Consider the following 144179-nt stretch of genomic DNA (forward strand, 5'->3'; position numbering starts at 1 on the left):
AGAACCGCGTACAAGCACCCCTATAAAAGACCACGCCCTAGAGCTTATTCTCACTGTTTTTCTGGCTATTCTTCAGAGCACAGCTATTTTTAAGCATTACTCTGCAATTTAAGGATAATTTTAATATCTTTTCTAAGCCTGCTGTGTTTGAGATTGATTTTTCTAAACTATTTAGTCTTGTTTTGGCTTGGTCACACATGGGTAGTGTCATACCATGTACGTCTAGTTGGTCTGTGGCTCTAATTTCCATTATTGGTTGCATTTCTTTACTTAACATTATTTCATTGAATTTGAAACAGCTTGCAAGAGTTGGCATTAAGGCCATACAATTGACATTTGTGTGGGCTAATTGTTACATAACATCTGTAGCTTATGCATTATCGTCAAAGTGCATGAATGTGCCAGGTTTTCAATATTGCTTCTGCTTCTTTAGAAAGTATACCAACTCTGATACTTTTTAAGATGTTGGCTTAAGTGACATCTGCAGATTGCCGCATGTTTTCTGTTAATTCTCTGTATTGGAAATGTTGCCATAGGTTGACATTTCCAATGCTGCCAACAGTTTTACAGCAGAGTTTGTGTCCTAATGTTTTAAAAATAGGCTCATCTTTTACTGGTGTCAATTGAAGAAGATCTCCGAAAACAATAATGTGTTTTCCTGCAAAGAGCTCTTCATAGTTTGTTTTGAGTACTTCTTGTAATCTGAGGTGAATCAAAGCCAACATTAGGTTGGAGACCATGCTCACTTCATCTATGAGTAGCATTTTCATTTGTTTCAATACTCTGCATAGTTCCATTGCAGCTTCGGCAGAAAGTTTGTAATAGTCTAATTTGTTTTGGTGTTCTACTGGCAATAGTAGTAATCGGTGTAACGTGACACCACCTATGTTGTAGGCAGCTAAACCAGTGGGGGCAGTGCTAATAGCTGACAGTTTGTCGTTTGTCAATTGTTGAAGGAACTTACTGATGATTTTGATTAGGAATGTTTTGCCAGAACCAGCTTCACCACTGACGTACAGTAGTAAAGGTTTATAATTATGGCAGGAATAGTCTTTATTTTCATGTTGTACACCATTTGCAATTTGTTTTGTTACTTCTTGAAAAATGCTACGTTGCTCATTGTTTAGTTTTGATTGTAGTATAGTTAAGTCTTCTTTATCTTCATACTGACACATGGGGCCTCATTACGATCCAGGCGGTAAGGGGTTTACGGCAGCGTAAACAGCGCCGACCCTTACCGCCTGATTCCGAGGTCCCTTAGCGCCATGGCGGATTTAACACCTGCTTTTAGCAGGTGTTAAAATCCATGGCGCTAAGGGACCATGTTGTTAATTACGCCACCGTAATTTACGGTGGCGTAATTAACGCCTTTCCCACTCCCATTATGCCCTATGGGGCAAAAATGTGAATGGGGAAGGGTAAATGGGGATTGGGGACTTACCGCCCCGCCGACCTCGGAATGGGGCGGTAAGTCCGCCAACCACCATGGCGTAAACATAGTTTACGCCATGGTGGTAAAGGTACGACCCAGGCGGTAACTTACCGCCTGGGTCGTAATGAGGTCCATAGTGTTTTCTACTTCTATCATAGCTAATTCTGCCTCATTTATTATTAGTGGTTCTCCCAGTGGTTCTTGGCTTCCTGTTACAGAAGGTTTACTACTTTCAGGAGTTTCTTTATCTAGTTGGGCCTGGAGTTCTTCTTCGTGTTGCTGTTCATTTTGCGTTTCTCTGAAAGGCACAGGAAACCCCACTCTCCGGAAGAGGGTATTAGCAACAGAAACTAGTCTCGAAAAGAACATCCAGAGGATATAATTTAAATTTCTTGCATTAAGGATTTTATTAGACCTAATACATTTCTTGTTGTGTGAGTTTAATCACAGATTTATTTTGCACTCAAACAATTATTTATTTAACATAGTAGAAAAATTGTTAAAAGGCTCATCATAATTCCATAAAATTCATACTCTTGAATCATTCACACATTTGTCCTCAGTCGTACACCATACATTTACCCATTCATACACAACATCCAAAAATACAGGTTAAAAACACATGAGAAACATCACAATTAATTGACATTCCAATTCTTATACAAAAAATATATTATATTTTGAAAAAAACAACAACAAACAAAATGATCACAGTGATTCTTGTGGGTGGTCAGTAGTTCGGATAGGCAAGGAATAGAAGATCTTCACAAATAGCCTTATCCACACTTTCTCATTGTGCAACATTAAGATATTGCAAGGCTTGTCTAACTTTATGTAAATCAGCAGCTGTTGCCATATTTTTTTGTCTTTTGTAGGTACTCCATTTACGAAGATAATTAAAGATTGCTGCATTGGACGTTGCACTCCTAGAGTATGCACATTTTCTTATAGATCTAATTGTAAATAAACTGCTTTTCGACTAATGCCTTTTACCAATTCAGAGGGAGGTAATTTTGCTGTTTTTGGTTGAAGGCGTATTATTGCTTGAAATGGGTGCACTGTTTGAATTATGATGCTCTCATATAAATTAAATTGTTATAGGGGTTTTGGTAGTGGCTATAATTCTAAATTATGTGTGATAGCACGTGAAGGAGTTTGGTTGTTGTCAAGTTTTGTAGTGCAGTAACTGCAAAGTATTAAGGGGTCAGTTGTTTCGTATTTGTTTTCTGATACAAGGTAGAGAGCTAATTCAAACCATTTAGAATCTTCATTGTCTTCTATTTTGTATGATAGGTCTACAGTTTTTGTGTTACTTTTATAAAAAGTTCTGCGGCAACATACACACACATGGATTGGTATTTCAGCTGATGTACTTTTAAATTTGATTATTTCTTTTTTGTATGTGTTAAGTAAAAGGTTTAACAAGGGGGGTCCTGGGAGTCCCTCTGCCAGACATTAGTCCTGGTTACGAGGGACTTACCCAGAGTCTTTAGCTCACTATCTTTCACAGAGAAGAAATATCCCAAACATATCAGTCTTTGTCCTGCCCTGGGGCAGTCCAGCACCGAAAGATAGTGAGCTAAAGACTCTGGGTAAGTCCCTCGTAACCAGGACTAATGTCTGGCAGAGGGACTCCCAGGACCCCCCTTGTTAAATCTTAAGTAAAAGGTTGCCATGTGTAGAATTGTTGCTAATTTGGTTTAAAGCTATTTCATTCTGTAAGTGGCTTTCACTTCCAAAATATTTTTTCTGGATATAGTCAATTTCTTCAAGTAGGTCTTTTGCTGTACCATGTAGAAGAATGTTATTTAAATTTGCTAGTGCTAAAGCAGGACCTTTAGCATAGTACAGTTTATAGACTAGATTTCTTATAGATGAATGATGTGTTGATATCCTTTTGATATCATGGAAGGTGGTTTTACAAGTAGGTCCTGTAATGCAGGCCATTGAATGTCCTTGTAGTCCTGTGTACTTGTGCAATGGACAGGTGTCCATATTTTGCAGTAGTTTAATTTTGATTTTGTCTGCTTTTTACGTATTGATTGAGGAATTGGCGTAAAGACTTGAAAAATTGTTTGGGAATGTTACACATTGACGTGCATGGCAATGTGTACACTAGATGTTCTGATTCAGTTGAATGGAGGGGTAATTCTAAGTTTTCAGGGCATATTTTTGTAAGGAGTACTTCTTGTTCCATTATGGTATTATTCACTTTTTCATAAACTCGACCACTGCTATGTATGGCAATTGTATTTGTTTGCATTTGTTTGTACGCTTCTTCATTAAAGTATGGTTCTGTGCTCGTAGTGTGATTCCATTCACCTAAGCAGATACTTAAGAAGTTCTTTCTGTTGCCATTTCGTTTATTGAAAAGTCTTTTTTGTAATTTAGTTATTAGTTTTGTTAGTGGTTTCATTTTGTTTAACACTAAAATAAAGAACTTTCTTTTGAGAAGAATTGCACTGTCTATCAACGCTTCTAAGATTAATTTCCTACGATAGGTTTTAAGCATTGAACCTGATTTCTCCCTTGTTTTTATAAGATTTTGAAGGACTTTGTGACATTATATTTTGGCTAAAATACTTTTCTTGGTATGCTTACTTTGCACTATATCAAAATTTAAAGAAGCAGTTTTATCTGTAGTGATAGCTGATTTTCTGTTAATTGTTTTTTGGTTTGTTTTACATTTTGATAGAGGAGGCAAAGTTTTTGTACTTGAAACTTCTTGTGTTTCACTAAATGACTGTATTAGCTGTTTTGTTTCAACTTCTTTTACAAATTCTGCTAGAGATGGATTCTTATGTTGGACACTTTTATTTTCATTTGTTCTACTTCTGCGTTGCTTTCTACGGACTTGACTTTTGGTAGACATTCTTTAGGGTCTGTTGAAAAAAATAAAGAAGGTATGGGTTGGGGTGTTTGGCAATGTATGTGTGCTGTGTGCATGAGTGTTTGAGTAAGATGATAAAGATGTATGTAATGGTGTGTGATTGTGCATTTGGAACTACAACTAGTAGGGATGGGTATTCTTGAATTCATGTGCTACTAAACTGGGGTTCAGATGACAGAAAAAAGTAAGCTAGTGGTGTGGAGAAGTACAAATAGTAAATCTAATGTATACAATTAAAACAGTTGTTTGTTCTATAATATCAAAATTATAGCGGTTGAGTTGGGTAATTTTTGTGTTCAAAAATAGGAATTGGAGGGCCATTCTGGCTGTAAATCGCTGTTTAAGACATGGGGATTTTTGGACAGAATGGTGCACAATCTCTATTTTTAGGCACAGAAATAGCATGAATTAACTTTACAGTGTGTTTGAATAATAATACAAATATTATGGTGATATTCTACTTACTTTTTTCTAAAATGTACAGGTTACTTCTAAATTCTTCTTTGTTCTTCAAATTCGGCTGCTTCTTTTCAGGAGAATGGTCTTCACTGCAATTGTAAATTAAACAAATGAGTAATTTTGTTTGTATATAGCACTGTTTTTAATTTAGACATTGATTTTTTTAATTGAAATCCTCAGCGCCTTCCACAAAATCATTAAAACGATCTTATTTACATAAGATACGTCGCACCAGTTCAATACATATGATATTTTCTTAATGAACAAATTGTATTGCAATGACTAACTGTAGCAAACAAAATATTTTTACTGTTTTGTGAAATTCATAATGTACCACTGAATACCACTATTTCTGTAACTAAGCTCTTCCAGGTAATAGTGCCTCAATGTCATGCTTAAATTAAAGTAATTAAATAAATAAAGAAATAAAAAAACGTATGTAATTGTATAAGTATTCTTTTTTGAGATTTGAACATAGAGTGTGCATGCATGCAATTTTGTTTGAATATATATAGTCTATATATTTATTTTAAACATGTTAGTTTAACATGATTTGAGTGTGTGTGTATAAAGAAAGTAAATAGTATAAAGGTTTATAAGTGACAGTTAATTTTAGGAGATTGAAAAAAAGACAATAGATTCATTTTACAGATTACACAAGCTAAAAGTCAGTTTGAAAATGTGTTCATGTACTGTACAGAAAATATTCATACCTGTAGTTTGTATTCATGCATATGGATATGCATGGAGATGCAAGTAGAAATCTTCGAGACTTGTACAGTATTTCTTGTAGATGGTGCTTGCCAATGATATGACACTTGTACTCAGAGAGATTCACAGTACATTTGCAGTGCCGATCTATGATGATGCAGTTAGATGTAAAGGTCTTGAATGTGATTGGTGGATGGTCATGTGACGTCTTAGCTACATCCAATGAGGGAATGGTACAGAGAGTGAAGTGGAAATGGGAGAAGGGCTGTTCATGTTACGATATTTCCGCGGACATGGCGGTAGTTCGCAGACATCGGGTGTTACATCCGGGGATTTTTTGGGTTCAGAAGTCCTGCAAATGAGAATGAGCACTGAAAGGGATTGGTCAGGAAAGTTTAGTGGTTGTGTTGTGCCAGGACAGAGTTTCTCAGATACTCTTTTTGCTGAGAGAACAACAGATAGCTATGGCTGTGTTTTTCAGAAAACAGATTGTTTGGATTTTGGGAGATTCGTGGATACATTGGTTGAAGGTGCATGCAGAAAGCTGTGGAGTAGCTGTAGATCTTGGATTTCCACATGTGGAAGTACACTGGCATGGAGTACGTGGAATGAAGTGGTTGGACTTGCTACCTCTCTGTGCTACTTTGGAGACAGAGCAACATCCAGACATAATTGTAATTCATTGTGGAGGGAACAGTTTAGGACATGTGTCTGGAATTTCTTTGCAATTTGCTATAAAAGAAGGACTTGGGAATGTCGTGGACATGTTTCCTAATTCTCAAGTAATATTTTCACGTATTGCGCAGAGACAAATGTGGCTTTGTTCTTCATTTAGTCCACAAATGGAAAAAGCAAGGCACAATGTTAATAAGGCTGTTTGTGAGTTTCTAAGAGATTTTGCATGTCCTCTTTCACAATGAAAATATTATGTTTCGTAGTACATACATTTTTCGCAGAGATGGAGTCCATCTTACTTATGCTGGCAATCAGATTTTTCTGAGAAATGTACAAAATGCATTGCGACCTTTTTTAGAATTACAGCATCAATTTTGAAGTAGGTGTTGAGTATTTATAATTTTTGACATACAAACACCTCCCAAAGGCTCTTTTCAGAGCCACCACTTCCTCCCAGAGAAAATTGCAATGGTTATGCTAGGGTAGCACCCCAAATTTTTAGATGTCCGCGGACTGTCCGCGGACTGTCCGTGGACTTCTAAAAAATATAAAGGGCCCTGCTTCATTTATTTTCACTTCTATTTTTTAACTGTGAAAGGCGGCTCTGAAAAGAGCCTTATTTTTATTTTATTTTTGTTATTTTGTATTTTTTTTGTTTTTTTATACTGACACAATAGGAGAGGAGTGGAAAGGAGGGTAAAGGGGGGGACACCAACCACAGGGATAAAAAAGGGCGAGCTGAGAGAGGAAGATGTAGAGTGGGTTTTATTTGGGTAGTGAGCAGGTCTTCTCATGCTCTGAGACAATAGTCTCAAAAGCACTGCGAAGTCGCTCCCCCCTGCAGAGTACTGTGTCGCAGTACATACATACAACTGTGACCCTCAAAAGATAAGGGTCATCAGAATTCTGTATGGCCTGTGAGGCAGCTTGAGGAAGTTGCTGTCCCACAGAGGTGGTCCTTGTGGTGACAGGATCAGAAACGGAGGATGAAGTAGAGGAAATCAACCTACTACGCTCCTCGCAATGTACAACCTTGCGAATGGCCCCAGAGTGGAATGACCTTAGGTGTCGCTTCATGGTAGTGGTCCCAAAGCTGTACGAACCATGCCTCCCGCGACTGAGTACCATTTTGCACTCATTGCAGGTGACACGGTTCGCACGAGCCTTAGGACCATTCCCATGAATGGTAAACAACCGCCACACCCAAGACTCACGCCTAGTGCGGGTAGTAGGGATTTCCTCTACCTCATTCTCATCATCCTCTTCTTCCTCCTCTGCATCCTCACTCCTGTTCCTCTCTTCAGGCCCTTGGGAAGGTGGTGGTGGTGGAGGGGGTGTGGGTGGTGCTGAAGCAAGTGCAGCACCAGGTGGCAGTAGTGCAGCCATGTATACCATCTCGATGATGGTGTAATCTGCAAGTTGCAGTAAAAATATCTGTGCTCTGAAGAATAGCCAGAAACATAATGAGAATAAACTCTAGGGCGTGGTCTTTTATAGGGGTGCTTGTACGCGGTTCACGGACATGCGCGCTGTCCGCGGACAGATCGAACACAAAAAAAGGTTCAAAAACTTTCAAAAAGTATGTAGAAACTCAGGATTAGTATGTGGGACTTGTGCTATGGTGAGTTTATATTGAGAAATATTGTGGATTACTTGAAAATATACTTTTAAATTGTTCGGGGACATGAACAGTGTCCGCATTCAGAACACATGATCAGCATGGGCGCGGTCACATGATCACTTTGCGAACATGTTCACGAAGGAAGCGGCTGTCCGCAGGACACCAAATGCACGGACATTGGTTTGCGCCTGTGCGTTGATGTTCTACGGACACTGTTCGGGTCCTGAAGTAATTAAAAGTGCGTCACACGAACATTTCTGCACACTGCATGTGTTCTAGAACAGTTTGAAGTTGGTAGCGAACAGAACGGACAAGTAGAGTGTTCTTCAGGACACCTCCATTTTCGTTTATTTATGAACTTTTCAGGACACTACTTGTGTTCTTAGAACAGTTTCAACTTGCTAGCGAACAGTACGGACAGGTATTGTGTTCTTCAGGACACCTCCATTCCCGTTTATTTACGAACATTTCAAGACACCAATTGTGTTCTTAGAACAGTTTCAACTTGCTAGTGAACACTACGGACAGGTATAGTGTCCTTCAGGACATGTCAATTTTCGTTCTTTTACGAACATTTGAGGACACTGATTGTGTTCTTAGAACAGTTTCAAATTGCTAGCCAACCGAACGCACAGGTATAGTGTTCTTCAGGACACCTCCATTTTCATTTATTTATGAACATTTCAGGACATCAATTGTGTTCTTAGAACAGTTTCAACTTGCTAGCGAACACTACGGACAGGTATAGTGTTGTTCAGGACACTTTAATTTTCGTTTCTTTACGAACATTTCAGGACACCAATTGTGTTCTTAGAACAGTTTCAACTTGCTAGCGAACACTACGGACAGGTATAGTGTTCTTTAGGACACTTTAATTTTCGTTTCTTTACAAACATTTCAGGACACCGCGTGTGTTCTTAGAACAGTTTCAACTTGTTAGCGAACAGTACGGACAGGTATAGTGTTCTTCAGGACACCTCCATTTCCGTTTATTTACTGGCATTTCAGGACACCAATTGTGTTCTTAGAACAGTTTCAACTTGCTAGCGAACACTATGGACAGGTATAGTGTTCTTCAGGACACTTTAATTTTCCTTTCTTTACGAACATTTCAGGACACTGCAGGTGTTCTTAGAACACTTTCAACTTTCTAGCGAACAGTACGGACAGGTATAGTGTTCTTCAGGACAACCTCCATTTTCATTTATTTATGAACATTTCAGAACACCCGCGCTGTCTGCGGACACCTACATTGTTTTTTTTGTTTAAAAAAAACAGAAACTAATTACAACACAATATAAATATTTAACTTTATTTAACATATATTAATAATTTATGATAGAGAAGGTGAGGCAGAAACGGAAACAAAAACAGGAGAATTAGGGGTTTCAACATGATTGGTAGCAGGTGAAGAAAGGATGGAAGTCTCATCAAAACGTTTTGGGTTATGGAGAGGGTTTGGGGATAATTGACTGGGATATGGTGAGGGGGGACAAGTATATGCGAGACAATGGTATGAGGTTTTTGTTTTAAAATGATCTTCAACAAAAGTTTGCAAATTATTAAAATTGGTCAACAATAAATCCATTTTTTCTTTTATGTTTTCAAGAGTGTTCTCCGTAACAGTTTCTTCAGAGGTATTTTCTATTTTGGTATGCTCTGTACAAAAAAAATATATATGTTAAATATATATCAAATAATAATAATTAAATGGTTTATATTGTAAAGTGTGTACCATTAGCTTCACTATCTTCTGACATTTCGTCATGTGGGAAATGCTCCTGTAGTCATTCCAGAGTACTAGACATTTCTGTGAGAAAAAAAAAGATAATGTATATTTTTTAATCTAATACAGAAAGTTTATAAATATATGAGTAAAATGAAGTACACTTTCTATTTCAGGTAATATATGTTCTGAGTACTCTGTAGGTCTGGTCTTGCTCTTAGTTGTGGAGTGTCTGTAAGGTAATTATGTTGGAAGCCAATTTATCTTCATTTGGTATATTCCATTTTAGAACATATTATATTTAAATTAATGGTTAGTGTGTTACATATATGGGTTACATTTCATATGTATTACTACATATAATATGTATGTGTGGTACTTTGTGAATTCTTTAAATGTTACTATGTTATAATATAACAATTAAACATACCTCCCTAGACTTTTTAGGTAGTGGTACTGTTGTCCGAACATGTCCGCGGACATCAATAAAGTTTGCGGACATCAAATTCAGTAGAAGAGGTTCAGTATGTTCTATATTACATGTACATAAAGTCAAAGTTATTATTGTTAAGCTTTACTCCTAAAATCCTATGAAATTCAGTGAAAAAACTTTGTTAAAGGGACGTTATGGTTAAGTTGTGCTACTAAAACCTATGAAATTCAGTGAAAAAAACGTTGTTAAAGGGACGTTATGGTTAAGTTGCGCTACTAAAAACCTATCAAATTCAGTAAAAGAACTTTGTTAAAGGGACGTTATGGTTAAGTTGCACTACTAAAAACCTGTGAAATTCAGCGAAAAAAACTTTGTTAAGGGGACGTTATGGTTAAGTTGCGCTGCTAAAAACCTATGAAATTCAGTGAAAAAAACTTGTTAAAGGGACGTTATGGTTCCAAGTAAACCGAAATACCCCTGAAATTCGCCAGTTATGGTAAGCTAAGCAACCATAACTCGCGCCACAACCGTGCACTGCTAAGACTAACACCCACGACATCAAAGATGACATCACAAATATCATTGATGACATCACTTATGACATCACATGTGTATGTACTTTTCATGAAATATGTGTACAAGGGATTCTTATTATAATGTTGCAAAAAAAGTGTCAAGGATCATTGCAATAAAAATCATACCCTAATTAGTGCATTGAATAGCATTCTATTATGGGTTCTATCTAGTATACTAAGCTACTCATGCAGAAACATAGCATTGTGCGCAGCGTACAAGATGAAGGTATAATATTCGTAATGTTAATATGTTGAATAATGAAATGATAATTGTTTTCTTAATAGATTTGTGTGTACTGTGAAATATGTAATAAGTAGCTAATAAAACCCATGTATTACATAATTACATTACTATAGACAAACCACAAAGAGACAAGAACACATACCAATATGGGTATATAAAGGGAAAGTGAAGTTAGCAAAAAAGCACAAGTATCAGCAGAAACAATTCATAACCTAACTGATTATTTTCATGCAAATAAAAGATTGCTCTGTTTCAAAGCTGCTATTTACCCTATGTATATGTATCATTTGATGTGATTGGACCCTAAGGAAAGTAGTTTGAGTACAATGTATATAAATATGACCAAATACAGGGAAAGTACAGCCATAAAAAAACAACAGAACTATCAGAAAGTGCTGATAAGTCTATTGATTATCTTTATGCACAAAAAGGATTGCTGTCTTTCAAGCTTTTGTCTTCCCCTATGTATATGTTTCATATGATGTGACTGGAATCTAAGGGAATTACTTTAAGAACCTACTTGAAGGATATGTCTACAAATAAAATAAAAATGTTAGTTTCTGACTGTTACTGAAGAAATCCATGTGGCCTAGACATGTCTGCAAAAGAAAAAAGAGTGAGCCAGACATGTGATGTCATCAGAGATGTCATCAATGACATTTTTTATGTCATCTTTGATGTCGTGGGTGTTAGTCTTAGCAGTGCACGGTGGTGGCGCATGTTATGGTTGCTTAGCTTACCATAACTGGCAAATTTCAGGGGGTTTTCGGTTTTACGTGGAACCATAACTTCCATTTAACAAGTTTTTTTCACTGAATTTCATAGGTTTTTAGTAGCGCAACTTAACCATAACATCCCTTTAACAAAGTTTTTTTCACGTTAGTGGCTGTGTAGTTATGGTTAAGTTGCTGTTTCCATAGGAAGAGCACCTTTTGGGCGGCTTATAACTCCGCCCCCCTGGATGAATCCTCACCAAACTTTGCAAAAATAAGTATATGGGCCACTCTAAATGTTTTTGCAAAGTTTGGTGATGTTTTGTCTAGGGGGGGAAAGGTTATGGGGGGGGTACCAAAACATCTTTTTTTCCATAGACTGAATGGGGGAAAAACTTTGCGCACGCCTACAGGCCAAATCGCTGGATGGATTTTCCCCGAATTTGCAGCAGTGGCAGCGGCTTGGTCCTGAAAGCGTGCTTTTGTAAATTTGGTAAAAATCCGTCCAGTAGTTTCCTTTAAAACGATAAAAAAGTAGGAAAGAAAAATGTAGTGATATCTATGTCCACTCCGCGGTCACAGTTCCCTGTTCACTCCGCGGACAAGGAATCGATTGGCTAATCTGTAGCATCATGTCCGTGAACATGTGGCGTTTTCACTGATTGGCTGTGGAACATCGTGAAGTGCATCACATTTCTTCGCTGCCCCGCCATCTTCCGTTCATGTTTTGGTGTACACAAACATCGCTGATTCGCTGATAACACATACAAAACAAGAAACCTATGAACTTGTCATACTTATGAAACACTGTTTCCGAAGGTGAGCTTTAATTAGCTTGGGATGGAATGTGGCAGCACAAACTCTAAAAGTGGTGTTTTCTCGCCACCAAATTCATACAGTAAAGTGAAAGTTGGTGCTCAATGTAAGGTGCCCAATGCCTGCGTCTGTGTTACAATGTTCTCAGATTAATATTGAAGTTGGACTGGCGTCCTATATTTTGAATTCTGAGCCCGCCACCTGGAGTGTTTGTTGGAAACAGTGGTTCTCGGGGCGAATGGGAGTAGCGGTTCTCATAATTGGATTGTCATATGTTTTTGCAAAGTGAGAATGTATTTGCCTTCTGAGTGAAGGTCAGTTCATTTGCTTTTTTGGTTGTGAGCTCAGTAGGACCACTCATCCAAGTCAATCCATAAGGGGCTATTGTTTTTTTACCTTGAGCGAAAGGGAAACTTCAAAAGCTATGCAAGGAATGAGAGTTTGGAAAAACATATAATTTTATAAGGTTATGTTGTAAAATCGTTTGTAAGAAACATGAAATATCAGTTCACAAAGATTCTTTGCTGCAACCACATTGCTGTCTGACTTTGCGAAAAGCAATGGAGGCTGTCAAGATCATGTATGTTTAATCTTGATGACTGTACACCGACCCGCGTTTGAATTTTATATTACCCAACACTAATTGTGACAATGTAACTGAAGTATTCTTTTTTTGCGCAGTTATATTTTACCTTCAATAACAGAGCGTGCACATTGTTAGCGTTTGAAGGCTATGAGTAGAGTCTCCCTTGTTGACCGTTATTTCTTCTTCTTTCAAATGTTATGCTTGCCCACATAGCTTTGTCTATCAGTTTGCACATTTTTTTGGTCTTGTGTAACATCAAGACATGTAATTTTTTCTTGCTTGCCAATTCATGTTGGCTTCATAACTGAATTGCCCCCTCACTGTGTAGTTGGCATTTTTTTAACCCTTACAGCGACTGGTGTTGCGCGGCCTTTGTAGGCTTGCACTATATGTACCCATGGTCAACCCCAATAATTCCTTAAAATGTCATATTTGTCCACTTCCATTTGTGTACTACTTTCCACAATCTTTGTGTCTGTTTTGAAATGTTTTCCTAAAGGTTGGGTATTGACACAGATTTTCTCTTACGTTTTCCACCTAGCTACATATTGCCCTACTGTCCGTGCCATGGTTTCCAGATAACCAAGTGACGGCTTCTTTCTACGCCAGTTGCAACTGCTTGTGACCGGCTGCCTGTCCATTATAATGTTATAGGATGACAGGCCTGGCCCCCTCTATCCCTACGCTGAACTAGCTGTTAGGAGTGACGTAACATCATTTATGTCGGTGTAAGGCAATGGTCATGGCGCTGTATTGCAAATACCTGTGCAAACAAAGCGGTTGCTTTAACAGAAATGCATACTTTGTGTATGCAAAAAGAACAGCGTGTGTTTTACCATAAACATTGTCAATGTTGCCCTTAGAACCATTGTTACAATGTATTTGGAAATGGGATTAGTCCGTTGGTCTCTGACAGTTATTTGTTAAATAAAAGTACTTTCGAAATTCTTAAATGTTAACGTTTTCTTTTAAAATCCCGTTTATTATTTCGAAATGTAAGGTACCACATTATACGTTGCTGTATGTTTATTTACAGGTTCTGTGTCACGGCAGGTACTGTTGCTTTTTGGAGGTTGTCATGGAAAGCGAAGAGGGGCAATGTATATAACAACCGGTTTCCCTTTCTATGGTGGCCATCTTGAAAAACGATTTTGTTTTGTAATCGCTGTATATTTATGTTTATGTACAGGTTCTGCGTCTCGGCACGTACTTTTGCTTTTAGCTTGCTGCCATGGAAAATGAAGACCAGCTATGTATTCAACAACGGCCGAATTTACAGGTTCTGCGTCACGGCACGTGCTGTTGTTTTTAGGAGGCTGTCATGGAAAGCAAAGAGGGGCAATGTAAGAAACAACCGCTTTCCCTTTCTATGGTGGCCATTTTGAAAAAGGATTTTGATTTGTAATCGCTGTATGTTTATGTACGGGCTCTGCGCCTAGCCACATGCTTTTGATTTTAGCTTGCTGCCATAGAAAATTAAGACGGGCCACGTATGCAACAATCGCCTTTTCTTTTCGATGATATCAATCTTGAAAAATGATTTTGTTTTGTGATCCGGCCCGCCTAACCAGAAATCCTGTTTTTCCATAGTATACGTTACTTCTTTGCGCATGTATACTATTACTGATAAATCTTATAGCGTCTATATCCTTTGCTGAGAAATTTAGAGTACATGGAGTGAATGCGATTTCTTTTTTAATACATTTACATTGCAAAAGGTATTTTTTAACGCAACATTTACTTTGCTAACGAATGGGTTTGTTTTTTGGTATGACAGCTAATAAGGCCTTTTGCGAACGGAAATGAGGAAAGACGCATCAAACAGTGATATGGGGAGGTGGGTAGCCAGAGCTAAAATATTGTGCATTTGTTATTTATAAGGTTGGGGCAATGTTTGTCATGCTCCTTCATTACAGTAGTGCTGCTGTTTCTTGGGGAGGAGGGATGGCCTTAGCTGATGTCATTTTCACATAACTAAAACATTTGCTAAAAGTTTGTAATGTGTACTACATTGTTAATGGCTGACTACCAATACGTGTTGGTGCTGTGCAAGGCAAATGTTGCAGTTGAACGTTCCTACATCAATATAAAATCTGTTTCCACATTGTGTACGTGGCAAACATCTTACTGTTAAGTGTTTACGGATTCTGGGACACGTTACCGTGCTGTACACGAGCATATTTTCAAGTGGTATTCTCTGCAAGGTGTTTAAATAAGTCAGAAGTTGCTTTACATTATGGTTACGTGGCACTACTATAAACCGATCATCTTTAGCAAAAAAACTTTGCAAAAGGGACGATATGGTTAAGTTGTTGTACTGAAAACCTGTCCAAATGAGTAAAGAAAACTTTGTTAAAGGGACGTTATGGTTAAGTTGCCCTACTAAAAACCCGTAAAAATCACTCAAAAAAAAACTTTGTTAAGGGGACGTTATGGTTAAGTTTCGCTACTAAAAACCTGTGAAATTCACTAAATAAACTTTAGAAACGTGACATTATGGTTCAAAGTAAAACCGAAAAACCCGTGAAATTCGCCAGTTATGGTAGGCTAAGCAACCATACCTGCCCGCACCACTGTGCACTGCTAAAACTAACACCCAGGACATGAAAGATGAAATCACAAATGTCATTGAACCATAATGTTATGTTTCTAAAGTTTATTTAGTAAATTTCAAAGGTTTTTAGTAGCGCAACTTAACCATAACGTCCCCTTAACAAAGTTCTTTTTAGTGAATATATATATATATATATATATATATATATATATATATATATATATATATATATATATATATACCTGACTGGGAGTTATTTGTAAGTGTCCTTTACTCTGTGTCCTCATTGAGGTATTTCAGTCACCCTCACCCAACCTGAGACCTAGTCTTGACCGCCACAAAGCTACCTTGATTGGTCTGGCTTGTCCAGAAGGTTACCCTGTTCCAAGAAACTAGGTAGGTCTTCTGAACGACTGCCCACCAGGTCAGAGTTCAGAAATCCATCTTAACAGTAGATCTTTTTCTTTGGCTGGGGCCTCCCTCTGGAACAGCCTCCCTGCCTCTCTGAAAGTTGAAGAGAACCATCTCCGGTTCTGGAAGCACCTCAAGACATTCCTCTTTGCTTCTGCTTTCTCTCCTCCTTTCCCCTGCTGAACTCCTGGCTGAAACTGAAATTGCACTGGCCACCTGGCTACCCTCTGTTCTCAAGCCCAGGTGGCCTCCCCACCAGTTGCACTCCTGCACTGCCCCCTTGGAAAACCCCTGCGCTCGGGGGCTGGTTCGGTATCCCGACAGCCCCCTACCAGCACCTGATGTCTGCACTCACCCCTGCACTTGCCACCACTTGACTGCACTTCTTATTTATTTATGTTTATTTATTATACTGTTGTCCTATGTATTGCACTGCCCCATCCCCTTTCCCCTCACACTTTTCCCTGCCCCCCCTCCCCTGCACTTGCACAATCTCAATGTGTACCTGGCCTAGTAAGATCGTTTGTCTCTGTCTTCCCTCTGTTCCCCCCTTGCCTCGTGGCGCCTTGAAATACTTGTGTATAGGCATGTTATAAATGCCATATAATATCATATCATACACTCACACAGGCAGTCACCTATACATTTAAGTGTGCACCCTTTCACCAGACACGCACACAAGTAGCCCCCTATAGAAGTGTGCACTCTTTCACCATACACTCACACAGATAGCCACCAACACATTTAAGTGTGCACCCTTTCACCATACAGGCACACCCAGGTAGCCACGAATACATGTAAGTGTGCACCCTTTCACCATTTACTTGACACACACACCCAGCCACCCATACATTTATTTGTGCACCCTTTCACCATACACTCACACACACTCACACGTCATAGGGTTGAAGAGTGCCCCATCACTCACACTTCATAAAGAAATTATTTCCATTAAGGACCGAACAACGATGGAAATAATTTCCTGAAGGCAGAGTGACTTCAAAAAGGAATTATTTCTCTTTTATACCAGAGAGCTCCCCTCACACCATGATATGGAGGCCTCCAGTCGAGAGGCTTCTATGTAATGGGGTGGGGGTAGCCCACGGACTTCAAAAAGAAATAGTTTCTTTTTGTACCCACTCTGCCTTCATAAAGAAATGATTCATGTTACGCTGCAACAGACATGATTTCTTTATGAAGAAAGAGTGCCTACAAAAATCTTTTTTTTTTAAAGTCTGAGGACATGTGGTCGTGAGGCCCCTCACACTGCACGGGCCCCAGTTACGCCAGTGGGGTGACTCTTTCTCCAAAGGGGTACTCTGCTAACCAGATCCCACTCTGTCTCAGCTCCATGCCAAAAACAAAGTGTACTTGTGACCTCCTGAATCAGTAGCCTGATCTGCAGCACTCGTCTGTTCATGGTGCAGAGCAGGTTCAAAGGTCACAAGATACCAACTGGTCCGCAACAGGGACAGAACAGCCACTGCAGCACAGGAGCAGCATTTAAGATATGTCCCCTGTACCAAAACTATGATGATCATGAGTATGCAATGCTAGTGTCAGGGTAATCTCTAAGTATAAGCTATGCCTGAGTTTACGCGTATTGCATGGCACTACTTATGACATGGCCGCCACATCCCAATTGATATTGCACATGTTTTAGCTCCTGTGGAAGGGAATATGCTAATACTGCCCCATGGCAGGTCAGAATCCCCAAATACCCAGCCTCTCTTTGATTCTCTTTGTGAGGGCCCGTAACATCAAAGAGCATACCCATTAAGGAGGAATAGCCTCACTCCAGTTGCTGTATGTCTTAAGGTATTTGTTGTCAGCAGGAGGGAAGGGGGCAGGAGTATGGCAGGTAATAGTGCTCTGGGCACTGGAACAAGCCTTCCATCATCTTGTATCTCGCTGTCCCTCTTTCCCTTTCTTGTCTCCTCCACTTCTGGAGCAAAGCACTTTGGGTTGACATCAACGGGGCAAAGTCCATTACAGCGAGGAACAGGGATTGGTCCGCTAAAGCAGGATAGCTTTTGACTAATCACCTGAGGACCTTTGCCTTTAAGAGACGTGGTTTTGCATCCCTTTAGGGGAATTCCCTCAGTTCCTCAATGATCCTTTAAGGCTGAACAGACATTCTGAAAATTCTCACCTGGACCTACTTTGGGACAGTTGCATTATCCAAAGACCTCAGCCTGAGGGCGTAGGAGCCTTCCAAGACAGAAGTAATATCTGTCCAATAACCACTCCCAGGGAACATTGGGAGTGACAAGTCCTGCAGACCTGGACCACGCACTTTGCAACAGATCTTCTGACCCAGAGGAGCAGACGCTGAACTGGAGTATGCTGTCCTCAAGTCCTTTGCAAAGGCATCACAGCAACCGGAGAGCTAGAACAGCCAAATATCCCTGTTCTATCGTGCTGAACCAGTCGCTCTGTGTTCCCCCATTCTAAACAATGTGGAAGGCTCTGGTGCTGGTGGCTGTCTTCCTGCAAGCAGCCAAACTATTGCACTGCATCATAAACAGCTCAGCACTGCATCGTGGCCTAACAAAGCATGTCACCTGTTAGGCTACAAGCGAATGCTCAACGTCAGAACCCTAACCAAATCTATGTAGGGTCACTTGCTGCACTAACCAGGTATTACAACCTCAGCTCAGCCACACTATCCTGAGAACTGCTGCTCATAGATAGCACCTCGACACACCCTTATCACCACTTCCATGACCGTCGCCCGCCGACTGGAACCACTGGAGTGTCACTCACTAACCTCACCCAGTGGCTAAAGCCAGACTCGGCCTGGCCAACTGAGAAGTGTTCTTTGGACCACTGTGACCTGCATAATTGAACCACCGCCATTTGCCCAGACACAGCACCCTTATTCACTCCTACTCAAAGCCCGCTTGCAGCCAGGAGCCTCCACAATCCTATGAGCCTGAATTGAACCTGATCTGCTCACATCATAGTTCAACAACGGGTCTGATGTGTCAGCCAACCAAGAACTGTATCCTGGTACTATTGACACTTAACTGCCCCCACAGTCAACTAGGACCCTAGAGACTGGTTAGGTCATGATCGCTCCTGTTTTCAACCCAATATCCTTTTTATGGTAGTACCACCCTTGGAAGAATGCTCAGAGTGTTACTTTCTCCAGTCTGTTGCATCTTGTCTGTTTTTTGATTTGGGGGTGGGTTTTTGTAGAGTAATCTCTTTTCATTCTTCATGCAGATGGTGTGTTTCATTAAAGCATTTATATTTTAATACATTGTTGATTGGGCATTCCCTTTATTTTGGTCTGTGATAGAGTGTTGCGGCATTATTAGCAGAATCCCTTCCAAAGGAGCTGAAGTATGTTCAGTATCAACTGGGCTATGCACTACACCTAAACTCAGGCATTGCATATACTTAGAGATTACCCTGACACTAGCATTGGGGACTCATGATCATTATAGTTTTGCTACAGGGGGCATATTAAATGCCACCCCTGTGCTGCAGTGGCTTTTATGTCCCTGCTGCGGTCAGTTTCTTCAGACTAGCTGTTGTGCAGCTTGACACGTATTTGAAACATTGCTAGTGCCTTTCCTCTAGCTTTTCTTGGCAGTCTAGGCACACAATGTTGGTTGTCAGAGAGCAACTCAAAACCTTTACCAGACTATACAAAGAGTTTGGATAGTGTTTTGGACGTTGCTGCACAGAACAGTGAGTCTAAGCTTGAGCGAGGACCCGAACATGATTATTCAATTAATGCGGGTCCAACCTCATCCCAATCCCCAGTCTGCAAGTGTTCTGGCTACCAAGCTCTGATTCACCTGAACCCCACAGCCCATGTCAAGCACCAAACGTCAAGCAGTGAGTGCATCCCACTCCCTGCTGGATGCGGACGACTGAGGTGAGAGGCATGTTGGGGGGTGACAGAGGCTGAAAGGTTCCCTGGAGCAGGAACATATACTTGTGTCACTGCTCAGCTGCTCGCCATGTGGATTCGGTCCCATAAAAAGTGTAGCCAGCAATGTTTGGCACGGTAATGGCTAGTACGTAACAGCAGAATGCCTAGGAAGGAGAGTGTGACCCAGAGTCAGATGTTCATAACAGGAAGAAGGAAAGTCAGCAAGGCTACCCCTACCTTAGCTGGTAGAGGGATTTGGTAGTCTTCAATCAAGTGGGCCCTTAGAGGTCAGCTAGCTGCTCGCCCTTTGGACTTTGTTCCATCAAAAGACCGCCTAGATCAAGATTTAGGTACTCAAGTTCCCCCTGAGCTGACTTCAGAATACAATCGCTACTCACGAGTCAGTGGAACACCCAATCACAAGTGCCAAAGTTACTCACCAGTTGGGGGGTCCCTCAAATGTCCTGCTTTTATCATTTTCACAAAAAAATCTAATTGGTTATCAACTTACCCTTTCCATCTTGACGAAGCCGACTTAACCTTCAGTCATCTCCCGAGTAGCTATAGCCGTAGGAGCTTTGGTGGGGTGTTCTAAAGGCCCTGTTATGAAGAAAAGTCTAAATGGCAATCTGTAGTCAGAAGCAAAGATGTGGATACCTATACAGATGTCGATGCGGCCACTGATTAAAAACAGCTCATGGTTCTCATTAGTCCCCAAAAACATCTTGTGTGCTGAAATACGGGAACCAGAGGTACACCCTATGATTGCTGTAGCCTTTTCAGAAAGATTAATCCTGGAGGCAATGGAGAGATCTATAGACCGAATGTATGATGAGAGATGTGTGGGACCTTCAAGTGACTTACCTCATTGGGATTCTCTCGGTGAGGTGGATATACTGACTGTTGACAGTTAAAATGAGCCTATTAAGCTGCCGTCAGGGTCTGCCTCATCACACTCATTTTCACATGGCCCTGACCTGGATTTGCTGCTCAATGAGCCTGACCACGGATTGAGCAGTCAAGCTAACAAGTCAGGTTTTGGACCTCTGGATGAGAGATTCAGGGTAGAAGCACGCAAGCTCTATTCATGTATTCCGGTGATCGGCTCAGTTATTACTGAGGTCGGGTCAAACAGAGAGGGAATAGGGGTTTTAAAGTCAAGGTTGGTCAGTAGCTCTCCCCGAAGAAGGTGGCAACTTTTATAAAACAAGAAACTCCGGGAGCTATTCACAGGGCATCGTCTGAACGATGGTTGAATTTGCAAGATCAAAGCTGCCTGAGGAGGAGGTTCATGGTATTCAGAGGAGCCTCACCATCCTCGCCTGCTTTGTTGGTGGATATTTATTTTGCTAACATAATCTTGGGTCGCATCACTCTTGTAGAGGATAAGCTGACTGAAATTATAACAACCTTAGGAAAACTATCTAGCGTTAAGCAGTCAGACAAAGTCAAGGGGCCTCATTACAAGGCTGGCAGAATGAGATTAACAGCGCCGGCACCATTACCCCATTCTGCCCTATTACGAGGTTCCCTCGCGGGACCCGCTCTGGACGTCTGGTTTTACGTCTGGTTACGTTTTACCAGACGTTCAGAGTGGGTCCCGCGAGGGGACCAGGGAGCTAACAACGGGCCCGTTATTAACAGGCCCGTTGTTAGCTCCCTCCCCGTTCTCATTGAGCCCTACGGGGGCTCGAATGGGAATGGGGTAGGACTGGGTCCAGGTTCCCTGAAGGAGGAAATACCGGGCCCTCCAAAGTCGGAATGGCCCGGTATTTCCCCATTCAGGGAACCCGGAACCGGACACGATTTTGGAGGCAGCCATGCCCTTATTATGTGCATGGATACCTCCAAAGTCGTAATGAGGCCCAAGGAGTTGAAAGTAGTGGATTGTTTGCTGAGAATTGTGGAGAAAGCATTGAACATTCTCCTGAAAAAAGAGGGGGGATGCTTACCTTTCTCCTCTGAGGCTAGGTTAATAACTAAGCCCACTCCTAAAGGAACAATACAATATGAGATTGGAAGAGCATGTCGCCCTGGCCTTAATAGTTGGGCCTGATTTTGAAAAAATACAAAATGAGGATCATTGTGAAAGAGGACCGGTTGATATAAGGATCCCCACCCATCATGGAACAATATCAGGGGATGAACAGATTAATGGGGGCCCTATGAGAGTCACTCAACTACTGAATCTTGGCAGGAGACAAGGGGTCATCAGTAATCGGGCTGTATTGGAAACCTTACACGAGGAGTGTACCTCTCTATGAGTGGCTCCATAGTAGATCCAGATTGCCGGCGTATGCTGATTCGCCCTTGCCACCTTGAGACCTTCTCGAATTACATGCTCCAACCATAGAGTGGGTGGATAAACCAATCGATAAAACCTTGGCTATGCAGTTTCATTGATGTTTTCATATTTTAATAGAATGTTGATTGGGCATTCCCTTTATTTTAGACTGTGATACAGTGTTGGGGCAGTATTAGCATATTCCTTTCCACAGGAGCTGACACGTGCAATTTCAATTGGGATGTGGCGGCCATATCATAGGTAGTGCCATGCACTATGCCTAAACTCAGGCAGTAGGGCCCACCGGATTCTTCACTGAGGATCCATGACCCATCGCAGTTCGCTATATGTGGAGCGGCCGTGATAGCGCAAGGAATTGCACAGACTAAATGTAGAAATGATGATTGCTCCTCTCCTGACCCGTTGGCAGATTTGAGGGAGCTTAATTTGTTTTGACTTTTAAAGGAAAAAATCACGGTAACAAAAATTCATAGAAGCGCTCGCTCATTAGCGCATTGCAAAATATCCTGTGGGTCTCAAACATTCCTTTTAAGATCTTCACTTCAGTACAAATGTTACCCGACTGTATGTTTTGTGGGGACTCTACCGTGCGTTTTGGTTTTAATAACCCACATTTAAGGCTTTAATTAATACAGTGCAGAGAAGCACTTGTGAATAATGGCATTGAGGTATTTTGGGATGTTAAGGCAAGGCAGTGCCATCAACATGATGAATTGTATAAAGCCTTGCCTTTTATTCATCAGATGGATTTTAGAGGGGTAGTAAGTTATATCACTCCCTCTTAAAATACATCCATTCTTGATATACCCCAGCAATGTTGGACCCTCTTTTGTTCACTCACAATTTAGCATGCTACGTTTATTATGCACGCTTCAGACCTTGTCTTCAATTGTAGTTGCGCTGATTTAGGGGGTAACCCACCATTTGTAGAGGCTATTGAGCCAAAGAGCTTCAGTATATTTTCCTGGAACATTGCTGGTTTGAGTGAAAAACGACTTGATGCAGACTGGCTATGTTTTATTCGTTCCATTCAATAGTCCATTTAATATTGAGCAACTCCCGAGCAACCCGGATATACTTATGTCCCATTGTACTTAAAGGACAGGGTGTTGATTTAAATCTTAGTATTTTAAATGTCTATATGCCCATTAAAATAGTACTGCAAAGGATAAAGTTCTATTTGATTCATTTGAGAGATCTTTGTTATCAAACCCTAGAGAACATGTTTGTATTGTTGGGGATTGTAATGCTCTATTGCAATGATGGATCAGAGGCGGCACAGTAGCTGGTTTCTCAATATTTTATGTGTCTCCTGTTCTCTTGCCTTTCACCTGTTGCAAGCAAGAAATGGTTCCCAAGAGAATGGCCCATGCCTTGGAAATGTATGCACAGGGCAGACAAATGAACGTTACCATCAGCCTCCTGAAGCTCAGCTACCAATGCAGACCAAACACTGCATATTTTCCTCACCTACATAATTATCTCAGACACTCTCCTATTTCCCAACACAATATTCGAACCTCTTTTTCCATAAGACCTTCTCAATCTTCCTTAATGTAGTTTTGCATTACTGTATAATATTTATTTTGTGTTTACATTATACATGAGGGACCGCAAGTATCAGAATGCAAAATACTGTGGGTTTGAAAGTCAAGACTACAACGTGTCATCACTGTATGCTGCCCTATACTATGTACTGATTTCAAAACATAACACCACAGAAATCTTCAAGATACTGTTTGCTACACGTGCATTTTTTTCTTATGTGTAATATTGAGAAATTACCCACTTTTCTGCGTGCTGCATCCTTCTTGTAAAATACATGTTCTTTGCTTCCTACAATGTGCTACTTAAAGGAAACATAGTGATTGTACTTAAGTCTGAAAGCACCCAATTCTTTAGGTAATTGAAATCTTGATGTGGTTTAATACTTGCATGCCAGGAAGTGATTGGAAGGGTAGAGAGGGGACAGGAGACTGCGTATTCTCACATCAGTGCATAAGTGGGTGCTTTCAGACTTAAAGTAGAGAATTAACTTCTTGTAACATTGAAACTGCACTGGAATAGTCTAATTAGAATGCATGAAGATTTGAGATGCCCACACCAATAGGTTCGCCCTTCCCCCACCGCCCGTGAAGTTAGCATCTCTCCCATCATTTGAAAGGTAAGCACCCCCCGAAATGTAGGTTTTGTTGCGTGCCTGAACACAAGTACACACAGCATTCACCACACACACACACACACACACACACGCACCCACACACACACACACACAGCCACCCATATATTTAAGTGTGTTCACTTTCACCATACAGGCACACCCAGGCAGTCACCCATGCATGTAGGTGTACACCTTTTCACTATACAGGCACATACAGGCAGCCACCCATACATTTAAGTGTGCACTCTTTCACCATACATTCACACAGGCAGCTACCTATACATTTAAGTATGCACCCTTTCACCATACATTCACACAGGCAGTCATTTTTCCATTTAGTTGCACACCCTTTCATCATTCAAGCACAGCCAGGCAGACACCCATACATTTAAGTGTGCATCTTTTCACCATACACTCGACACACACACACACCCTGCCACCCAAATATTTAATTGTGCATCCTGTCCCTATAAGGAACTGGCCAATCCTGTTCCAGTCTCTACTTCCCGTGTCCCCTCCCAAGTCATCTGCACGGCTCTGGCTTCTCATTTCATCTCTAAAACACATGACATCCTGTCCTCTCCCTCTTCCTCTACTTCCCGCTCTTCCTCTGGCCCTTCCTTTCCTCTATCTCTATCTCTACCTGTGGTGTTCCCCAGGGGTCTAACCTCTCCACCTGGCTGCTCAACCAATTCCTGCCACGTCTTGCCCAGCGCATTGCCGCTCTCTGCCCGAACTTTCAGTGCTATGACACTTAGATCATTTTCAGGCTCCTTTCAGCCACCTCTTCTCATTCTCTCATCTCTGACTGTCGGTCTGCTATCCAGGAGTGGTGTGCACCAGTGATCTCTGGCATAAAGCCAGTAAGACTGAGATTCTCCTCATCGGCACACCAACTCTCTCCTTTCCTGTCACTCTTTGGCCGGCCTCCCGTGGCCCTCTTCCTACTCCCACCTGTGAGGCTAAAAACATTGGGGTCATCTTTGAGTCCACACTCTCCTTCTCTCCTCATATCTCTGACATCTCTAAGAAGTCCCACTACCAGGTGCACCTTCTCAGAGGTATTCTTCCTTTCCTCTCTGTTGGGTGTCCTGACCCACGTTTAAGCTATCATGCTACAACATTTGGTGCTGTGGGCTTAGAAAGTTCAAGATGGCGGAAAACCCACATGTGCGCCGAAATCCAGGAAAGCTGCGCAGTTTGTGCGCACACCAAAATGGTTCCTCACTTGCCACCCACCAGTGCTAGAATGAAAGGCCGGGTTGCCATGAGGGAAATGGGTTGCCAAAGGAAAAACAGTAGCGCCGGTTAGCTTCAAAGCGCTTTAAAACCACCATTGGACTACCCGCACAGTAGTCTGAAACCATTGGGAATGGCAATGCTGATTGCCAAATGCAACCTAGAATTGTGGGGAATTCATTTCTTAAATCCCAAAAATGGGTGCAGTACCAGTACTCACCACTATCCAAAAGCCGGCGTTTTAAAACCACCCTGTGTTTCTCTGAAGGCAGGCTCAAAATGCCTATTTTCAAACATTGCAACATGTGCAAAATATTCACTGAACACCAGCAGACATGAGGTTTTGTGTGCTTACAAAATCTGGGAAATGAAGAGCCCAAAACAATGCTTATAACAAAACTGCTATGGAGTCAGCAGTTTAAGTTGCACTGGATTTAAAGACACTAAAATCGAAAATGTTTAGATTAAATGAGTGACCTATGTTTGGTGTCACATGCCTTTGTAACTGTTGAAATGTCATAGTTTTGCACTTAGAATCAGCATTCTAGCTGCATATGTAAAATTGCAAGTTAATTTAAAAAGCAAAAAAAAACATGACAGTTAGCTGAAAGTCTGGCTTAAGGAACTTGATTTTGCTTGGCAACTACCCCCATCAGGAGTGAAACTTGAGTCACAGCTGTGTTCCCAGGCCTAGCTGCCCTTTTGCTGCTCACACCAAAAGGGATATGACACTTCCCTGATTGAATTACCTGGGCTCTGCAGGAAATTGAACAAAGCCCTGTCCTGACTCAGGCAAATGTTTTATTACAGCGGTCGTAAAATGTAGCTTCCTCTTGGCAGAAGCTGGGAGGGGCACTGCCTGTGAGAGCAAGCTGGCTTGGCAGAACTGGATAAACCAGTATTTCCACCATGTGACCTGGGAAACCACACCCCTTTGTAGCCAGAATATTGTTTAGAAAAAGATGAATAACTCATGGTGCGGACATGTGAAAATGTTATAAATGATACCATAATTCTTGTGATTTTTCTGCCCACAGTTTAAGAGGTTTTTAGAACCGGTGGTATGTTCAGGGGGGTGTTAGCGGAAAAGTGGATATTACTCTAAATGTGTGCATGTTAAAAATCTGAAACTTCATCAATTAATGTCCATACTCCCTGCGCACATGTATGTAAAGTTGGGTCAATGTCAGAAATTGAAAAATCAGTTAAAAAGTCAATTATGTGCCATTTCTGAATGCAAGCTCTTAGAAACAGCAGATTTGGACAGAGACATGGCTAAATTCAGCCACATCATGTATATGTAATTTCAAACAACTGTGTAACTGTGAAATATGGATTTTGATCATATATAGATTTGGGTGCACAGATGACAGGGGAGGTTTTTCAAGAGATCATAAATGGATGACATCACTCTGACTCACAGTTCCTTCCCCAATCAAGTGAGAAATGGAAGTTTGACCAATTAGAAGCTGAGAGAGAGGTAGGGTCAGTGATGCTAGAACACTCCCACATTCTAAACACATAAAAGCAGACAGACAGGACAGATAGGGACCTTCAATTCCGTCTGCCGCTGGAAGCTCTGCCGAAAAAATCCATACTTACCTCCATCAAACTTCAAAGAGCCAACACTTAGACTCCAAGATAAACAGAGACTTCAGAACCTTAACCAAAAAGGTCACTGCCAGCAAGAGTATTTGTCAGCAGGCCTAAAAATCTTTTTGCAACTGAACTCTTCAGACAGCCGGCTGACGCCGTCTGAATTTTGCCAAGAACTTTTGCAAGAACCCGGTGACAGAAATATCCAAAGAGAAGGCAGGACCCGACCCAGAGAACCGGTGCCTAGCAGAGACCAGGCCATTGTATCCAGAGTGCTGACCCCGATGCTGTGAGCAGTTCCAGAGACCAGACGCTGTGCCCAGAGACCGTCCGAAGTCCAGACCTGTTGACCAGATCGTGACAAAGCCGCCTTCCTGTTTAACATCTCTTGTGAGTACCGTCAAACTGTACCAAACCAAAGCTCTTAGTTTAAATTCATCTAATTCAATCTATTTAACCTAAGTAGAACTGCCTGATAGCTCCAAATCTGTCACCTGTCATTCTAGCTGAAAGATCTGTCACTTGTCATTTTGAGCTTTTAAAATTTCAAATCTGAAAAACGACCTTCACAAAATCGCTCATATCTCCGCGACCGTTTGTCTTAGAGACTTGCAGTAACTTTCATTTGGAAGCTGAGATCCTAGGCTTTCCTAGGACCCCAAAACGATCGTGATAGTCCTTGCGGTTCCTCTGTAATAGCGCTCGGCGCATCCGCGAATTTTGCCGCGATTTGCAAATTTCTCCTCGTGTAAAAACAGCTGCTGCTTGCCTTCCCTTTGCCAGAAATTCGTTTAACCTGCTAATCATTCCTGAATCATTGCAAGAGTGAGCCTGAGCTAATATTAACTAGATACCACTCACCCTGAACCTCTAGAGGGAATCAAAAGCATTTTAGCATACTTTTCACTGAATTGCAAGCACATATAGAAGCAATTTGGGCCTGTGTTTTCAAACTTCTGTAGTCTAAGCTTGCTGGGGTGAACTGAATTACAGTTGATTGCATTTCTGAGAACTGTGTGCTTCCTTCCACTTCCTTGCATTGTATCAAGGGGGGGAGGGGATTGCCAGAGAAAAGTGATTACATTGTTTTGTTGAAATCATATTGAGTATTTTCTATACTGCATTTCATTCATTCAACCTTGCATTTCCTTGAACCCTATAAAGCATTCTCTACCACATTATACTTCTGTACCTATTTACCACTGTGCTACATTATCCATTTCATGTCAACTCCTTATTGATTATAGAGAAGCGTGTTAGTGCCAGATTCTCTGTTGTTAATCTTTATCATATCAGATTAAGTGTGATATTCAATTATTAATTTATTATAAGGTGTGACATATATATATCTATTGTTTAAATTATCAAATAAACCTTTTAACTTGCAAAACAGAACTACTTCTTGGCTCAGTGGGGTCAGGGGGATTCCAAGAGAGGGGTGTTATATAGGGGTAGTCATCCAGAACGCATGAACTGGACATAAAGATATATCAATAAGGGTTTTCATTCAGTATTATAGACTAGGCGTTGACTTAGCTGTAGTGTTGAATTGAATCCTCTTACAAACTGGGGGCTCGGCCGGACGTTTGGGTTAGAATACCACTCGTGCAGCTTAATACAGTGTGCTAACTGACGGGATACATACATCCGGTCGGATCACCACGCTGCATTACGCTGTGAAGCATTCCTCAAAAGGGACACTCCAAGAAAAGTTCTGTTCTGCAAAAATAAAATACTAACTTCTGTAAGTCAGGACAAAGACCAATCTCTAGAATGACGACCTTGGTAGATATGAAAATAGCCAGAGAGCACTTCTTACATAAACTATTTGTGAGAGGTGAATGGGCTGAGCAGGGCCAGGATGCCTGGTTGCAGGCCATCACGCGACAGGTCACTGAAACAGGGTCAGACTTATGGAGAGATCAGGGTCCATTACATGTGGCCCTGAGTGAACTATATATGGCTCCTAAGGCCAAAGAGGAACACGACAAGATTGTTAGGATAGCGGCATACCTGTACCTATATATGGGAGACATGCAGGATAGATGTGCTGAAAGCCAAAATCTGGCAAATAGGCAACAGATGGCGTTAGAGAAGGTCCAATCTGACCTGGTCTCTTCTGAGTAGAGGCTGCAGAGGAGCCAGGAGTCAGAAAATGACAGCAGGCAGTACATCATTAAAATAAAAGAGGATATGGGCATCCTACAACAGGAAAAGACAGACCAGGATACCAGATTTCTGGCCCTGCAGAAGGAGCACCAAGACAGTTTGGACTCCTTACTGCAGAACCAGAAAAAGTTGGAGCAACAGATCAATTTCAACAGGGCATGCGCGGAGCAGGTAGTCACCCTGCAAAGCCAGCTAGATAGAGAGAAAGAGGAGAGCAATAAACTGATTTCGAAAGACCTGGATACCCAGGCAGAGTTTGATCAGGAGCGCCAGAAAGCTGGTGCCTTCCGAAGGCAGAGGGACGACCTGGCGGCACAAATGCAGGCTCTTAGTCAGGAAAGAGACGCCATAGGCCAGGAAGTCTGCCATTTAAAAAGGAAAATGGAAGAAAATCACCTGGCCCTCCAGGGGCTGGGTGACCTCCAAAAAGAAAACCAGAACTTGTTAGAGCACACCAGGAGGGTGGAGGATGCTCTAGCAAGAAAGGAGCAGGCCAATAGGGACACAGCTCAGGAGGTAACCCTCCTGCAGCAAAGACTGGCCCAGTTCTCCAGGACCAACCAGGAAGCACAGAGGGAAAATGAGGCTCTCTGCCAGCACAATGATAGGCTCCAACAACAGGTAGCGATGCAGGAGAGACTGATAGAGTCCAGTAAGGCCTTAACTGAGGAACTGAAGGCACAAATGCAGGCTCTTGCATTGCAACAGGGAGCAGGGGCGGATAGAGATGAGGTTCGCTGGGAAATGGAAACTCCGGAGCATAACCTCAGGAGCCCTAGTACCAGAGGCCCTCATACCTCTCAGTCCCTGGACTCTGCCACCCCCATGTCCCCTGGCGCACGTGAGCACAGGACCACAGGGATGGCAGATTACTATCCAGCCAGAAACATGGGGCTCATAGGCCAGTACCACTCAGGAATGGAGGGGTGGGCATCCGGGTATGGGCACCCAAGTACAGTACAGTTCAGTGGGGAACCCCAGGAGAGTAGGCCCATTAAGGGCATCCTGAAAACCTCTGCCCAGTTAGGTCAGTGGAGGGGGTACCCATCAAATCCTGGCAGCAAGGAGGAATCTGAAGACTCCTCTGAACTGCGCAGGACACAGGAGACCAGGTCCCCACATTCTGCCAGCCATTCCCAGGCTCGCAGAATCCGGGAAAACCTGGAAGAACAGACGGGAACCTCTGGGAGCAGTGCCTCCGAGTCCGAGGACGAATGGACAAGGGTTACCCGAACCAAAAAGGCCAATAAGGCAAAAAGGGCCTTGCTTAAGGACCCCTTAAAGCAGATTAAGGCGATCAGGAGCGTCATCACGCCTTACCATAAGAACGCTAAGTATTCTGTTTGGGAGCACTTAGAGTTGTTTGAACAAATGATGGAGACTTTCCATTTGAAGGACAGCCAAAGCTGTATTCAATATGTAAAGTGGACCTTCTCCCCGGAATACTCCAGTTTCTTTGCGGGGCTGGAGGACCAAAATCATTTAAGATGGTCCACCTATAAGGCGGCCATCTTGAAACATTTTTCTGTTCACAGAAATCCTCAAGAGGCTCGCAAGGCAGCCTACAATTTGCAATGTGGGGAGGATCAGGCCCCACAAGAATTTGTGCAGGAGTTAAAGCGTGCTTTTGCACAGACCACAAGAAGGGTGCGCACAGATAGCAGAGAATTTATAAATACGTTTTTCCATGCCTTGCCCAAATATATCATGACCCAGCTCGTGAGGGATTTTCACGAGAAAAGATCTTTAGACTGGGTCATTGAACAGGCTACCCGGATCTATGAGGTGCAGAAACCGATAGATAGCAAAAGTAATGCCCAGAAAAACCCCAAAGCCAACAGCACCCCTGCTGCTGCCAAGGTGGCAGAGGTAAAGGTCACCCCCGTTTTGGATTTGGAGATGGGGGGGCCTAAAAACCTACCTGCACCTAATAATGCTAGGCCCAGAAGGTCCTCGGGCCAGTCACAGACAGGGAGCCAGGGAGGCAGCCCCACAAATGGGGTCCCTCGCTCTCCTGATTATGTAAGTCCCCGTTACAAGGGAAACAGACCCATCCTGGGTTATGTGTGGACTCCTCCAGCCCAAGGGGGCGGATCCAGCCAAGCACCTAACCCAGGGAACTTCCCTCCTAACTTCCCACCGGAGGGCAGAAACTCTCCAAATCCTGGGCAGAACTTTTTCCCCAGGTATCCACCCAACTTTCAGCCCCAAAACCATCCATCCTTCTTTCCCCAATTCCCTGAGCCCAGACCACTGAATCCGGGAGAGGGGAGGCCAAGGGTGGAGGGGTACCCAAATCTTCCCAACCCGGGGTATTACCAGAGGAGGGACAGCTACCCTTCCCGGGATCAGCCCAGGGGAGAAAACAGGGCCCCGTATCAGCCTGAGCGGGTTTCCCAGTTAGAGCGCCAGGTTCAAAACATGGCGCGGGATCTGGGTCACATACTGAGGGCTCAGCAGAACCCTCAGATGGGCGTGCCGGCGCAGAACGCACCCAACTCTGGACCTGGTGCTCCAGAACAATGACGGGGGCAGCACCCCGATAACTCACCGGTTCCCAGGGAGGAGGCACAAGGGGAAGGGGGGTGTAAAGCCTTGGAGGAAGCTTCCTTCCTTACTTGTAAACAGCCCCTGGAAACCCAGGAACCGGAAACAAAATCTCTTGCCCCTGAAAGTCTGCCTCCTAAGGAGCAGAGGGGGGGTAGGAGAAACAAAAGACCCAAACAGACTCAGTTTGAGGAGGAGGTACAGATCTTCCAATTTGAGGGAGAGGGATCCTCAGAGGATCCTGGGAAAAGGATCTTCTCCTTCAGAGAGGGGGGAACTCCTCCCAAAGAAAAATGGGTTCCTAGGGATGCAAATCCAGACTGGGGAGATGTGGAGACTGAGCTACCGCCGCCCACCATCTCATCCCAGAACCAACAGCAAGAAAACCCCCTGGTTCAAACCCATCCTGGTGACTGCCTCCAAAAAGGGGGGGGCGGCCCAGAACCGGAACCAGGGGAACCCACAATGGCTCTGATCTCCAGTTGCCAACTTTTTCTTTCAGATTCCCAAGGCTCTCCACAGAATTCTGCCCAAAATTCTTCTCTCGCGATGTCCAAAACCAGAAAATTAGCCCACCAGTTGTCTAAAAATGTACATTATCTGTGCCCCCTTGAGGAGAAGGAGGGAAGATATTATGCCCCGGTACAAGTACAGGGGCAGGGTACAATCTCGGCACTGGTGGACACTGGATCTCAAGCTACCCTTCTGTCCAGAAGGGCCTTTGACGAACTGAATGCAGGAAGGGGAGAGAATTACCAAATTCCTCTCACCTCTCTTCCTGGGCAACTCCAGAACTTTGACGGGAAGGAAATTCCCGTCGAGGGGACGGCAGATTTGGACATTAAAATTGGGCGACACAAGTTGAAACACCCGGTCATAGTTGTGACTCCAGAGGGCACCCCTTGTTTACTAGGGAATGACCTCCTGAGAAGGTTGTCACCCCTAATAGATTGCGTAAACAAGGTCCTCTGGACCCAGACTAGCCGACCCATAAAATTAAAACAGAGTGTCAACCATGTTAGTTTAAACGGCACATGCCACATGGTTGAACAAAAATCTGACCAAGTAGAATTTCACTTCCAGAATAGCCAAATTCCAGACGTGACAGTAATAGCAGTAGGACAACAGACTGGTGATGGAGGGTCCTCTCTATTTCTGAAAATCAACCTTCCTTCCAGTCTAAAGTGGTACTCCACGCTGGAAGGAAACACCCTGAAATTCTTTACTAATCCACAATCAGAAACTCCCACTCCTATAGTCCAGAAAGATGTGAAATCAGCTCAGAGCCTGGCTGATATTCAGCAAATTGGAGAGCAGTTGTTCATCCCTGTTCAGTTAAATGATGGGAAGGACTCTGTTCTCGCTCGAGTGTGTGTGAACAACGGTAAGAGCTTCATCAGCGAAGCCATGTTCCGCCAACTCCCAAAAGATCCAGCCATTCCCACATTCAAACTGATAGACAAATGGGAAATGGACCTGGAAGCGCCTAATTCCAAACATCTCCTGCCAAGCAGGTGTATGCTCAAAATCTCCATTGGCAACAAGAGCATAGTCCACAATTGTTGGGTCGTGCGAGACGTCACTGCCGCCTTTTACTTAGGCAGTGACATTCTCAATCGCTTTGCCATTAGTTTGGACCTAATAAACTTCAAAGCTTGGTCCCGATTAGCGGATAATCCCATGGGCTTTGATGATCCAGAAAAAGCATTTAGGTCAGCTCAATTGCTACCTTATGCAGTTGAAATTCAGGTTAAAGAGGAAGTCACCATCCCAGAAAGGACCCGACAATTCTCCCTGGAAGTGAAAGCTAAAAGAGGACAATATTTGCAAAACCCTGATGCTTACATACATCTAAATGCTTCTCTCCAACAGCAAGGGTTAGGGGTAAACCCAACTCCATTAGTCAACATAGAACATGACACCATTCCAATAGAGGTGGATAACAGCGACTTAAAGAGTATTACTCTAGCCGCAGGCACCATTATTGGAATGGCGGTTGATGACCGACATTTCTCCATTGATCTTGGAAATGAACTGTTAGGGCCAATCCCCAAGGACTGTTTTGACAGTGACAGTGATGACAATACAACACCAGACAGGATTTTTACCCGGCATGGGGGGAACTTCCTGGTGTACACTTCCTGCCCCTATGGTAAGGAAGATGTGACTTGTGACTTCAGGAGGGATGAGGTGATTTTCCAGGTCCATGAGGGCTGCCTTTCCCACCTGAAGCCTCCGGTCCAAATCAGCACTCTGACCAGGGACTTCTCCACCCAGCTGGAGGAGGCCGCGGAGATAGCCCGACCAGAAGTCTTTCCAGGCTTCAGGCAGATGGTGGAAGAGAGAGTCAACCTAGCTGATGCCTGTGTGACTCTGGAACAAAAGCAAAAGTTGAAACAAGTTTTCTTGGATTTCCAAGATCTCTTTGCGGTAGACTCATATGACTGTGGTCGCACCGACATCCACACCACAACAATCCCCACGGACCCTGGCATGACTCCTGTGTTTGTGAAGCAATATCGCTTGCCTCTCGCATCAATGGAGTCCCTTACTGAAATAATTAAGAACCTTGAGTCCCGGGGAATAATCCGTCCAGTCCACAGCACCTTCAATAATCCGGTGCTGGGGATATTGAAGCCAAACGGCCAGTGGAGACTCTGCGCCGACCTCAGGGAGCTCAACAAACGGGTCCATACTTCCCGATGGCCTCTTCCCTACATTGACCAAGGGCTGGCCCAGATCCAGGGGTCACAGGTATTCACTGCAATAGACCTGACCAATGGATACTGGACCGTGCCTGTCAGTAGGGAGGACCAATACAAACTGGCTTTTAGCTTTGGGGGCCAGCAGTATACATGGACCCGGACTCCCTTCGGATACCTCAACTCCGGCAATGAATTCAACATTTTCCTACATAAGGCCATGCCCGACCTGGGTGCGAGGGGTAACCTGGCTTATGTAGATGATGTCCTCATCAAAAGTTCATCTGTGGAGGAACACATAGCGGAGATCCGTTATGTTCTGACCCAGTTGAGAGCCGCCGGAGCAAAACTTTCCTTTCAGAAAGCACAGTGGTGTAGAACCCGTGTTAATTTCTTGGGGCATGAGATTACTCCTCAGGGTCTCTGTCCCCAGGAAAAGAAAGTGGAAGCACTTCAGAAACTGAAAGACCCCACAACTCTGCGGGAACTAAGGAGTCTCCTTGGACTGACTAATTACAGCAGAAAGTTCATTGAGGGCTACGCAGAGATCACCAGACCCCTGATTCATCTCCTGAAGGGGGGGGTCAAGTGGGAATGGGGTCCAGAACAAGCCGAGGCAGTAAGACAACTCAAAAGAAGCCTCTCACAAGCGCCTTGCCTAGCTTACCATGTCAGAAACAAGGAGTTCTTCCTGGAGACGGGGTTCTCTAATACGTGCTTGACGGCAGTATTATACCAAAAGCATGACAAGGTCAATAAAGTAATCTCCTATGCGAGCAAAACTTTATCCTCTGTGGAGGAAAAATTCAACGATTGTGAGAAGGCACTCCTGGCAACGGTGTGGGCATTGAAGAATTACCGCCCGTTTATCCAGGGGGAACACATCATAGTGGAGACTCCACACCAGCCTCTGCAATATCTCCAAAGTGACAGAATCCGGGCCGGAAATGTGAGTAATTCCCGAATTACTTCCTGGATTCTGTCAATGCAAGGCTTTCCTGTGGAGGTCAGATATGGCCAAAACAAGAAGAGTCCCCTCGCGCAAGGTCTGGCTGACTTGCATGATTGTGCCAGAGAAAACTGTCTCGAGGACGAAAGTCTAAAAATAAAGGACAACATGGAGGCATACCTTAATTCCCCCCACAAAGTCTTTGAAGAAGACAAGTGTGAGGGAATGCCCACTGTGTATGTGGATGGATGCTCTTACCATGTTGACAACAACGGGGAGAAAGAACTGGTGGCTGGCGTAGGGAATGCATGGGTGAATGAGTCCCCAGAACCCTCCGCTGGATACAAAATTGGTCCCCGAAGTAGTCAGGTGGCAGAATTGATGGCTGTGCATCAGGCCATCCTCACTGCTGTCCAGCATCAACTCCACGAACTGGTCATAATCACAGATTCGGATTATGTACGGAACGGGTTCGTGGAGCACCTGGTTAATTGGAAAACCAGAGGCATGTTATGTGCTAACAACAAACCCTTGAAACATGGGAAGTTGATCCAAAACATTGATGATCTGGTCACATCGAATGGGATGACCATCTACTGGAAAAAGATCAAGGGTCATTCCAAAGTAGAGGGACCAGACAAAACTGGAAACGACTTAGCTGATCAGCTGGCCAAAACCGGGGCCATCCAAGGGGATCTAATTGAGATTGAGTCCCTGTTGGGGGAAATCCAGGTCACTGCTATCACTAGGTCCCAGACAAATGCTCACAACGACCTTTCAATTGCACAATGGAGTAAGGAGACCCCTGATGCTGATTTGATTACCGCTCAGAAGGGGGATCCAATTATTGGTAAATTTTACCAGCACCTTGAGGACCCTGAGAACTTTCCCCTGACGGATACCGATTACATTGGGAAAGAGGACCTAAGAGTGTTGATGAAATGTCCAAAAATGTTCCGGATCCAAGACGGTTTGCTGGTAAGGAAATCCAAAGCTGGCCACGATCAGTGGGTGGTTCCTACCTCATTCCGAAGCCTGATGTTAAGTCACGCCCATGATGCGGCCACTGCCGGTCATAGGGGGTTTCACACAACATTGGAAATCTTAAGAGAGGTTGCATACTGGCCACACATGGGGCAGGACCTCGACCAATACTTGAAGGGGTGTCTTGTGTGTGCACAATTTCAGCCATCATCCCTCACGCACCGCGCGCCTCTCCAAAAGAGGGGGATGACACTGCCATGGTCAGATTTACAAATCGACTTTGTAGGCCCTGTGATTCGCTCGGCTAGGGGGAATAAGTACATGTTGACTGTGACATGCTTGTTTACCAAGTGGGTGGAATGTCTCCCAGCCCCAAACTGCAAGGCAGAAACGGCAGCTGCCTTGATGATCAACCACATCTTTTCTCGTTTTGGTCTACCTCAAAGGATTGAGTCAGACAGAGGTAGCCACTTCACCAGTGAAGTAATAACAAAGATGTGGGAGATACTGGGGGTCAAGAGAAAGCTGCATATTGCTTATAGACCAGCTTCTTCTGGGGCAGTAGAGAGATATAACCGGACAATTGTGAGCATATTAAAGATGTTTGTGGCAGATTCTAGGCCAAGTTGGGATATCCGATTACCTCTGGTCCTAATGGCCATCAGATCTACCCCTTCATCTGCAACCAAAATGTCACCATTTGAGTTGATGACTGGGCGCAAGATGGTGCTTCCGCAGCATTTGCTCTACAGGACCCAAGAGCAGACACTAATAAATGCCTCCACTACTCATGAGTATGTGGAGAATTTAAGGAAACACCTCCAACATGCTTTTGCTTATGCTCAGCGGAATCTAGAAAGATCAGCTGATAGCATGAAGACCCATTATGACCTGAAAACTTCCAGGAAGGAATATCAGGTGGGAGACCGGGTCTATCTATACAACTTCCAAAGGAACCAGGCCAAGCAGCGCAAATTTTTGCCTACATGGAAAGGACCCTTGGAGATCATCGACAAGATCTCCCCTGTGGCCTACAAAATCCACATCCCCAAAGGTCCTTTGGCAGCGGGGAAAGACAAGTGGGTACACATAAACCAGTTGAAGTGTTGCCATCCCAGGCACGCTCTGCAACAACTGGAGGAATCCTCTGGAATCCTAGCGGGTACTGTCTCAGACTAATTCTGTTCCAATCATAAAACATACCACATCTAGTCTCTAAAATATTGTGATTTGCATGAAACTGTCTCTTAGTTATACTGTTTTTTTTCAATATAAGAATGTAATGTTTCGTTATGATGAAATGCATATGCTGTCCCACCATCTCAACAGTGGTGGAAAAACGTCTATGAGTAGGTATTGCCGCTCTTCCTTTGTCGTCCTAGGAGAAAGAAGACCTTGAGACTGGCCAAGGAGGATGATCCGGAGACCGGGAACGAAGATCCAATGGGCCCAGTGGACCGCCCAATACTCCCATCAGGACTGGCGAGGAGAACCGATCGATCAGTACCGGATGGAGAAGAAGATGCTGAACTGTGCCATCTACAGAAGAGGAAGAAGATTATGCGGACAGACCGGTGCGTGGGTCAAAACCCTTGGGCACGCGACTCCCCATCGACTCAAATTCAAAGTGCAGTCGCGTGGGGGGGCTTGTTGGGTGTCCTGACCCACGTTTAAGCTATCATGCTACAACATTTGGTGCTGTGGGCTTAGAAAGTTCAAGATGGCGGAAAACCCACATGTGCGCCGAAATCCAGGAAAGCTGCGCAGTTTGTGCGCACACCAAAATGGTTGCCTCACTTGCCACCCACCAGTGCGAGAATGAAAGGCCGGGTTGCCATGAGGGAAATGGGTTGCCAAAGGAAAAACAGTAGCGCCGGTTAGCTTCAAAGCGCTTTAAAACCACCATTGGACTACCCGCACAGTAGTCTGAAACCATTGGGAATGGCAATGCTGATTGCCAAATGCAACCTAGAATTGTGGGGAATTCATTTCTTAAATCCCAAAAATGGGTGCAGTACCAGTACTCACCACTATCCAAAAGCCGGCGTTTTAAAACCACCCTGCTGGGAGGGGCACTGCCTGTGAGAGCAAGCTGGCTTGGCAGAACTGGATAAACCAGTATTTCCACCATGTGACCTGGGAAACCACACCCCTTTGTAGCCAGAATATTGTTTAGAAAAAGATGAATAACTCATGGTGCGGACATGTGAAAATTTTATAAATGATACCATAATTCTTGTGATTTTTCTGCCCACAGTTTAAGAGGTTTTTAGAACCAGTGGTATGTTCAGGGGGGTGTTAGCGGAAAAGTGGATATTACTCTAAATGTGTGCATGTTAAAAATCTGAAACTTCATCAATTAATGTCCATACTCCCTGCGCACATGTATGTAAAGTTGGGTCAATGTCAGAAATTGAAAAATCAGTTAAAAAGTCAATTATGTGCCATTTCTGAATGCAAGCTCTTAGAAACAGCAGATTTGGACAGAGACATGGCTAAATTCAGCCACATCATGTATATGTAATTTCAAACAACTGTGTAACTGTGAAATATGGATTTTGATCATATATAGATTTGGGTGCACAGATGACAGGGGAGGTTTTTCAAGAGATCATAAATGGATGACATCACTCTGACTCACAGTTCCTTCCCCAATCAAGTGAGAAATGGAAGTTTGACCAATTAGAAGCTGAGAGAGAGGTAGGGTCAGTGATGCTAGAACACTCCCACATTCTAAACACATAAAAGCAGACAGACAGGACAGATAGGGACCTTCAATTCCATCTGCCGCTGGAAGCTCTGCCGGAAAAATCCATACTTACCTCCATCAAACTTCAAAGAGCCAACACTTAGACTCCAAGATAAACAGAGACTTCAGAACCTTAACCAAAAAGGTCACTGCCAGCAAGAGTATTTGTCAGCAGGCCTAAAAATCTTTTTGCAACTGAACTCTTCAGACAGCCGGCTGACGCCGTCTGAATTTTGCCAAGAACTTTTGCAAGAACCCGGTGACAGAAATATCCAAAGAGAAGGCAGGACCCGACCCAGAGAACCGGTGCCTAGCAGAGACCAGGCCATTGTATCCAGAGTGCTGACCCCGATGCTGTGAGCAGTTCCAGAGACCAGACGCTGTGCCCAGAGACCGTCCGAAGTCCAGACCTGTTGACCAGATCGTGACAAAGCCGCCTTCCTGTTTAACATCTCTTGTGAGTACCGTCAAACTGTACCAAACCAAAGCTCTTAGTTTAAATTCATCTAATTCAATCTATTTAACCTAAGTAGAACTGCCTGATAGCTCCAAATCTGTCACCTGTCATTCTAGCTGAAAAATCTGTCACTTGTCATTTTGAGCTTTTAAAATTTCAAATCTGAAAAACGACCTTCACAAAATCGCTCATATCTCCGCGACCGTTTGTCTTAGAGACTTGCAGTAACTTTCATTTGGAAGCTGAGATCCTAGGCTTGCCTAGGACCCCAAAACGATCGTGATAGTCCTTGCGGTTCCTCTGTAATAGCGCTCGGCGCATCCGCGAATTTTGCCGCGATTTGCAAATTTCTCCTCGTGTAAAAACAGCTGCTGCTTGCCTTCCCTTTGCCAGAAATTCGTTTAACCTGCTAATCATTCCTGAATCATTGCAAGAGTGAGCCTGAGCTAATATTAACTAGATACCACTCACCCTGAACCTCTAGAGGGAATCAAAAGCATTTTAGCATACTTTTCACTGAATTGCCAGCACATATAGAAGCAATTTGGGCCTGTGTTTTCAAACTTCTGTAGTCTAAGCTTGCTGGGGTGAACTGAATTACAGTTGATTGCATTTCTGAGAACTGTGTGCTTCCTTCCACTTCCTTGCATTGTATCAAGGGGGGGAGGGGATTGCCAGAGAAAAGTGATTACATTGTTTTGTTGAAATCATATTGAGTATTTTCTATACTGCATTTCATTCATTCAACCTTGCATTTCCTTGAACCCTATAAAGCATTCTCTACCACATTATACTTCTGTACCTATTTACCACTGTGCTACATTATCCATTTCATGTCAACTCCTTATTGATTATAGAGAAGCGTGTTAGTGCCAGATTCTCCGTTGTTAATCTTTATCATATCAGATTAAGTGTGATATTCAATTATTAATTTATTATAAGGTGTGACATATATATATCTATTGTTTAAATTATCAAATAAACCTTTTAACTTGCAAAACAGAACTACTTCTTGGCTCAGTGGGGTCAGGGGGATTCCAAGAGAGGGGTGTTATATAGGGGTATTCATCCAGAACGCATGAACTGGACATAAAGATATATCAATAAGGGTTTTCATTCAGTATTATAGACTAGGCGTTGACTTAGCTGTAGTGTTGAATTGAATCCTCTTACATCTCGTTCCCCCAGAAGCTCAGTGTGTCCAGAGCTCTGGTTCTCTCTAGGCTGGACTACTGCAACAGCCTCTTTCTAAATCTGCAAGCCTCTACTCTCCACCTTCTGCAACGCATCCAAAACAGGACTGCAAGTCTTGTACTTGGCCTCAAGCCCAGGGATGCACTGGCTTCCAGTGGCTGCAAGGATTTAGTTCAAATCCCTCTGCATTGTCTGCAAGCCCTTCTGGGGCCTGGGGCCTCAATACCTTCAACTCTCTCTTCCTAAATATCTTCCTTCTCGCACCCTTCGCTCATCTGCCTCTTACTCCCTCAGGATCAGTCGCTTCTCCAAGCAACGAGTTGGTGGTTGATGTTAGGAAAGATTTCCATTTCATGTGTAATTTTCCCTCCACTTGTGTACCTGTTACGCTCACCTGGTATCCACAGGGACGCCACCCAGCTGGGTTACTCGCTGGTATACTTCTCAGTGGTGCCCAGATGTGGCCTGCGGGGAAGGTTCTGCCTGAAAATACAGGAGGACTGTGTTCAAGACTGGCCAACCGGGGTAAGTATCGTCCCTCCACCCCCGTATGATTTCAGCCCCTCTGGGGCCCTCTCCTCACCTTGTGGTAGAGATAGGCATGCTCTCCGTCCTGCCTTCTTTTCAGGGGTGCGTTGTCTTTCGTGGCCGTGTGCGGTCCAGTTACTTCACTGAGTCCGGACCGTTTGATATCGTTCAGGTAGATGTTATTGCTGTTCTTTTGTATTGTTTCTATCCTGCATGCCTTTCTTTGTTTAATAATGTCTCTTTTTCACCTTTAGATATGCAGAGCTTCAGCGCGGCAAACTGGCTTGGTTGAGCCTCGCTGGTAAATGATGGCACATTAAGAGAGCTATGATGCGGTAAGTAAGCGCTATGCGCAGCGCTGCGATGTCTTGCCTTTGCTAACCTGTTTTTCCTTCTTTCCTTTTAGGTCACAGTGTTCTTCAGTGCGTGTGGAATTTCCGTAGTTGTGCCAGCCAAGAGGCAACCAGCCAGGTAAGCCTTTAGAGCAGTTAATAATTTGCAATGTCTCTTATGCTTTCTTTAATGTTGCCTCTATCTTCCTCTTTCAGGTCGTACAGTCCAGGAGGTGTACAGATTCTTGGAAGCTGTTCTCAGGAGCTGCGAGAAGCTAAAGACGAAGACTGCAGGTAAGTTGCTGCTGCTAACGATGTTCCTTTTGTCTCCTTGCAGGTTCTGCTTCTCCGAGGTTCGTGGGTATAGCTGGACACGGTGAGCGTCACGTTGCAAACTGCAAAGTAACGCGAAGTGTGCTGTCTTGCTTGGGTGTGGTTTAAATAGCCCCAACAAAATAGTCCAGGTAAAGTAGTCCCTAGGCTACCACACCTAAAACACTAGACCGCGTAGCTTTGTTCCTAGGAACCAAGCTATGTGGAAGCCTCCATGTTCGCTGACAAACACAATAAAGTAGTTCCAAAGCGCATGTTTTTCATGGTGTCTGAGCCTGGCACCATAGGCGCCAGGACTGGCCCCAGGAGGACTTTTGAAGAGTATGCAAGGCTCTAGAGACCCGAGTCCTGACTCCACCTGGCAAATGGGCTTGCCATAGGGGGTTTTGGGCGAGTGTCGTGACAGTACCCCCAAATTTTTGCTTTGTTTAAACACCATAGTCTGACTTTACCAGAGGAGAACAGCCTTCTGCTACACTCCCCTGGGCTTTTCGCTCACTTCTTATGGGCCCTTAAAGACAGTCAGTACTGGGAGACTTTGTTTCCCATAGTCCTTGTCAATGTTGCAACTTTTCTGCAACATTTTACAAGTGCACAAAGTACCTTACCGTAAAGTGCACTTGGGTCTTCCTGTCATTCTAAAGGCCCTAGTTACTCTTGAAGGTTTCTTTTAGGAGAAATACAGATGTGCCTTGGACAGGGCTGGTGGCAGCTTATCTTTTTGTATATGTGTAACCCTTTCTTGCCAGGTAAACCACAATTACTGCGTTTGGCACAGTTAGGTGTCCTGACTCCAAAATGGCGATGCCACGAGGTTCTTTGTCCTGTGCTTTGGCCATCTTGCCCTTTCACCTTCCCCAGGTCGAGCCAATCCCGGTCAGTCCTTATTTGGGCATGCATTTTCCTGCGAAGTGCAAAGCTTCCGCTGGCTTCTGCATGCCTTGTGTGCGCGCCCCCAGGATGTGGGATGGACTGTCTAGTTCCAATACACTTCCTGGATGCCAGAGAGTCTGGTGTGCTGTGAATGCCTGGGACCGATGTGGTCCATGATTGGTCCAGGTGTGGTATGCCTGTATGTGAGCAGATCTGCCTTTGGGTCCTCTTCGTTTTGGCGTGACGGAGATTTTGGATAAGAGAAAACACCTTGCCTCCAAACACCCATGCCATATAGATCTCTGGAGTTCTCACTCAATGAAGGATAGGATCCAAGTATCCTGAAACTAAGAAGCTGAGTCGAGGAACTGCTGGTGTCCCACTGGAAGGTTTGGCACCCTGAGCCCGCAGTCATCCCGTGGGACCCCTCTGCATCTGGTCATCCTAGAAGGACTGCGAAGATGCTTCAACCCATTGGAATAGTGGGACCAACTGCGCTCGGCACATTCATCAAAACCTGCAAGTAAGCCTTTTCGGAAGCGTCCCTGGGCCAACTAGTGGGCTGACCAGCCTGTGCAGGAGTTTTACCCTGATTCCCCTGCCGTTTAGAGGAGGCCCTTTAAACTTGGTACATCACAAGCTCTGTGTTCAGGGCACTCTCTCAGCGAATTTCGTACACTTGGCTTTCCCAGGACTTAAGTAAAGTGAGTGCACAAGTTTACCGTGTCCCCCAGCCGTGGTGACGAACTTTGAAAATGTATTGCAACTGTGGTCCTCTGTGCCCTGAAGCCTGCTACAGTGGAACTGGCCTGATCCATCCACCAGGAGCAGAGAAATCGCCACTGTCCTGTTTGGGAATCAACGCTGTATCTTTGTTGCTGAAAGTCACAGAGCCGCGAGATTGCCGCATTTGAACATGCAACCGAAGTGGACTCGACTGCCGAAGTTTGCTCCAGATTGCACCGGGGGTCAGTGAGTAATTTCAGCCCTGGTGGCCCCTAGTGCATCCATCCATTTTTACGCATGAGTGGCCCCTGAGGGCCCCTCTCCTTTCCACTGCTAGTGCGAACTAGCGAACTATTCCAAAACTCTGGAACCTGCTCTGTCCTGTTGGGGAGGCCCTCCATGAATAGTGGGAACTTATTCTGCATCACCTCACATACCTTTCTGAGCTGCTACAGACCCATGAAGGTACCCTGTTTTGCCCATCTGTATCACCGTGTGCGCCAGCATTGAAAGTACAATTGAGCAACAGGCTGCACACTTCTTAGGGATTGGACTGACTTTCAGTTATGATTGTTTTTGATACCGAAGGGACTAAAGTCTATGTGCACTGCCTGATTCCTTCTCTGTTCTAGGCTGTGGACCCATTTCATTCATTAACCTTTTAGAACCCATTGGTCTGGTATATATGGGTACAGGTAGGATTGTATTGGTTTAATAGTATTGCCGTGATTTTCTTAATGGGTGTTGAATTGCAAAGGCCTTCGAATAAATGTGTTTGTATTTTTGATACATATACACCTGACTGGGAGTGATTTGTAAGTGTCCTTTGCTCTGTGTGCTCATTGAGGTCTTCCAGTCACCCTCACCCCTCCTGAGACCTAGTCTTGACTGCCGCCAAACTACCTTGATTGGTCTGGGTTGTCCAGAAGGTTACCCTGTTCCAATAAACTAGGCTGGCCTTCTGAACCTCTGCCCACCAGGTCAGAGTTCAGAAATCTGTCTTAACAAATTAGTGTACAGCGATGGGATAGGGCTGAAGGTATCCAGTGTTACACACTAGTGAAGGTATTTCAGATTACCCCTACCCAGGACACAAAGTGAACTTTGTAGTGATAACTGTAAAAAGCCATAGACCTGTCTTATATAATGGAAACAAGTACCTTGTTAACTTTAAATGCTTCTAAGTCAGAAACATTGAGAAAGATGTGTACTGAGAGAGGTTTACCTGCTCATGGTACGGAAATGGAAATGATCCATACGATCATGGAATGGCAAGAGATGCAACTCAGTGCATTAGCATGTGATGAGAGTGCAGAAGGAGGTGGGGTTGCTCCCACTGACAGAACTGACAGTTCTGTCACTGCCCTCATCCATGGTGCCCATGAGGATGTGGACGATGTAATGTCCAATGTTTCCTCTGCAAGCTCTGATGATGAGGCCATGCTGGAATTCAAGAAGCAAGAGCTGCTGTTTAGGCAAAAGGAGCTTGACTTTCACATGGCTAAGCTGAAGGAATAACAGAAGGACAGGGATCACCAGTTGGAAATGACCAAGCTTCAAATTTCAACTGGATCCAAGGGATCTGGACATGGTTTTGGGTCCTCCTCTCATCCAAGAGTTCCTAAAGATCTGCTCTGTGTGTATGATCAGAAGAATGGCATTATGCACTGTTTGAACATTTGAGTATGCATGTGAAGTTCAAGAGGTTGTAAATGCTGATAAGATTGCATCGTTGCTCAGCAGACTACCCCATTCTGGCTGAAGTGCTAGTATGGAAATGTCAAAAGCTGAAAGAGTAGTTATTGCAATGTTGAAGCAAACTCACATATTAAAGTTTGGTAAGACTCCTGCCCAATACTTGAAGAGGTTTAGAGAGTACAAAAGGAAAGACGGAAGTATTTGGATGTCATATGTGACTGATTCTTTGAAAAACTTGACTGGCTGGGTTGAAGTCTATAAGGTCTCCCCCTTTGAGGGTATGATATGTCTTGTCATGCTTGAGCATATTTTTGCATCTTGTTCCCCTGACCCTAAAAAGTATTTGGCAGATTCAAAGGAGTTAGATCCTAAGAAGCTGGCCATAGCAGCAGATTTGTGAGTGTCACATAGAGTGTTCCATAAGGACATGACTCAACCCGGTAAGCAGGAGGAGGGAAAAACTCCAGAGATAAGGTGGGTGGGGAATCTGATAAAACCTCCTCCCAAAAGAGCCACAAAAAGAAATTTAAAGGTAAGTCACAAGAGAACACACAGGGTAGTGGAGCTTATCCTCCAAAACAGAACTCTTGTTACAGTAAACCTCCCTATGTCCCAAGACCCAGTGGGTCTTGTGTGGCTTGTGGAGCAAGTGACCATGTGAAAGGGAACCCCAGATGTAAGGTCAAAACTTTGAAGGTCCACACTACTAATCTTGCCTTCTCCCCCCATGAAGAAGAATTGATTACAGGGACATCCTTCTCCTCAGACTCCTTCAACAGTGGGATAGATTCTGAGGTAGTTAGTTTCCCTGGGTTCCTGGGAGCCTAAAGTCTCAGAGGCGTATGCTAGGATTCCTGATAATACCAAGCACTACTTTAAGGACAGTGTGCTGATTAATTGAGTAGATACTCCTGCTCTTAGGGATAGTGGGTGCAAAAGAACTCTAGTGGATTCTATCTTGGAAGAGACAGAGGAAGTTGCCAGAGCGCCTCTGTTACCCACTAAATTGGCTGATGGCCCACCTCTCAAGTTCCGCAGTTATGCCTGTAAATCTTACTATAAATTGTACAGTGGTCAAGATTCCAGTGAGCATTCAGAGAGATGTCCCAGGAAAGGTCTTGCTGGGGAATGATCTCAAAGCTTTAAGGCTTGTGAGAGACACAGCAGAGAGACCCTGCACAAGGTCACAAATAAGGGCCGCACTGGCCAGGTCCACTGCCTTGCTCAAGCCAAAGGCAAAACCCAAGACTAAAGGAGTTAAGAAATACAAAATAGGGAAAGAAAAGGTTCCCCCTAACTCACCTATGACTGAGGTGGAGGTACTCGGTCCAACACCTGGACCTGCCGAGGTATAGGTGTTACCTGAATTGTTTGATCCCAATGACCATCCTGAACTACAAGAATTGTTATTAGAAGGTGGTCCGACAGGATTAAATTCAGTAGGGGCTAATGTGAGTGCCCATCTCCCGGAAGGTCTAAGGAGACAGGTCTGCTCCCAGCTTGGCAGTGAATCTCCTGGGAAGCATAGGATTTATTGGGAATGTGGGCTCCTCTACAGTGAGCCTACAGAGTCTATAGAAGGAAACCATAGGAAGTTGGTGGTTCCCCTTGCTCAAGAGTACCAAGCAAAGCTTATCCATGCATTTCTACTAGCCCAACATGGGAGTGCAAGTAGAAAGTCACTGCAGCAGTTGTGCCACCTGCCAGATATCTGGAAAAAGTGGCACAACAATCCAAGCCAGTTGGGGGTACCATTTGAGAGGGTAGGGATCGACATTGTTGGTCCCCTTGACCCCCAAACATCCTCAGGCAATAGGTTTATCCTGGTGCTGGTCGATCATGCCACCAGGTATCCCAAGGCCATCCCATTGAAGACTGTGGGCCTCATTACGAGTAGCGCGGTAAAAGGGGGGTCATTACCGGCATGGTGGAACGAGCAGGTCCGTGCTCGTATGACGCCGCTAATAGCGGGTGATTACGAGTGCGTGAGCACGCGCAAACCCCCATGCCAGTAATGGCCATACCGACATGCCGCAAAAGGCCCTCCAACCCCCCGATAGCGCCAGCACGGGACCCGCCGATACCGCCACCGCCTACGAGGAACCCCTAAATACCGACCCGGCAATACCAATATGCTACCAGAAGGAGGTGAGTGACCCTGCAGATTCCTGTTGGGGAAACCATGACGTAGCACAAATGATGTGAAAGAGAGTCTAGGCAAGGCAATGCATGTCCCAACACCCACATGAACACATACAAGTCCAGATGCGGGCCAAACCCTGCCAGACAGAAATGCATGCTGAGTGCCAATCCCATAACCAACACACAGCCAATACACATGGACCGTGCCCATGTAATACATCACACAAACCCCAACTCAATGGCATGCCACCTGCCGTGCAGCAAATTCCAAAATGCCCCCTAAGACTACCCTGTGTGACACACCTGTGAGACATGAATGCATGATTAAATTAATAATGAACAGCACCATAGTATGCTTATGGAATGTAACACCATCACTGATGCCCTGCATCTCTTCTACACCCCAGGCACCGATGGAGAAGATGCCAGCCAAGACACCACCGCGAGGGCATCCACATCCCGCCCAAAGAAAAGGGCTACCACCACCACCTCTGGGGCCACCAAGCAGGCCACATCTACAGCCAGTGGGCCTGACACAGCCAAGACACAGCTGACAACACCTACTGCCAGTGTGCCTGACACACTCGAGACCCAGCAACCCACACCCACACCAGTGGAAGGGGAGTCCCTACAAGCACTGGCCACCACAGAAGATGGATTTGAGGAGATTGTGCACCAGGAGGGAGTCACTGAAGTGACATGTCCACCCACCCCAAGTCCCATTTCCACCCCCCACCCCAAAATCAGCCCTCACCCACCTACAGCAGTGCTGATCCCTGCCTCCATGATTCGGACCTGAGCCCCTTCCAGGAGGAGAGCACCGACAATGCGGGCCCCGTGAGTGCACCACCTACCAGTCCTGCTCCCACCAACACCCTCGAGTCACATCTGGCGAGGGTGGAGGCCCGACAGGAGTCCATGTTGGAGATCCTGTGGCAATACATGGCAGATGGCGAGGACACCAGGCAGGAAATAGCCACTGCTATTGCGGGGACCACTGCTGCTATTACCTCAAACACAGCCACAGTGAATGCGTCGGCAGTGCTGATGAGGGACTACCTGGGGGCAATAACACAGGTACTTACATACATCCTGCTTCACATGCAGTGGCCACGCCCTACAGCAGCCGTGGAACCTGCCACCGACTCCTCATCAGCCACCACACCTGCTTCCTCAGTCCCCAGCAGCCCTGTGCGTCCCACCAGAAGGAGTGCAAGGGACACCGAAATGCTGCCCCCAGACAGCAAAAGGTCCCGCAAGTAATGTGGGTGGACAATGGGAGTGGGACACATGATCGGGGATGAATGGGAGCATTTGGTGGACTTTATTGGGGGGGGTTGGGAGTTGACTGGGGGGTTTGGGAGTTGACTGGGGGGTTTGGGAATTGACTGGGGGGGTTTGGGAGGGGGGTTGTCACATTTTTGCTGTTTGATCCAATACACCCGTTGTGAGAAAAAACATAATGCCTGGATTTGGGGTGTATCCATTTATTGTATGACGGTGTTCAGTGCCTAAATCCCAACATATCCTGTGTACATGTCCACATGGACCCCATGTGTCACTGACACATGTCTGTCACAGTCCCTGTGGTTCAGAAGTATTTGTGAATCAGTGATTGGCGTACTGCATGGCCATCCTGGGCATCACGTACTGAAAGGGGTGATACTTCACCTCCGTCTCCATCCTCATCATCCTCACCCGGTGCATGCATGTCAATGTCAGTTGGCAGTGGTGCATTTCTCCGGATGCACATGTTGTGTAGCATGACACAGGCCATGGTGATCTTTGCCACCTTCTCAGGCCTATAAAGGAGTGCTCCACCAGACCTGCTTAGGCAGCGGAACCGCGCCTTCAACAGGCCAAAGGTCTGCTCAATCACAACACGGGTACTGGTGTGTAGCCGATTGTACTCCTCTTCATGGCTGTCTGCGGGTTCCGCATAGCGTAGCCACAGCCTCAAGGGATATCCTCCATCACCTGCAAGCAAATACAAATAGGTGTGTGTCACTCTGAGCTGCCACCTTCAGGAATCACAGTCATGGCCGCAGCTATTTGGTGTGGACATGTCCTGTACGCATGCACGAATGTCATCTAGATGCATGCTATACTGCTATGAGGTGTGGTAGTCTTGATGGCGTTCAATAGATGATGCAGGGTGAAATGATGCATGCTGAGGGGGATGTACTGTGGTTGTACGGCAATGTTTAGCCTCCCATTTATGCTCTGTATACTACACAGTAGCCACATTGGCACAGTTGTAATCCTGTTTAGTCATTCATTGCTTGACATACACATGGTGGTCAGGTTGTGCGTCTTACATGTGGTCATTGATATGCGTTAATGGTCAGATGTGTGCCAATGATGTGTCCTGTTGGGGTTGGGGGGTTCATGTCAGGTGTCATTAGTTCTGCTTGCATTCTCAGCTCACTGTCCATTCCCACCCAGGTGGGGTATGCATTCCCCCCATTCCCACCCAGGTGTGGTATGCATTCCCCCCCATTCCCACCAGGTGGGGAATGCATCTCCCCCATTCCCACCCAGGTGGGGTATGCATTCCCCCCCCCATTCCCTCCCAGGTGGGATATGCATCACAACGCATCCTTACCCCAATGCACTGCCATGGCCCACTCACACAACTCGCCAAGCAGCCAGGCACGTGGTCCAGCATGCTGCTCCATGTGACGGGGTAGCGTGGAGTTGCGCAGCACCATGGCATCATGTGTAGATCCAGGATATCGGGCGCAGCAATGTGTGATGATCTTGCTGGAGTCACATACCATCTGCACATTGATGGAGTGGTATTGCTTGCGATTGCAGTACACCGCCTCTACGGCATGGGGGTCAACCAATTCGACATGGGTGCAGTTGAGGGCACCAACACAATTGGGCATGCCTGCCAGCGCATGGAAGCCTACTTTGATATCGGCTATCTCCTGGGCAGTCCGTGGTAGGGATATGTGTGTGCTACCGTACTTCAGGAGGGCATCCAGCACTTGGGTCAGCATGCGTGAAAATAGTGGTTGTGAAATGCCATGCAGCTGGCCCACTGTGTGCTGGTAGGTGCCTGTGGCCAGGAAGTGGAGCACAGACACCAGCTTTAGTAGCGGGGGGGATGGTAGTGCATATTTCTATGAGGCTGGCAATGTCATTGTGTATCATGTCCACTATGGTGGTGATGGTGTCCCAGTTCAACCGGTATAGGGTGTGGATCTGCTCAAGGGTTAGATTGAATGGACTAGGTCTGATGCAAGGAATTAGCAGCTGCCTACGAGGGACTACTGTCTGCAGTGCTGGCAATTGCTGGGCCTGTCTCACCCTCCTTCTCCTCCTGCTTCTCCTCTGTGCTGCCTGTTGCTGTAGCTGTAGTTGTTGTTGTAGTTGGTGTTGTTGCTGTAGTTGTAGCAGTATAGGCATGTCCTCCAGCCCCATGATTGCAACAGCTAGTCGTATCATTTTGGTGTGGGAAGGGGTGTGGTGTCTGGGTGTACTCCTTTTATACTGGGACAGACTCCATTGAGTCCACCTGTGGTGATTGTGTGCGCCTGTGGCAGTTGGCTTGATTGCTGATTGCTGTTTGCGGGTGGTCCCTGATGCCTGTATGGTCGGCATCGTGCAGCCCCTGATTGCCACCTTTGGGATGCCGGAATTTGCATGTCCGCGTGGGTTGTGATGTCCTCCTATTACCGGCATGCCGGTATTTGCTCACCGAAGGGGTGCATGTATGCGCACATGCCGGTACGAGGGGGCATGGTACGGGCGATGCCGGTATTGGTGGGTTGTCGGGTCGGAATGCCCTAGACCCATTAACAATGCCGCTATTACCATTCTGCCTTCCTTATTTCATTACCTCCATTGTCGTAATGAGGCCCTGTGACTGCCACGTCAGTTGCAAAAGCTTTACTTGACATATTTACTAGGGTTGGCTTCCCTAAAGAATTTGTGTCTGATAGGGTCAGCAACTTTATATCAACGTACATGAAGGCCACGTGGAAGGAATGTGGTGTCACCTATAAGTTTTCATCTGCATACCACCCACAAACCAATGGTCTGGTTGAAAGGTTTAACAGAACCTTAAAAAAGCATGAATGGGATCTTCTATTACCATGCTTACTGTTTGCCTACAGAGAGGTTCCTTCGGAGAGTGTTGGCTTCAGCCCCTTCAAGCTTCTGTTTGGTCACCCTGTGAGGGGACCCTTAGCAATAGTCAAGGAGTGATGGGAGATGCCCACTCCCCCCATCACTACCGACGTAGTAGACTATGTGCTAGGGCTCAGAAAAAGGAAAGTACTCCTGATCGGTCTGGCTAGTGAGAAACTGAAGGCAGGGCAAGCACTCGTGAAACATTGGTATGCCCAGAAGGCTGCCTTCATCATTTTTACACCTGGTCATCAAGCCCTGATCATGAATCCTATATCGCCTAGAGCTATACCCGTAGGAGCTTTGGGAGTGTTCTAATGACTCCGTTATGAAGAAAAGTCTAAATGGCAATCTGTAGTCAGAAGCCGAGCTTGTGGATACCTATACGGATGTCGAAGCGACCACTGATAAAAACAGCTGATGTTTCTCATTAGTCCCAATATAAATCTTTTGTGCTGAAATACAGGAACCAGAGGTATACCCTATGACTGCTGTAGCCTTTTCAGAAAGTTTAATCCTGGAGGCAATGGAGAGATCTATAGACCAAATGTATAATGAGAGATGTGTGGGACATTCAAGTGACTTACCTCATTGGGATTCTCTCGGTGAGGTAGATATACTGACTGTTTACAGTTCAAATGAGCCTATTAAGCCACCGTCATGGTCTGACTCATAACTCTCTGGCCCTGACCTGGATTTTCTACTCATTGAGCCTGATCACGGATTGAGCAGTCAAGCTAACAAGTCAGGTTTTGGACCTCTGGATGCTGGATTTAGGGTGGAAGCACGCAAGCTCTATCCATGTATTCCGGTGATCGGCTCAGTTATTACTGGGGTCGGCACAAACAAAGAGGGAATAGGGGTTTTAAAGTGCAGGTTGATCAGTAGCTCCCCCCGAAGGTGGCAACTTTTATAACACAAGAAACTCCGGGAACTATTCACAGGGCATCGTCTGAACGATGGTTGAATTTGCAAGATCAAAGCTGCCTGGGGAGGAGGATAATGGTATTCAGAGGAGCCTTACCTTTGCCTCACCACCCTCCCCTGCTTTTTTGGTGTATATTTATTTTGCTAACATCATCTTGGGTCACATCACTCTTGCAGAGGATAAACTGACTGAACGTATAACAACGTTACGAAAACTAGCCAGCGTTAAACAGTCAGGCAAAGTCAAAGAGTTGAAAGTAGTGGATTGTTCTCTGAGGCTTGTGGAGAAAGCATTGAACATTCTCCCTAAAAATGAGGGTGGGTGTTTACCTTTCTCCTCCGAGGCTGGGATAATAACTAAGCCCACCCCTAAAGGAACAATACAATATGAGATTGGAAGAGCAGGTCGCACTGGCCTTAATAGTTGGGCCTGATCTTGAAAAAATACACAATGAGGATCATTGTGAAGGAAGGCTGATTGATATAAGGATCCCACCCATCATGGAACAATATCAGGGGATGAGCAGATTAATGGGGGCCCTATGAGAGTCACTCAACTACTGAATCTTAGCAGGAGATAAGTGTTCATCACTAATCAGGCTGTATTGGAAACCTTTCCCGAGGAGTGCACATCTCTATGAGTGGGTCTATAGTAGATACAGATTGCCTGCATATGCTGATTCGCCCTTGCTACCTTGAGACCTTCTCGAATTACATGCTCCAACCATATAATGGGTGGAGAAACCAATCGATAAAACCTTGGCTACGCAGATGCTGCGTTTCTTTGATGTATTTATATTTTTATAGAATGTTGATTGGGATTCCCTTTATTTTAGACTGTGATACAGTGTTGGGGAAATATTAGCATATTCCCTTCCACAGGAGCTGACACATGTGCGATATCAATTGGGATGTGGCGGCCATATCATATGTAGTGCCATGCACTATGCCTAAACTCAGGCAGTAGGGTACTTAAGTACAATAGGTCATCCCTGGTCCTCCCAGATTAGTCAGTTGATGGGTGGTCTCACTTGATTCCCACTGGCTATCATGGAGCTCAGTTGGAGGGGGGGACCTCTCTGCTCTGCGTTGCTGTAAATGATGCCATTCCGGTAAATTGTCTGTTAGGAAACGATAGACCGGATGCCAAAATTATTGAAGGGGTCACACGATTGAGGGCCAAGGAAGCAGCGTGGGTAGCAGCCCTTGTGGTCATGGGTCAAGGGGTTCTTCTGATGATGGTGTAATGCCAGCTCTAAGAGTACTACCCATTCCGGATCCAGAGTCCACAGAGATGCCTGCTCAGGTGGCACCTGACTCAGTAAAATCCAAACCTGAGGTATAGGACATGCTAGCTTCAGACCTCACGACTTGTCCTTAGCTTGTGCCCCGATCTAAGCTGACTTTTGCCAGGTGCATTGCGACTGTCGGCAGATATGCGTGAGCAGACAGAAAAGCGAGCCCAGAGGGAAGCCCCTGGGATATTCAAGGTGTACTAGGAGAACTGTAACGAGTACAGTGAGTCCAAGACTTCGGAGGCAGGACCAGCTAGTGTTTGATGGTTCCTCAGTGCCACAGAAGGTTCCTGTTGGACTTGGCTCATGACGCTCTGTTGGCAGGTCACCTTGGGATGAAGAAGACAGACGACTGGCTGTCGGCCCATTTCTACTGGCCTCAGATGAGGTCAAAGATACAACCATTTGTCTGGTCCAGTCACACTTACAAACATTCAGCAAGGTTGGCAGAGCCACCAAGGCCCCCCGATTTCCACTACCCATGGTTGGGCAGACATTTGCAAGAATAGGAATGGAAATTGAGGGTCCTTTGAATCCACAAACTATCTCAGGAAGAAGGTATATCTTGGTCATAATTTATCATGCCACCAGGTACCCTGAGGCTGTCCCCTTGAGGAGCATCCAGGACCCCGTGGTCATGAAGGCTCTCACTGAGATATCCTCTTGTGTCCGATTCCCTAAGGAAGTTTATTTCTGGCACAGGATCAACTTCATATCCACATATAAGAAGGCAATGTTGGGTGAGTGTGGATTCAGCTAAGTTCTCTGAATGCGTTTAACCACAAACCAATGGGCTTGTTGGGCAGTTCAACAAGACCCGCCAGGGCATGATATTCTCCCACTATGTCACCTTTTCTCAAACCGGGAGATGACACAGAGCAGGGTTTAGTTCCGTCCCTTCAAGCTCCTGTTTTGCCATCCCATTAGGGCTCCACTAAACCTGGTGCATCATGGGCAAACAATTAACTCCTTCCCATGACATAGTGCACTATGTGCTTGACATCTGATCACAGATGGCTAAGTACAGGGAACAGTAAACCCAGAACCTGAAGGCCAGCCAGGAGCGCATGAAGCACTGGGATGACCAGAATGTGGCTATGATGGGGTGCATGCCAGGCCAGATGTCAGGATCATGAAAATCATCAAGCCCAATGCCTTGAAATGTGCCCCATGTGGTGCTACAAAGGATTAGTGAGGTTAACTAACTCATTGATACAAAGGCCCCAAGGCAGATGCATTGGCCTGCCATGTCAAACGGCTAAAACCTCATTACAGTCAGGATGACGTGGTGATGGCTCTGGTCACAGATGACAAGACAGATACCCTCCTGACTTGTTAAACGCAGAGCCAACTGATGGGTCTCTCAATGGTGTTCAACTATCCCCAGACCTTACCGAACAGCAAAGCTGACACTTCCAGCAGTTGCAGGACCAGTTTGTGGGTCTGTTCTCCCTGACTCCTGGGAAGATTGATTGGCGCATCCATGGCATCGACACCAGAACCTGTAAACCAGTGAAAAGTAGGATTTGCTGAATATCAGACAAGGTCAAAGATACCATCCACAAGGAGATCTTTAAGATGCTTGCCTTGAGGGTTATCAAGACTTCCTGCAACCATTGGGCTAGCCCTAAAGCATCCAGTAGTGGGAGGACAGAGGTCTGCTTTTGCTGGATCTTTGGGAGCTCAACTCCATCACAAAGACAGATGCACACCCCATCCCTTGGGCACACTGGTTAATTGACCAGTTAGGCGCTGCCGATTCATGAGTACCTCAGACCTCATTGGCAGGTACTGGCAGGTTAGCCTGACCAACCATACAAAAGAGAGGTCTGCATTTTCCACCCCAGATGGGCATGATCAGTTCACTGTTATGAGTAGTTTAGGCTGTACACTACTTGTCACCATGCAAGTCCACTAAATAGTTTTGACAGGTGGTCCACAGGGGGTGGGGGTTTGGCAATGTGCCAGAGGTGCATACAAGAATGTAGGTGGTCCATAGACGTGTATTAGTGGTCTGCATAGGGGTGTGATGGGTCTGTATAGGAATGTTTTGCCTGAAAGCGGTGTTGTGTAAATTATTTGATATAAAATTATGAATAGATATAAAATATACTGATGGTTTGATGTAAACTGTAGAACACCCATTATTGGGAGCCGAGCCAAATATGAGGTGGGATGGTTATTGGAAGTAAGACAAAAGACAAAGACAAAAATCAGGGGTTATGTTCCCGGCACGCATAAATTACATCAATTTTCATACTATACATCAAAATGAAATGGGGGTAATGTAAAACAGATTTTAATACTTTGTTCTGACAAAAGTTGAGGGCAGTTTTTTAATATAACAAAATAAAATACGCATTTGGTAGTTAAAATAATGCAATGCATATATTTCAACCCCTTACAAGGGTAGTTCCATGAATGAGGTAGTTACAACTCATTGGGCCTCATTAGGAGGCTGGCGGCCACAGAATGAACGGTGCTGTAAAGGTACTGGCACCGTTAATTCTGGGTCGCCACATAACGGGTCTCCTCGCGGGTGGTGGAATGCACGTCTGGTCCAGATCAGACGTGCATACCGCCACCCGTGAGCAAACCAGGATGTTAACAACGGATCTGTCATTAACGGGTTCGTTGTTAGCATCCTCCCTATTCCCATTGAGCCCTACGGGGGCTCAAATGGGAATGGGATTGTACCGGGTCCGGATCCCGAGAATGGGAATTACCGGGCCTGCTAAAGTCGGCCTGGCCCGGTAATTCCCTATTTTTGGGATCTGGACCCGGACCCGGTACCCGGTTTGGGGTTAGCCCTGCCGGTAAGAACGGCATGGCTACCTCCAAAATCCTAACGAGGCCCATTGTAGCATACAATGGGCCTCATTACGAGGTTTGAGGTAGCCTTGCCTGTAAAACTGGCAAGGCTACCTCCAAACTTGCATCCGGGTCCAGCACCCACGAATGGGCAATTACCAGGCTATTCTATCCCAGCCGGACCCAGTAATTGCCTTTTGCGGGTGCCACGCCCGGTACATCCCCATTCCCATTTGAGCCCCATAGGGCTCAATGGGAATGGGGAGGGTGGTAGCACCGGTACCATTAATAACGGTACCGGTGCTACCATCATGTTCTGCTTGCGGGTGCCAGTACATAGTGTAAGATGAATTGCATATTTGCGCATAATGAGGTCGTTGCAAATCATGAAAGGATACTATCAATAAAAAATGCGTACATAGGGTAACATAAATAATGAGATAGTTACATATTGTAGCATACAATACAAGCATCAATCCCAGTGTAACATAAATAATGAGATAGTTACATATTGTAGCATACAATACAAGCATCAATCCTAGTGTAACATAAATAATGAGATAGTTGCACATCATGGTAGCATGCAATTAATACAAACAGCATATATAGTATAATATGAATTGCATATCACCCGTCGCTAAGCGGCTATCCACACCAGTAGCCTAAACAATGTTGTTTTCTTTGAAGGAAGGCTTCTGGAAGGTGTTAGGATATCATGCTGTGAAAAAGGGGTAACCGTTAGGGTAGGTGAGGGTATGCTTTTGGAAGGTTGAAGAAATGGGTATGCGGTGTGGCAAAGGAACAACACTGGGTGAGCGGTGAGCCATCAGTGCTTTTTAAAATGTACAATTGAGTTTTATACCCGGCATTCCCTACCACAGATGTTAACATGTTCAGGTCAGCCAGGGATTTTATGAATATGCCCCAACCAATAGGTAGTTTCTTCCTAGAAAAGGCATGGGACTGTGTAGCACCTCTGACTAGGTTATGCATATTTGGGACATGTATAGCATTACCTCTGTGAACCAGTTCCCCTTTTCATTCCAATAAAATACAGCCTTATTTTGGAGACTTTTATTTATCAGTAGTTCAACATTCTTTTTGTAACAGGGTTAACATTGTCTAAGATTTCAACAGCTAGATAATTGAGTGATGATGGAGGCTCCTTTATCTGGGAGATGAGGCACCCAGACCCTCTGTTATGTATAATGTGAGGACGTCTTCATTTTACCTGAGTGTACAATGGTCAGGTACTTTTGGAGAATAGCAGAGTAAAGCTTAACCTTCTCAGGGGGAGGTTGAGCACTTAATGGAATATTACCCCCGCAAGGTGTTCAGGCAATGTCAAAGATGGCAGCTATTAAAGCATCAGTATGATTCAGGCAATGTCAAAAATGGCAGCTATTAAATCATTAGTATGATTCAGGCAATGTCAAAGATGGCAGCTATTAAATCATTAGTATGATTCAGGCAATGTCAAAGATGGCAGCTATTAAATCATTAGTATGATTCAGGCAATGTCAAAAATGGCAGCTATTAAATCATCAGTATGATGTTGGACATATCATACACTTCACTGTCTCTTTTTATACACATTAGGGGGGTGATTTTTTTAGTGTAGGCTAGAGGGAAATCAGGAGGGAAAAGTATGCCCCAAAATCTACACTCTGGTATTGAGGCATACAAAATTAACAAAAATATAACCGTATGGATTACTCGTGGCATCTTCAAAGGCTTCTAAAAAGAAATTAGTTCTACCAGGGTACATCTGTCTGACTAGCTTTGGGATTTGGAGCTTGTCACAAGGATTTTTGAACAACACCTTATATTCAGTGTTCAAAGCATTTGTGCTGGAGCTCTTCCCCAGCAAAAGACATTATAACAATATACAGAGCACTCAGATTTCTGTGATGTACGCATTGAGTAAACCATTTTTCATTTTCGTCGCTGTCACAAGCAGAGTCCATTAAATCATATAAAATTAGTAAATTAACGCAAGAGGGTTGAAACAAATGGTCATCATTTAAAGGGGTTGGAAGCCCTTCTATGGTTTTGAGATATGGAACGTTTTGGGATTATTCTTGATACAGCTTTTGCAACCAGGAATAAGCCCATACAATGCTGGTTTTGGGATGTGTCATCGTGAGATTCACATTCTCCAGAAGGCTTTTCTTTTAAGTAGCTTTTACCCAAATTTGAAGGGCCTGCGAGGATACATGGGTATTACTGTTATAGGTGGAGGTCCATCTGCAATCTCTGATGATGATCCTAACAGGTGTGGTAGCCTTGTCACTCGTTATTCATTGTGACTTTTTAAAATACATTGGGCAGCATTTTGTGAGTATGTTTGAGAACCAACTTAATATACACAACCCTTAAGGTTTTGTGGAGAGGGCGTGTCTCTATCAACTCTGCACCATCTCTGTTAAGTTTTGAAAATGTATGATTACGCTGTTACAGACATGTAAGGTGATACCCTTGACCTTCATACAGATTTTTCCACCTGCCAGTCTATAAGCATAGGTTTTTAGACCAGCTGATACAAACTCAGTAAAGTGTGCCATTGGGTATTTCACTGGTGAGCTTACCCAGATGATGACCCACGGGAGGGTTGTTAACTCCCTCTTTGCTTGAAAAAATTACAGTCTGTGAATGAAACAGGCACAGTTTTTGAAGTTGTTCTAGGAGTATATACAGTTCTAGTCTGGCATAGGCAATGGTAGAGCTGGCATAGTGATTAAGCTAGTCAGGTTCAGTCACGAGAACAGTTTCAGTGTGGTCATCCTTCTGACCTACCTTCACTCCATAAAAAGTTTAGAAAGGTTTTAGCAATCTGTCTTTTAGTAGGGTTAAGGTTGATTCTATAGGTGCGTAAAGAAATCCCTTCTTTTTGAAAATATTCCCTGCAATACCTCTTTTTCTCCTTCTCATTTGTGCATCACAAGGGGTATTCTGAAGCTTCAGGTTTAGATTGGAGGTGTAGGTCAATGTGTTTTTCAACAGTTTATCAGACACCTTATCAAAATGCCATATTTCAGAAATGTGTGACACCGTATAATCTCTGTCTTATGCAGATAGCACTTCCACCATACCCCAAGTGCCATCAATGCTGGCTCTTCATCACTTTCTGAGTAGGGGGTTGTCTAATTTCTGAGCAAGTGCAGCATAGTGTAAACAAGAGTTCATCTTCTAACTGATATTGGAGTATGGGGAAGAAGATCCCCCGCAGAGAATGCACTATGCATTTGATTAGGCCAAAATACTGTTGGGGGGGTTGCCAGAATCTTTTAAAATGATCTGGGGGTGACCCACAGGTTATATTTTTGTTTTCTTAGGGGTACAGACTGGGAAAACATGATAAATAATCTTCTCTTTAGGGAGTGTTTTATGGTTAAATGTTAAAGTTAATATCATAGCATTCCATCTACTGTACCAAGCGACCTCCACCAAAGGTAACGCCAGGGAATGAAAGTAATACACCAAGCAAGAAGAAATGCAAATGAATTGGACCCAAACAGCTGGGAAGCATGGTTCAGACATTCCCATGGAAATGAACTGAATTAAGTGAGCTGTGAATGCTGGCCACTGCACCTAAACATTTTATACATAATTTGCCAAATTACCATACAACATTTTAGTTACATTCTAAAGGCAGATCATAGGAGCTGATTGATGGGACTACATCAGCCCACTATATCCAAACATATATGTTGAATGATCCTAATGAGTAATACACTTTTTGGCCACACTTACATTGACACCTGTTGAGACGTCACAAACCTCCCCACATTGCCCCAAAATTACATAATTGTGCTAATCAGTTAAAAACACTTGTTTGACATTGTATGGCAATGGCCAATGTACAAACTATCTTGAGAAGGGAAGGGGTGAGACATTCACACTGAGTTGGACATATGGTGTGTGCTGCAGACATCAGCGAAGACACTGTACAATGTTAAAACCTATGGACACCAAAGCCTCTCCCTGCTGATTGGCTCCTTGCCCCAAACCCCATATCCCCTACCCCAATGCTCTGGCCCCCCAGCTCCCTTCTAAGGCCTTGCTGCCCAGTGTTGTCTGAATGACTATACCACATTGTGGCTGGAGTTTATTAACTATATTTATTTTCTAATTCTCTGCCAATTCTCCTCATGTTCCCAGGTGCCTAGCTCATTGGTCTCAAAGGTATCTCGTACCGTGACTTTCCTGTGGCTGCGTTCTCCTGGGAAACTTCAGCCATGCAACATTTGAGTACCATGTTTTTGCTGAGTTCTCAAAAAAGAAATACTACTGTCTGGGAGAAATGCTTTCCTATTCTCTATTGTTTACATATTGCTCAAATGTCCCCGTATCATGTACCCCCATATGACATTGTGCACCCTCACCCAGTGCCCACTCTAAACAGCGACCCAATAATATGCCCAAAGCACCCACTCCTCATTGCATTCGAACATGGTACTTCTCGCACTGCACCTGCTTCTCTCACATTAGGCAAGCAGACCCCCGATGCCACCCACCACATCAATCTTGACATCACCACATTATTTACGCAACTGGTATGTGCACGCCCCTTGGCAGTGTTGAATGTGGACCTTTACAACATTCCCCCTTTGATCGATCTATCGATTGACACATTTTAGGGCAGCAGCTCTTTGTTCTCTTGCTTTGGTATCTATAACCTTGTTACCCTATGCAAACTCTGCCCTCGAGTATCATAATCCCCGGCAGGCAACTCATAATCAAACATGCTTCTCCATCAGCTGAAAAATCTACCCAAAAGGCCTCATAGCTATGTGCAGTGACGACATTGTGAGCATTCCCGGTGGAAAATATTAAGGAATGTCTGCATGCTTTTGTGTGTGTCATACATGGGGTGTCATTTTCCTGGCCACATCACTTGTTTATAGGCACGTTATGAATGCCATATCATATCATCAACATTCAGGGGCATTATATGTTTTCCACTTCACCTCTTTCCCTTCCAAATTCTTAATCCTAATTGACATGCACAAGAGGTGATGAGTCCCAGAACGGGTATTGGGACAGTAATCTGAAACATTTTCACTTACCACATTTGCACCCAGGCAAATATATCATCGAGCCAGTTGTCAGATGTTACTGTGTTTGTTTCCTTCATCATAGTCTCATGGAGCGAGTGCAGCTCCTCAATAGTCTGCATCAAAGTTCAGTTTGCTGGGTCATTTGCATGAACAAACATACAGCAACTGCTTCCAATCTTCTTACACGTGCCTTACATTGCTGTTAACAAATTCAAAAGGTACCTATTCTGGAGGGAAACCAATTTAACAGCCCTCAGTTCTTCCCTCAGAGCATGCAGTCCTTTCTCTGTTGAATTTGGCCAATTGTAATACTCCTTAATGTGTCATTTTCAGCCATTTTGTGTTGGCTGCTGTTTGGACACCTGGAAGCAATAGGGATGCAAAAATGTTTATGTTAAGGCGCTTTTACAGCAAGACAGTTTTTCAAAGCCCAACAAGGCAAAGGGGAAGGGAACAAGGGAGCAAATAAACATTAAAATTGAGCATGAATAAATAGAAAAAAAACTGTCCTACTAGGCCTTGTCACATTCCGAATGTGCAAGTGTAGAAAAGAAAAAGAGGGTGGGTAAGTGGTATTAGGGTCCTCCAGGGGGGAGGAAGTGCCAGTGGTACCTATTGGGGAGGAAACAGGTAAGTGCAAGGGCAGACTTGTTCCAGCAAAGTGTGGAGGTCTACCACCCAACAGGTAAGTGTAGGACAGAGGCCAACCACCTGACAGGTGGGTGTGGGCCCAAAGGACAGTGCAGGGGGGATGCTGGTGATGATTGCGCAGATGACCAAGACCCTTTTGTACTCATGAGAGAGGTTATTAAACAACCTGTACTCTGGTCGAATAGCGGCCAGTCTGTCTAATCATTTTTGGGACCAGTAGTTGCTGGCCCTGCAAATTCTCTTCATGCTCAAGGATTGGGCTGGTTATGTATACACCCTGCGCTGAATCCTTTATTAGTGTGTAAATCTTTATTCAATAGTGCAGGATGATTGTTGAACAGAATGAGTTCTGTACGGGACACCACCAGGGCAGGGTAGTGCAGTGTGACATGGAAACGTGTGCCTCCCCAATCTGGAGGGAGCTGGGCGTACGCCTTGATCCAGCATTCCCACCATCGATCCATAATAACTGCAGTCTCTCTCCTCAGCGCCGGGATACTCATCACCTTGGTGCATCCAGTATTTGTCCCCAGATATATTGGGCCAGTGGATCTGAAACACAAAGTGTGTTAGCTCATTTATGTGCAAAGTTTGTTTTTTCTCATCGATCCGCATTAAATGGTGCACATATTTGTTCCAAACTATGAGACAGCCCATATTCATTCTTCTCAATACATCTTCTTCAAACCCTACCAGTCCTTCCACCTTACATTGCAACACTATCCCTCCCATGTCCCATCATGGAATACACCTCAATGCTTATCAATGACATGTATGGCACCATGGAATTCTCTGCCCTGTCTCATTGTGACACTTTTATTTGCTGTGGGTTGTGAACAGTTGTTCCCCCCTTCTGGCACCTTCTGTTACATATTATAACATATATTGTGCTGTGTGGCCTCTTTTTTCCCCATTCTTGTGAGTTTCATATAATTGTCGGCATAAACTTCTTCCCCTTCATCTATCCGTTGGATAGTAACAAAGTGTCTGTGAAACAAGCCCCTTGTCTAACATGATGAGAAGTGCATCAAACAACCCCACTCTCCTGCTGACACTTCATGAGGGAGAAAGAGATGGGCATACCTGTGATGTGTGGAATAAGAGAGCACACATAACATGTGTCATTGGCCCTCTCTCGCCTGACCCGTCCCATTTCCTCATACCATATATTGCCTGATGCAGTGCTATGACAGGCCCTAATGCCATCTTCTAAAATTTCAGAATTAAATACATCTCGCTCGGTGCAGACTCCTCCCTTATTGCTCTACAAGGGGCAAACTGTCCCCTTTCAACTAAAAACCAAATAAACAGAAAACAACTAAAGGAAACACTACACTACAACAACATGTCTTATACAATGTCTGTCGCTCTGCTATCACTTCCCTTTGCTGCAACTCCTTCAGCTCGGTGAAAGCAAGAGAACAAAGCAATGGTCAGTTGTTGGATCCTTCCCATCAGTTTGCCCCCTGTCTTCTCCTGCAAGGTGGAGCACCAGTCTTGTACCGGAAGATGTCTGAAAGATGGATTCATGGGTGTCTCTCTGTTACCTTCACTGCTGGTCGGGTGCAGTATATCACAGTGAAGGGTCTGGTGAAACATGGTTCTTTACAAGATCTTGTGAAATTCCTGTTGATCTTTTTGCTAGGGTAAAGGGGAGGCTGTACTGTGAATGTCCCTTCTCCTTGTACAGTTGAAGTGTCTGTGCTTGATGCAGAGTTGGCAGGGCTGCTTTGAGGTGGTTGCACCTGGTGTGAGATGTAGGTGAGAGATTTCATGAGAACACTCAAATCTGCTTTACATTTATCTCCAAGTAATTGGGCAGAACTATTAGCATTTGAAATTGTATGTGCAGGAGTGAGAGGCGCATGCAATCTCCTGCCAATGACAATTCTGTGCACAGTCAAATGTTGATCCGTGCCAGGGGAATTGCGTAGTGAAAATAAAGCAAGCAGAGGACAATAGAACCAATTCTTTCCAAGTGTCACTGACAGCTTGTCAAGGGACTCTTTAAGCAGACCATTGAGGTGCTCAACAATTCTCTTGTCTTGTGGATGGTAAGGAAAGAACAAATTGGCAGAAAAAGTCACGCTCCACAGCGCTTGTAAGTATAAATTGGACAAAGAGCATCAAGGCTGCAGGTATCTGGTTAGTGTGGATATACTGCCAATATGATTCCACTGAGGTAAGTACAAATGCAACACAAACAAGTCCCAGTTTCACTGTGCCAAGTATAGCAAAATAAAAATCGGGAGTCCAAGTGATTTGTATGAAAGAACAGCCTTTAAAGTCCAAGGTTTAGTACAAGCAACAGCCTGATGGGACATAGAGTACAAGGATTGTGGACTTGCAACAAAGGTACCTGTGTGCTATTTATCACTATTTAAATATAAAGAAAAATAAATCCAAGGGACGGTGTAAGAGCAGTCCAGTCCTGGTCAACCTGGCCACACAGGTTGATATTATATTGCCAGTAATATGATGTGGGGGATGGAATTGCGTTTAAACACCATTAAGATAGGAAACAGCCATTAAAGTACAGTATTTTAATGACATCAGATGAAGAACAGCCGATACGTGTTTCGACACTTGGATCGTCTTCAAGGCTGAATGGTGAAACCACATTCAAGTCACAAAAACAGCATGTTAAGTGAATAACAATGCTGTAACATAATCCAGAGAAAATGAAAAAATTAATAAATAAATAAGTAAGGGACATACCATATCCGGTAAGGTGGGTAGGACAGCAGTAATGGATCAATATAGGCACACAGCGTAAAGAACAAGAATAGGGAGAATGTACATAAGCATAGTTATAATCAATACTATATCATTTTCAAATATCGTTGATGCCACACACAGCGCTGCAAGTCCCCCATGCAGATCACGCACCAGCACAGTGCAGTAAGTACAGAGTAGTAGTGTCACGACAGGAAAGTGATCCAATTGATAGTGGTGCCAGTAGCCATCAAGAGAAAATATCTATAGATGGCAACCTTGACAAAAGTTGCAAGATCAATACAGATGGTAGTAAAGAAAACGGATAGATCCAGGCATGGCGTCCATATAAGAATCGCCAAATCAAATGAAGAAACCAATACAAGGAAACCCATTCACACGATATCAAAAGTACTATGCAAGTCAGTGAGTAGTGGTGTAAACAATAAAGATACGCTTACCATGAGGAATTAGAAATGGCCAATATATACGGAAAACCTGTTGGAACATGACCAAAAGTACATAAGTGATGAGACCCTAGAAAGACCTGGAATCAAATAAGAAGATGAGTAAGCGTATCTTTATTGTTTACACCACTACTCACTGACCCACATAGTACTTTTGATACTGTGTGTATGGGTTTCCTTGTATTGGTTTCTTCATTTGATTTGGCAATTCTTATATGGACGTCATGCCTGGATCTATCCGTTTTCTTTACTACCATCTGTATTGATCTTGCAACTTTTGTCAAGGGTGCCATCTATAGATATTTTCTCTTGATGGCTACCGGCACCACTACCAATTGGATCACTTTCCTGTCGTGACACTACTACTCTGTACTTACTGCACTGTGCTGGTGCGTGATCTGCATGGGGGACTTGCAGCGGTGTGTGTGGTATCAACGATATTTGAAAATGACATAGTATTGATTATAACTATGCTTATGTACATTCTCCCTATTCTTGTTCTTTACGCTGTGTGCCTATATTGATCCATTACTGCTGTCCTACCCTCCTTACCGGATATGGTATGTCCCTTACTTATCTATTTATTTATTTATTCATTTTTTCGGGATTATGTTACATTGCTATATATGCTGATGCCCAATGTTATTATTTATTGTTATTCACTTTACATGCTGTTTTTGTGACTTGAATGTGGTTTCACCATTCAGCCTTGAAGACGACCCAAGTGTCGAAACACATGTCGGCTGTTCTTCATCTGATGTCATTAAAATACTGTACTTTAATTGCTGTTTCCTATCTTAATGGTGTTTAAGCGCAATTCCATCCCCCACAACATAGAACTGGCCTGATGGGACTTGTTTGTGTTGCTCTTGTGGATGGTACCCAAAGCAAAGTGTGTGCTTGATGCCAAGTAAGGATGTTACCTCCTTAAAAAGATCATTGAGAAAGGGTTGGCCATTGTCGAACCTCAGTACATCACACCCCCCCAACCTCGGGAATACTCAATGGAACAAGATTTGGCAGCAGATATTGCATCATTATGAGCACATGGGCCTGCCTCAAGCCAATGTGAGAAAGGACATGCTGCAATGATGTATCTATAAGAGCTACATCGAAATTGCATACCGACATAGTCAATATGTAAATGCTGGAAGGGACACTCTGGGTGTGGTAGTATTCCCTTAATAGTTTTAAGAGTGTGCCCTGCTATACATTTCAGGCATGTTACACAATTATTTACGAACTCTGTTACCAATTCTTGTAAGTTAGGCACAAACCATTCTTCGTTAATCTCTGCAGCTACTAGCTCTTTTGACACATGTGCTTGGATGCAGCTGATCCAGGGCTGTTTGGAGCAGCAACCTCCGGGGCACACCTAGCTTCTCTGTACAGTTCTGTTTTCACACCAGGGCTGTAGGTTACAGTAAGTAGTCACTCTTGTTCCATAACTCCAGCTCTTGTTGGGGTACACCCCCATGCAACTCAATCACTTGGAAAATGGCCAATGCGTTAAAAGGCTCTGCAAGTGTTGGATTCTGCCTTTTCAGCAATGCTATCGAAGGGGCTTGATCCTTTTTAGAAGGCAAAATCGTATTGTGTGTAATGGAAAATATGCTGCTTCTTTTACTGAAGAGTAAGTCCTCTCATTACCTTGTGAAATGAAATATGTGCTTCTGGCATGGGTAGTACATTTTGTTGTTGCCAGTTCTTCTGGGAGGGGCTGTACCTATATTAACTGGGACAGTAGCTGCATGTTGTATGTGGTAGCCATAGCTCCTCTTGAACCCCTCCTTTCCCAGTGGGCCAATCGGAATGCACAGTGGATGTGACATAGGCTGTATCTGCTGAAAAACTATTGACTGCATGCCCTCCGACATATTAACACCCATTCTCAGGCCTGTCAGTTCCACTGTCTGTGATGAATAGTGCAGTAGCAACCTCATCTGAGTCTATACCTGCAATTCTCCATTGTGATAACAAACCACTGCCTCACCCATATGCTGACAACCCGTGCTTGAATCTTTCATTGATGATCCATCAACAAAGAGCATTTTTCCTCCTTCTATGGGCTCTTCACATAGATTGGGGTCGCCCCCACTCACATATGAGGCACACTTGTGCGCATATTCCCATAACTCTGCCGATTGGGCTATGGATGTTGCTGGGTTGAAAACCCGCAACCTCACTACTTCAATTGCTGGATTGGACACAATCTCATACCCTCACACTCTCTGGGTTGTCAATGTGGACTTTGATTTTTCTAGTATCGCGAAAAGCAAATGTTCCACACAAAGCTTGACTGTGCAGCTCAACGTTTTTGTTGCTGATTTCTCAATAGCAAATGCCACTGCGACAAGCACAGATTTGCATGGGAAGTACCCTTGCATGACTGGGATCTAGGAGACCAATGTAGTAGGACAGGGGCTAGTGTCTCTTGGGCTTCTTTTGAGTGAAGACAGCCATAATCACTGTGCCATCAGAATGTGAGAACAGAAAATACATTCTTCATCATTTGGGATTGCTAAAACAGGTGCTTGTGCTAATGCTTCCTTCAATTCAGAACATTAATTTTACCTTCTGTGCTTCTTTTGATCCCTGAAATAATCGAAGACCCAGGCCCTGCAATAATTGCATAGGCCTAAGAACTGCAGAATCTGTTTGACCGTGCGTGGCTGTGGTGTGCTGTGTATCGCTTCTGCTCTCTCTGGAGTGATCTTCCTTCTGTCTACTGATATTATCTGTCCTCAGTACACTACTTCATTTTGAAAGTAGTGCAATTTCTCCTTGTCTACCTAGTACCCGTTAACAGCTAGAAGTGTAATTGAATCTTTTCTTCACTGGTCTTCTGTTATGCTGTTCTGCACACCAGGAGCTCATCCACATGCTGGAGGACTGTGCTGTACATTTGCAGGTTGCTTAGGTCCATCTGTATCACCCTATTGAACACACTAGTTGACTCACAATACCCTTATGGTAAATCAATATGTTTGAATCTCGTCCCACGATAAGTGAACACAATGATATACCGTGATCATGGATGCAATGGGGTGGGGAAGAATGCATTCTTCAAATCAATGACTGTGAAGCATTTTGCTTTTGTAGGTATCTTACATAATATTGTAGCTGGGTTTGATATGAGTGGACGCTCTGCCTCCACTGATTTTTTCAAGGGGTGGAGATCTTGAATGAATCTCCATGTCCCACCTTTTGATTTCTTGGCAGGATAAATGGCCATGTTACATGGGGATTCTGAAGTTTTTATTATGCCCTGTTGCCATAATGCATGGAGTGTGCCAGATATACCAGTGTTTGCTTCATGCGATAGCGGGTTCTGTTTAACCTGAGCCAACCGTGCCCCTTCCTTCACTTTTATGTGGACCGCCCCTACTCCCTTCAATGCTACATCATGGGGGCCACTGGTCTATAGTACCTCAGGTAGTTTTTTTTCAAATCTTCCCGCAAGTGAGTTTATCTCTCACTCGCTATCTGCCTCCTGTGGGGGTCCTGTCTCCTCTATCTCTACCTGACATAGGATGCTTATCTGAAATACCATCTCCCCTCCTCTTCATCCTCTGAGAACAGCTGTTCATCCATCAAGTCTGTTGGTCTTTATGTCAGGTCAGTACAGAGGACTGTGTGCTACTCTGTACTGTCTTCATCATTCCCACACAATATTACCATGCCCTTTTTTTCGTGAGTGCTGCTTCTAAATGTATTGTGAGTGTTGTTCCTGATTCAGTATCTTTGTGTACGGCTGGTCTGAGCAAAATTCTGTGGCCTACCGAATTACTTTGTCTTTTATTCTGGACACATACCCTAACACTACTTGTACCCCATGAAGGATTACCTTGGGGTGGTGTTGTGATCTGTCTAAAGTGCTTTGAGCACAAAATGCTTCTATGATGGCTGCAACCAGCTCATATAAGATACAGGTTGGCCAGCATACGATTGCCATATTTAGTTTGCTCATTATTATCTGCCGACATATAAAACACGGTCCTCCAAATCTGAATCCCACTCTATCATATCCAAAACACCTATATCTCTGTGAGTATCCTCTGCCCTGTTGATAATATGCCATCTGTAGGTGATACCCCTCCCCCTTGCTGATAATAACACTGTGGCTGATACATCCTCGCTTCTTGACCCCCCCCCCCTGCTGTGGATACACTCCTCCCTGTGGCACCCCCGGCAGAGAACCCCTCTTTCTGAACAGGGATCACTTTGAGCTGTCCTGGGACAATGTTGGTAAGTATAGCCCCTTCCATGCACATTTTTGCTAGTTTCTTTTACACCAATTTTGCTTCTGGCTTAATTGTGTTGTCTGCCGTGTGCTTATCTCTTTCCTGTTTCTGCTTACAAAAGTGTGCTATGGTGGTCTGTACTTCTGGCCATCCTTTTGCCTCAATCCCAACCACCTTTTCTAGGGATGTCTGGGCACCTGAGGGAGTCCTCGGATCATCATGTGAGAAAATATTGGTATGTTCACATTCCATGAATATCGTGTCTCTAGTGTCAACATCTCCTGTATCTATTGGATGTATTCCGCAGGGTCCTGTGGTTTCATTTTGCATGACAAAATGGCCCCATGTCTGATGTATCTTGGTACATAGTCCTTAATAACTTCTACACATGTGTGTAGCATTTGATAAAGAGTGCACAGTCGTACATGTCATTACTCAATTGTACTCCTTTATATCCTGGCTGCACCCATATTTTGTTCCCCCTTTTGCCCAATATGGCTGCGAATAAGCTCTTCATGTCGCCAGTCGCTAAGGTAAACCCTGCTGTTTCATTCTCAATAGTAAATATCCATTTGCCTACTCCCCCTGTGAGAAATGTCAAGCTATACATTAAGTCATCTCTGTCCTTGCTCTGCCATGGTACATACTCTGCTCCTCCCCTACCTTTCTGCAACAGAGGCAACAGTGTACATGACATGGGGGCAGCATGGCCTTTCACTGTGCTAGCTATTCCAGTTTCGGATTGGTCTGGACTAGTGCTCCCCAATCTATCTCCATCGTTTGTGCCTCTCTCTTTCTCTTTCTTCCATCATCTCCTTTCTTCTCTTTCCTTCTCTGTGTCTACGTCCCATTCCTCATTGTCCCGTATGCCAGACCTTGATCCGCTGTCATCATCGGTGTCTTTGGTGTCCACTTCAGACCCCACGGAATTCTCCTCTTCATCTTCCTGGTCTCTTCATCTAATTTAAACATAATTTTCCCGATGTACCCTGCAGCATATTTCAGCGAAGGGGAGGGGGTTGTTGCGGTGGGTGGTATCCCTGTGTAACTACCTTTCCTGACTCATCTGTGATGTCATCATTGTGGTCATAGGCAGCAAAACAGGGGCGTGAAGTTAAGGAGGCTTTAGTTGAATTTCAGGGGTTTATTGTGTTAAGTTCTCACCTTATGTTCCTGTAACCAACATTTTTTCCCTTAATTTCAAAAATGTTGTCACAGTATATTGCTCATGTTAATGTCCCTAGATCTAAAGTTTTGTCCATGAATTTCAAGGTTTTTTTTATTCCATAGATTTATTCAGCACATGGCCAGTGGCCACTCCCTAGGTTGTTGCCACTGCACTGTATATTTTAAAACCCTACCAGACCACTAGCCATGGCATTTGGCCATGGACAATGGGCACAGCTGACTACCAGACCACGAGCCATTGCCTTTGGCCATGATCGGTGGGCACACCCTTTGCCCGTGCCAACTGCCCATTTTAGAACACTAACAGACCACTGCCCATGGACTTTGGCCATGGCCAGCAGGCACTACCATTCTATATTTTAAAGCACATGCAAACCATCACTCAAAGATGCTCATCAATCACAAACTGATATTGACCTGCTTTGACAGTGGTATTGTTATGTATAAAATGTTGCAGGCTTTGAGAATCACAATGTTTTTAGGCAATGCACAGTGAGGTTAAATTATTTGCTAAGGATCTCTCACTTTAGTTAAGCAGTGTGCTACAAGCCCTTTGTATTATGGCTGGTCTCTTTGTGACTGTTGTGCTACATCACACAACCCCAACTAACAAAATTTAAGCAGCACTGAAAAGGTAAAAAAATGTTCAGCTGCAAGAATAACATATAGCCAGGTACTTTTACCCACACTGCGGAAGTCACACATTAATGTATGCACAGTAAGTGAAATATTCTAATTTAGTTCATTAGACCTTCTCCTTAGAATAAAGTGTAAAAGACAAAATAGCATTGGACTTTTTAAAAAAAAGGAATGAGCACCAGAAAAACAACCTAAGAGAGGAAATGTTCCAATAAATATGCTGGCAAAGTATAAAAGGTGCTCATGTTTTAAATCCAGCAATCTCTCGTGAAATATTTCCTGGAAAACCAAATCCTAATACAAAACTGCTTGTGGTCTTGTGAGTACACGTCTGCACTGGGAACATGACAACCTAAGTAAAATCCTGGTAGCCAAATACTTAAGCAAGCTTGCCATTTAAACAAACCCAAGGGGTTGCGTCTGCCCTCGGGGGGAAAAAAGTTATGCTCTTCACCCACATGTGTCCTTTACTTGTGCCCTGAAAAGCAGCCACTATCAGGGGAAAATAAATGCACCAGTGTCCAGGATGGCAAACACTCTTGCCACAGCAGGCTCCACACCAATAAACCAGTGCTTACATTCTCTCATTCTCCATAAAGAATTACACAACTATACAATTGCCTGCACTATGTCCCACTCCCATTTAATGGAAGTCTGCCACCATCTACACATTCCTCGATCCTACTAAATATGTGCCCGCCACACACCCTCTCCCTATAGGAGGGGTTGAACTAATATCTACAACTATTACGGCTGACTATTTTCCCCTTGTAGGATGTGTCCTATACACCATAAAACTCCACTGTGTGTGCACATGCTGGGCGTTCATGCAAGGGTACACACACCTGCTCCAGAGATCCTCGAGTCCTCGCAGTGCTTCGTCTAACCCCACAGCCTCCACCTCAACCTGAGCACAGGCAGTGCTCGGGACCAGACAGACCTCAGGGAACTCGACATCTGCAGGGTCTCCTCATTAGACCGGGTCTCAGCCTGCCTGCCCTGTGCTTCCAGGAGTGCAGCAAGAATACACTCAGCTCACTGAGGGAACTGAGGATTTAGCTGGGGTCTCCACAATATACCACAGGACCTCCACCAAAAATAACACCAGGAAATATAAGTAATCTAAAAAACAGAGCATACACCAAGCACGTAACGCACATTTATTGGACTCAAACAGCTGGGAAGCACATTTCAGACAGCTCAGTGGAACTGAACAGAATAAGTGAGGTAAAAAGAAAATTCAATACAATATTTTATTAAGCATTTAGTAGCAGATACACACTGACAAACGCATAGCGTTAAATAAAAAGGCATAAAATGTTCAGAGACACAGGCCAGGACCAAAGCATAAAATCTCAGTCGATACATCCCACCGCCCTCCCTTCCACTTTGCAGATAGATCAACCCTGCATCCAACAGGTTAGTGGGGGCCTTCTGTTGAGGCCAGGGAATAGTTCAGAGTAGTCCAAAAAGGGAGCCCAAACATTCAGGAAGTGATTCAAGTCGCCTGCACGGACGTTTTCCGCCACAGCAATTTCCCAACATTTAGCCCACCGCATTGGGACCGAAGGCCCATCAGCGTGCTTCCACAGTCGGGCCATAGCAACCTTTGCCGCTAGTAGGAGGTGAATGTGGAGACGAGAAGCTCATCCCGAAAGTGGGAATTCCCTTCCCCCAGTATCCCCTAGGAGTATGATACCAGGGTCCCATGGGAATACAAGTCCAGTGATTGCCTTGATATGTTTCATTACCTGCTGCCAGAAGGACTCCGCTTTGGGGCAAGTCCACAGCAAGTGGAATAGAGTGAGCTTGGATGAACACCCATGCCAGCCTCCCGGGGGGACCTCAGGATTAATTTATTCAGTTGGGCTGGGGTGATATAATACCTGTAACATAGCTTATATCCACCATCTCTGTTGGTAATACAGTGTGAGCTCTTGTGTAGCCTCTCCCAGATCTTTCCTCAGTCAGCCACCTCAATTTCCCGTCCCGGGTCCCTCTCCCAGTCCAGCATGTACTTGTCTTTTTTCCCCAGGTCAGATCTGTCCAGGAGATGGTAGAGAGTTGCGATCCTGCCCCTGGGGGCAGCCGAGGTCAAGGACAGTTCCAATCCAGTAAGCCCTCTGGCTCCACACTCCCTGACCGATTTATGGGAAATCCAGTGCCGGAGTTGGACATAGTGGAAGCGCTCGCCTCCCCTAACACGAATCTCTCCTTGCAACCCTTGAATGTGATGGGGGAGCCCCCGTCTAGCAAGTCTGACCATTTTTCCAGCCCACCCACCTTCCATGGTAAAAAGCTGTGTGGGGGATTCCCTGGGGTAAAATCAGGGTTATACCAGATGGGCGTGAGCGGGCCTCTAGTCCCGTTAATACCCCATTTCCTCGCTGCAGCCTTCCAGCAGCTCACCGTGACTGTATTAGCAGTTAGGGGACCCTGATTCATCTGGGCTCCGGTGGTGGGTAGGTGGGGAAGCCCCAAGAGGGGGGAAGGGCACCAGGCCTCCTCCAGCTGCAACCAAAGCGGTTGATTGGTAGATTGAGTCCAGGTGTATGCATGGGACAATTGTGCTGCAAGCGCATATTACATCTGGGACCCCAGCCCGCCCGTGAACCTTCCTCAGAGCATGATTTTCTTTGATATTCTGGGCTTCTTCCCACCCCAGATGAACTTCTTTTTCTCTGTAAAACTTGCAGTTCGCTCAATGGGACCATTGCGTCATGCATTGATAGAGCAATCTAGGAAGCAAGTTCATTTTCACGGCAGCAATTCGGCCGAACCAAGAAATCTCCTGGTTTTCCCAATGCCTTAGGTCCCTCCGGAAATCGTCCCACAACTGAGGGAAGTTGCATCAGTACAGACGGGAGATATCACTTGGGATCTGCAACCTGAGATATTCGAGCGTGGAGTCAGCCCAGGGGACAAGCAAGTGGGGACCAAGCTCCGACCTTTGCATTTTGCCGAGATTCACCGCCAGTACTGATGATTTGCCTAGGTTAACCTGAAAACCAGAGATCCGACCAAACTCCTCAATCTCTGCCCACAGGGGACCCAGGGAAGCAATAGGAGAGGTTAGGGTTAATAACACAAAGTCAGCGTATAACACAATCTTATATTCGTGTTTCCCCACCGTGAGTCCCCTAGTGTTTGGGTTACCCCTGATCCAGTTCGCAAAGGGCTCCATTGAATACGCAAAGACCATTGGTGAGAAGGGACAACCCTTCCTCATCCCCCTAGTGATCCTGATTACCTCAGATCTTGTGCCATTCACCCATAGTTGGGTGGAGGGGTGCTGGTAGTTCGCCATGGTCCACTTGATAAAATTTGGGCCGAACCCCAGGTGTGAGAGCACTGCATTGATATAACCCCAGTCCACCAAGTCAAAGGCTTTGTGGGCATCCAAGGACAGAACCACCATGCCATCCCCAACCTCTGGGCGCTTTCTATAATATCAATGGTTTGTCTGATATCCTGTGTTACCCTCCCTCGGATGAACCCAGTCTGTTCACAGGAAATGATATCTGGGAGGTGAGGCTCCAGTTGGGTGGCTAAGAACTTTGAAAATATTTTCCCATCGCAGTTCATGACGGTAATTGGCCTGGAGGAGGAGGCCTGCTCTGGATCCTTTTCCGGTTTGCGGACAAGAATCGTTAGCGATTCCGCCATAGACTTGGTGACTGAGCCTGTCGAGAGAAAAGAATTAAACAGCGGGGTCAAGGTTTGCACATAGGTTTTATAGAATTTTGCAGTGAGGCCCTCAGGCCCTGGGGCAGGGCTTTTTAAGGATTTAATGGCCTCAGTTATTTCCTCCTCTTTTATAGGATCTTCGAGAGACGATAGATGGAACAGAGCGGTGGTCACAGGATCTCAGAAAAGAGGGCAATTTCTCCCGAGCTGTGGGTGGTCTGGCCTTACAGCTGTGTGGTGAGCCACCAGCTCCGCCAGCTTATTCGCATCCATGTATCGATCTCTGCCATCAGCACCAATAAGACGGGAGATGTTATTTCTACAGTGTATCTGTTTAAGCTTATAGGCAAGTATCCGGTTCGCTTTATTGCCCTTACTATAGTAGAACTGATTAGTGAAAGCCAGAGATCTGGTAGAGCGATCAGCCCTTTGCATTTTGAGTGCAGTCCTGGCCTTCAGTAAAGCCCTCTGCCTTTTCCCTGTCCAACAGGTATGTAACTCTTTTTCCAAGGTCGCCACCTCTTTCTCTAACTTCTCCGCCTCTATTCGCGACAACCGACTCCTTTCCACCCGTATACTGATAAATGCACCCCTCACTACCGCCTTCATGGTGTCCCAAGTGGTGGCTACTGCCATGTCAGGAGCAGTGTTATCAACAAAATAGTTAGTAAGCACCTCGCTAATTTCTTTTCTGACAATGTCATCCAGTAGGATGGGGTCGTAGTGTTTCCAAAACCATTTTTGGGGGGGGTTGAGTGTGGCCAGTTATGCTGAGGGCAGCAGATACGGGTGCATGATCCAAAAGTGCTCGGGTGAGAATATCCACCTTGTCCAGACAGGGGTAGATATCACTTGAGATAAGTAGAAGATCTATACGTGAGAAACCCTTGTGCATGTATGAGAAATGCGAGTAATCTCATGCCCCGCCATTAAACAATCTCCATGCATCTACCATTTCTGTTTCCCTGAGAAGCCGCACGAAAGACAGAACTTGAGTGTAATTTGATTTAGTTGGGGGAGAGTTTTGTCCATCAAAGGGTCAGAGACCAGATTAAAATCCTGGCCTAAAATTAGAGCCCCTTTCGCGAATGTAAGAATAATCGTGAGCAGGTCGGAAATGAACTTATCCTGAGCAGAGTTTGGACAGTAGATAGCGGCTATAGTAAAAGGGCGTTCCTCAAACAGACCCTTTACCAGAAGATATCTCCCATTGGGATTTCTTTTCACCATGATACTGGATAGGGGAACCCTTTCACTAAGTAGGATAGCTACACCTCTTTTCTTTGCCCCAGAGGTGGCAAAGAATGCCTTTTTGTACCTCTTAAATCTGACACGCTTTTCATCTATTTGCAATAACTGAGTCTCCTGGAGGAGTATTATATCCCCCAACAAGTGGTTGAGCCTGCGCTCCATGGATCTGCGCTTTCCCCGGTAATTGAGACCCTGGAATTTCCCGGAGAGGAGTTTTAGTGTTCAGCTATCATCCTGCCCCATGAGGAAAGGTGAAGAGTTTGGCTACAAAGAGTGATACCATGCCTGCAACATGCGTTGCTATAGAGTGAATGCCAAGGCAGTGTGCATCTGAAGTAGATATAAATGTCAGTGTAAAATATTTTACTCCAACATGAAAGAGGGGAGGCTGAGAAAACCCAACCCCCCTGAAATTATCCCCCAATCCCACCCTCTCCCCCCACAACAACCCCCCCAACCCCAGTCTGATAATCCAACTTTTCCAACAGGGCAACTGGAAGAGCTCCAACTATGAGCTCAATGGCCAACTGGGCCCAGCATGGGAGCGACCGGACAAAATAATGCCCTAAGTCGCAGTGCGATCTGAATTTGATCTGCAGTGAATCTTTGCTACTGTGCCGATCCGGGATTTGAGAGCATCAGAAGGCCCACCCACCCACGGGAGATAGTATTGCAGTGGTCCAGAGGACCACGAGGGGAAAGCAGACACGGCAGACCCATCCCCAACCCAGGGATGGTACATCGGGGAACAACAAATAGCAGTCCTGCCGTGACGTCACAGCTTCAGTCTGGGTCTGGCTTTTTGCGGGGTGGACCATGAATCTGGTGCCTTCTGCTGACCTTCACCCAAGACGCGTGGGGTGCTTCCGGATGGGGTCACTCGGGTGCACCTCCGGAGCAGACCCCCTCGCCAGCATCTGTGACAGCCATGAGCACCTCCTTCATAGTGTGGAATTGGAGCTGAGAACCCTCCCAATAAACATTATAAATGTTGGGAAGCCCCAGTGAGGAACCTTTCTTTCACCAAACCAGTCAGTGAGAGGTTTGAGGGCTTTCCTTTTCTGAAGAGTAGAGTTTGCGCAGTCTTGGTATAGTAGGATATTGGAGCCTCTGAAGGAGATCTGCTGCATTGATCTGGCCTCACGCATGATTACTTCCTTTAGCTTAAAGAAATGAACCCTGATGAGGACATCAGGAGGAGCTGAAGCAGATTGTCTCGGAATTGTCCTGTGGACCCATTCTAATTCCAGCGGGGACATGGCAGGGATAGGGATAATGAACCTGAATAATTCCAAAACATATCCCTCCAGGTCTGCATCCAAGAAAGATAATGGAATTCCTCTGAGGTGGATGTTATTCCTTCTTGACCTGTTCTCTGCATCCTCCTGCTTCACCACAAGTACCTCGCATCGTGCCTCTAGGGCGCGATTGTCTTTCCTGGCCTTTCTCCCATTCAAAAGATTGTTCGCATAGGGCGTTTTCCACCTCCGCCGTACGACTCTCCACCGCTTCCACCTGTTTATCGAGGGAGTCAATCTTTTTAATTACATTTGCTTTGGATAGGGCTACCAGGAAGTCCTGCAAGTCAGTTTCCGAAGCCAGGTTCTCCGGCTCAGGGGTTTCATGGGCACCAATGGGTTCCCCGCCTGCTCCCCCGGGCGGTCAGCCTTTCGTGGTCTCTCGAGGGTGGAGTTCCCCAACAGAGTGGCAATGTCCATTTGCTTGGAAGATTTATTACTCTTCACCATTGCAGCTAATGCTCGTGAAGTGGTGGGCAGCCGAGGGTAGGTTACAGAGATGCCTCCTTTTTAATGCACCCCTTTGAGGATCCGAGAATCTGGACACCCCTGACACAGCTACCAGGGGAAAGCCCAGTGCGGTAGGCACAGATGGCTTCTTACCTCACCGACCTTCCATGAAGTTGTTCAGGAGGGGAGGAAATCACTGACGGGCCCATAGGTCAGCGCTCACCCTCTACAACTTGTAAGACAAGATAGCTGCACCATGTGAGGACAGGGGGTGCAGGATTCACTTACTCCGACACGACTCAATAACGAGGACTCAGTAGTTTGGCAAAGGGAAGTCAGTTTAATGATACATACATCAAATAGGGAAACAAATGGGAATCAGCTGTAGTGCGATCACCGGTCTCGCATCCTTCCACAAACTTTGGTAGAACAGCAATTCTTATAGGCACAAATCGTCATCACTGACGTCTAATTTCTATAAAAAATCATCATGCAATATAATTGGTTAGGAAAGGTAACTTATGTATAGGTGGTATATCTGTATATAGAAATAAAGCATGTGGATTGGATAATTCTTATTGGGTGGGCGTCTACGCCCATTTCTCTACAACACACATGATTAACGTCACTACAAGTACGACGTCTCATTGGTTACAGTGTCTATAGGACCCTAGATTACATGGTACATTGTGATTGGGCAAGTTACACCCCTAGACATAAATCTCCATTTTAATTAGCAGCATGCAGAATAGATACCCAGGTGCCTAGTGCCACAAGATTCACCCTTCCTCCTTTCCATCCATCAATGTTTTAGGGCTATGAGTGAATTAGTTGGCATGGGATGGCCTCAAAACTGTAATCTCTTATCGGGAAAAGTTATGGCATCCTCGGGTCCTGGATGACATCAGGCGATGGTACTTCTTCGCGCCTGGCTGGTCACGTGTTAGTTCACCATGAATCTGCTTCAGTTTCCAGCTTTTAGTGCATTTAATTCTGTGTCGGCCCAGCCACCTGCATGGGCCCCCTTTATCTTGACCTTCATGAGGCAGGCTGATATGCTCTGAAGTTGGAGTCTTGTGAGCTGACGCTCTCCTCCCCTTCTCCGGTTGACCTCGATTTCCTAGGCATGGGCCGCTCTTTGTTGAGTTTCGATTCCGCTCCTTCTCTTGCCTTTGGCTGGGTCTCGAAACTTGGCCTGGCAGACCTCTGGCCACCTGGGTACCTTTTCTGCTTTTACAAAATGGAGTGACACTTGTATAATGTGCTTTATTGGGTAGATATACGGTTGGCGCTAGCCGCTCTATCTTCTACTAAGCATTGCAAGCAAAATCGATTTCTTCGCATCTTGCGTTTCAAGCCTATTTACACACGTTTAACAGGACGGTTGCTTCCATCTGGTCTCGTAACACTGTTTCCTGGCGTTGTAACATTGTCTCCTCTCTGTGCCTATTCCATTCAATTTCGTAGTTACTCTCAATGGTGTGTTATCTTCGACAGCTGCTCTTGTTAATTCTCGAATCTGTTCAGGCCTTGTGTCATTTCCACTGGTCTTCCGTTAAGGCTTTTGGGGTCTCTTTGTGGACCGTGTGTAGGTACTCCTCATTTAGTATCAGCGGCTGGTATGGCTGTCTGATAGGGTACCATGCTGCCCAGGGTTGTCTGGTTATGGGTGCTTCAGCCGGTATGGATCTTCTGATGTATACTGGACAGAGTCCCACTGCAGCTCTTTGTAGGTTCATTTGCTCTTCATACGTCACAGACCTTGGCGAGCGTGTTCCTGGTACCTCGAAATGAGGGGAAGCGGTGCAGGCCATGTCTGGGACCTCCTTTACAAAGTAGCCTGAGGCCGGCCGGTTTGGATCAGGCAAGGTGACCTGGGCAGCACTGTTAAGGAGAAATTCTCCAGAATGGCTAATATCCCTTACCTACTGAGTCCCTCAGCAGCTTTGCTGGATTTCTAGGACTTATTTTTTTCACCTGGTAAGAGTGTGAGCCTTTTGAGCCCACTCTTACATGTGTTTTGCTGTGCGTGTTTAACATTATTGTGTTCAAAGACTGTGGAGCCTCACCTACTCCATAGGCATCATCTTTTTACTGTGTGTCACACAGTACCTTTAGTGCAGTGACACAGGGTTGTCTTTTTCACACTTCCCACTTCAGACTCCATATTCTGGGACTGACTACTGTCTCTCAGAACATGTAAAGTTGCCATTGACTTTATTAGTCTTTTTAAAACCACAGACCCAGTACAAACTATCTTACATAGAGTACTGGAAAGGGTTAATAGTTATCCCTTTTTGTCTATCTCTCATGGAACATTGTTTCATTCCCTTTACATTAAGATTTGGCTGGTGACAGTGGTATCTACCCTATTTTACCTACCACAGTTATTTTAAATAGCGTTGGTATTGTTTTAGGCTACCTTAGTAGCCTCGAACTTAAAGCCGCTGGACCACATTTACTTTTATTTGGTTCTGGCTGGGTGTATTGGCCATTTCTTTTTGTAAATGTCTTTCTCGTGTTTTACCCTACATGCCAAAGCATGTTTGGATCCTTCGTTTGCCCTCCTTTGGCGGGCTTATACACAGAAGCCCTCCTTAGGCACCTACAAGTCTGGGTAGGCAGGATATGAGGGAGAGGTTTTAGGACCCCTGCCATGGGTTCCCTCAGTAACCCAAGTCACACCCCTGTTTTATTGGCTAGGTGACTGTCCCACCAGGGCAGCCACCCTGCTGTGTGATTGACAGCCAGGCTGTGTGAATGGGGGAAAACTGCATAAAAAGCAGGTCTCTTGGACTAAGAAGGCAGAGTTGCCACTGGATTGAGAGAACCGAAGAGAAGCTGACAGGAGAGGACCTCTACCATGACTGAACCTCCCGGTGAAGCAATGCTGCGGGTCCAAATTTCCATACTTCTACGACAGGGAAGATCTGCAAGAAATCTTCTCCCCTTGAGCTGGTGGGACCAACCAGTTCGACAAGCTGCAAGCCAGGCCTCCCTTCTCTGGTCGAATTTGCTGTGCACAGCTACAGTGAACCAGATAGCCAGGAAGACCGGACCCTGCTTGGGTTTTAAGGAGCACACCTTTTATTCGCTGCTTTGCTCTGTACCGTGAGCCTGCAGGACCTGCCTGGAACGTCCGCCTTAGGTACAGCCTTCTTCTTCATTTAAGGTACTGTTTAAATCCCTTTGTTCATTCTGTCCGACCGCAGTAAAAGTGCTTGAAATCTTTTGCCAATTTAAGGGCTTGTCCTTCTCTATTTTTTAAAGTAACTTTCTGCCCAACCAACTTCGTTCTGAACTCTTGGCAAAGACTTAACCGCGAACTACTCTCAACTGTGTGATCCTCTGCAAAGACTTAGGTCCATTGATTTTGGCCCAGGGCTCTTGGATCGATTTCCTCACTGTAGTTACTTTTTCGAGAATGTCCTGCTTACTTACTTGTTGGTGCTGGTCATCTTTTGTCTAACTTTTTTTCCCCTCCCTTTTAAATTGCTGGAGTGCCATTTTGCTCACACTTCATTTTGAGCTTAACTTGTCCAGAATCTATTGGGTGGTGTGTGGTATATTAAAATTGTGATTTTTCAACTGCTTTACTTTGGTGAATTGTTTTACAACTGATGTGTAAATAAATGTATATTCTTTTACTCAGAATCCTTGAGTAAGTGTTTGTTTGAACCATAGTAATTGCTGTCCTTTGTATAACTATTGATACTGCTCACTTACTCTTGAGATAAATCTGGATGCTCAGGCATCGCTACCACTTTACTGTGTAGTACAGGCTTGTACCAAATGTGAATTTGTACTGTCACTTGTGGTCTTAATTGTGTGTGGTGCTCCCAAAGGGTACTGCGTATGATTCTGCCTAACACTGGTGTAGAAGGGTTGAGGATCAAGTATAGTGATTACACTTAGAATGTTGCTATTACCTTGGATCAACTAACCACAAGGCTAAACATCACTAAAAAGCAATATTAATCATGTCTGATATGGAAAGCTACAATCAGATCCTTAGTTACACTGTGGATTATCTGAAAAATCTGTGTAGAGCTAGGAATCTCTCTGTGAAAGGCAAAAACTCAGATTTGATTGAAAGGTTGTTAGAGAAACAAAGTCTGGAGGGTAGGTCTGAAATACCTAACCCCTCAGCCATTGTGGAAAATGATGCGGATGATAATGTGTCTGTTATTGATGAGTTCGATGAGGCAGATGTGTCTCACAATGTAGGCCTCACTGCTCCTTTACCTGCACAAACACTTCAACCTTTGCCCACTGGGACCCTTCCAGGTCCTACACTCAGTCCTGAATTCATTGCTCTAGAAGAGATGAGGCTAGAATTGGAATGTAAACGTTTAAATGCTCAAACTGAACAAAAGCATCAAGAACTTAAGCTCAGAGAAATGGAGATGAACCATGCCAAAAGTTGTCTTTGTAATTCAATTACTATGTTATCCTTGTTGTAATTATTCTTGTTCTCATGTAAAGCACTTTGGATTAAAGGGCTATATAAATTTAATAAAATACAAATACAAATACAAAATGATTCTCTCCCAGAGTCTTCTAGGTCTTCCAGTCCTAAGAGACCCTGTATGTCTAAAGAAATTGTTGGTATGTATGAGGCTAAGCTTGATATTTTGGATTGGTTGGCAGTGTTTGAATATAACCATGGGATTCAAGACATTACAGGGAATCAGTTGCTTCCTTGGCTCTTCTCTAGGCTACCCACTATTGCATCTGATGTTGTAATGGAGTTGGGGGAGGTGGATAGGATGGATTATGAGTGTGTGAAGCTAGCTTTCTTGCTAGATTTGGGAAGACCCCTTCCCAGTACCTTAAGAGGTTTAGGACTCTCAAAAACATGATGGTACCCCTTGGGCTATCTGGGCATGTGAATGTTTGAAGCATATAGATGGTTGGGTTAAGGGTTACAGAGTAAACACTTATGAAGGTATGAGAAATCTTGTTATGTTGGAGTCAATTTATGATGCCTGCTCTCCTGAGCTCAGACAACACATGGCTGATTCTAAGGAAATAGATCCAAAGAAGTTATCTAAATCTGCTGACCTGTGGGTTGCCAACAGCGCTACTCATAAGGATTCTGGGGCAACTCAGAAGAAGGATGAGGGAAAGCAGCCAAAGAAAGATAACAAGGAGAATTATAATACCTCCAATCCAAAAGAGGGCCCCAAAAAAAACCATAAGGGTAACCCACAAGGGAAACCAAATCAGGCTAGTGTACCATCTGGACCCAAACCAGATGGAAGTCAGAACAAGCCCCCATTCATCAAAACATTTGGGAAATGTTATGTTTGTGGGTCAACTGACCATGTGAAAGGGGATCCCAGAAGTAAGTTTAATCCTTCAGTGGTCCACACTGTCTCCTTAGCCTTCTCCCCAGAGTAAGAAGCACATATGGCAAGTGTAAACTTTCACCTACTGGCTAATGAACCCATGAGAGTCTCGGATAGTGTTTCTTTAGTGTCCCTGGGCTGTGGGAACAACATAATTTAGATGTCTATAATTCCATCCCAGATAATACTAAAGAGTATTATAAAGACAGTGTTCTTGTGAATGGCCAGGAGACCCTTGCCATCAGAGACACTGGAGCCAGCATAACTGTGGTTGATGAAACACTTTTCAAGGTGGAGGATGTTGCTAAGGCACCCAAAACGCCTAATCAAGTCAGCTGGAGGCCCTGTGCAAATGCTTCCCCAGTTACCAGCTCTCATACAGTGTAATGATATGACTGTCAAGATACCTGTTAGTGTGCAGAGTGAAGTGCCTGGGAGAGTCCTGTTGGGTAATGACCTGAAAATTCTTGGGAGTTGTGTCTAGTACCCCCAGGCCTCCCAGTAAAATGAAACAGGAGCTCACTAGGCCTGCCAGGCAGAGGACCCGGAGAGGCTCTCCAGAGGAGTTGATAGAGGAAACGATCACTCCCACTCCAAAGGAGTTTTGTTCACTGCTATTTCTGGAAAGAAAGAGGCAAAGGGGAAACCTAGGACCTCAAGGAAAAAGACAGACAGCACCCCTGTTCAACCAATAAGGACATCCCGAAGATTGTCCAAAGTCACACCTGTGACTCCTCCCCCTGCTGAGGCAGAGTGTGAGGCACAACCCTGTGTGGTTGATCCAGTTTCTGAAGAGTCAGATCCGGAGGAAGACATTGTTTTAGTTGGAGATCTGGACCCTGTGACCATCCTGAGCTGCAGTCTTTACTGGCAGAAGGTGGCCCCAACAGGGCAGAATTCAGCAGAGGACAAAGAGAGTGTCCTACTCTCGAACTTCTTCTCCTACAGGCATCTTCTCAGCTTGATGGGCAAGAGCCTGGGAAGCATAGGTCGCACTGGGAAGACGGCCTCTTCTACAGTGAACTGACTAAGTCTATCCCTGGGGACTGCAAGAAACTTGTAGTGCCCCTAGCCAACAGACTCCAGTTCCTACAGTTGGCCCATGAGATACCGTTGGCTGGTCATTTGAGTTTCAAAAAGACCAAGGAAAGGCTCTCCTTATACCTCTAAAGGCCTAAGATGGGTTCAGAAGTTGACAAATTCTGTAGGAGCTCTCACACTTGCCAAACCTCTGGCGAGAGTGGAGACAAGAATGTGGCACCCCTGGTGTCTCTCGCAGTGGTGGGAGTTCCTTTTGAGAGGGTGGGCACCGACATTGTTGGTCCCCTTGACCCTCCCACATCTTCAGTGAACAGGTTTATCCTGGTTGTAGTAGACCGTGCTACTAGAAACCCTAAAGCAATACCTATGAGGACTGTTATGGCTCAGGCTGTGCTAAGGCTCTACTTGGTATTTTTACCAGAGTAGAGTTTCCTAAGGAAGTGATATCTGACAGGGGATCCAATTTTATGTCCCACTACATGCAAGCCATGTGGAAAAACTGTGGTGTCACTTACAAGTTCTCTACTGCCTACCATCCACAGACAAATGGACTGATAGAGAGGTTTCATTTTACTATGAAGAGCATGGTAGGTGCTTTAGAGGAACCCCTTAAAAGAAAGTGGGACCTTCTACTGCCATGCCTTCTCTTTGCTTATAGAGAAGGCCCTCAGGAGGGAGTTGGATACAGTCCCTTTGAACTTCTCTATGGCCATCCAGTCAGAGGTCCATTGGCCCTGATTAAGGAGGGGTTGGAGAGTGCTCCTTCCCCCAAGCCAGTTAGAGTGACTGACTATGTGATAGGTCTCCAGAGGAGAATGTCACACATGATGGCAGAAGCTGGTGATAACGTAAAAGCAGGTCAGGCTCTGGTTAAACATTGGCATGGCCAGAAGGCCAGCATGGCTGAGTTTATTTAAGACCAGCTTGTTTTAGTTATGGTGCCAACAAGGCAGAGGGCCTTGCAGGACAAATGGATAGGACCCTTCAAGGTTGTGGGCAAACTTGGAGAGGTGAACTATTTGGTGGAGTTAGGCAGACCTAAGGAGGCTCCCAGAATCTTTCACACCAACCATTTGAAGGCATATGTCTCAAGACCAGAAGCGGGAGCTTTGCTTCTAGCTTCAGCTCAAGAGGAGGATGAGAGTGAACCTCTAAATGACCTGCTCAGAGGCCAATCTTTGAATGAAAACATAGAAGGAGTCAATCTCTCTTCTAGTCTGACATCTGAACAGCAGGATGAGTGCAAATTTCTGTTGAATCAGTTTGCCTCCCTGTTTTTATTTTCAACAGGCTTGACCCCTTGGGGCCATCATGATATTCTCACTGGTGACTATTTACCTGTTAACAGCAGAGGTTACAGAATGTCAGAACATGTGAGATCCCACATCAAAGGAGAGGTCAACAAGATGCTTGATCTCGGGGTTACAGAGCCCTCTACAAGTCCATGGTCTAGTCCAGTTGTTCTAGTACAAAAGGCAGGATCCAAGGAGTTGAGATTCTGTGTGGACTATAGAGCTCTAAATCCAGTCACCAAGACTGATGCCCACCCTTTGCCCCGGACAGATGAACTGGTGGATAAACTTGGTGCAGCCAAGTACCTGAGTACATTTGATCTGATGTCAGGCTATTGGCAAATATCCCTGACAGACCATGCCAAGGAGAATATTGCATTTTCCACCCCAGCAGGCCTCTACCAGTTTAAGGTTATGCCTTTTGGATTAAAGAATGCACCTGCTCCATTTCAAAGGATGGTCAATCAAATTCTGAATGGGATGGAGGACTTCTGCATGGCATACCTGGATTACATTGCAGTGTTCAGTCCTACTTGGAAAGAACATGTTGATCACTTAGGATATGTTTGGCAGGCTCTTGAGCAGGCCCATCTGACCATAAAGGCGAGCAAATGTCAAATTGGTCAGAGAAAAGTGGTCTAACTTGGTCATGAGGTAGGAGGAGGTGAAATAAGGCCATTGCCTAGCAAAGTACAAGCTGTACAAAACTGGGCTACCCCTACTACTCAAACCCAAGTGAGAGCCTTCCTAGGTCTCACTTGATACGACAGGACTTTCATTAAGAACTATGGGTCCATAACTTCTCATTTGAATGTAATTTCCTCTCGAAAATTCCCAAAAAAAGGATAGATGGAATGAGGAGTGCACTCAAGCCTTTGAAAACCTGCAGAAAGCCCTTTGTCAAGCTCCAATCCTAAGAGCTCCTGATTTCCACCAACCCTTCATTGTGCAGACAGATGCATCTAATACAGGTATAGGTGCAGTCCTTACTCAACTGGATGAGACAGGTAGGGAGCACCCCATTTGCTTCATCAGTAGGAAACTGAAGGAACCAGGAACAAGGTGGGCAACCGTAGAGCGTGAGTGTTTTGCAATTGTGTGGTCTCTAAAGAAGTTTAGACCATACTTGTATGGATCTACTTTTGTGATTCAGACAGACCACCAACCCTTGCGATTGTTAATGCAAATGAAAGGGTGTTAGGCAGAAACCTGTGCAGTTCCCTTAGGGACCACTGCAAAAGATTTAAGACTACAGGTGTTGGCATTAAACCCACTTGGTAGCAGTCTGCACCACCCAAATTTACCTGGTAGCTGTGGCTGAGCAGTCAGACTTCCCTCAAGAAGAGTTAGGCAGTATGCAAAGTATACTCAATAGGCACTCAGATACAATAATACAAGCAAACACTGACCAGAGCTTTGGTATCAAAGTATATAATTATTTATTTATAAACACACAGTTGAAACACTCCAGCACTCTTATTGTAAAATATTCTAAACACAGTTACTATTATGATATATACACTCCTTTTTTCCTTATTAGAAAATCACAGTAAAACACCACTTATTTTCATACAGAGGTGAGCGCTTAACTAGATTGCACTATACTAAGGTTGTGAAAAAGGGAGGGAAAAAGACAGAATATGCAGGATTACACCACTCTACGATTCAAGAACACTATTAGCAAGGCAGAGAGCAAAAAGTCACTGGTGAGCCAAAGTCCAAAGGCTGGGCCCACTCTTAGAGAGAGCAGAGCACAAATGCGCCCAAGATCACACAGTTACACTAGGCTTAGAAAGTCTTGCAAAGGGTTCAGAGGAGAGTTTAGAGAGGCTTTAGAAAAGTTTAGCCAGGGTGTCCCAGGCTAACCCAGGTTCGAAAGCCGGGGGCTAAATCTTCCCCGTACAGTCGGTTGCAAGGCAAGCCAGGCGGGACACGGTACCTTAAGTGGGAAGGATCCTCCAGCGGTGGCAGTTGTTCCTGGTAGTGGTTGCAAGTTGCGGCGTCATCCAGGGGATGAGAAGATCTCGACGTGGAGGAAAGATGCAGGTCGTTGCACTACCAGGGCAGAAACCAGCCGTGGAGTTTTCCGGTAAAAGGTGGTACCTTTATCTCGCGGTCGTGGTAAAACGTGGTATCCTGGTTGCCGGGGTGCTTAGCACGGGCAAGGCGGCCACGAGATACGTCGGGAAAGCGAAAAGACGGTGAAACTGGTTATCCCCACCAGTCAAAGGAAGAAGACTCTCCGGCGGGAGATCTCCTCTGTCGTTGGGAAAAGTGGTGAGATGGTCCAGCAGGGCTCCACCGGTCGTGGTGTCGTGGCAGTTCGGCTCAGCTTCTCCCTCGTCGGATTCTTACGTCCTGTGGCGACTTCTGAAGTTCCAGTCCCCAAAGCCCTGCTTTTATGCAGCAAACCCCCATTCACTCAGCCTAGCTGTCACTCAAACATGCTAAGTGGTGAGCCGGCCGGCTCACCACTTGGTCCAATCAGGACGGAGTGCGACTTGAGTTGCCTAGGCAACTCAGTCCAGGGTGCCTAAATTCCCCTCCACCCCTCCTAAGTACCCCAGACATAGTGGCACCACTTTGGAGGGCTTCTGTGGAGAAGCCCGCCAAAAGTGGAACAAAGGGCTGGACTTGGGTTTGGAGTCACAGAAGAGAACTCAAACGACATTTTAGAATCAAGTTTTGGCAAAAAATACCAACCGGAGAATTAATATTAATAAATAAACCGGCGGTATGTTTGAGGCTACCTTAAATAATTAAATAAAGATAGTAGCCTAAAACAATGGGAAATCCGATAGGAAAAATATTCGCGGTTGAATATAAAAAGTAGTATCCACTGCCACCAGCCAAAACTCGATCAGGGGGGACGGAGACGTGCTCCCTCGACTAACAGACCCCGGGGGCAATTGAATTGCCCCAGCCAGTACGTCCACATTATGATGTTTTGTACTGGTGCTGTTCAGAATTTTAAGACTAGTAAAGTCAATGGTGACTTTACATGCCCTGGGAGACAGTAGTCAGTCCCAGGGTATGGAGTCTATACTGGGGGGTCACTATGACACCCCTGTGTTACTGCACGGAGGGTGCTATGTAACACACATCACAAAAACACATGAAACCCTATGGAGTAAAAGACCCAATAGCCCATTAAACACATCTAGATTCAAAGAAACACACTCAAATCATGTCCAAGAGTGAGGGTAAAAGAGTCTCACTCTTGGCAGGAGAAAAAAATAAACCCAAAAAATCCAGCAAAGCTGCTGGGGGACTCACTAGGTTAGGAAATTCAGCTTAACAGAGAATTCTCCCTAACACTCGCCCCCCCCAGACTAAGGGACAGGAGGATTTAATCCACTCCTGGATGAATCTCATACCTCTAGTCGATGACATACATCCTAGAGAGTCCATCAGCATTTTGATGGTGACACCCTGACCTGTGCTCAATGGTGAAATCAAACCCTTGCAGGCAGATTGACCATCTCAATAGTTTTGGATTTTCTCCCTTCATTTGCATTAACCATCTCAAGGGTTGGTGGTCAGTCTGAATGACAAAAGTAGAACCATACAAGTATGGCCTAAACTTCTTCAGTGCCCACACAATAGCAAAGCATTCTCTTTCTATTGTTGCCCACCTTTTTCAGGATCCTTCAGTTTACGGCTGATGAAGCAAATGGGGTGCTCCCTACCCTTCTCATCCAGTTGGCTGAGGACTGCACCTATACCTACATTGGAAGCATCAGTTTGCACAATTGAAGTTTGGTGGTAGTCAGGAGCTCTCAATACTGGGGCTTGGCAAAGAGCTTTCTATAGTTTTTCAAAGGCCTGATTGCACTCCTCATTCCATTTGACCTTCTTAGGGAATTTTGGAGAGCAGATTACATTCAGTGGAGAAGCTATGGTCCCATAGTTCTCAATGAAATTCATGTAGTACCCAGTGAGGCCTAGAAGGCTCTCACTTGGGTTTGAGTAGTAGGTGTTGTCCAATTTTGCACAGCTTCAATCTTGCTGAGCAAAGGCCTTATTTCTCCACCTCCTACCTCATGTCCAAGTAGACCACCTTATTTTGACCTATCTGGCATTTACTTGCTTTGATAGTCAAATTGGCCTGTCCAAGAGCCTGCAAAACATGTCGTAGGTGGTTCACATGATCCTCCCAGGAGTGGCTGAAGACTGCAATGTCATCCAAGTATGCCATGCAGAAGTCCTCCATCCCAGCTAGAACTTGGTTTACCATCCTTTGGAATGTAGCAGGTGCATTTTTTAATCCAAAAGGCATGACCTTAAACTGGTACAAGCCAACTGGGGTGGAAAATGCAGTTTTCTCCTTGGCATGGTCTGTCAAGGCTATTTGCCAATAGCCTGACGTAAGGTCAAATGTGCTGAGGTACTTGGCTGCACCAAGTTTATCCACCAACTCATCTGTCCTTGGTAAAGGGTGGGCATCAGTCTTGGTGACTGCATTAAGAGCTCTATAGTCCACACAGAATCTCAAGTCTTTGGACCCTGCCTTTGGTACTAACACAACTGGGCTAGACCATGGACTAGTAGAGGGTTCTATTACCCCGAGATCAAGCATCTTCTTGACCTCTCCCTTGATATGGGATCTCACATTTTCTGACATTCAGTATCCTCTGCTTTTGACTGGCAGACAGTCACCAGTGAGTATTTCGTGCTGTCTCCAAGGGGTCAAGCCTGGTGAGATTGAGAACAGGGAGGCAAACTGATTTAACATAGATTTGCACTCCTCTTGTTGCTCAGGTGTCAGATCTGAAGAGAGATGGACTCCTTCAATTTTTTCATCCAAGGGTACACCTCTGAGGAGATCAGGGAGAGACTCACTTTCTTCTTCCTCTGCTGCTGAAGCTAGAAGCAAGGCTCCTACGTCAGGTCTGGAGATGTACGCCTTCAGTCGGTTGGTGTGGAAGACTCTAGGAGCTTCCCTGGGTCTGCCCAGATCCACCAGATAGTTAACCTCTCCAAGTTTTCCCACAACTTTGAAGAGTCCCATCCATTTGTCCTGCAAGACCCTCTGCCTTGTGGGGAGCATAACGAGAACTAGCTGGTCTTGAGTGAACTCAACCATGTTAGCCTTTTGATCATGCCAATGCTTGACCAAAGCTTGTCCAGCTTTCAGGTTATCAATAGCTTCTGCCATCATGTGTGACATTCTCATTCGGAGACCTATCACATAGTCAGTCACTCTGACTGGCTTGAGGGGGGGAGCGCCTTCCAACCCCTCCTTAATCAGGGCTAATGGACCTCTGACCGGATGGCCATTGAGAAGTTCAAAGGGAGAATAACCTACTCCCTCCTGAGGGACTTCTCTATAAGCAAAAAGAAGGCATGGCAGTAGAAGGTCCCACTTTCTTTTCAGGGGTTCCTCTAAATCACCTATCATGCTCTTCATGGTTCTGTTAAATCTCTCTACCAGTCCATTGGTTTGGGGGTGGTAGGCGGTTGAGAACTTGTAAGTAACTCCACAGGTTTTCCACATGGCTTTCATGTAGTGGGACATAAAGTTTGATCCCCTGTCAGAGATTACTTCCTTAGGAAACCCAACCCTGGTAAAAATACCAAGGAGGGCCTTAGCCACAGCTGGAGCTGTAACAGTTCTCATAGGTATTGCCTCAGGATATCTAGTAGCATGGTCTACTACAACAAGGATAAACCTGTTGCCTGAGGATGTAAGGGGATCAAGGGGACCAACAATGTCAATCCCTACCCTCCCAAATGGGACTCCCACAACTGGGAGAGGCACTAATGGTGTCACATTCTTGGCGCCAACCTTACCAGAAGTTTGGCAGGTATGGCAGCTCTTGCAGAACTTATCTACTTCGGCCCCCATTTTTGGCCAGTAGAAGTAGAGTGAGAGCCTTTCCTTGGTCTTCTTGAAACTCAAGTGACCAGCCAAAGGAATCTCGTGGGCTAAGTGCAAGAACTGTTGTCTGTTTTCTTGAGGTACTACAAGGTGTTTGTAGTCTCCAGGTTCAGACTCAGTTGGTTCACTGTAGAAGAGGCCATCTTCCCAGTGCAACCTATACTTCCCAAGCTCCTGCCCATCAGCCTGAGCAGCTGCCTGTTGGCGGAGACCCTCCAGAGTTGGACATTCTCTTTGTCCCTTACGGAAAGCTGCCCTGCTGGGCCCACCTTCTGCCAGTAAAGACTGCAGCTCAGGATGGTCCTCAGGGTCTAGATCTCCAATAAGTTTTTGGCCTCCCACTAGCTCTTCTTCAGAGTCTAGTTCAACCATACAGGGTTGTATCTCCCTCTCAGCCTCAGCTGGATGGGGAGTTAAAGGTGTAACTGTTGGAAGCACTGGAGTGCTTGCTGCTGACTTTTTCCTAGGAGTCTTGGGTTGCCCCTTTGCTCCTGATCGGGTAGTTACTGCAGTGTGTTGCTCCAGTGGCAAAGGAGTGTTCTCTGTCATCATCTCCTGAGATAACCCTCTCAGGGTTTTCTCCCTTGCAGGTTTTGTGAGCTCCTGTAACCTCTTACTAGCTGGTCTGGGGGTATGTGACACAACTCCAAGAGCTTTCAGGTCATTACCCAGCAGAACCCTACCTGGCACTTCACATTGTACACTGATAGGTATTTTTACAGCCATGTCATTACACTGGATGAGAACTGGTAACTGGAGACACATCTGCACAGGCCCTCCAGCTAACTTGGTGAGGCATTTGGGTGCCTTAGCAACATCCTCTGCCTTGAAAAAAGATTCATCCACCACAGTTATGCTGGCCCCAGTGTCCCTAATGGCAGGAGTCTCCTGACCATTTACCTGGACACTGTCCTTACAATACTCTTTAGTATTATCTGGGATAGAATTATACACATCTAAATTCTGTTGTTCCCACAACCCCAGAGAGACTAAAGAAACACTGGCTGAGACTCCAATGGGTTCATCAGCCAGCAGTAGAAAGTTTCCACTTGCCATTGGGACTTCCTCTTCTGGAGTGAAGGCTAAGGAGGCAAGTTGGATCCCTGAAGGTTTACCCTTGCATCTGGGATCTCCTTTCACATGGTCAGTAGAGCCACAAACAAAGCATTTACCAAATGCCTTTTGGAATGGAGGCTTGTTCTGACCTCCCTCTGGTTTAGCACCAGAGGAGACACTATCCTGCTGTGGTTCCCCTGGTGGCTTACCCCTCTGGTTTTGTTTGGGGCCCTTTTTGGAATTTGCAGTATTAGAATTCTCTTTGGAGTCCTTTTTAGGCTGTTTCCCCTCATCCTTTTTCTGAGTTACCCCAGACTCCTTGTGAGTGGCCCTGTTGGCAACCCACAAGTCAGCAGCCTTAGCTAGCCTTCGGGAATCTAATTCCTTTGAATCAGCCAAGTGCTGTCTGAGCTCAGGAGAGCAGGCATCATAAATTGACTCCAACATAACAAGATTCTTCATACCTTCATAAGTGTTCACCTTATAACCCTTAATCCATCCCTCTAAGTTTTTCAACCCTTCACTCACCCAGGTAGCCCAAGGGGTACCATCATGCTTTTTGAGGGTTTTAAACCTCTTAAGATACTGGGAAGGGGTCTTCCCAAACCTAGCTATCAAAGCTAGTTTCACACATTCATACTCTTTCCTATCCTCCTCCCCCAACTCCTTTACCACATCAGTTGCAACAGGGGGAAGCCTAGAGAACAACCAGTTGAGTAAGTCATTTCCTGTGATGTTCTGGAGCCCACAATTATATTCAAACAGAGACAACCAATCCAACACATCCAACTTAGGCTCATACATACCAACCAATTCCTTAGGCATCCGGGGTCTTTTAAGACTGGAACTTCTAGAGGAGCCAGAGAAAGAAGCATTTTCGACAGACAATTTCTTCATTTCTAGCTCATGCTTGAGCTCCATTTTCCTTAGCCTTAGTTCTTGATTCATTTCCTGATGTCTCTGTTCAGCCAGAGTATTCAGTTTCTTGAACTCTAGTTCAAGTTTCATTTTCTCTAATTCGAGATATTGAGGACTTAGTGTGGGACTTGATAAAGGCCCAGTAGGTACAGCAGGTAGGGCAGACAGAGGCCAAGGGGGGACAGTCACAGCAGCCTCACCCTCCTCTTCTGACTCTTCCTCAAGATTATCAACATTTGGATCAATATCAATTTCTATACTGTTATCTACATTTTCTGGCATGGTAGGTTCCTCAGACCCATCATCCAGACTTTGGTTAGCTAATAACCTTTCTATTAACTCCATTTTCTTGCCTTTAGTCAGGAGGTTCTTATGCTTACACAATACTCTTAAACAATCAGCAGTTTTTGTAGCAAGGGACTCTTGACTATAAGTTTCCATAGTTGACATGTTAGAAAGATTACTTTTTCAGTGCTAAGCTTTGTGGTTCGTTGTACTAAGGTATCCTCAAGCAGTCTAAAGTGTATACTCAATACAAATCCCACCGCTGTACACCAGTGTTAGGCAGAAACCTGTGCAGTTCCCTTAGGGACCACTGCAAAAGATTTAAGACTACAGGTGTTGGCAGTAAACCCACTTGGTAGCAGTCTGCACCACCCAGATTTACCTGGTAGCTGTGGCTGAGCAGTCAGACTTCCCTCAAGAAGAGTTAGGCAGTATGCAAAGTATACTCAATAGGCACTCAGATACAATAATACAAGCAAACACTGACCAGAGCTTTGGTATCAAAGTATATAATTATTTATTTATAAACACACAGTTGAAACACTCCAGCACTCTTATTGTAAAATATTCTAAACACAGTTACTATTATGATATATACACCCCTTTTTCCCTTATTAGAAAATCACAGTAAGACACCACTTATTTTCATACAGAGGTGAGCGCTTAACTAGATTGCACTATACTAAGGTTGTGAAAAAGGGAGGGAAAAAGACAGAATATGCAGGATTACACCACTCTACGATTCAAGAACACTATTAGCAAGGCAGAGAGCAAAAAGTCACTGGTGAGCCAAAGTCCAAAGGCTGGGCCCACTCTTAGAGAGAGCAGAGCACAAATGCGCCCAAGATCACACAGTTACACTAGGCTTAGAAAGTCTTGCAAAGGGTTCAGAGGAGAGTTTAGAGAGGCTTTAGAAACGTTTAGCCAGGGTGTCCCAGGCTAACCCAGGTTCGAAAGCCGGGGGCTAATTCTACCCCGTACAGTCGGTTGCAAGGGAAGCCAGGCGGGACACGGTACCTTAAGTGGGAAGGATCCTCCAGCAGTGGCAGTTGTTCCTGGTAGTGGTTGCAAGTTGCGGCGTCATTCAGGGGAAGAGAAGATCTCGACGTGGAGGAAAGATGCAGGTCGGTGCACTACCAGGGCAGAAACCAGCCGCAGAGTTGTCCGGTAAAAGGTGGTACCTTTATCTCGTGGTCGTGGTAAAACGTGGTATCCCGGTTGCCGGGGTGCTTAGCACGGGCAAGGCGGCCACGAGATACGTCGGGAAAGCGAAAAGACGGTCTTATTCTTTTCCCCGCCAGTCAAAGGAATAAGACTCTCTGGCGGGAGATCTCCTCTGTCTTTGGGAAAAGTGGTGAGACGGTCCAGCAGGGCTCCACCGGTCGTAGTGTCGTGGCAGGTCGGCTCAGCTTCTCCCTCGTCTGATTCTTAGGTCCTGTGGCGACTTCTGAAGTTCCAATCCCCAAAGCCCTGCTTTTATGCAGCAAACCCCCATTCACTCAGCCTAGCTGTCACTCAAACATGCTAAGTGGTGAGCCGGCCGGCTCACCACTTGGGCCAATCAGGACGGACTGCGACTTGAGTTGCCTAGGCAACTGAGTCCAGGGTCCCTAAATTCCCCCCGACCCCTCCTAGGTATCCCAGACATAGTGGCACCACTTTGGAGGGCTTCTGTGGAGAAGCCCGCCAAAAAGTGGAACAAAGGGCTCGACTTGGGTTTGGAGTCACAGAAGAGAACACAAACGCCATTTTAGAATCAAGTTTTGGCAAAAAATACCAACCGGAGAATTAATATTAATTAAATAAACCGGCGGTATGTTCGAGGCTACCTTAAATAATTAAATAAAGATAGTAGCCTAAAACAATGGGAAATCCCATAGGAAAAATATTCGCGGTTGAATATAAAAAGTAGTATCCACTGCCACCAGCCAAAACTCGATCAGGGGGGACGGAGACGTGCCCCCTCGACTAACAGACCCCGGGGCAATTGAATTGCCCCAGCCAGTACGTCCACCATATGATGTTTTGTAGTGGTGCTGTTCAGAATTTTAAGACTAGTAAAGTCAATGGTGACTTTACATGCCCTGGGAGACAGTAGTCAGTCTCATGGTATGGAGTCTATACTGAGGGTGTCACTATGACACCCCTGTGTTACTGCACGGAGGGTGCTATGTAACACACATCACAAAAACACATGACACCCTATGGAGTAAAAGACCCCATAGCCCATTAAACACATCTAGATTCAAAGAAACACACTCAAATCATGTCCAAGAGTCAGGGTAAAAGAGTCTCACTCATGGCAGGAGAAAAAAATAAACCCAAAAAATCCAGCAAAGCTGCTGGGGGACTCACTAGGGTAGGAAATTCAGCCTAAACAGAGAATTCTCCTTAACATAGGGGAGAACCCAAAACTTCTAAGATGGTCAATCTGCCTGAAAGGGTTGGATTTCACCATTGAGTACAGGTCAGGTTGTCACCACCAAAATGCTAATGGTCTCTCTAGGATGTTTATAACCGACTAGAGTGAAGATATTCATCCGGGAGTGGATCAAATCCTCCTGTCTGGCGCGGGGGGTGAGTGTTAGGGAGAATTCTCTAGAATGGCTAATTTCCTTACCTATTGAGTCCCTCAGCAGCTTTGCTGGATTTCTGGGATTTATTTTTTTCACCTGGTAAGAGTGTGAGCCTTTTTTTCCCACTCTTACATGTGTTTTGCTGTGTGTGTTTAACATTTTTGTGTTCAAAGACTGGAGCCTCACCTACTCCATCGGCATCATCTTTTTACTGTGTGTTACACAGCACCATTAGTGCGGTAACACAGGGTTGTCTTTTTCAGACTTCCCACTTTAGACTCCATATTCTGGGACTGACTACTGTCTCTCAGAACATGTAAAGTTGCTATTGACTTTATTTTTTTTTAAAACCACAGACCCAGTACAAACTATCTTACATACAGTACTGGAAAGGGTTAATAGTTATCCCTTTTTGTCTATCTCTCATGGAACATTGTTTTGTTCCCTTTTCATTAAGATTTGGCTGGTGGTAGTGGTATCTACCCCATTTATCCTACCACAGTTATTTTAAATATCCTTGGTATTGTTTTAGGCTACCTTAGTAGCCTCGAACTTCAATCGGCTGGACCACATTTACTTTTATTTGGTTCCGGCTGGGTTTATTCACCATTTATTTTTGTAAAGGTCTTTCTCAGGTTTTACTCTGCGCGCCAAACCAGGTTTGGTTCCTTTGTTTGCCGTCCTTTGCCAGGCTTCTACACAGAAGCCCTCCTTAGGCGCCTGAAAGTCTGGGTAGGCAGGATGTGAGGGAGGGGTTTTAGGACTCCTGCCATGGGTTCCCTTGGTAACCCAAGTCGCACTCCTGTTTGATTGGCAAGGTGACTGTCCCACCAGGACAGCCACCCTGCTGTGTGATTGACAACCAGGCTGTGTGAATGGGGGAAAACTGCATAAAAAGCAGGTCTCTGGGAATGAGAAGGCAGAGTCGCCACTGGATCGAAAGAACCAAAGAGAAGCTGACAGAAGAGGACCTCTACCACAACTGAACCTCCCGGTGACGCCCTGCTGCGAGTCCGAATCTCCACACTTCGACGACAGGGAAGATCTGCAATGAATCTTCTCCCCTTGAGCTGGTGGGACCAACCAGTTTGCCGAGCTGCAAGCCAGGCCTCCCTCCTCTGGCCGAATTTGCTGTGCACAGCTACAGTGAACCGGATAGCCAGGAGGACCAGACTCTGCTTGTGTTTTAAGGAGCGCACCTTTTATTTGTTGCTTTGCTGTGCTGCTGGTTTCTTCCCTGGGCAGTGCAAGACCCTCCAGTCTTCCTACTTCGTGTCAGTCTGACAGTCGCTTCAGGAACCGTGAGTCTGCAGGACCTGCCAGGAATGTCCGCCTCAGCTACATCCTTCTTCTTCATTTAAGGTACTGTTCAAATCTGGTCGTTCGTTCTGTCCGACCGCGCTAAAAGTGCTTGAAATCTTTTGCCAATCCGGGGGCTTGTCCTTCTCTATTCTATAAATTAACTTTTTGCCTGACCAACTTCGTTCTGAACTCTTAGCAAAGACTTAACAGCGAACTACTCTGAACTGTGTGATCCTCTGCAAACACTTTGGTCCATTGATTTTGGCCCAGGGCCCTTCATTCGATTTCCTCACTGTAGTTACTTTTTCTAGATTGAGCTGCTTATTTACGTGTTGGTGCTGCTCAACTTTTGTCTTCCTTTGTTTTTCCCTCACTTTTAAATTGCTGGATTGTCATTTGCCCACACTTCATTTTGAGCTTAACCTGTCCAGAATCTTTTGGGTGGTGTGTAGTATATTAAGATTGTGATTTTTGAACTGCTTTACTTTGGTGAATTGTTTTACAACTGATGTGTAAATAAATGTATATTCTTTTACTCAGAAACCTTGAGTCTGTGTTTGTTTGAATGATAGTAATTGCTGTCCTTTGTGTAACTATTGATACTGCTCACTTTACTCTTGAGATAAGTCTGGCTGCTCAGTCATTGCTACCACTTTAATGTGTAGTACAGGCTTGTACCAAAGGTGAATATGTACTGTCACTTGTAGTCTTAATTGTGTGTGGTTTTCCCATAGAGTACTGCATATGATTCTGCCTAACACGCATCACCAGGAGCAGCTCGCAGGAAGTCCTGAGGGGGAGGCCTCAGCTATAATAGACCTGGGCAGCAGGCAGAGAACCACAGGTAGGACGCCGGCCAGCTCAGAGATATCACGGTGCAGGGAGATCGACTAGGAGGCAGGGTGGATCCCTGGGAAGGAATTTAGTCCATTTTGAGGTGGTGCACCGGCGTAGCGGGAGTCAGTGGTAGTCGCGGACCGCAGGGAGGGAAGCGGCCGGCAACGCACCGCCCTGTTGAAGTGAGGATAACTCCTGGGAGGGCCAGAGCACCGAGGGCCGTGTGAGGCTAGAGGGTTCATGGGTAGACTGCCCCTTGGCCCAGTGCCGCCAGAAACCACACCGAGGATGACTTGCCTGCAGTGCAGCGGTAAGCGGCGGCTCACACGTCAGTGGCAGCATTTATGCGAGAGTTCAGATCCCTCAGTGGGACCGCAGCACTCCGGACTCGGGTACTTACAGTGAATGTTGCAACATAGCAGGGCCAGATCTTCACCTAGCAGGGCCCACGAAGTCCGGGCACAGTAAGGGACAGCGACCCTGCGGGAACACCCTTGCGGGGAAGGCCACATCGGCAGGGGGCAAGCAAAGCAATAGAGACCCGGTGCGCGAGCTGCCAGAGGAGCCACTGGAACTCAGGAGGGAGAGAGTGTTTGCTATGGGAGTCCCAGGGTCTGCCCACTGATAGAGCTCCAGCCCACTGGGGTGAATGAGAGATCGATGGAGGGACCCCCACAGGAGTGCCAAACAGGCTGTGCGCTGCCACCAGAGTGCGGGGATGCAATTCTAGTCCGGCGGGTGCAGGAAGCGAAGGATCGTGTCCCAGGAGACAGCACTGCTAGGGTTGAGGGAGACCAGCAGATAGAAATCGCGCTCATTCAAGATTCGATAGCACCGTGTAAGGAATGCATTCATGCCAGGCTCGGAAGGCTGTCAAAGAGTCCAGGCTCCCTCTCCGTACGGGTAGTGAAGAACTCCAGAAATGTCTGCCTGCCATTTTTGCACTGCATAAATGATAGGGCTGACAGCGTATAACTCAGCAATCCCGGAGAGGTTGGTGCCGGGAATCCAGGGATAATTTTATCTTTCCATCCCCATTTTAGTCATGCCCAATATTCCACGGAACGAAGCGAAGAGCCAGCTAAATCATGCACGCCGTCTGGAGTCAGCCAGGAGCTTCTAGGAAGCCATACCACACACGGCGGCTTCAAGCCACGCCCCCAAGTCTGTTACATTTTTAAGGCAGTGTCACAGGAGCCGAGTGGTGGGACTACGTCAGTCCCCTACATTCAATTTTATGTTGAATGATACTGTTGGGTAATACACTTTTGGGTCACACTTATATTATCACCCCTTATGGCGTCACAAACCTTTTCACACCTCCCTCAATTATGTGATTGTGCTGATCAGTTAAAAATAATTGTTTGCTATTGAGTGCAATGTCCAATGTACGAAATGGCTTGAGCTGGCAAGGGGTAAGACATTCACACTGAGTTGGACCATTTGTGTGCCCCGTGGACATCAGTGAGGACACTGTACAATGTTGCAACCTAGGGACACTGACCCCTGTTCCCACTGATTGGTTTCCCATTCCTGTGCCCCATAATCCCTACTCCAAAGCTCTAGCCCCCAGCTCCCTTCCCACACCTTACTGCCAAGTGTGGTCTGAAAAAAACTATACATGGCTGCAGTTTAATTAACCATATTTAATTTCTATTTCTCTGTCAATTCTACTCCGGCACCCAGCTGGCTAGCTAATTGGCCTCGAAAGTATATCTTACCAGGACTTCTCTGTGGCTGCGTTCTCCTGGGAAACTTCAGCCATGCAACATTTCAGCATCCTGTTTCTGCTGAGTGTTCAAAAAATACATACTGCTTGTCACACCAAGGACTGCAGCTCTTTTCTTATACGCTGTCTGCGATATTGTTCACATATTGCTCAAATGTCCCCCCACCATATACCTGCCTATGATATCTTGCACCCTCAGCTGGGGTCCGCTCTAAACAACTACCCCAAACTATGCCCAAAGAACCCACCTCTCATTGCATTCCACTATGGGACTTCTTGTGCTGGCTTTTGTGTCACCTTATGCAAGCAGAACCACATTCAATGATGTCCACACCCCCGATGTCAACCACCACATCACTCTCGACATCTGAATGTTATTTGCGCAACTGGTATGTGTACCCCCCTAGCAGCATTGAACCTGCACCTTTATAACACTACCACCGCAGAGCAAATCTCTAGATTTCGACACTTACAGTAAATCATTTTATTTGAGAAAAGCCTGCAATTCCACATCAGATGTTAAAAGCTCTTTCCATTTATAATCCCGAATAGTTGTGACATCAAACTCTCATCTCTTTAGGAACTCACTCTTAATAGTGGTGCGTTTAAGTAATCGACCAAAAGTACACCTGGTAATCTTACTAAAGTCATTTGCAGAGTAAAACATTAGACAGCCATGGAAAAAATCAATTAAATTCAAAAGCACTGCGGGTGCTGTTGCTAAGAGCATAACTGTCTAAAAAATAAGACCCCACTTTAAGTTCTCCACCTCTAAGAGCATGGCAGATGTTGATATTTTCACAATTTAAAATAATACCTGAGCATTTGAATGCCAGGGTTTCATAATCTCTTTTTTTGCCAATGGCAGTTATCCTTCGGGTCCAACGCTATCATAAAAAGGTTTTAAAAAGCAGAATCTGTACATCACCAGGCAGAATGATGCTAGAGTGATATATTAAAACGGATCTCTGTTATCCGTATAGGCAAACTTATTAGATCAGCCTCCCTTACATCTTGTTGACAGCAATGGGCTGTTCTTTCTGGAAATCAAAGATTTGCTCTTTGTTAGGCATGTACCAAGACATGAACTCATTTTTCTCATCAGGGAGCATATAATCCATGCCATAAAATTTCAGGGCAGGCATTGCACCAACATCATTTTGGTTGTTCATAGTATTAAAGAAATGAGGAAAATGACCCCTTGTCTCCTTGAATCCCAATGTCTAAGGAGAACATTTATGAAATTGATAAATGAGATTTTGAGGACGTTGGTTGCAATGTACACGACTGTACCACCCTGCATTATCTAGGATACACCCACTTCTTCACAATAAAGTAACTGTCATACCCTTTTCCATAATCTGCTGTGTTACCCTTAGAAGAGAGATCAATAAATGTTTTGACACGCCTGAAAAATCCCAAGACGGCTCACCATTAATGTGTCTGATGTAAATATAATTGGCCTTGTTAATGGTCTGTTCATAACAACGTTCCATATCATAACAGATATAATCAAAATTCTTGTTTTGGGGCGTGTGCATGCACATTAAAACATGAATGTGATTTCGAAAGACAACACCTGTTCTGTACAGACCTGTTTTCCATCTCCTCAGATTCATGACTTTCCGGGCCATAAAAACGCCACACTAATCACACCGCTTTTTGGTGCAGCACTCTATTTTCCCCTGCAATGCTAACTGATAATGCCATTCTAAGCATTCATTGGACAGGCAGAACAATCTAAATAGCAGACACCAGCAGAGTTCTTTAACAACATCGACACAGCTGATTGTTATACATGCCTTGCAAAAATCAGCATGAATGGTTGTATTTGTGTGAGTAAGAAGAATGACATTAATCACAAAAATATCTCGTTCCAAGAACATTTTGTAATATCTTTAATTCCACAAAAATTGTTATTATTTAAAAGAAAAAAGGGGTTTTAGAGTGTTTGGGTGTGGGCCTGTAGTAAAATAGGACCAGTCTCCTACGTGGTATAGTACTTCAAACAATGCTAGGTCTCAGACTGATCAGTGTATCAGGGGAGATATGTAGGGCACACTGCATTTGTTTGGTTTTGGTCAGTAGATACTAATAAGTATTTTGATATTCTTCCAAAAGACTCAGCAAAACACAGATTGCCATAATTGTGGTTTAGGTGAACCAGCCAGCCATCTTGTCTTCTTTTCAATGATCTTGCTGAACAAAACTGAGCTTAGAAAGCACTGGGTGCCACCGTGTCTGCTTCTAATTACAGTCACAACCAGTCTGCTATTTTGAGACCCCACAATCATGGCATTGCTATTCAACATATGTATAACATTCAGGAAATCTGAGGCATTTAAATCTTGAAACGGATGTCTGAATGAGAGACATGAGTTATTAAGGCCAGCGCTACTTAGGCATACTTGAATGATATCATTGGGTCCTATATCAGGAGCCAGTCTTTCCAGCAATTGTTAAATGGAATTATGAGCAGCTTGTGGGGCTTCATGTATAGAACCAATAAGATGCAAATTTACAAACCAGAATTCTTCATAAAACTCTTCAGCCCAAAATCTCTTTAAAATTCTTTTGTATTGATGAACACTTTCCAGATTACACAGACAGCATGTGATCAGTGCCACTGGTAACACCAGAATTATTGAAGGCAAGAGTCCAATCTAAGGACCCTCCCATACCCTGCATACCTAGGTAAAGAAAACAGTCAAAGCATTAACTAGTCATATACCTAAGTAGAACAAATTCATTGTTGTAACACCCACTCAATTTATAATGAATCTAGTGTTTTAAAAAAAGGTTATGTCTAATGTGGGTGCAGGTTATGTCTAAGTTGGAGGAATACCAACCCTGTCACGAGGTTGTAGTACAAACAATTAAATGTTAACTGTGTAACCTGCTGATAAAGGGGGTGCCATAATTGTGATGGATACATCTTTTTATCATGAGAGCTGTATGGCACTCTTGAGTGATGAATCCACATATATTACACTTGTTCATGACCCAGTCAATGAGATTAAGACTGTGATAGGCAAAACAGTGGATAATGCATTAGAGTATGATTGGAACGTGAAAAAAAACAAGAATTATCTCATCAATCGATTCCTGATCACTCCAGTTTTCTATGGTCTGCCTAAAATTCCTAAACATCGTACACAACCACCAGCGAGACTGATTGTAGGTGGCATTGATAGTGTCTTTGACCCATTAATTTACATCAACAGGATACTACAACCGCTTGTCCAAGCACTTCCTAATTATTTGAGGGACACCACACATTTTTTAAATTGTCTCAATGAAATGTCTCCGTTATTATCTGATTGTTTACTTTTTTTCATTAGACGTTTGCAGTCTTTACAACTTGATCGCTCATAATGAAGGGATTGAGGCCATAGAGTGGATGCTTTTATACTCGGAAGAAGTGAGAGGCAAGAAACAATTCATCATAGAGTTGTTGACTATTATTCTTTTTGATAACTTCTTTTGATATGAGGAAACTTTCTAGGCACAAGCATCAGGGACATTGATGGGGTATATGCCAATATATTCATGAATTATTTTGAAAGAACATTTATCTTTGAACACATACTGGTCTAATAAAATACTGGTATGCAGAAGGTATATAGATGATATTTTTGGCATCTGGTGTGGCACACAACAAGAACTTACATCCTTCTTCAATTATCTGAATCAGGTACATACACGTATTAAATGTACCCTGGAAGTGGGATCATCTAGACTCAATTTTTGGGACATCAGTCTTGAAATAAATGAGGGGACGGTGATAAAGACAATATTTCACAAACCTACTGGCGTAAATAACCTGTTACATTATTCAGGCTATCACCCAAAATGATGAAAATTCTCTTGTAAAGTCAAATGTTAAGATTAAAAATAATTTTCTTAGATCCATTAGATCTAGACACAAAATGTTCCAAAATGTTCTGAATTTAGCAATAAGTTTAGAAACAGAGAATATCCGGATGAGATTTTTGAGGAAGCACCTAAGAGATCAGAGCCGGTACTGAAAGAAACCCTCTTTCGCACTAAGCAGAAGACAAGAGAGGTGCCTTTACTTTTTGTATCAAGATTCTCGAGACAGAGTTATCAAATTAACAACATACTTAAGAAACACTGGAATATTCTACATCATGACTCAATGGTATATACGTTGTTTCCAACACTGCCTTTGATGGCATATAAAAGGGGTACTAACTTAAAGGATAAGTTGGTACAACCCGAGAGACCAGAGAAGGAAAGGCCAACGTTTTTGAATACAAGAAAGAAGGGGACATTTCCATGTCCCTCATGTAGTCACTGTAACAATATACTGAAGGGGAAGACCATTTCTCATCCTCACACCAGTCAGTAGTTTAACTTCAGGACTATGCTACATGTTTAACATCCAGTGTCATATACATGATTATATGTGGGCCAAATGGCAAGACCTGTGAAGGAAAAATGGACAGAACATAAGTCAAATGTTTGGTGTAAAAACATAAAATCTCCACTGGCTAGACATTTCAATTAACCCAAGCATACAATTGCTCAAATTAAATTAACAGTATTGGAAGTAGTGAAACATCCCCAGAAGGGGGGTGACTTCAAGTCACTTCTGTTACAAATAATTTTGTACTGGATACACTGATTGGACACTGAACATCTCAGGGGGATGAATGAGGATTTCTGTTTATACTGCTTTGTTTAAATGAGCATCTAACACTGTGCTTTGGAATTTGTTGTAATAAATATACATCTTCTACAAGATATCACATTGGGTGAGAACACTTTAATTGCTACTTTGGATTCTAAGCAACATACCAAGGGGTTTAGGCATGTCTGCACAATATATAGCACTATTTAGTTGTTTAATAATGTATCAGAGACATTGAATTTGTAATTGGTTGGACATTATATAAATACACAACATGCCAGGCTAAGGAGTGGGCTGAATAAGGAGATACATGAAGAGAAGTGATCCGACCGTGTACGTGGATGAGAGATCTGGTATGGTTACTGCAGATGTTGAGTATTTGGTAAACATAGGTAGTTCAAAATACCCTATAAGGTACATGGTGAATGAAGAGTGTTAATGTATTGATTGCTTTTACATTATGCATAGTCTGAGTACTGTCTACATAGGTAGATTTTTAGTTTGGGCTCCCACTATCATGCCCATAAGACACCTTGGTACATATAGATAAGATTAGTCTCAGTCACAGGTTTGCAACCTCGTTGCCTCATTATAGCTGGTATCCCACATTGGGTGCCGTAAAGAGACGCCTGTCCTCACATATTAACATGGGCTTGACAATTGTTTAAGATGGCGCTCACGATCACTATAGGCATCCACGCACAGTTAAGTGATTGCCGGATTTGTATCAATAACGGCATAGTTACTTCTACGTGACTTGCCGGGAATATTCTTCTTCCTTTAGTGATTGCATACTTCTGCATTTGTTTACGTGTACGGCAGACAGGGCTGCCTCGTTGCCTTATTAAATCTAGTCTTCCACATTGGATGCCGCATCTCTCTCAACACACCCTATTAGTATTTACAGGGGTTTTAGAATTGCTCAAAATGACGCTCAGGATAACTGCTGTCATTCCCTCTCAGTTACATGATTGCCGAGCACGCATCAGCAACGTCATGGTTACTCCCTCGTGACTTGCTGTGAATATACTTTCGCCTTCAGGGATTCCGCACTTCCGTGTTTAGCTACATGCTCGGCAGACGTGGTTTTTCAATATAAGGATTTTGGGTCCGCATTCAGGTAACGTTTACTTGACGGTTGCGACAGTGATTTCAAACCCGATTTGTTACCTTTCTACTCAATTGGATATTATGGACTAAGGTGCTGTATAGGTGAATCAGGGCAGTTAGATAATTACCATTGTTATATTTTTAGGAACACTGCAGTGGTCTTGGAATCTTATGATTTACAGCACAGATGGCGTCATCACAAATTGAAACATTGAGTACCCCACACCCTCTCATATGTGAGTGTTAGGTAAGCCAGTTATTATGATATGTATAGCTTAAGCTATTTATCTTCCTGATGGTGGCGTTTGTTAAACGTACATTATTTATTTGTCTGCAGTCTGCAGATCCTGGATTCTTCCCAAGATTTAAAACTAGATTTGACAGGATTAAGGCCAGGTAGGGAGTTTTGCATTTTAGTGATTTTCTCATTAACCCCTTATAGGAATACATCACACAAGTGCGGACAATGGGGATAGGCACTGTCATGGTTTTGGATCGACAACCTATTTTAAACATCACTGTTGGTTCACCATTATTGTATGTATTTACTCTGTACACCCTTGGGCATGTTGGCACGATGGTTACATTTATAGACACTAATCATGCACATGTACCAGGAACTGTTTACACGTAATCACAATTAGGTTTTAGTTAATAATTGATCAGCTTATTTGGATTTGCTTTTTCATAGTGTGAATTGCCATTGAAGAAGGGGACTTTCTTCCCTAAAACACATCGAACACGCATTTCGCTCTTTGGCCTCCTCCAGAATGAAAATGTAATAAATATGTTTTGAATATTACACCACTGAATGTGTGTATTAGTTATTCTGTGATCTACTTATGTATATGACTAGTTAATGCTTTGACTGTTTTCAGTACCTAGGTTTGCAGGGGATGGGAGGGTCCTTAGATTGGATTATTATCTTTCATTGTTTGTGCTACGACTTCGTTTCAGGGTTGGTATTACTCGCTTGCACCCAATAACCTTTTTTGAAACACTAGATACACTATAAATTGAGTGGGTGTGCACTGACGACTTACTTCGCTTTAACATCAGAATTATAACCAGGAGGAATGGGGGAATGAGGTAATGGATTTAACAGGTAATGGATAAACAGTGGGTTTAGCAGTTAATAGCCATTATTCAAATCAATATTGCACTGTATATTCCTTACCAGATTTTCTGGCATGCTTAATGTTTGTGTGTATACAGCTTCTGGTATTTTTTGCATTCAGACATTTTTCATTTTGTTTGTCAGACCTCATTGCCACTTACTCCATTCTTTTGGACATCCATCAAATGTGATATGGCAGGGAATCAGTCTGAATCTGAGCTTCAGTAGTTACCACTGCGAGAGCCGTGGTTACTTTTCATTGTGTAATTTCTACAGAGGATTTACCGTCAATTATTAACCACATTCTGTGGTTGGGAAAGGCTGAATGAATTGGGCAATGTGTTTTCTCATAGGGTACAAAGTTGGCATAGTAGAGGTAACATTTCACGGCCTGCTGGCAAAATCTATGTTTCCTGTGTGTGCAAGGCAGTGGAGCTCTGATTCCTAATCAGAGGAGGCCCTGAGAGGTCTGGGGCTGCCTGAACCAAGTCGTTCTGTAGGGCATACGTTTCAGACGCAGGCTGGAAATGACTGAAAGCAGAGATGTCAGTGTATAGAGAAAGTGACAAGTTTGAAGGTGTGCGCATGGGGCCTGTGACAATGGGGCTAAAATAAGAACATCTTATGAATGTTTTCTGTTTTATGGAAATTAGATTCAGACATTTCTTCCTAATCAGTATCAGGAGACATTTGTTGCTGCTTTGTAATGACATTGGAGCTGTAGTTTGAGGTCTGTGTGTGTGTGTGTGTGTGTGTGTGTGTAGCATTAGGGGAGTTATGTTTGTTGTGTGAGGGTGAAACATATTTGCACCATGGTTGTTGAGGTACGTTGCGATCCTAAGAGTCTGGGGAGTATGTATTTTAAACAGTGCCCTAGGAGTGACAGTTTGCATTTCAAAAGGTTTTTGCTGTTGTGTTGAAAAAACTGATGTCTACTTTTTTTCAATAATTTCTACCGTTGATTTACCATCGTTAGCTTTAAGTATGCTTCTGAGACACTGCAGATTCTGCCTTAGGTCGTTCCTTTGAAGGATGTTGCCTCTTTTTGTATGCCCCTTCCCTTGGCACCTGACTGTCTCTCTTTAAGTTATGCCCACTCTCACATCCATTTAAGACTGTTTGTTGGAGGTCGACGTGTCTGTGGAAGTTCCGCTCCTGCGGCTTTTGAATGCTGAAATTGGCTGTGAACCTTTGAGAAGTTGTGGGCCTTCTAGTAAGAGGGTCAGCATGGTGGCTGGAAGACTGGTTGGTGAGAGACCTGCTCTGTACTCATCTGGAAAATGCAGATTCAAAAGCGCTGTCAGTCCATTCACAGGAGCAGCGGTAGCATTCTATGAATATGAAAACACATCTTTTAGGAATAAGTACTTTCAGAAAAAAGATCTGGAGGCATAGGTCTGCTGCCATTTGTGTAAGAATGCGTGGTGGTGGTTTGAAGTGGGGTGCAGTGGAGGTGCAGGTGTGGGCAGGGGTGGAGGGCGCAGGGCGTGGCGCACTTTTGAGTATTCCTAAAAAAGCAAAAAAAAGATATATTTAAGCATAGTTAAACTGAGTGACAAAACACCCACACATGAATACACACACACACACACACAGATACAGACACACTGGCAGTTGAACTGTTTTTGAAAGCTATATGGCATGCTTGTGAAGAAATACATTTTCCTGGGGCATGCTAGGTCTTAATGAAAAACAGATGTTTTATTGAACTAGCTTCGAGGGAAGGTATTTTTTGTCTGCTCATAAGCCGTCGGAGCGTTGCGGCCCAAGTTCCATTTGAAATACATTTATAATGGGATTTCTTAATTGAAAACAATGTCTTGCCCTGGATTCATTGAGAGATGTAAGAAGGGAGGTAAGTGGCTATATGCAGCAATGGGGTACTCTGCGAGTGAACACATCTGCACTTTTGGCTTAGAAGAATTTTGTCGCTCAGGGTGGCAGGATGCTGGAGGTGTTCAGGAGAGATGGATGGGCTGGAGTAAAATATAGCCGCACCATGTAGAGATGCATCGGTGATGGGGTTCTTAACCGACAACAGAAGTCTTGTCTCTGCATTCCTTGAGAGAGAGGTTGGGAGGCAGGGGAGTTGCTAGGTCTGGAAAAGACCCGGGGCTAAGCTGATGTCGGAACTGTTGGGACTGGGGGCTAGCTAGTCTTTTGGCTGTAGCTCCTGAGATTTTATCCGGGGCTACAACCAAAAGATCAGGGGCTATAGCCCCCTTAGCCCCCCCCCAGCAACGCCCCTGGTGGGAGGCATGCAGCTTTCTGTGCAGCTATGGAATCTAAAATGCCTAGTGTCGCTGAATAATTTTTGCAGCTAGTAGCCAGCATATTTAAACTAGATCACACACACAAAGAGACCTAATGCTACACACACACACACACACACACACACACACACACACACACACACACATACACGTTTTACCTACCTTGTGGGGACTATGTGTGGAAACCAGCCTTGTGGGGACTAACCTTTCCCAATGTTCTGGAAATGTGTTAATAGCAGAAATATATTCAGAAAAAATTCATAATACAGGATCCAACTTCAAATTTGCAAAAATACTTATTTTTAGTCGCGTGTTTGGTACCATCTTTGCGGGGACTTGAACGTGTGTTACCATCCTTATGGGGACTTACCACATTATTCTTATTTGGGATGGAATGTATAATAAGCAAATGAAAAAATGCTTACTTTATAGTACTTAGTATACAATATATTTTATATACAAGTACATTCCTGATATCTAGGCACCACAACAGATGGATTAGGATGTTTTTGAATTTGCAAGATGTTTAATTTGCATGTGAAAATTAAAGGCAGTTTGTTCTGGCAGTAAACACTATTATAAACACTAAAAAAACTTCCAGGAAAGAGAACTGTGGCACAGGAGATACCATGATTGACCCAGGATTACACTTTGTGATAAAAAAGGAAGCAGGATTTCAAATTCAAGTTTCATTCTTCCACAGGCACCATCTTCCCTATTTACACATCTCCTCTTTAGGAATGATGAGGTGTTGTTATCTACTTTTGGATCATGTTTAATATTAGTGAAGTTACCTTTCCAATAGAGATCATGTTTGATTATGGTCAATTTAAATTCTCCAAAGCAATTCTAAGTGATAATCATGATAAGGTCCCCACAGAGATGGTGTTCAATTATGACAATGGTATGGTCCCCACAGAGATGGTGTGTGATTATGATAACACCAAAGTCCCCACAGAGATGGTGTGTGATTACAATGATGTTAATGTCCCCACAAAGATGGTGTGTGATAAGAAAGAATGTTATTAAAGACACACAGAGGCCATGCAGAGGTCAACAAAAGATGGGAACTCAATCATTTCTGTCCAGTGTTAAACTCCCCGTTTGTCCTCATTTCTCATCTCCTATTGCCCACCTAAATGACTTACCTATCCTTTGCCTACTGCTTTACACTACACAAATATATCCATCTCACACATGACAGCCTTATGCATATTAATACCACATGAACCAGATAGAGGCATGCCAAAGTTCTAACCTCTATCCATTTTACTCATCCCCTAATCCAGTGGCTAATTCGGCATACTAGCACACTCATTTAATAGACCTTGGGCCCTCATCTCCATATAAATGAGAAATCCAAGTGCCACTTTCACAAACCATACTGAACCATACCAGCATTGGGCACTGAGGTAGGTACGGCCTCCACTTGTCAACACTGCAGGCTTTTCAGACGACTCCCCATCTAACCCACTAAGACCCCAACACCAGTTTCCTCTAGTAGAACCATGTGCAATAAAACCCCCAAAATGTCGAAGCTTCTCTATTAAAGACATTTCATTTTATTGGTTGTGTGTGATAATGATGTTGAAGTCCTCAAAGAGATGGTGTTTGAATATAATGATTTCAATGGCCCCACAAAGATGGTGTATGCATATTCAGATTTTTAAGTCCCCACAAAGACGGTGTACGATGATAATAACATTAACATCCTTTACAGAGATGGTATATGATAACAGTGATGATTATGTCCCCATGGAAATGGCATGTTGCTATAATGATTTTAAGTTTGTTACAGAGATGTGTGATAACGGTGATGATTAAGTCCCCAGAGAGATAGTGTGTGTCATAAAGCAGGGTGAAGACCCCACAGAGATGGTGTGTGATAATGGTAATGATTAAATCCCCACAAAGATGGTGTGCGATTTAAAATAGGTTGAAGTCCCCACAGAGATGATGTGTGATTATTGTGATGTTAGAGTTAAAGTCCCCATGGAGATGGTGCGTGATAATGGTAATGATTAAGTCCCCATAGAGATGGTGTGTTTTTTTAAAATTTATTTATAATGTGTGCCAGACCCGAAGGTATCAGGGCACAGAAGAAGCAAGAAGACTTTCAGCTTAGGTTTCATAGTGGCATATAAAATACAGGTCAGAATATACAGATGCATAATGTACACGATATAGCAGAAGCATAGATACATACGATACAAGAATAACACTATACAAACGGGACATAAATATATAGAGCACTCTGGTGTGTTATTATAACGATGTTAAAGTCCCCACAGAGATGGTGTATGATTACAATGAGGATGAAGACCCCACAGAGATGGTGTTTGAAGATAATGATGTTAAAGTCCCCACAGAGATGGTGTGTGATAACGATGATGATTATGTCCCCATAGAGATGGTGTGTGATTATAATGATGGAAAAGTCCCCACAATGATGCTGTGTGATAAAAACGAGGCTGAAGACCCCCACAGAGATGGTGTTTGAATATAATGATGTTAAAATCCTCACAGAGATGGTGTTTGATTTTGATGATTAGAATGGCTCCACACAGATGGTGTATGTATATTCAGATTTTTAAGTCCCCACAAAGATGGTGTACGATGATAAAAACATTAATGTCCTTTATAGAGATGGCATATGATAATAGTGATGATTATGTCCCCATGGAGATGGCATGTGGGTATAATGATTTTAAGTTTGTTACAGAGATGTGTGATAACGGTGATGATTAAGTCCCCAGAGAGATAGTGTGTGTCATAAAGGAGGGTGAAGACCCCACAGAGATGGTGTGTAATAATGGTAATGATTAAGTCCCCACAAAGATAGTGTGCGATAAAAAATAGGTTGAAGTGTCCACAGAGATGGTGTTTGAATATACTGATCTTAAAGTCCCCACAGACGTGTGTGATTATTTTGATGTTAAAGTCCCCATGGATATGGTGTGTTATTATAATGATGTTAAAGTCCAGACAGAGATGGTGTATGATTAAAATGAGGCTGAATACCCCACAGAGATGGTGTTTGAAGATAACAATGTTAAAGTCCCCACAGAGCTGGTGTGTGATAACAATGATTATGTCCCCATAGAGATGGTGTGTGGTTATAATGATGTAAAAGTCCCCACAGAGATGCTGTGTGATAAAAATGAAGCTGAAGACCCCACAGAGATGGTGTTTGAATATAATGATGTTAATGTCCCCACAGAGATGGTGCATGATGGATGAGTATGTCCCCACAGAGCTGGTGTGTGATAACGATGATTATGTCTCCATAGAGATGGTGTGTGATTATAATGATGTAAAAGTCCCTACAGAGATGCTGTGTGATAAAAATGAAGCTGAAGACCCCACAGAGATGGTGTTTGAATATAATGATGTTAATGTCCCCACAGAGATGGTGCATGATGGATGAGTATGTCCCCATAGAGATGGTTTGTGATTATAATGATGTAAAGGTCCCCACAGAGATACTCTGCCATAAAAATAAGGCTGAAGGCCCTACACAGATTGTGTTTGATAGGGGTGGTGTTAAAGTCTCAGAGATAGTGTCATAATGATGATGCTACCTTCCACACAGAGATGTGTGACAATTGTGATGTTAAAGTCAGTGATGATATGCACCAGCATATATATATATATAATTGAAAATTGTATAACCTGGCTTATGCTATTTTCGTGGCTTCTTGGCATTATGCTCTGCAATAGAAGAAGGTGGGGGTTGGTGGCAGCAGAGTAAAAGGTGAGCTGCAGATTCTTAAGTGTGATTAGTACAGATTTGGATACATCGGTTTACTGTGAGGTTGTGAAGTGAGGTTGTGAAATGGATACATGGGTCTTGCGTAGACATATGCGCCCAGGTGTGTTGTATTATATACTACTAGCAGGTGTACCCGTGCTTCGCACAGTAAATCCTACTTAAGTCCTAGTTTGAAGTTTATTTAATAAACTAAACCAATGCTTCTTTGAAGACAAAATTGCTAGTGTTTCCTGTAGGAGCTAGTGTGAACAATTTGTCTTTGTTTCCAACTCTGGACCAAGCCACATAAAGCTGACCATTAAAACAGCATGAGTCACATAAATCGATTTCAGCTACTTTGAGTTGGAGCATTGAGATTGCACAGCAACATTATTGGTGTCCTGATCTACAGCCGAGGCAGCAGCGACCTCAACATAAGTGCTGTCCCCGTTTAGGGCTGAAGTGTGTAAGATTGAAGTGCTGTACCTGTACGTGTACGACTGAAACATGTACGCTTTGTACTGTTGAGATGGCATACATTCATCAGCTTCCATGCGAAATGAAGTTCCTGTAATTATCATGATAGATTTGCCATGATGTGACTGACAATGTCATTGGGGACACTATAGAAGAGTCATGCACCATTTCCTGTCACCCGCATTACTACAAAAGCACTGCTTTGTGTCAACCACATGACTTCAAAAGTGAGTGCCGCTAATGTCAGCTAGAATGCTGATAGTGTGGAAAGTTTGGAACAATGAACTGCTGAAGTTTTCATGAACTGCTGAACTTTAGCAACAATGAACGTAGAACTACAGCGGAACTATGGTGCAGAGAGCTATATGATGGGGGGAAAGCATTAAACATTGCTTAAAAAAATCTGAAAAAGGTCTATTTTATATGTGTTACATTGTCTACACCATGGAACCCTACCCACATGCCAAATTTCAGGTTGGTAGCATGTTGGGAAGTATGCTGAACATTTCGAACAGACACACATACATATCCACAAACTTCCATTTTATATATATGGGAATATGGGATACATTACTCACCGTAATCGTATTTCTGGTGCTTGTATCTGCTTTGATTCACATGCTCTGCATAGTCCAACATCTAGTGGAAGTTGCAGAGTATCACAAGATTTGTTTTCAAAACTCAAAAATGGACGTTGACAGGCTGTGTTAATAATACTATCCCTAGTGTGACCTGTACTGTACACATGGTCCTTCACGCGTCGATATCCCTCAGATTGTTTATTTCTGACATGAGGTTGCATGAATTGTAGCGTGAGTACAGATGTAATGAAGCAGAAACAGTGATAGCCCAGAAAACATCTGTGTGTCTTCTACTCCAGAAGAGGAGGAAGGGTGGGCACGTTCATCTAAGCAGATAAAAGCACAGAAATACAATTACAGTGATTAATGTATCCCTTCTGGAGCTTGTGGATCTGCTTAGATCACATGTTCTGCATAGATTACCGAGCAGTATCTGGAGAAAGAGGTGGGAAGTGAGAAGGTACAGCAGCAAAGAGATGTTTTCGGACACCTTATCCCACCTGTAAATCTGCTTTAGAGTGTGTGTTAATGCATTAATGCTGTGGGAACGTATGGATGGAACTCAATGTAGCAGCTTTGCAAATGGCGTCTAGAGGGATGTTTGCAATGAAAGCTAGGGTAGCTACTATACCTCTGATAGATTGAGCCCTTGGTGTGAAAGGTAAGACTTTCCTGGATAGGGAATAGCAGAGCTGTATGCACTTGACAATCCATCTGGAGATGGCGTTCTTTGACATGTGATCACCTTCCCTTCCAGGTGCTATGGAAACAAAGAGTTGGTCTGTTTTCCTTAGAGGTTTAGTTTTGTTCACATAGTACAAGACCACCCTCCGTACATCAAGTGTACGGAGGCTTCTTTCTGCTCAGTTAGATGGATGTGTTCTGAGGACAACCTTGTCCTTGTGTATTATGAAGAAATGGTCTTCTGCGGAAAAATCCTGTAGCTCGCCGACTCATTTTATAGAGATGATGTCTACCAGGAATGCAATCTTGTAAGTCAGATGTTTTAGGCTGGCATTGCGCATAGGCTCAAAGGGTGGACCCATGAGCTTGGAGAGCATAGCACTGAGATCCCAACCCTGAGGAGGGTTGGAAATTGAGGTTACAGCCTCTTTATCCCTTCAATGAATGCCTTAATGACTGGAACTTTCCACCAGGACACCTTGTTCTGTGAAGTGGTGTAAGCCGACAGAGCTGCCAGATGCACTTTGATGGAATTAAATACTAGGCCATAATGCAGAATGTTAGCTGGGGAACAATATTGGGTTTAGTGTTTGTGACATGCACCATATCACAAATCTCTTCCACTTATTGAAATAGCAGTGTCTGGTGTTGAGTTTTTGTGCCTCCTTTAGGATATCCATACACCTTTCTGGAAGATTCAAGTGGCCAAATTCTATGACTTCAGGAGCCAAGCTGCCAAGTTCATAGATTTAAGGTGCGGGTGGAGGGATGCTCCCTTGTATGTGTTAGCTTGTTGTATGGGCACGGGAGCTTGATTGGGTCGCATATCGCCAGTTTGAGCAGATGTGGAATCTAAGGTTGTCTGGCAAACATGGGAGCAACCACAATTAGAGTTACCTGTTCCTGGTGCATCTTGTGCACTATTTTGCTCAGGAGTGGTGTCAGGGGATGGGGGGGGGTGTTGCCCAAGCACATTTCCCTGACCAGTTTATCCACAGGGCGTTCCCCTTGGACCCTGGTTGGGGAAACCTGGACGCGAAGTCTGGGCATTGTGCGTTTAGGCTTGTGGCAAACAAGTCTAATGGGGGGTGACCCCATTGTGAGAATATTCTGTCTCGAAAGGATATCTCTGTCGAGTTGGCACTCGTGTTCTTCTGGTAGAGGGTATCTGCTTAGAATGTCTGCCAGAGAATTGAGTTCCCCTGGAACATGCTCAGATGTTAGGAAAATATTCTGCTTGAGTGCCCACTTCTGTATTCTTGAGGCTAGCTTGGACAGACTTTGTCTCTTTGCTTGTTTAGGTAGAACATGGCAGTTGTGCTGTCTGTGAGGACCTGCACTGTTTGACCTGCCAGATGTTGCTGAAAGGCTTGAAGAGCCTTGAGGACTGACAATAGTTACAGGAAGTAGATATGTTTCTGTGCTGTAGTGCATGTCCATTGGCCATGGGATGTGTGGTGGAAGAAGTGAGCCCCCCCCCATTCGGCGAGTGATCCATTTGTAGTGAGGATCGCTTGTGGTGGTGGAACGCGAAAGGGTTTTCCTTCGAGTAGGTTGTCCCTGGACCACCAACAAAGAGCCTGTACCAAGGTTAGCGAAACAACCACTAGATCATCCCCTGACTGCTTGCCTGAGTCCATTGTTTTGCTAACCATTCCTGCATTGGACACATGCGCAAGTGAATGCATGAGGCCCTCATCCCGAGCAAGTACATTGCTTTGCGTACAGTTATTTGGCGACCGACTTTGTAGTGAGGTACTCGCAGCAGCATGTTTTGTACTCTCTCGTTTTAGGGGAAATTCAGTTCCTCTTTTGTCTTTAGAATAGCCCATACAAATTGTTTTATTTGTCTAGGGACTTAGCTTGATATCTTTTTGTTGATGGAAAAGCCCAGATTGAAAAGAAGGTCTATTGTCTTTTGAGTATTTTGTTGGCAAATTTGAGGAGATTCCCTGTTAATTAGTCATCCACATAAGGGTATACTGGGATGGACTTTCTGCGCAGGTGTGCTTCCACCACCACCAGTACCTTGGTGAATACTCTTGGTGCTGAGGCAATGCCGAAGGGGAGTACCTTGAACTGGTAGTGAACTCCCACTATCTTGAAGCACAGATATTTTCTGTGCGCAGGGAGCATTGAAATATGAAAATATGCATCTTTCATATGCAATGTTGCCATGTAATCCCCATTCGTTTTAGGAGTGGAATCTCCCCCTCAAGCGGGGTCATGCGAAACCTTTGGGGTTTGACATATTTGTTCACAGGCCGCAGATCTAGTACTGGGCGCATGGAAAGGTCATTCTTTGGCACAGTACGTTGAATAAATACCCTTGTTTACCTGATTTGCTGGAACGATCAATATGCGTCCTTTTCCAGCAGTGCCTTTACTTCTTCCAACAGTATTTGTTTTTCTTCTGTTGTCATTTTCCTTTGTCTCGGCGGGTGGTAGGGTGGTTTTTGTAACAGCTCAATTCCCACCTGTCACGGTGGACAACACCCACTTATCTGACGTTATCCCCTCCCATGCGTGGGAGAAGTGTGAAATTCTGCCTCCTACTGGAGTGGCATGGGAGGGGACCTGAAGCGGGGCATCATTATTTGGGAGAGGTGGAGCCTCTCCCAGGTAAGGTTCTTCCCTTCTATTTCCTCATTTAAAATTGGGAGCAGAACCTTGACCTTGCGATTGGCCCCAAGACAAGGACTGTTCACCTTGAGTGTAGCCCATGGAATGTTGAGCACCCTGAACCCAAAACCTTCTAGAGTTTGAGGAACCCGTTGAACATAGGGCTTGTTTGTCAATTGGCCAAGGGATTTCAGCGTCGTATTCGTCCTTAGCACTCTTAAGGGCGTCTTCAACGACCTTCCTTTGCACAACACTATTATACTGGCAAGAAAGTGAGGATAACTAGTTGTCTCAGCTCATTACTGTTGCAACAACATGAAGAACCAGACGTTATTATCCAAGCCTTCATGCTCTGTACACTTATCATGCCTCTCCCCAGTAACTACTGCTATTCCATAGGTCTGTGCCATGTCTATGTTAATGTGCCCCCTTCCATTTACTGCCTCCCACTTAAACATGCTCATCAATCGGCCTCGGCTTTCTTTCAACCTCTTTAATGGTTCAGACACAAGAACTAAGATTGCTCAAAAGCCTTTAAAAATGTTACATTATGACAGTTTCATAATTGGATACCTTACTTTTATTGTTTCAAAATATTAAGCTATAAGTCAACCAGGACAGCATAGTCAAATACCTGCAAGAGAATAGTCACACCTTTTCTCCAGAGTCACTCCTATTATGAGAGTAAAATATAGGATGTAAGCATAGGAGGGGTCGACCAGTTGAACACTGCCATATGCTGTTCGCTTGGGGAATTTCAATTCTATCACAGAGCTTCACTGTGAAGTAGTAGATGTGATTACACACTGAGCCACAATACGAGTTAGGCAGTAATTCTGCGATAGATTAGTGGAAAATGAATTAGTGTTACCGCCACTTGATCAGGAAGAATTTCAGCCTGATTACAAGTGGTGGTGGTGTAATTCCCCATTCATTGGATGTAATGGGGCTTTCTTTGTGGAATTACTGTGGCAGAATTCTGCCAAATCTGCTGATTTTTTGGCGTTGAGTGGGAAGATTTTGCTCCAGGGTTTTGCTGGAGATAAAACCTTCATTGAAAGCTGAAAGTCATAATTTGGCATAGTAGTAAAATTGGGGATAACTCAGTTACTGACAATTTTATCACTTACCACCCAAATCGTAATGAGGCCCGCTGTCCTGTGATGGACTTAAAACTCCCCAACGATTTACACTGCAGAGACATCATTGTTACACTCGCTATCTCTGTGAGTACGTTCACACACCATTCCTCTGGGGACTTCAGTGTAATCACACATTATTCCTGTGGGGCGGGGACTTCAATTTGATGACATACCATTGCTGTGCGGACCTCAATTTGATGACACACCACTACTGTGGGGACTTCAAAATCATCACACACTATCCCTCCGGGTACTTCATACCATCCCACACCATGCCGGTTGCAGCTTGAGTATAAACTAGCATTAGCCTTCTGTTGAATTTAGTATCATCCCACAGAAGCAAGATAAGACATTTCAATATATTCTCAATTTATTTTTCAATGTTGCGAGGATACCTTCAGTATAATCATACACCTTCTGTATCATCACAATCTATTCCTCATCAGACTTTAACATCGTGAACGCTACAAAACATTTTGAAATGTCAATGTAACAGCACACCTCCTCACATACACTGAATAAAGAAGCAGCCCAATTCACAAAGGGCATCGTAATTAACGCATCTTAAATGTGCTCATTCAGATGCTCTTTTTGTACCCCTTTCTGAATTCACATGCTTTTAAATGCCCTGAAACAAAGGCGTTCCCACTGTGCCATTTGAAACAGGTGCAGGTGGAGGCAATAATCATGTAGGGTAATTTCGTACCCTGTCATAATTTTTCTTTAGAAGTGTGACAATCGCGGGTTAAACCGCTGCATTCACACTAGCATTTCAGCCCCTGAAACTGGGATGAACTGCTTTTCTGTGTCTTTTCATTGTGAGAAACCAAAGGGTGTCTCACTTTCTAAACCCTGCGGGTCTCTTGCTCAGGTGGCCAGATCACAGACATCACCTTTGGGTCCAGACCCTGGGGGTGCAGGAGGATCACCTGGGTGAGGGGTCCTCAGGGAGTGGGGGTGAGACATCTGACGGGGATAAGCGGTATCCCACTTTTTCCTTTACCACTACCCAATCCTATGTCATAGGATATGCCCACCTCCCATGTGATAAACCTGATGGTGTCTCACCCTCTAGTCCCCAGAGATCTGTCACCCAGGTGACCAGGACATTGCCATGGCTATTGAATCCAGTGCCTGGGGGTGGACCATTGGGGGAGGATCACCTCGATGAGGGATGTTCAGAGAGTGGAAGTGGGACATGTTAAGTATGAACATCCGGACAACCGCAAGTTAAAGGAACTGCTTATTTTAAGTTATATTTATAATGAAAGGGCCTCCAGCTGCATAACACTACAAGCAGGCACACAGGAAAGCAGCAACAGATTCACTTGTAATGCCAACAAAAGTAAACAGCAGCATCATAGCCAAATGGAATGTTCTCTTACAGTATGACATACCTCCATTCCAGGCTACATTGAATAGACAGGGCTGTATTCTTTCCATGGCAATACTCGCTTTCCTTTGTTATTGAACACAGCATTTATCTTGCTTATATTTCTATATCTTGAACTTACATCTTAATTGACATATATATATGCCTCATAAAAGCTACACCATAACACATCTCCCTCCTTTATTTTATTCCAAAAACATCATCCACCCCTTTTCACAAAAGCAACACGATTCAAGTTCCACACTTGTCCTCCCACTACCCGAATCGCTCCACGCAGCAGAGCAATTCCCTTTACAGGATCGGAATATAGTGCTTCTCCTTTCTTCTTCAACACCCCTTTCTTTATCCTCACCATGTCTCCACATTCAATTCTCAGTTTTCTTCCCTCTCCTTGCATTCTCACGCGCTCTCCATTCCTTCTTTTTCTTTTTCAAATCTTTGCTCACACCATCTACCACATAATCACTTTCTCTTCTTCTTCCCAACCATGGAGGACTGACCACCGTGTTTGGTTTACGTCCTCTCATTAACTTGAAAGGGGTTATTCCCGTAAATGAATGAGGTGACATGCGCAGACCAAAAATCCTGTCCTGGATTGCAACTTTTCTATCACATCCTGTTTCAGTTGCCATCCTAATTCTTTCCATGATACATCTATTCATTCTTTCTACACACCCATTCGTCTCCGGGTGATATAACGCAGTCCTCTTGTGTTTGATTCCAGCCTCTTTGACATATTTTGCAAAACATCCACCAACAAATTGAGGACCATTGTCAGTCAGAATGCTTTCAGGGACACCTTCCCTAGCAAATATCTGTTGTAACTCCTTTACTAAGGCCTCTCCGGTGGTCTCCCTTACTATACTAAACTCACACCAGCGCGAAAAATAGATCAACTAGAACAAAGATAAATTTTCCTCTTCCATACCCTAAATCAACTGGGCCCAGGATATCCACTGCCACATCTCTCCAAACTCCACCTGGTACTTCTACCTCTACCAGGGGTTGTTGTCTAGCCACTTCTCCTTTTCCAATCTTAGAACATATAGAAAGAAGACTGGCTGAGTGTCCTATGTCCCTATCAAATCCAGGCCACCAATACATGTTACGTAAAACACTTTTTGTTCTGCTAATGCCAATGTGTCCTACATGAGCTAAATCAGTAATTCTGTTTCGTAACATTCTGGGAACCACAGCACGCTCCCATCTGAATAAAATACCACCTACCACACTTAGTTCATTCCTGACCTCCCAAAATGGGACGGTATCTTCTTTCAATTCTGTTTTCTTGGGCCAATCACCCAAATCCACATATGTAATAACCAACTTTAAACACTCGTCCTTGTCCATTTCCTCCAACCATTCTTCCTTGAACACTATGCCCTCAGTATTAATGAAAACCATTTCCATTTCCACATTCTCACCATATGAATCATTTTCATTCTCTTGTTTCCTTAACCTTGACAAACTATCTGCTAGTATGTTTTCTTTACCCGGAATTACTTTAACCACAAAACTGTGACATTGCATACGGGTAATCCATCCGGCAACCCTCCTGGACACCTTATCTAGGCCTTTATCCTCTAAAATTTCTTTAAGTGGTTTATGATCAGTGCACAACATAAAACATGTTCCCCATATAAAATTTCTGAATTTCTCCATGGCCCAATAACAGGCTAAAGTCTCTTTTTCAAGGACAGAATACATAAATTCAGCTCCTCTTAATCCTCGAGATGCATGTGCTATAATCTCTTCCTTTCCCTTATCATCCACTTGAGACAACACTGCACCAATCCACATTTCGGATGCATCAACAGTGACTTTACTCTGGCGGTACGTATCAAACTGTCCTAATGGTTGTGCTAAATCTATTTCCTTCTTCAATCTGACAAATTCACTCTCACATTTGGACGACCAGACAAACTCACTTCCTTTTTTCAGCAGTTTTCTCAATTCAGTCACCTTACTAGCATAGTTGTGTACAAACTTCTGATAAAATTCAGTCATCCCTAGGAATGATCTCAATTGTGCTTTGTCCTCTGGGCTTCTGATATCTTTTATGGCACTTACCAAACTCTCTTTTGGCTTTAAACCATCTGCCGATATTTCATGGCCTAAATATTCAACTTTAGAAACACCAAATTTACATTTTCCTTCCCTTAACACTATGCCATTCTTTTCAAATATCTCCAAAACTCTATGGAGTGTGTTATTGTGTTCCTCTTCACTCTTCCCACAAATCAACACATCATCCTGAAAACAATATACACCTCTGATTTTTCCAACCAATCTGTCCATGACCTTTTGAAAAACTGCAGCAGCAGATACAAGTCCAAAAGGCATGCGTTTGAACTGGAAAACTCCCTCATGAGTGACAAATGCTGTGAGCTTTCTGCATCGTTCTTCCAATTCTACTTGATGGTAAGCGGAAGCCATGTCTAATTTTGAGAATACCTTTCCTTGCCCAATTCTCGAAAGCATCTCTGACAGATTAGGTAGAGGATGGCGATCTACCAACACACACTTATTGAGTTGACGTACGTCCACACACAAGCGGAGCTCACCTGAGCTCTTCTTAACTACCACTAGTGGAGAAGTCGAGTCTACCCCTCCTGTTCTTTCAATAACATATAGTATCAACAATTTCGCCAGCTCCTCTTTAACTCCTTCTCTAATTGCCAAAGGTACTGGCCTCAATTTTGCAACCACAGGGATACTCCCTTTCCTTAACAAGATTTGATGCTGTATACCTTTAATCTTTCCAATGCCCTCTTTAAATACTTTGGGGTGTTTACTGATGATTGATTCATTCACTTGCAACACTTGTTCAGGACTATTGGGATCTAACTTGATCTTCAATTTCTTTTGTTCCCTCCACCACAGTAGAGTAAGACCTCTTTTGGTTACATACATGTTCCCTTCACATTCCCTGTCTTTAAATTGAAAGTGATTCTTACTATACCCCAAGAGATCAATGGGGTCCTGATTGTAGCCACCAGGCCTAATATCAGGTTTAAAAAGTCCTCGTACATCCCCTTTCACTACTCTTTCAAACACTTCCTTGGACAAGAGTGTTATTTTTGATCCTGAATCTGCCATCATCCATACTTCTTTACCATCCACTTTAACATTTGCATAAGGGCGCTCACATTCATCATCTTCATTATCCACATCATCAACTGCATTAATGGTATCAGCGATGGTGTTAACAATAACATTTTCCACTGGAAGTTCATTCTCATCATCAGAAGACTTCTGTCCCTCATCCTCAGTAACATATAGGACTTTTTCTTGAGTGTGTTGATCCAAAATGGAATGTTCACATACCTCCATTCCAGGCTACATTGAATAGATAGGGCTGTATTCTTTCCATGGTAATACTTGCTTTCCATTGTTATTGAACATAACATTTAACTTGCATATATTTCTATATCTTGAACCTACATCTTAATTGACATATATATATATATATATATATATATATATATATATATATATATATATATATATATATATATATATATATATATATATATATGCCTCATAAAAGCTACACCATAACAGGACACCCAAAGGGTGAGACATGGTATGCCTTCCTTATACCTTTTCCCCATCCTACTACGTAGGATACTTAGAAGCTCTACCCCCCTTTACAACACAAACACTTTCTTACACTGTGACAAACAACGGACTAAAACCAGACCCGTTTAACTGACATGTCCCAACACAATGGTCAGGCAGAGTCAGGCCGTTGCCACTAATCACACACACCTGACTGCCTCTTCCCTTCCCCACAGGGATAAAAGACAGAGCACAAGAACATACTTTGGAGCAAGGCAGAACGCACAAGGACGCAGCTATTCCCGACTGGCAGTTCAAACGGAGAAGAAAGGCGGTGAGACCTGAAAGGAGGACGAGGAAGGACTTGCCCATGTCCTTTTCAACTTAGCCATGCAAAACCTCTGAAAGGACAATCATAAGACTGGGAAGTCCAGCTGGAGTGTGGTGACAGGTGTCAATGGCACACAAGACCCTCCCGCGTTGATAGCGAAAGCGGGGAGCAGCGCAGGCTACCGTGGTGCTGTCCTTGACTCCCGAAATCAGAAACTGAAGCAAATTCAGAGAAGCCGGTGAGTCAAACAAAAGTAATAATAAACCAAACTGTGAGGGGCCCAAGCAGCAACACTGTGTGAACAAAGAACTTGTGTTTATGAACTTTAGAGAAAACCCAGTAAAGGTCCAGATACAGAGTGGTCCGGCGCTATGTGGGCGCCCATTCTAAGTACTCTGGCTGGGACCTTTTTGTGTTGAAACTACAAATACCAAGAGGCATTGGGAAAGGCTGGCGTGAGGTGTCAAGCTGGTCATACAAGGGTTAAGCAAAACCCCTTGTACACTCGAAAGTCATTGACACGTGGAGAAGGCAAGTGAATTGTGTTAATAGAATTGTGTTCGAATGGGTATGTGAACCCGACGGAGGAGGGATTCCAGGAGAAAACTGAGGGAAGTAAATCCTGCATTGTGATAAAGCAAAGTGAACTGTGATATTGGCAAACGTGAACCTGGCTGAAGGATTCCTGCGAATTGGGGTAAACAGTGCTACCCCGTGAACATTGTGTTGACAAGAGTGAACTTGTCCACAGTGAATGACTGTTTAAAAATACATTGAGATTCTTGAATGTTATGTTTGAATGAAAGGCCGTAGTGAACTCGAAGGAGAGAGGCTAACACAAAGAGGGATCGAAGCATGGTTGAGGGAGATCCAAAGGCGAAGAGTAATCACCCAACGTGAAGATTTACTAAAATAGCTTTTGTTTTTGTTGTTTATGGCTCATCGGGTCCTCTGAGGCAAGAGACTGTGTGAAAGAGACTTGCCCACAGAAGGCTCTAATAATTTGGAAACTAACGTTAAGCTCATGCTGGAGAAGCCCAGCAGTGTGCTGTGCTGAAGAGTCCCGCCTTGTCCAGTGCTAAAAAAGTGGGGAAGGGAGACTCCGGCTATACCATCCTGACTTATCATTTTGAGAACAATTTCTTTTCTTGTGAACACTGTCCCACACTCTTTTGTAGCAGAGCGGTAAGGATTGGAAATAGTTTTTATTTTTTAGCATAGGCCCTTTTTCTTTGATTAAGACACCACTAGGACAGTATTATTATTATTTGATGGTCGTAGCTTGCTCCCATCTTAGATTTAGGTTTAGATTAGGTGTTTATCTCACCCATTTGTACAGTTTAATAAACACCCTTGAACTGTGATCACTTGTGTCTGTCTTATCTTGATACCATGCCTTCCCCCTACACCCAACCCCCCCCCCCATTTCCTACATGAACACTGAGCCGAGGTAGAGGAGAGCTAAGAGCAAATATGCCTATACATTGCATTGGACATGTCGCACTAATACTGTCAGGCAATGTCAGCCACTTGACCGTGATTGCCTACACCTGAGGCCTATTAACACTCCCCACACGGTTAAAAAATAGATCTGTAATGGCAAGAATCCCACATTTGCAAATTAGGAAATGCCTAATCATTTGATGAGTACCTTTCTGAGTGGAAGATGGTTAAACAAAAAGCTATATGTTGTGGCTGAACTTTTGAGCAAAGGAGCATAAAGATAACAAAGCTAGCAATAGCTGGCAAATGACGTGAAAACGTATGCATTAGATACCAATACCTGGCCAATGCTGTAAGCTTATCGATTCTCTTTACGTTATAGCACGTCCTCAAATATACTGTGAGTTCTGAGTAATGTCATGGAAATACCATGCGTATGTGATGGCTCATCATAAAGCATTGGAATGGAAACAAACCCTTTTTTTAAAAACTCTATTATATTGATCATCAGTAGTCAACTGCCATGTGAGAGTTGTTTTTAGTCCATTACCGAGTATGAAACAGTTGTCTTCTTTCACACACAGTTCTTCTGTGAATGTTGTGGGTTGATTTCTTCAGTTCACACACTTTGGCTTGTGGCTCGGTTCACACATTCAACTTTACATTGTTTTGTGGACACATTGTTACATGTACTATGGTTCTCAGAATTCAGTGTCATGCCTCTCTTTCTCTCATAATGTCTACCTCTACAGTCCGCTGTTTCGCACAGTCTCTTCTCTAGGTGGACGCAAACACCTGCACAGGCCTTATTGGTACTGATGCCGGTGTGTATGAATGATGGCAAGAAAACATTGCTCAACATTTCTGGGAACCATATCTACAGACCATTAATATTGCCACTAATAGAGAAAAGAATCAGTCTCTAAGTCAATCTGCCAAGCTCATTTTACCACAGTTGGCCACTGAGCACAAACATATTCTGTGCATTCTGTTGGATTGTTCAAAGAGACGTTTTCTGCATGATAGAATAGCTGTTGTACTGACAATAAATGTATTGGTTATTAAGAGATTGTGTTGCACTTTGCATGCCCACTTTTAAAGCATTCTCAGTAAATTAGCACTCTCTAGAAAATGGGTGGCAAATCAGATAGCACAGTTGAAACCACTAATCCATGCCCTTGTTCCACACTTCCGTCCTGTGCTGCGTCTCGGGTACTTTGCCTTCCTGCCATCCCTGACTCTGCTCTGCCTCTCAGATCACCTCTCCGGTCCTGCCCACTGCACCTGTGGGCTGTGCAGCCCACTGCTTCCCCACCAACTAGCTAGTTGTCTGATTGGCTCACAACTCGCCCCCACCTGAAGTACACTGCCAATGAAAAATAGAAATGGAAGATTGGCTTTTTACTTTAAAGTACTGTAGTTGGTCTTTACCCACACATCAAGAGTGCTTCACTTTTTATTTTTAATCACTGTTAGCACCTGAGGGCTTATCCCTGGAATGCTAATAGTAATAATACACACCTTGGCAAGCTGCATCAGCAATTATTGGCACCGACTTCTCTCAGGCCTATAACTTGGACCCCAAGTTGTTACTGGTCAATCCATCCTGTCCCCGTGGGTAGCATTACTTAAATGTACATTTACTTTTGTTCAGAAGATGGAACTAGGTATTTAGTGCACAGAACCTTTGATTTTGCGAGAACTGGGGTGGGTCTTTTCCAGAAACTGGTACAGAGGCAAGATGTAAGACGTGCAGCAGAACAAGAACCAGATCCTGATGGATGCCATACCACCTGCAGTCCATCGTGGATGAAGAAAACTGGCTATGGGTAAGCACTACTGCCTATGAGTGCTAATGTTAATTGGGAGCGCCTGCTCCATTCCAAGATGGCAACCTGATTTAACTCAGCCTTGCCTGTGTTGCCTTGAACACCCGACCTCCCTCTGCATGCCCTGGGTTGGCTCCCGTCGATACAAAATGCCCTTATTACTGGGCGCCGGCAGGCGACTCCAGCCCCCATGCAAGGGCCACTTTTAAGGCCATCAATCTCTGTCTGGCTCTGTCTGGCTCTGTCCGGCATTGGATGGCGTCCAATTAATATTATAACATACTCATGAAACGTTACTCCTATAACTACCCAATCATCATCAACAGTCCTCTACATAAAACAGAAGCCCCATCATTCTCCACCAGTAACTGTACTTGCCAAGTAAGTCTCTGCTCACCCTGCTAAATATTGTCTTTACTAAATGGCACCAGGATTCCAAAGACTCCCACCCTCTGCCTGACGAGGTGTGGCTCTTTCTTTCAGACCGCTTATAGCCGCTCTACACTCAGACCTACTTCAACTGCTGTATTTCGCATCTCGCAGACACCCCGATCTGCGTATGGTCCTAACAAGCTTCTTGTTGTCATTCACAATGATTTTGTGCTGCTCATCTTCCCTGTTTCATCGGGTGCTAATCCCGCTCCAGTAGTCAGTGCATATCCAATTATGCCTCCTCAACCATTGCGGTCATCCATATCTGCCCCGCAATTGACTTAGTGACCTTTGCTTCTAGCCCTTTGTCCCGCTCTCGGAGCGTTGCTCATTACTTGCTATTATTGACCTACTCGGTCTTGTCCCTGCTTATTTGACGAAGCCCACCGCACCATGAGGAACGACTTTTGCAATGCGATGAACCCACCTGACTTTCCTTGCTTACTTGATGAAGCCCTCCGCAACATGAGTCACGGCTTCCTGCAATGTAACGGACCTTGTCTGATTTGTCCCTGTCTAGTTGATGAAGCCCCTTGTACCATGAGGCGCAGCTTTTGCAATGTGATGAACCCACTTGACTTTCCCTGTTGTATTTGTTGAAGCCCCCTGTAACATGAGGCGCAGTGTCTTGCAATATAATGAACCCACCTGACTTTTCCCTGTTTACTTGATAAAGTCCCCGCAACATGTGGCGCAGCTTCTGGCAATGTGATGGACCTTACCTAATTTGTCCCTCTCTAGTTGATGAAGCCCCCCGTACCATGAGGAGCAACTTTTACAATGCTTCAACCTAATACCTGCCACTTAACTTGGTTGTCCACTGCAATATCAGGATGTATCCCATGTAACTAACTTCTCAATCTCTTGTCAACCTGCCAGTAACCATGTTGTACCTAACTGACTACCCAAATAACACAGTCAGGTACTGTCTGTAACCCATTACCTGTGCAAACAACCATTGTAACCAATCCACTTAAGCAAAAGCGCCCTAGATGTCTCTGGGTTATGTGCGCTATATAAATGACAAAATAAATAAATAAGCATTACCAGCCTAAGTCAAGAGTCATAGTGAAAGCATACATACTATATTAGCATTTGCAGGAACAACAGCAGCAGTGCCCTAAATCAGTTCAGAGAAACAACAGCACTGCACATATACAGGAATGATGAGAGGAGCAGAGGGTCAAGCTAGCAAGGATGGCGTAGTACTACAAAAAAGTAAACAGAGGCGAGATGCTGTCTTGCAAATGGTCACGTAAAAAGGTAATGGTAACTACATAAGGATATTGTCCATCATGCTCAGGCATTGTAAGGAACACAGTACTTAAAAACGGGACAGTCCTGCTAAATATGGGATGGCCCACCACCCTAGGCAGAGTCCCAGACACAGATGGATGAGAAACGTTACGTGCCACTCTGGCTGTTTCATCTTCTGTGAGATGGCTCTTAAGAGTCAGAGAATGCCCAGCATGGTGCGCAGCTTACACTGTGCCAAGTAAACCAAAAAGGATGATTGAACATACCTCTCTCAACTCGCCCTAATTTGGAATATTTCCCTATTGGGCTCATTTTCACCCTCATCGCAAGCCCCTAGTCATAGAGTTCAGTGTCTACGAACTCCCAGCAAACATTCCCCATCCTTCAAAAAACAGTTTACCCCTTTGATTTCAATGGGTTCACTCTCCAAAAACAACTGCGATCACCCGTCAACAACATCAGGACAAGAGGCCTCATGATCAGCTGCTTCTCAAACGGAAAGCAATATCATGCTTAATAATAAGAAAAACTGCAGGTGCGTTTGTCCTTTTTTTCACAACATTTTTAGATGTACTGCTTGATTGTCCTGTAAATGTTGCTATAATACAACTATTCGTTTTTTAAGATGTCATAAACAGCAATCCTTTTTGGACAGGCACCCTGCTCTAAATTAAACAGTATTTTTGATTTAGCATATGAGAGAGGGGACATAAATTCACCACTGTGTACGACTTTTAAATAATGTACTGTTTGTTTGGGGATTCATACAGTAAACACCAATTGTTTGTTTCTAGATTCACATTTACCCACTTACTGTGCTTGACTGCTTAATAGTGAGGAGTTGTGGGCTGGGTGATGCGGCTGAGATTCATGCAAAGCAGTCACTTGCGCAAAGCCTTTGTTATGTAGAACTTGACGGCTAAGATTAACACCTCTCTGCCTGGTATCCATGGCGATGGGAGTTCCTCTGCAAAGAAGAAGGTGTGCCTGGCACACAGGTCAAGGACAGGAAGGGGGAAGGGGCACACCGAGTGTAATTCTCAGCTCTCAGGTTAGGCACTTTGCTACTTCAGAAAATATATGTTAAAGTCTGTTAATTTACAAGGCCACGTTTTTGGGGCAATGGTCTATTTTTTAAACCTACACCTAAGCCCGAGTACATTTCTGAATGATTTTTAAGCAGGGACCCTAAAAAGCACATGCTTCAGGGAAACGGCTTTAGGATACTAGGTTGAAGCAGTGTACATAGAAGGGCCCTTAAAAGCCATCTGATTCTTGCTTGTCAGAACAAAAATGCAAAAACAAAATACTCAAAGCATTTTTCTATGCATTGTGTCATCAGGAAGGATAATGTTTCAGCGAAAAGTAGCGATACATTGGTAGTGCAATGTTCATGTGTACTCTTAGCGCTGGAATGTAGTGCTGCTGTAAGTATGGAATAGCAGTAGTCGCATAGTGATCTGTACGGCTGAACATTAGAAAAAAACAGGATGCACATCACCAGGACTGACATGGTTTATGGAGTTCAAGCAATGGAATAAACAAGGGTGCTGTGGTCCAGACAAGGCTGTGTTTACAACATGGAACAAGGTTATGCTCAATCAGTCAAGTGCTCGTTTTAGGCAATAGTGTACAACCTGAAATCACAGATACGATTCCTGCATGGGTGACACAGACTTTTATCCATTTGCTGTGAATACATACAATAACAGCTCATACTACGTAGTATAGAAATACAACACATCAGAATGAAATGCTATATCAAAATCTGATATTATTAATAGCACAGTACAGAAGTAACGGTGAAGGATGCACATGAGAAATGTTCTTAGGCAGAGCTGCGGGCACCAAGGAATAAAGTAAACGGTTTGGACAGACTTTAGAACTGCGGTACACTAGCTGAACTGTCTGTGACTCCCACAACTCAGTGTTTAGAATCAAACAAATGTATGCTGGACTTTTGAGGGGTGGGATTAGGGAGGTATGCGGTGAGGCAGGAGACTAGTACCAGGGATGTCATGGTGACAGGTAGATGTTAGTCAACCTTGGTGAAATGCATTTCAGGCAGTCATCATATCACAACCACATTAGTTCTGTTTTAAGTTTTTTTTTAGCTTTCATGGGACAACACTTTTCAGAAGGCCTGATATTTTCTTTTTGTCATAGTACCTACATTTCTAATAGGGGTTTATAATAAAGTGTTGTATTGTTGATAGCACTTCTCCATAGCCATGCCATACTTTAAAGGAACAGCACAAGGACTTATCATCAGATCCTCTGTACTTTTAGGTGGCTCTATCAGCATTTTTCAGAAGGGCTGAATTACATTTGAATGGCCAGTACTAGGTGTGATGCTGGAAATGCATCAGAGGGACAGGGCCTCTGAATCCTTGTCCTTTACTGCTTTTTATCGTGTGTTCTGTCATGTTTTCTGCCCAGGAGTCCATGTGGGACTCCTGGCAGTGCAGCTCTCTCTTTTGGTTTGGTGAACAGACCCCTGGGATACCCTTATGGCACCCATGGGTAGGGGTACAACCCTGTACCCCTAGTGTATGTTTTTGGGCACCTGTGGGTGGCCCACAGAGCAGGGTATGGTGGCAGCTCCATGCTGAATTTGACAGGTGTTCTGGGTGTCCTCCATTTTGGGATACCCAGGCCCTGCCATTGGGATCAGTTGATTCCTGATAGGAAACAAGATGGCCCCTGTGGTCTCTTGCTCTCTATTGCCTGTTACCTTGTTTTCCCAAAGTCCTGGGAAGCCCTGTCCCTTCCCCCTGACTGGCTGTTGGGTGGAAGTTCCATATATGGTGTTGTTGTGAAGGCCCAGCTAGACTGACTGGAGCCTTCCCAGTGACTGTATGTTGTGGGTACCTCCTGTGGGTGGGACCTGGGTGAATGGAGTGTGTGACCAATATACACTCCTTGTTGTGGTTGTCTGGTTTCTGGCATGAGAGACAAAGACTGAGACAGCCCTGCCCGAAACTGGCCTGAATGCAGTGTGTAGTGTTGAATGGCTGGGTACTTGTCCCAATCCACATTCCTTGTTGTGAGTGTCTGAAAGGGAGGAGTGTGGCCTGAATGCACTGTGTGCCTGATTGGCTGACTGACTGCATGAATGCCCTTCTGTATGATTGGCTGCTGAGTGTGTGCCAGCAGTGTGGATGAGAGACGGACTAGTATATCTGGGGACCTCTCACCACTGGTAGGAGGTTCAGGGAACGTTCAGAAGCGTTCAGAAGCGTTCTGGAGCTGAGTCTCCACTCTAAGAGTAACTGGAACTGCTGATCCTGGACGTCCAGCTGGAAGAAGAAGACTTGCTGTGGCATTTGCTTCGACCGATCCGAAGGCTGCCGAAATCGTCGAAGACTGACCCGAGAGAGGATCTGGTAAGGCGCCCTCTTCCCGTGCTCCGAGGGACCATCGAGCACCGCTCCATCTTCCCTGAAGTGCCCTGGAAGACAGACCCTCGGAAGGCTGCCGACCCGAGACGGGACCGCCGAGGAGATCGAAGTGAAGCACCCGGACATCGCCGCCGTCGAAGTCCATTGCCGTCGACCAGGGTTCGCAGGTTTGTGTAACCGCTGGAGGCCCGTCGAAGTTCTGTTGCCCAGCTGTGGGAACCACTTGACGCCGTGCCGCCGACGACCGGAGCCGTCCGCTCCTTTGCCTAAGAACATTCGAATCGAAGGACTCCCTCGTCCACACCTGGGAGGGGCCAAAATGCAGAATCGCGTGTAAAACTTCCCACGTACCCCCGAAATACACGTACCCCGCTAACACAAGACCTATCACGTGTGAAACTCCCTGTGCACCCCTGAAATACACGTACACCGCTCGCACAAGGCCTATCGCATGTGAAACTTCCCGCGCACCCCCGAAATACACATACCCCACTCGCACAAGGCCTATCGCCTGTGAAACTTCGCGCGCACCCTCTCAATACATGTACCCCGCTCATACAAGGCCTATCGCATGTGAAACTCCCTGCGCACCCCCGAAATACATGTAACCCACTCGCACAAGGCCTGTCGCGTGTGAAACTTCCTGCGCACCCCCGAAATACACGCAGGCACCCCAGCCACCCTGGGCATGTCCCACAGGCAGCCCACTCACCCTCCCCATGCCCCGCAGGCAGGCCATCCACCCTGGGCATGCCCCACAGGCAGCCCACACCACAGGGGGTGCTTTTCCTATGCAACTTACATGGCGCGAGCTGGGTACGTGTATTCGGAGGGTTGCGCAAGTACATTTTCACGCATTTTGTCTGCCGTGAGCGGGGTACGCGTAGTATTTTCACGCGTTTACAGTGTAGCGGCCCTGTAAGCTCGTGCACGGCCCTTTGCGCTGCATTGGGGATTTCAATGGCTTTTCATTGCGCAATGGGCGTTCTTGGGGGCGTAACTAGCGCTGCGGGATGTTCGCTGCGCCAGCGCTGAAAATGGCTTGGAAATTCCATGAATATGCGGTGTGCCAGAATGCTGTTTAGCGCACACGGCTGGCGCCCGCTGGCGCACGCTCCTTATCTGCGCTGCTCACGTGCACTGCCTCTGCACTGAAATCTATGAATTACCCCCTTAGTATGTATAGGAATGTATCCCAACCCCCATCTTGACAACACTAATGTTTTTTGAAATACATACTTTGTTCTCACAGGTTTCGCAAGTCCGCCAAAATTGCCATGTAAAAGGAACTATGAAGTTCCTCCTTTACATAACACTTCCAATACATTGCACCATGTCACATGTGGCACTGGCCCTAGTACTCCCCTTTCTCTGTCAGAGTATACTCGGTAAATGTTGCTCATGCACACATTCGGATAGCCCACATCATCCCATGTGTAGCATAAACAGGTGGGCTGCTCTACTGTGCAGCTGCTACCCTGCAATGTCTTTCCATAATACACAAGTGCACAAACACAATTGCAAACTATGCATCCACACTTAACGGTAATCTGGCCTTGTGTGACGAAAGGTAAATGTATTTTTTGCATGCAGAAAGGAGTTTGCACATGTGCAATTGCATTTGTATTAGTACAAATGACTTTTTACTGCATTTGCACAAGCGCAAATGCAGTTGTGCATGCACAGTCATACTGGTCTAGAAACTTGGCTGTGCATGCGCCTGGATGGACGCAGATGGAAGCACTGACGTCATACCTGCCCCAGACTAGGACACATGAACTGTAAAACCCTATCTGCAGGGAAGAGGCGGAGCCACAGACAGATTGTGTATGCTCTTGGGAATCCTGCATCGGAGACTCGTCACCTCCTATAATCTCAGGGAACCGAGCAAGTAGGACCTTTGCAGACGTGGACTGTCCAGAGTAGTGACACGCACATATCTGCAGTTTTGCCACGTGTAGATTCCAAACTACAGGCAGAGTCAGCTTGAATCCAGAACCCCACAACCCTAACAGCCACAGCACAGGCAGCATTGCAAGATGGTCACTTGTCTTCTTTGTGGAGGGTGTGTCATTTCCAAACGGCGACCACTCTGTCGGTGGCAAAGAGGTGGGAGCATCAGAGGTGCTGCAGCACCCGAGTTAACAGGTCCTGGGGGGACCTGTGCGGTCTGATGAAAATAATGCTGCCACAACACATTACACAGGGGGCAGACAGACTGGTGGCAGCTGTAGCACATGCACATTCCTTTTTGAGTTGTCTGGATCTGTAACAGAACAGATGTATGCGGTAGCTGAGCTCACCTGGTCGTCGCAGAAGCACTGGCAGGGGCGGCATGTGCTTCATCTGTACCTGCAAACCCACTAACCCGCACGGGCAGCATCATGAAGGCAGCGAACCACCCAGGCTGGCTCATGGATGGATGATCATGATGTTCCTTGTTCCCGTTTAAGGTATGTTTCCATCACCAGTTCCCCCAAAAAAGAGGCCCTATGCTCCCCTGAGGTCTACCGGGGAACCAGGGAAAGTCCTGGTGTCCCGGTGGGCCAATCCAGGCCTGTATCTGCCTTAGAGGATAAGCATCGACTAAAGGTCCCTCTTTTATGTATAAACCCAATGTCAGTCAGCAGCTATAACACAGTCAGAAAGGTTAGGTCTTGTGGTTTGTCTAAGTTAAGATCCAGCCTGAAATTAGCAGAGCGCCAACGCTTTACCATATGCACTATTAATCATTTTATTGATAGATGAAGTATAACAATCTCAACGGGTCTACTCATGACATTCATTCATGTAGATGCAGCTCTTCGCAGTAGGCACATTAACCCACTGAGCACTTGCACTTGTACATGATAGTGAAAAGTATGTGGACACATTATGTGCACTGGAAAATCATCAAACCTATATTCTAAGAGAGGATAGTGACATCCTAAATGTTCTGATGTTCGGATAACAGGCTGCACATGCACATGGGCTGTGTACATGTAACACTGCACATGTTCTCTGCACAGAACCACATGCACATTTTATCAGTTCTCTTAATAAAGTCTCATTCTTTATCCCTTATGCACTCTCAGGTCCTCTCTAGACATGCAATACATTGGTAACAAAGTTTCCAGTGCTGGAGACCTGGTGCAGTCCACAGCAACCTTAAATCCTCAAAATACTAGGCTTGGAGGAATTCATATCACATGCCAGATGACATCACAAGAAAGAGCATCACAAAACCTTTTCACACTAAAAATGTCATAGGATGCGATATTGCTTTTATTTTGGCCCCCTTGATGACATCACATTAAGTGCCAGCAGTTATATAAACTAAAACTATAATTTGTGTAATATTCATAAGCTGAGAAAATATGTTATTTTTTTTTACTAACATATAATAATGTGGGTGACGATTTGATAAATTAGTGGCACACCCAGCAGAGCCATCAGGCAGAAATTGCATGCATCAAGCGAAACAATCTGGAAATGTTCTGGGCTCCTTAAAAGAGTAATACTCGGGAGCGCTGCTATCAGTCATGGCAGCACAGTTTTAGATTACATCAAAACTTAGGCGCACCTCAAAAGTGCTTTCTTTCCTGAAAGTTGGCAGAACGCTGGCAGGCTTGCAAATGATTGAACTAGGGCTCTGACTGCAGTAAGCTTTCCCCTCCTCCACACCAGTAAAGAATCAACGAAAAGGGTGTGGTAATTAGGTGCTAAATTCCTCTGAGCCCAGAAGCATCTCAATGACAATAGCTCTTCCCCGGCTGGCAGTGGCCGCTCCCTAGAAAACACGACATGAATAGGTCAGAGAGTGCATGCAACATGAACTTGGAAATCCAGCACGTTTACAAATGTGAAATACAGAAAGAGTTTGTGTTTAATTTAACAAATGAACATTATTAAAAAGCTGCACTGCATTTTTTAAAGTTAATTCACACTTTTAAAAGAATGGGGGACAGCAGCCGGTTGCAGTATTACCTTTTGCTGTTCGCTCAGGAGTACCAAAGTGTCCAAAGGCGCATATGGTAAAACCTGCTTCTGCAATTGATCTCTAAATGTACATAGTCTTCTGCAGATGAGATTTACGATATTTATTAGCAATGGCAATGCCAGGCCAGCGGCCGTTTTTGTCAAAGCTAATTTTTGTGTGAATTGCTGTGTTCCTATGATTTTATTCCCGCGCACACTTTCATATTTTTAGTCTTTTTCTGCAACTGAGTGGCTTTTGTTCTCAAATATATGCCCCGTGTCTCTCTCCTGTTGCCCCGACCCCCCGGTCATGCCCCGTGTCTCCCACCTGTTGCCCCCCACCCCCCCGCTCATGCCCCGTGTCTCTCTCCTGTTACCCCCCACCCCCTCTCATGCCCCGTGTCTCTCTCCTGTTACCCCTCACCCCCCTCTCATGCCCCGTGTCTCCCTTATGTTGCCCCCCACACCCCAGTCATGCCCTGTGTCTCCCTGCTGTTGCCCCCCCACCCCCTGCTCATGCCCTGTGTCTCTCTCCTGTTACCCCCCACCACCCTCTCATGCTCCGTGTCTCCCTCGTGTTCCCCCCACCCCTGCTCATGCCCCGTGTCTCCCTGCTGTTGCCCCCCACCCCCCGCTCATGCCCTGTGTCTCTCTCATGTTGCCCCCCACCCCCACTCATGCCCCGTGTCTCTCTCCTGTTGCCCCCCACAACCCGCTCATGCCCCGTGTCTCTCTCCTGTTACCCCCCACCCCCCTCTCATGCCCCGTGTCTCTCTCCTGTTACCCCTCACCCCCCTCTCATGCCCCGTGTCTCCCTTATGTTGCCCCCCACACCCCAGTCATGCCCTGTGTCTCCCTGCTGTTGCCCCCCCACCCCCCGCTCATGCCCTGTGTCTCTCTCCTGTTACCCCCCACCACCCTCTCATGCTCCGTGTCTCCCTCGTGTTCCCCCCACCCCTGCTCATGCCCCGTGTCTCCCTGCTGTTGCCCCCCACCCCCCGCTCATGCCCTGTGTCTCTCTCATGTTGCCCCCCACCCCCCGCTCATGCCCCGTGTCTTCCTGCTGTTGCCCCCAACCCCGCTCATGCCCAGTGTCTCTCTCCTGTTAACCCCCTTCCCCTGCTCATGCCCCGTGTCTCCCTGCTGTTGCCTCCCACCCCCACTCATGCCCCGTGTCTCCCTGCTGTTGCCCCTCACAACCCGCTCATGCCCCGTGTCTCTCTCCTGTTACCCCCACACCCCTGCTCATGCCCCGTGTCTCCCTTGTGTTCCCCCACCCCCCGCTCATGCCCCGTGTCTCCCTGCTGTTGCCCCCGACCCCCGCTCATGCCCCCTGTCTCTCTCCTGTTACCCACCACCCCTCTCATGCCCGTGTCTCTCTCCTGTTGCCCCCCCCAAGGTCAAGCCCTGAGTCCCTCTCCTGTTGCCCCGACCCACCAGCCATGCCCTGTGTCTCCCTGTTGCCCCCCACCCCCGGTCATGCCCTGCGTCTCCCTCCTTTTGCCCCCCGCTCATGTCCCGTGTCTCATCTGTTACCCCCCACCCCCCGCTCATGCCCTGTGTCTCCCTCGTTTTCCCCCCACTCATGCCCCGTGTCTCCCTGCTGTTGCCTCCCACCCCCGCTCATGCCCCGTGTCTGTTTCCTGTTACCCCCCACCCCTCACTCATGTCCCGTGTCTCTCTCATGTCGCCCCCACCCCCAGGTCATGCCCCGTGTCTCCCTCCTGTTGCCCCCCAACCCCCGCTCATGCCCCGTGTCTCTCTGCTGTTACCCCCACCCCCCTCTCGTGCCCCGTGTCTCTCTCCTGTTACCCCTCATCCCCCTCTCATGCCCCGTGTCTCTCTCATGTTACCTCCCACCCCCCGGTCATGCCCCGTGTCTCCCTTCTGTTGCCCCCCACCCCCAGTCATGCCCCATGTCTCCCTGCTGTTGCTCCCAACCCCCCGCTCATGCCCCGTGTCTGTCTCCTGTTACCTCCCACCCCCCTCTCATGCCCCGTGTCTCCCTCGTGTTCCCCCCACCCCCGCTCATGCCCCGTGTCTCCCTGCTGTTGCTCCCCACCCCCGCTCATGCCCTGTGTCTCTCTCATGTTGCCCCCCACCCTCGCTCATGCCCCGTGTCTCTCTCCTGTTACCCCCACCCCCCTCTCATGCCCCGTGTCTCTCTCCTGTTGACCCCCACCCCCGGTCATGCTCCGTGTCTCCCTGCTATTGCCCCCCACCCCCCGCTCATGCCCCGAGTCTCTCTCATGTTACCCATACCCCCGCTCATGCCCCGTGTCTCTCTCCTGTTACCCCCCACACCCTCTCATGCCCTGTGTCTCTCTCCTGTTGCCCCCCACCCTCGCTCATGCCCCGTGTCTCTCTCCTGTTACCCCCACCCCCCTCTCATGCCCCGTGTCTCTCTCCTGTTGACCCCCACCCCCGGTCATGCTCCGTGTCTCCCTGCTGTTGCCCCCCACCCCCCGCTCATGCCCCGAGTCTCTCTCCTGTTACCCATACCCCCGCTCATGCCCCGTGTCTCTCTCCTGTTACCCCCCACACCCTCTCATGCCCTGTGTCTCTCTCCTGTTGCCCCCCACCCCCTGGTCATGTCCCGTGTCTCTCTTCTGTTACCCCCCACCCCCCGCTCATGCCCCGTGTCTCCCTCGTTTTCCCCCCACTCATGCCCCGTGTCTCCCTGCTGTTGCCTCCCACCCCCGCTCATGCCCCGTGTCTGTTTCCTGTTACCCCCCACCCCTCACTCATGTCCCGTGTCTCTCTCGTGTCGCCCCCACCCCCAGGTCATGCCCCGTGTCTCCCTCCTGTTCCCCATACCCCCGCTCATGCCCCGTGTCTCTCTCCTGTTACCCCCCACACCCTCTCATGCCCTGTGTCTCTCTCCTGTTGCCCCCCACCCCCTGGTCATGCCCCGTGTCTCCCTGCTGTTGCCCCCCACTGCCCGCTCATGCCCCGTGTCTCTCTCCTGTTGCCCCTTACCCCCTGCTCATGCCCCATGTCTCTCTCCTGTTAACTCCGACCCCCCGCTCATGCCCCGTGTCTCCCTGCTGTTCCCCCACCCCCCGCTCATGCCCCGTATCTCCCTGCTGTTGCCCCCCACCCTCTGCTCATGCCCCGTGTCTCCCTGCTGTTGCCCCCCACCCCCGCTCATGCCCCGTGTCTCTCTCCTGTTACCCCCCACCCCCCTCTCATGCCCCGTGTCTCTCTCCTGTTGCCCCCCACCACCCTGGTCATGCCCCGTGTCTCCCTGCTGTTACCCCAACACCCCGCTCATGCCCCGTGTCTCTCTCCTGTTCCCCCACCCCTCGCTTATGCCTCATGTCTCTCCTGTTACTCCCCACCCCCCGCGCGTGCCCCGTGTCTCTCTCCTGTTGCCCCACACCCCCCAGTCATGCCCCATGTCTCCCTGCTGTTGCCCCCAACCCCCCGCTCATGCCCCGTGTCTCTCTCCTGTTACCTCCCACCCGCTCTCATGCCCCGTGTCTCCCTCGTGTTCCCCCCACCCCCGCTCGTGCCCCGTGTCTCCCTGCTGTTGCCCCCCACCCCCGCTCATGCCCTGTGTCTCTCTCATGTTGCCCCCACCCTCGCTCATGCCCCTTTTCTCTCTCCTGTTACCCCCACCCCCCTCTCATGCCCCGTGTCTCTCTCCTGTTGACCCCCACCCGCGGTCATGCCCCGTGTCTCCCTGCTGTTGCCCCCCACCCCCCGCTCCTGCCCCGAGTCTCTCTCCTCTTACCCCTACCCCCTGCTCATGCCCCGTGTCTCTCTCCTGTTACCCCCCACCCCCTCTCATGCCCCATGTCTCTCTCCTGTTACCCCCCACCCCTGGTCATGCCCCGTGTCTCTCTCCTGTTAACCCCGACCCCCCGCTCATGCCCCGTGTCTCCCTCGTGTTCCCCACACCCCCTGCTCATGCCCCGTGTCTCCCTGCTGTTGCCCCCCACCCTCTGCTCATGCCCCGTGTCTCCCTGCTGTTGCCCCCCACCCCCGCTCATGCCCTGTGTCTCTCTCCTGTTACCCCACCACCCCCCTCTCATGCCCCGTGTCTCTCTCCTGTTACCCCCACCCCCCTCTCATGCCCCGTGTCTCTCTCCTGTTGCCCCCCACCACCCTGGTCATGCCCCGTGTCTCCCTGCTGTTGCCCCCCACCCCCCGTTCATGCCCCGTGTCTCTCTCCTGTTCCCCCACCCCTCGCTTATGCCTCATGTCTCTCCTGTTACCCCCCACCCCCCACTCATGCCCCGTGTCTCTCTGCTCTTGCCCCCCACCCCGCTCATGCCCTGTGTCTCTCTCCTGTTACCCCCCACCCCCCTCTCATGCCCCGTGTCTCCCTCGTGTTCCCCCCATCCTCCGCTCAAGCCCTGTGTCTCCCTGCTGTTACCCCCCACCCCCTGCTCATGACCCGTGTCTTTCTCATGTTGCCCCCCACTCCCGCTCATGCCCCGTGTCTCTCTCCTGTTTGCCCCCCACCCCCCTCTCTTGCCCCGTGTCTCTCTCCTGTTGCCCCCACCCCCCGTCAAGCCCTGCGTCTCCCTCCTGTTGCCCCCCACCCCCCACTCATGTCCCGTGTCTCTCTTCTGTTACCCCCACCCCCCTCTCATGCCCCGTGTCTCCCTCGTTTTCCCCCCGCTCATGCCCCGTGTCTCCCTGCTGTTGCCCCCACCCCCACTCATACCCCGTGTCTGTCTCCTGTTACCCCCCACCCCCCGCTCATGCTCCGTGTCTCTCTCCTGTTACCCCCCACTCATGCTCCGTGTCTCTCTCCTGTTACCCCCACCCCCTCTCATGCCCTGTGTCTCTCACCTGTTGCCCCTCACACCCCGGTCATGCCCCGTGTCTCCCTGCTGTTGCCCCCAACCCCTGCTCATGCCCCATGTCTCTCCTGTTACCCCCCCAGCCCCCTCTCATGCCCCTTGTCTCTCTCCTGTTGCCCCCCACCCCCGAGTCATGCCCCGTGTCTCCCTTCTGTTGCCCCCCACCCCCCAGTCATGCCCGTGTCTCCCTGCTGTTGCCCCCAACCCCCGCTCATGCCCTGTGTCTCTCTCCTGTACCCCCACCCCCCTCTCATGCCCCGTGTCTCCCTCGTGTTCCCCCCACCCCCCGCTCATGCCCCGTGTCTCCCTGATTTTGCCCCCCACCCCCAGCTCATGCCCCATGTCTCTCTCATGTTACCCCCACCCCCCTCTCATGCCCCGTATCTCTCTCCTGTTGCCCCCCACCCCCGGTCATGCCCCGTGTCTCCCTATTGTTACCCCCACCCCCCGCTCATGCCACGTGTCTCTCTCCTGTTACCCCCACCCCCCTCTCATGCCCCGTATCTCTCTCCTGTTGCCCCCCATCCCCGGTCATGCCCCGTGTCTCCCTGCTGTTACCCCCACCCCCGCTCATGCCACGTGTCTCTCTCCTGTTACCCCCACCCCCCTCTCATGCCCCGTGTCTCTCTCCTGTTGCCCCCCACCCCCCACTCATGCTCCGTGTCTCTCTCCTGTTACCCCTCACCCCCCGCTCATGCCCCGTGTCTCTCTCCTGTTACCCCCAACCCCCCGTGTCTCTCTCCTGTTACCCCACCACCCCCTGCTCATGCCCTATGTCTCTCTCCTGTTGCCCCGCACCCCCGTCATGCCCCGTGTCTCCCTGCTGTTGCCCCCCACCCCTCGCTCATGCCCCGTGTCTCTCTCCTGTTACCCCCAACCCCCTCTCATGCCCTGCGCCCTGCCAAAGTATCCCTGAACTCGCAGGCACCTGCACTAAAGAAGAAAGAATGGAAAACTTAGGATCAGGCAATGGGAAACTCACATTGGACCCCCGGTGAATCCTATGTTAGTTTCATGACAGTCGTGCTCTCCCTGGTTGCAGGATGAAGATCAGCCGGGGCCTCATCTAGGGTTTATTCCTGACCCAGCGATCAACCCTGTACCAAGTCAGGCTCCCTATATTCCAGTGGAGGAATGGGTAAGGGTAACCTGCCACATCCAATTTACCAGGAGCAATGTGATCAGGATTAGTCTCGAAAGAACACTCTCAGAGTCGGGTTCACGTCCTCTTCTCTCACTGCCAGTGTCAGCTCAAACTCATCCTGGACTTGGAGCAGATGGTTCCATTGCAAGGTCTTGATGTTTCTTGGCTGTCCTCATACCCATAGTCAGTAGACAGGCAGCACTACTAATTGATGCTCAATGTTGAATGGTTGAGACTCCCACTTGTTACTCAGCTTGTTCTGTCCACTCTTTTTCCAGGCTGTGGATCAACACACAATCACCAGGTGGAAGACTTGCATCAATGTGAAAGATGCAAGGCAACTGAGGATCTGTGTAGCCCAGAATTGGTTTGAGTATTCGAGGAGCTCAAGTAGTGAGGATCTGCCTCAGCTCCTTGAATGCCTCCTGGCATTAGTTGGTCCACCTATCATCAAAGGGCTCATGTGGATGGTGTAAATGGTCTGCAGAGTAGTCCTGCCGCTCCTTTAGTTAGGCAGGTATCATTTGATGAGGTCCACAAGCGGTTGCACGATGTTGGCATATCCCACAACAAATCTCCAGTAGCTGTTAAAGAAAGGAAACTCTGTAACTCCTTCAAGTTCTGAGGTCTTGACCAGGGGAGGAAGGCTTCCGTCTTTGCGGGATCTACAGGAATGATGTCTGCAGAGATGATGTTTCCGCTGTATTTGCTGCTTGTCCAGCAAAACTGGCACTTGTTCACACTGACCTTTAACCCTTGCTCCCTTAGGCAGTAATTCTGCCAAAAATGCCATATAGAGTCCAATGAAAAAAAGGGATCATACTCCGCCACCACCACGTGTAATCCACCTGTAAATCTGCCAAACTAAGTGGTGGCAACGGTACGTCCAGTGGATTTACAGACAGAATACTGCCCAACTCGTAATCACCCCCATTGTCAGGTGAGATTTCGTTCAATTTCTGATTTGGCCATGTACTAAGCAGAGCATGATGTAACATTACCATTACATGAGTTCATGTTAACATAAAACACACTCAGGCCTATAAATACTTTCTTAAATGATTTCAACATCTTCACAAAACCTCTCTTTTACTTCCTTGAAGCATTACATATCTGTAAGGCATTTAATGTCAAAGAGTCCACATACAAAATGTTTAATATCATAATACATCTTCATTAAGGAGACTTCAACATCATCACACACCATCCATGTGAGGACTTCAATATCATCACATATCAACCCTGTGGGGACCTCAACATCAGCACACACCACCCATTTGAGGACTTAAATATCATCACATATCATCCCTGTGGGGACCTCACCATCAGCACACACCATCCACGTGAGGACTTCAATATCACCACATATCAACCCTGTGGGTACCTCAACATCAACACACACCATCCATGTGAGGACTTCAATATCATCACATATCATCCCTGTGGGGACCTCACCATCAGCACACACCATCCATGTGAGGACTTCAATATCATCACATATCAACCCTGTGGGGAACTCAACATCAGCACACACTGTCCATTTGAGGACTTAAATATCATCACACATCATGCCTGTGGGGACCTCACCATCAGCACACACCATCTATGTGAGGACTCCAATATCATCACATATCATCCCTGTGGGGACCTCACCATCAGCACACACCATCCATGTGAGGACTTCAATATCATCACATATCAT

The sequence above is a fragment of the Ambystoma mexicanum genome, chromosome 5p (genome assembly GCF_040938575.1).
Source record: "Ambystoma mexicanum isolate Mex_15411 chromosome 5p, UKY_AmexF1_1, whole genome shotgun sequence".
Lineage (NCBI taxonomy): Eukaryota > Metazoa > Chordata > Amphibia > Caudata > Ambystomatidae > Ambystoma > Ambystoma mexicanum.